Raw genomic sequence first — 131350 nt, forward strand, 5'->3', positions numbered from 1 at the left:
TAAGAATTTAATTTAATTAAAATATATTTGAAGAGTTTACTAATCAGAAATGATAAAGCAATAGATGCAACTGAAAGTTAACATTAGAAAACAACAGATTCCATGACAGGATAGCCACTATCTTGACAGCTTGCTAAGTAGCCATTGCAAGTGAGAGTCATAAAGACAATGTTGCAACATGAAAACCACTCCTGCTGCACTATGCGAAAAAGCAGAACTAGAAATTTCATGTCCCCTTAGGACTGTTAGAACAATGCCTGGCGACCAGGAAGTACTCACTAAATGGGTGTTGTTGTTCAGTTGCTAAGTCATGTCCAACTCTTTTGCGACCCCATGGACTGTAGCCTGTCAGGCGTCTCTCTGTCCATGGAATCCTCCAGGCAAGGATACTGGAATGGGTTACCATTTCCTCCTCCAGGAGATATTTCCCGAACCGGGGATCAAACCTGAGTCTCCTGCATTGGCAGGTGGATTCTTTACCACTGAGCCACCTGGGAAACCTCCACGAAATGGTAGATACTATTAATTAGTTGTAACAGTGTCAAAGCATGTATGCTCCTGGAAGAGACCGTGAAAGGAACACACAACGTATAACTGATTTTTGTGCTGAAGAATGTGATTTTTTTCACTCTACAAATGACATTCCCAAATAAAAATTTGACAATACAAAGCCAACAACGCAATTTAAAATGGAATTGAAAAATTAAAAAAAAAAAAGAATAGAGAAATGGACAGAGGATATGGACAGATGGTTCTCATAGTGAAAAAACAAATGATTCAAACAAATGAAAAAATGCTCAGTCTGCCTAGAATAAGAGAAACATACATGATAATCAGCCTGACATACCCTTTTGAATTTATCAGATCGGCACCATCCAAAGAATTTGAAAACACTGTGTCGCAAGAGTAGAGGGAAACAGGTGCTCTGGTACCTTGTTTATGAGATTGTAAGATGACACAGTTTAGGCTAGCAATTTGGCTATATTTAGTAAAATTCTAAGAGGATGCACCCTTGAGCCACTACTGCTTCCAGGAATTTATCCTATGATCTATGCACACTTTTGCCAAATAACATGAAAAAGTCTATATATTGCAGCATCTATCTAATATCAACTGATTAGAACCAGTCTAAATGTCCACTAATGGAGGATTTGTTTAAATAGTCCGTACAAAGGAGCACTCTATAGCCTTTAAAAGGCAGGGGTGTGGTTGGGCAGCAGCTAAGGGCATTCAGATGAACAGGGTTAGAGCTTCCCTGGTGGCTCAGATGGTGAAATGAACAGGGTTCAGTGTGAGTTATGAAGTGATGGGAACGAGGTGTAGAATGGTGTGTTCAGTGTGTTCCCTTTGTGTGAATAAGAAAAGCATGTTAATCACACACAGACTGGCTCCATAAAGATGCCCAGAAGTCTCTGCAATGGTACCTGCACTGGGGTGGGACAGAGTCCCTTAGAACGGGACTGACACTTTGCAGCATATACTTTTTTGGTAACTTTTTAAATTTTGTAGCTTTTGTACATATAACCAATCCAAAAACTAAAGTAACACCATATTAATTTTTAAATGTTGTCAGTATTCTTTTAAAAAAAAAAAATCATGATCCACTAAAAGTTTCCTTAATCCAGGCTTGCAGAGATCACCTGGTTTGGTGGAGTAGAAATGAGGGGGTTTTGAGCTCCCTTTTCTGGTTCAGCCTCTGGCTCGGTGGGTCTGGGTGAACAGTTTCATTCTGACTCTTCCTTTCTCATCAGCACAGCAGGGGAATCGGCTTCGGTAATCAATCCATTCCCTTTCACTCTATGAGTACCTTTGAAAATATCTTACTGTTTACAAATAAGAAAATATCATTCACAATCATTTGTGAAAGCAAATTCTATTATTTTTTTTTTTTTTTTTTTTTTTTTTAAAATTTTTTTGATATAATTATCTATTCACAATATCATTGTGAAAGCAAACATTCTATTAAAGTAAAATTTACAGGAAAGTACACAAATAGTAAGTGTCCAGCTAGGTGAATAGAGCAAACAGGTAATCATGGTGTTGGAGAAGACTCTTGAGAGTCCCTTGGAAAGCAAGGAGATCAAACCAGCCAATCCTAAAGGAGATCAACCCTGAATACTCATTGGAAGGACTGATGCAGAAGCCAAATCTCCAATACTTTCGCCACCTGATGCGAAGAGCCAACTCATTGGAAAAGACCCCAACGCTGGGAAGGATTGAGGGCCGGAGGAGAAGGGAGTGACAGAGGATGCGATGGTTGGATGGCATCAGCAACTCAATGGACATGAGTTTGGGTAAACTCCGGGAGTTGGTGATGGACAGGGGAGCCTGGCGTGCTGCAGTCCATGGGGTCACTGTCAGACACGACTGAGCAACTGAACAATAACAACAACCCAGGTAACAACCTACTTCTGTATGGACCACAGAGTATCACTGACACCCCCAGAAACCCTGCCCAGTCATCACCAGTGCCAGGGCTACCGTCCTCCCCACCCCATAGATTCATTTTGCCAGGTACAATTAAAAGCAAATCACCCCACCAGCCCAAACAACTGTTTCCATGTTTGTACTTTTCCTTTCAGTCTTTTCAAGACCTAAACAAGCGGGCAGATTGCCAGAAGGTCCTGTTAACCCATGTGTGTTTCCACCGCCTGCCAGTTTATGTTGTGTGGAGTCCAATGGCAAATAATGGTTAACACTCTTCTCCTCTCCGCGGCCTATCACAACGTTCAAGGGAAAATGCCATTACAGACATTTCTAGACAAACCACACAGGAGCAAAGTAAACACGTGGATGAACGGTCTGGAATGCACTCTCATCAGATAATGGAAAAATCCAGGCTGTCTTCTGGTGCCCTGCACTAACATCGCCCCGGGGCTTGTGTCCGAGTCCCCTGGGTGGTGGTCTCCCTGCCTCTGGCCGGTGGCCTCGGTGGAGAGCATATGTTTGGGGCGCGTTTGTGGAATCCGCAGGATTAGCTGACTTCCTGCGCGCCCAGGGTTCGCCCGCCAGGACGCAGGCAAGATGCGCAGGGTGTCCGGCTGGAAGACGCGTGTAGCCTCCCCGGACGTCCACTCTGCTTCCCCGTGTGCAGCGTCTGCGGTGTCGGAAGACCTCAGTGGATTCAAGGAAAGTTTGCCCAGCAAGCCTACAAAGCGCCGCCCTGGGCTTGAATGGAATGGCTTGGGGGAGGGGGTAAGGGGGAGTGTTTCTGAGCCTCTGCCTGCGCCACATCCCCACCCCCACCCCTGGCAGCCGCCCTGCGGATCGCACTGGCTGGCTTGTGCCATCAGTGATTTATGGGCCTCGGGGCCCAGCTGTTGGCCGTGCACGCGGCAGCTGCTCAAGGTTAAGGGGGCCTTACTGAGGGACTCGCGTCACAGGATGGCCTCAGTGCAGTTGTTCCCTCCCGGGGTCAAGGTGGTGATCATGTTGCGGGTCTGGGAGCCAACACCAGAGGAGAGGCGACAGTCCCCCTACCCTGCAGGCAGGCACACATCCACCCCTCACCCAGCTCCAGCTAAGGCCCAGCCTCTACCCTTGGTCTCAATCTTCTCCGTGGCCCACTGATGCCAGGCTAGCAGAGCTGAGTGGTTGTCTAGGAGGAGGGAGTCCACTCCTTCAGGAACATCGTTAGTGGGAGTTGCTCCCGGTTGACCCTGACTGTCACCCAGCCTGGGCCTGCCTCAGGGCAGGCGCTGAGAGCAGAAGGGAACAACCAGCTCTTCGTGAAGCCCGTACCGTGCCCGGGCCCCTTGCCAAATGCTTTCCTTGCATTTTCTCATCTATCTCCTGCAACAAGCCAGTGAGGTGGTTTTGACTCAGATGTCCCTGAACCTCCTGAAAACTGAGGTTCAGAGAAGTGAGGGAAATGGGCCAAGATCACACAGCTAGCTGCCTGTCTCTGGAGCCAGAGCTTTTAACAACTAAGTGCTATGTGTCAGGCGGTCTGCAGAGGGTACAGTATTTCATCTCCTCATCAACCCTAAAAGGCCAGCAGTACTAGCCCCATAAAATTAAAAGACGCCTGCTCCTTGGAAGGAAAGCTATGACAAACCTAGACAGCGTATTAAAAGGCAGTTTGACAACACATGTCCGTCTAGTCTAAGCTCTGGTTTTTCCAGGAGTCGTGTACAGTGGTGAGAGTTGGTCCGTAAAGAAGGCTGAGCACCGAAGAATTGATGCTTTCGAACTATGGTGCTGGAGAAGGCTCTTGAGAGTCCCTTAGACAGCAAAGAGATCAAACCAGTCAATCCTAAAGGAAATCAACTTTGAATATACATTGGAAGGACTGATGCTGAAGCTGAAGCTCCAATACTTTGGCCACTTGATGCGAAGAGCCGACTCACTGGAAAAGATGCTGGGAAAGATTGAGGGGAGAAGAGGGAGACTGAGGATGAGATGGTTAGATAGTATCACTGACTCAATGCACATGAATTTGAGCAAACTCCAGGAGATAGTGGAGGACAGAGTTGCCTGGAGTGCTACAGTCCATGGGGTCACAAAGAGTTGAACGTGATTTAGCAACTGAACAACAAGAACTAGCCCCATCTGGGAGCTGAGGAAGCAGGTCTGCTGTCTTTCTAAGGTCACGTAGGCAGTGAGCAGCCAGGCTGAAACTGCCCTAGTGCCCTTTTTCCTACCCCTTCACCTAACTCCGTCCTCTGCTGCTTCAGGGGGGTTTCAGCGGGGCCCACCATGGACTTTTTGCCAAAGAGGGTAGACAGTCTGGGGTTAGCCCTACATCCCGCTTGCACTTTCCTGCCCACTCGGCTGCCTGGGACACACTTGGCCCTTGCCCCCTCACAAAACACTCCTCTCCCTTGGCCCCCATCACAAGGGTATCTCCCACCCCATTGTCTGCTCCTATTTGGCCTTTTTTCCTGAACACCCCTCCTCTCCTCTTTTCCAGCGAGGAAAGTTCCCAGGACTTGATCCCAAATCTTCTTACCCACCTACTCATCTCTCCAGTCAGATCTCTCCCGTCCCCATCTGTGGCCCAGTAACTTTCAATTTATTTCTCCTGCTCCAGCCTCTCCACTCAGGAGTCATGCCTGATTGCTTCCTTGCATTTTTTGAACTGTATTGAGATATAATTCACACACCATACCATTCGTTCACTTAGAGTGTACAATTCTATGAATTTCAGTATATCCATGGAATCATGCAACCATCACCATATGGTCAATTTTAGAATATTTTTATCACCCCCTAAAGAAACCGCATACCTATTAACAGTCGCTCCCCACTTCCCCTCAACTTCAACAGGCCCTAGAAACTAATCTTATTTCTGTCTCTATGAATTTGCTTATTTCTGCACATTTCATAAAATGGGATCATTCATACAGGGAATTCCTTGGATGTCCAGTGTCTAGAATGCCACGCTTTCATTGCCAGGGATTGGGTTCAATCCCTGGTTGGGGAACTAAAATCCTACAAGCCAGTGGGGCAGCCAAAAAAAAAAAAAATAGGGATCATGCAATATGGGACCTTCTGGGACTATAATGGTGATGTTTTATGCTTCCAAGTTTTATCCATGTTGTAGTATGCATCAGTACCTCCTTTTTAATAGCCAAGTAATATCTCACTGTGCGGGTATATTGTATTTTCTCTGTCCGTTCATCCAGTGATGGGCATTCATGTTGTTTCCACTATGTTTAACTTTTTGAGGAACCGCTTAACTGTTTGCCACAGAACCGCATTATTTTGCATTTCTACCAGCAGTGTATGAGGATTCCAAGCCCTCCACATCCTCACCAACACATGTCATTGTCTATCTTTGACTATGGCCAACCTAGCGGAAGGACTATTCATTGGACTGACTGATGTATCCCTGTGAAGGACAGGGAACCCAGGTGTGCTGCAGTTCATGGCATCACGAAGAGTGGGACACGACTTAGTGACTGAACAACAGCAAGCCTAGTGGATGGGAAGTAGTATCTTGCTATGGTTTTGATTCGCATTTCCCTGATGGCTGCTGCCGCTGCTGCTAAGTCGCTTCAGTCGTGTCCGACTCTGTGCGACCCCATAGATGGCAGCCCACCAGGCTCCCCCGTCCCTGGGACTCTCCAGGCAAGAACACTGGAGTGGGTTGCCATTTCCTTCTCCAATGCATGAAAGTGAAAAGTGAAAGTGAAGGTGCTCAGTCGTGTCCGACTCTGTGCAACCCCTTAGACAGGCCCACCAGGCTCCCCCGTCCTTGGGACTCTCTAGGCAAGAATACTGGAGTGGGTTGCCATTTTGATATCGAAAATGTTCTCATGTATTTATTGTTATTTATCCATCTTCTTTAAAGAAATATATTTTCAAACACTTTGCTCACTTTTAAACTTATTTGTCCTTTTATTATTGAATTGTAAATGCTCCTTACATATTCTGGATGAGAGTATCTTTTCACTTTCTTGATAGCTTTCCATAATGGCTGCACCAATTTATATCCCCACTAATGATGTAGGGGGCTTCCCTTTTCTCCACACCCTCTCCAGCTTATATGTAGATTTTTTAAAATAATGACCATTCAGACCAATCTCACTCCGGCACCTTACTGTAGTTTTGATTTGCATTTCTCTAATAATTAAAAATATGTGGAAAAAAAAAATATGTGGGCTTCCCTGATGGCTCAGTGGTAAACAATCCACCTACCAATGCCGAAGACACGAGTGCCATCCCTGATCCAGGGAGCTCCCACATGTTCGGAGCTACTAAGCCCGTGGGCCACAAGTATTGAACCTGTGCTCTAGAGTCTAGGAGCTGAAACTACTGAGCCCTCTAGCTGCAGATACTGAAGCCTGAGTGTCCTAGAGACCGTGGTTCACAGCTAGAGGATCCACCGCATTGAGAAGCCCTCACACTGCGACTGGAGAGCGGTACTTGCTCCCCGCAACTAGAGAAAAGCCCGAGCAGCAACAGAGACCCAGAACAGCCAAAGACAAATCCATAAATAATTTGGAATGCTTCACGAACGTGTGTGTCATCCTTGCACTGAGGCCGTGCAAATGTTCTCTGTATCATTCCAATTTTAGTATATGTGTCGCTAAAGTGGGCACCTGGATGAACTTTTTTCCTTGCCTGATTACCCTGTCTAGAACCTCCAAAACAGTGTTAAATAGAAGTGATGACAGTGGACATTCTTGTCTTGTTCTTGATCTTAGGGGTATATCATGCAGTTCAGTTCAGTCGTGACCCCATGGACTGCAGCACACCAGGCCTCCCTGTCCATCACCAACTCCCGGAGCTTGCTCAAACTCATGTCCATCAAGTCGGTGATGCCATCCAACCATCTCATCCTCTGTCGTCCCCTTCTCCCACCTTCAATCTTTCCCAGCATCAGGGTCTTTTCCAATGAGTTGGCTCTTTGCATCAGGTGGCCAAAGGATTGGAGCTTCAGCTTCAGCATCAGTCCTTCCAATGAACATTCAGGACTGATCTCCTTTAGGATGGACTGGTTTGATCTCCTGGCAGTCCAAGGGACTCTCAAGAGTATTCTCCAACACCAGTTCAAAATCATCAATTCTTTGGTGCTCAGCTTTCTTTATGGTCCAACGCTCACATCCATACTGGAAAAACCATAGCTTTGACTAGACAGACCTTTGTCAGCAAAGTAATGTCTCTGCTTTTGAATACGCTATCTAGGTTGATCATAGCTTTTCTTCCAAGGAAAGAAAAGCTTTTTTCCCCTCTTTTAATTTCATGGCTGTAGTCACCATCTGCAGTGATCGAACAGTATATCATTCAGTCTTTCACAATTAAGTTTGTTGTTAATTATGATGGGATTTTCATAGATTATCTTTGTTAGGTTGTGAGAGTTACCGTCCATTCTTAGTTTGTTGAGTATTTTTATTATTAAACTATTTTGTCAGATGCTTTTAGATGATCATATGGTTTTTGTCGTTTATTTTATCCATGTGCCATATTACATTAATTAATTTTCAAATCCCCAAGACCATCTTCAAGGTCCAGATTCACAAAGAAGACTCACAGGATTCAGTATGTAGTCATACGCACAGCTAAGTTTTATTATAGTGGAAGGATACAGCACAAAATCAGCAAAGAGAAACAGCACATGGGGCAAAGTCCAGAGGAAACCAACACAAGCTTTCAGAGTGCTCTTCAACTGGAAACATACCTAACACCTCCAACAAGTCGTGACAATGCGTGAGATGTTGTTTACCACAGAAACTCATTTGAAATTCAGTGTCCATGGTTTTTAATAAAGACCAGTCATTTAGGCATCCTTTGCCTAGCATGGACCAAAATTCCAGACTCTTAGAAGGAAAGGAGGTATTTAGTTAGCATAAACCACATTATTTGTATACATAGTATAGGCACAATGAACTGCACTTACCAGTCCTGAAATTCCCGTTTCCAGATGCCAGCCAAGGGCCCACCTTGCAAACCAGCATTTCTAAGGATAGCAGTCTTAAATTCCATGTGTTTACTCCTTTCTGCACAAGGTATTAAACCAACCTTGTACTCCTGGAATAAATCCCACTTGATCATGGTGTATAATCCTTGTTAAATAATATTTTTATTTGTATTTACTTATTTATTGAAATATAGTTGATTTATAATATTATGCTAATTTCTGCTGTACAGAAAGTGATTCAGTTATACACATATATTCATTCCTTCCTTTTTATATACTTTTGGGTTCATTTTGCTAGTATTTTGTTCAGGATTTTTGTGTCTAGATTTATGAGGGTTTTTGATCTGTAGGCTTCTTTTCTTGTGATGTCTTTGTCTAGTGTTGATATCAGAGTAACACTGGCCTCATGAAATGATGGGGAAGTTTTCTCTCCTGTTTTTGGAAGAGTTGGCCCTTCTAATCTTTGGAAGATTGATGTATTCATTTCCTTTTGCTGCTGTAACATGTTATGACAAACTTAGTGGCTTAAATTGACAATGTATTCTTCTACAATTCTGGAGATCGAACATCCAAAAATCAAAAAGTGAGGGACTTCCTTGGCAGTCCAATGGTTAAGACTTCCTACCTCCAATGTCATGGGTTTGATCCCTGGTCATGGAACTAAGATCCCACATGCTGCAAGGCACAGCCAAAAAATAATAAAATTTTTTTAAAAGGTCCAAAAATTGAGGTGTAATGGGACTGCTTCCTTCTGGAGGCTCCAGGAAAGAATCTTTTTTTGTTGTTGTTTTGCACAAATGTTCACACATTACTTTCCTTTTATTTTGTTTATTTATTTTTGGCTTTGCTGAGGCTTTGTTGCTGCGTTGGAGCTTTCTTTAGCTGTAGCAAGTGGGGGCTCTCTTCGCTGAGGTGCACGGGCTTCTCACTGCAGCGGCTTCTCTTGTTGCAGATCATGGGCTCTACATGCCCGGGTTTCAGGAGCTGCAGCACGTGGGCTCAGTAGTTGTGGTACATGGGCTTAGTTCCTCTGCAGCACGTGGGATCTTCCCGGATTAGGGATCAAACCCGTGTCCCCTGCATTGGCAGGTGAATTCTTATCCACTGCACCACCAGGGAAGCCCTCCAGGAGAGAATCTTTCTGCTTCTTGCCTTTTCCAGCTTCCAGAAGCTGCTCATGGCTCTTTTCTCCATCATCACAGCCAGTTGAGTAGTAGCTTCTTTTCCAAACTCTTCTTCCCTCTGCTTCCTTCTTGACGTGACATCCTAACCCTGACTCTTCTATCATCCCTCTTATAAGGACCTTTCTAATTACATTGGGCCTACTCAGAAAATCCAGGATCATCTCCGTATCTCCAGATTCTTGGCTGAATCACATCTGTAAAATTCCTTTTGTCATATAAATTAACATTCACAGGTTCTTTGAATTGCGACGGACAAGGGAATCTTTGGGGAGCCTTTATTCCACCTGCCATCAGTTCAGTTCAGTTCAGTCGCTCAGTCGTGTCCAACTCTTTATGACCCCATGAATCGCAGCACACCAGGCCTCCCTGTCCATCACCAACTCAGACTCACGTCCATCGAGTCAGTGATGCCATCCAGCCATCTCATCCTCTGTCGTCCCTTTTTCCTCCTGCCCCCAATCCCTCCCAGCATCAGAGGTCAACTCTTTGCATGAGGTGGCCAAAGTACTACCATAGTGAAAGTGAAGTGAAGTCGCTCAGTCGTGTCTGCCTCTTTGCGACCCCATGGACTGTAGCCTACTAGGCTCCTCCATCCATGGGATTTTCCAGGCAAGAGTACTGGAGTGGGTTGCAATTTTCTTCTCCAGGAGATTTTCCCAAACCAGGGATCGAACCCAGGTCTCCCGCATTGCAGGCAGACGCTTTACCATCTGAGCCACCAGGGAAGAGTAGTAATTCTTCTTTGAATGTTTAGTCAAATTTGCCAGTGAAGCTATCTGAGACTGAACTTTTCTTTGTGGGACATTTAAAATTATTAATTGGATGTCTTTATTTACAATAGGCCTATTCACATTTTCAGCTTCTTCTCCTTTTTTTTTAAGTCATGTCCGACTCTTTGTGACCCCATGGACTGTACAGTCCATGGAATTCTCCAGGCCAGAATACTGGAATGGGTAGCCTTTCACTTCTCCAGGGCATCTTCCCAACCCAGGGATTGAACCCAGGTTTCCTGCATTTCAGGAGGATTCTTTACCAACTGAGCCACAAAGGAAGCCCAGGTTCTTCTTTTTTTAAATTTTTTAAATTTTTTAAATTTTTTAATTTTATTTTTTTACTTTACAATACTGTATTGGTTTTGTCATACATTGACATGAATCCACCACAGGTGTACATGAGTTCCCAACCCTGAACCCTCCTCCCACCACCCCCCCCATATCATCTCTCTCAGTCATCCCAGTGCACCAGCCCCAAGCATCCTGTATCCTGTATCAAACCTAGACTAGCGATTCGTTCCTTACATGATAGTATACATGTTTCAATGCCATTCTCCCAAATCATCCCTACATCTGTATCTCTTTTGCTGTCTCGCATACAGAGTTATCATTACCATTTTTCTAAATTCCACATATATGACAGCCTTTGGAATGGGAGAAAATAATAGCAAATGAAGCAACTGACAAACAACTAATCTCAAAAATATACAAGCAACTTATGCTTGTTTCAGCATCAGTTCAGAAAAATAAATGACCCAATCAAAAAATGGGCCAAAGAACTAAATAGACATTTCTCCAAAGAAGACATACGGATGGCTAACAAACACATGAAAAGATGCACAGCCTCTTTAATTAATCACCCATCTAAAGGTTTAAAACATTTAATCAATATCAAAACTATTTCATCTCTGAAGGAAGCATATCATTTTTTTTTTCATGTCATTTTTAGAAAGCAGTTTTTATACTAAAACCATAGAATAATTTGTATTAGAGTTGTAAGGCATCCTTTGTACTGTGATACAAGAGCCCCAGGCCCTATTTTGGGAATTAGAAAAATTGAAAGTTAGCAAGTCCCAGAAAATTTAGTTAGTTAAGTCGCTCAGTCGTGTCTGACTCTTAGCGACCCCATGGGCTGTAGCCCACCAGGCTCCTCCATCCATGGGATTCTACAGGCAAGAATACTGGAGTGGGTTGCCATTTCCTTCTCCAGGTTCTTCTTTTTCGAAATAACTTTATTTATTTTCGGTTGGCTGTGCTGGGCTTTGTTGCGTCACAGGCTTTCTCTTGTTGTGACGGGCAGGGGCTGCTCTTTGTTCCCGCGCATGAGCTTCTTACCGTGGTGGCCTCTCCTGTTGCAGAGCACAAGCTCTAGGGCGCAGACTCCATGGTTGTGGCACATGGGTTTAATTGCCCCGAGGCACGTGGGATCCTCCCGGATGAGGGATCAAACTCTTGTCTTCTGCACTGGCAGGCAGATTCTTTACCACTGAGCCGCTAGGGAAGTCCTTAGCTTCTTCTTCAGGGAGTTTCAATGTGGTGCTTTTCTAGAATTTGCCCATTTGATCTAAATTATCTAATTTGTTGCAATGCAGTTGCTCATAGTATTCTCCAGCTTTATGGATGTATAATTTACAAATGAAATTGTATACATTAAAGGCGTACAACACAATGATTTAACCTATGTGTACTTTGTGAAATGACTACCACAGTCAAGTTAATTAACACATCCATTATCTCAGATAGTTACTTTTTTTGCATGTGTGTGGTGAGGATGAAAAAAAAAATTAAAAGTTTTAGTCACTCAGTCATGTATGCCTCTTTGCAACCTCATGGACTTAGCCCACCAGCTCCTCTGCCCCTGGAATTCTCCAGGCAGGAATACTGGAATGAGCAGCCATTCCCTTCTCCAGGAGACCTTCCGGACCCAGGGGTCGAATCCGGGTCTCCTGAATTACAGGCAGATTCTTTACCATCTGAGCCATGAGGGAAGTCCAAAGTCTATTCTCTTAGCAAATTTCAAGTACACAGCATAATATTGGGCAGTTTCATTCTGTGCATTAGATCCCCAGGACTTATTCATCTTATAACTGCAGATTAGTACTCTTTGAGCAGCATCTTCCCATATGGTATCCTCTTATAATCTTTCCTATTTCTGTAAGTTTAGTATTAATGTCTCTTCTTTTAGTTGTGATTTTAGAAATTTTAATTTTCTTTTTCTCTGATCAGTCTAGCTAAAAGTATATCACTTTTGTTGATCTTTTCAAAAAACTTTGGGTTTAATTGATGTTCACTATTATTTTTCTGCTCTTTAGTTCATTTGTTTTCTGCTCTAGTCTTTATTACTGCCTTCCTTCTCCTTTTTTCGGGGGTTTTATTTGCTCTTTTTTTTTTTTCTAGTTCCTTAAGGCGGAAGTTTAAGTACTTGATTTAAGATCTTTCTTTGTATTAAAACTAGGCATTTACAGTTATAAACTGTGCCCTGAGCCCTGCTTCAGCTACACCTTGTGTAGGGGTTAAGGTCATAAGATCAGGACCCACTCCCTAGGTTGAAATTCAGCTCTGCAACTTATTAACCGCTTGGCCTTAGGCAATAGCCTCATCTGTAAAATGATGTAATAGGATAGCAACTGCCTCATAGCATTGTTGTAAGGATTCTATATATATTAATATACTTAAAGGACATAAAACAATGCCCAGAAAATAGAAAGCACTTAATAAGTATAGTTAATGTTATTTATTTAACAAATATGCATTGAATCACCACCATGTAGCAGGTTTGGTTATCATGAGAATGATAAACAAGACTAAGGTAGCACTCTCCTGACACTTATGTTCCAGTTGGGAGAGACAGACAGTAAAGGAATTAACTAGTTAATAATAATTTTTAGTAAATTAATTAATTAATGTGCTAGAGATAAGCTGAGGAACTCTTTTAGATTGGGAAAAGTGGGTTAGGGAAAGCTTTATCCAGATGAAATTTGTCAGGGACAGAATATGCCAAGCTGAGGAAAGGGCTCATGTAGAAGTCCCACAACAGGAACAAGAGCGGAATGTTTGAGACCAGCTCAGGAAGGCTGGAGGCAGATAGAGGAAGAGTGGTTTCAGAAGAGGTCAATCTGGGACTTTAATTGACTTCGTGGGATTCCAGAGTCTGGCTGTTCCGTAGTACGTTTGACTTTTTGGTTGAAGTTATAGTTGGTTTATAATGTCCGGCTTAATTTCTGCTGTACAGTAAAATGGTTCAGTTATATACGTATACATTTTCATATTCATTTGCGTTACAGTTTGTCACAAGATATTGAATATAGGTCCCTATATCTAGGACCTTGTTTATCCATCCTATATATAACAGTTTGCATCTGCTAATCCCACACTTCCAGTCCTTCCCTCCCCTCACCCCCTTGGCAGCCACAAGCCTGTTCTCTGTATCTGTAAGTCTGCTTCTGTGTCATAGATATGCTCCTTTGCGTTGTATTTTAGATTCCACATAGAAGTGATATCATATGGCATTTGTCTTTCCCTTCCTGACTTTTAAAATGTTCTCATCCCAATAGTTGTTTCCCAGTTTTTTACTCTTAAAACAATGGCAGCACACAAGTCCATCTCTGTGCGTTCAGCAAGTTTCTAAGATAGATTCCAAAGGTAAAATGATGGGGTTGTATTACTTTTTAATCGGAAACAATGTTATTTTAAAAAATGAATAAATGAGGGACCATACAATGGGGAGTGGGACCCTCTAGGGGCACCACAGCACATTCTGGAAGATTCTCATGTGCTGAGAAGTTAAGCCTTCAGGTAGCAAAGAGCTACTGAATAATAAATTGTTGTTGATCACTTATTAAGTTTATTATGCACCTGGCACTCTGCTTCCTTACATGCAAATTCATATTTCATCCTTGTAAAAATACTCTGCTATAATACTATTGGTATCCATCATTTTACAGCCAAGGAAACTGAGACTAGGTTAAAAAAACTTGCCAGAAAAAGTGGTGCAGCTCATAGGTAGGGTAGTCTGGATTTGAATCTAGGAATCTTGATTCCACTTCTAAGGTTAAGCACTGGGTCTGATGGTTGAAGGGTTGGGAAAGGGTCAAAGGCAGACCAAAGTGAAGGTGTCTTCTAGCTATGTGAGAATAGCTCTGAGAGTTTTGAAAGAAATCAATGGTTAAAAAAAAAAAAGAAATACTTGCTTACCACTCATGACTGAAGCGACTTAGCAGGAGCAGCAGCAGCAGCAGCAGCAGCAGCAGCAGCAGCAGCAGCATGATGCCTTGAGTCTACACATGAATCCTATTAGTTGCCTTATAATGAACGTGTTCTCTCCTTTTTTCCCCACTGTAGTATCACTAAAAGGGCACACAGTCACCAGCATGAAAATATCTCTCAGGACTTCCCTGGTAGTACAGCGCATGGCAATCTACCTGCCCATGCAGGGAACACCAGTTAAATCCCTGGTCCAGGAAGACCCCACATGCTGTAGGGCAACTGAGCTCGTGCACCACAACTACTGAGCCCACGCTCTAGAGCCTGTGAGCTGCAACCACTGAAGTCCGCATGCCTAGAACCTAGAACTCTGCCAACAGGGAAGCCACCGCAATGAGAAGCTCATACCCCGCAGCAGAGAGTCGTCTGCACTTGCCGCAACTGGAGAAAGCCCGAAAGCAACAATGAAGATCCGGTGCAACCAAAAATAAAAAATAAGTACATAAAATTACAAAAAATAAATAACCTCTCTCACCCTCCATGTATCTAAACTCTTGCTGGTAAGCTACAAGTAGAACTGTTATATGGCAGCTTCTAAGAAAATAAAACACTACTGGGGCTCCCTTTGCCTGCTCCTCCATCTTTCCACAAACTTCTGCCTTGTCTGAAGATACTGAATTGGCGCTGAGGTAGGAGACAGCAGGCCTCTGGACCTGACACCTGGTGTTTGTCAAGTAGAGTAAAACTGAGCCTTTGGTCTCACCCAGACATTCCAAGGACAAAGCTACGGCAAAAGCTGAGCTCTGCTAAAGAGATAGGGTGCCCACTCCTGAGGTCAAGGAAGACTTCCCTGTCTGCACATGCACAGGAAGGCTTCTTGAGGGTCAAAAAGGGAGGGGGCCCCACCCCATAATAAATGTGGACATGTACCCACAGGCCTCTGCAGTGGGACCCATCTTACAAAAAGTTGTGCATGCATCTAGGTGTGAAGAAAGAAACAAGATAACTCGCCAAAGCTATAAACAAAGACCCGGAAGGACTGTCGTATGTGAATGATTTCCGTCGCCTCTTCACTGCACTCCTCCTCACCCGGGGTGTCTGCACTTCTGTCCGGCTGCGCATTTCTGCCTGGTTTCTGACTTGCTGTGCTCCTCCTCACTCAGGACGCCCCCAGCTCCACTCTGGGTGCGTGTCTCTGCCTGCTGCACAGCGAGTCTCTGACCTACTGCACTCTCCCTCATTAGAAAGGATGTCTATACACTTTCTTTCTGAGTGTGTATCTCTGCTGTGCTTCTGAGTTGGATCCACAAACTGTTTTCCAGTGTGCTTTCCCATACATTGTGCTGTGTCTCTAATAAACTTTGTACCTGTTTTTACAGTTTTTGTCTCCTTGAAACAATCTTGCTTTCAAACCGGGGAAAGAGCCAGGGCCATTTTGCTTCTGGGCTCTAGCCCCTGGTGGTCTAATGGCTAGAATTCCTGGTTTTCATCCATGCTACCCAGGTTCAAATTGCCATCTGCTGGATCATAGAAAAAGCAAAGAAATTCCAGAAAAACATCTACCTCTGCTTCATTGACTACGTGAAAGTCTTTGACTATGTGGATCACAATAAATTGTGGAAAACTCTTAAAGAAATGGGAATACCAGACCACCTTACCTGCCTCCTGAGAAACCTATGTGCAGGTCAAGAAGCAACAGTTAGAACTGGACATGGAACAGTGGACTGGTTGAAAATTGGAAAAGGTGTACATCAAGGCTGTATATTATCACCCTGATTATTTAACTTATATGCAGAGTACATCATGCAAAATGCTGGGCTGAAATCAAGATTGCCTGGAAAAATAACAACCTGAGATATATAGATGATACACTCTAAAGGCAGAAAGTGAAGAGGAACTAAAGAGCCTCTTGATGAAAGTGAAAGAGGAGAGTGAAAACCTGGCTTAAAACTCAACATTCAAAAAACTGAGATCATGGCATTGGGTCCTATCACTTCAAGGCAAATAGATGCTGGAAAAGTGAAAACAGTGACATTTTATTTTCTTGGGTTCCAAAATCACTGAAGACACAAAATTAAAAGACCCTTGCTCCTTGAAAGAAAAGCTATGACAAACCTAGACAGCTTATTTAAAAGCAGGAACATCACTTTGCCAACAAAGGTCTATATAGTCAAAGCTATGGTTTTTCCAGTAGTCATGTATGGATGTGAGAGTTGGACCATAAAGAAGGCTAAGTGTTGAAGAATTGGTGCTTTCAAATTGTGATGCTGGAGAAGACTCTTGAGAGTCCCTTGGACTGCCAGATCAAACCAGTCAATCTTAAAGGAAATCAGTCCTGAATATTCATTGGAAGGACTGATGGTGAAGCTGAAGCTCCAATAGTTTGGCCACCTTATGTGAAGAACTGACATTGGAACGCTGGAAAAGACCCTGATACTAAGAAAGATTGAGGGCAGGAGGAGAAGGGGGTGATAGAAGATGAGAAGATGGGATGGCATCACCAACTCAATGGGCATGAGTTTGAGCAAACTCCGGGAGCTGGAGTTTCCTGTCCGTAAAGGACAGGAAATCCTGGGGTGGATTCATGGGGTCACAAAGAGTTGGACATGACTTAGTGACGGAGCAACAACAGCCCAGGTTCAATTCCTGGGCAGGGAACCAAGATCTCCTTGAAGACCGCTCACTGCTCTCCCTCTGAGATCAGTGCCGGAGTCTGAAAGCCACCAGTTAGCCATGGAGGGTGAGCCAAGGAGCTGGACGTGGCTGAGCAGGGAACTTTGTGGAGTGAAGCTTCTATTCCTGCCCTGAGCTGCAAGCATCTGATATTTTCTATTCTATTCTAACTCATTAAAAAAAAAAAAAGTTGGCTGTGGCCCACTTGACATCACAACACACTAATGGATCACAAGTGCTGGCCGTCCTTGAAATACAAGTTCCAAACAGGGCAGGAATACTGGAGAACTGGTAGCGAAAGTTCAGTCTTTGGGTGTGTTGGGTGCTGTTTGCTTTCAAGAGTTCTCAGAGAGCAGGACACAGACAGAAGTGCTCCAGTCTTCAGCAGAGGTACAAAAGAATGTACTCTGCTGGCAGCCCCCAATCCAAATTGTCCAAGAGTTCCATAACACAGAGACATTCGGGGCTGAAAGAAGCCATCTGCTTTGGTATTTCAAACCTAAGCAATTACGAGGAGTGGCTTAAAGCAGTGAGAGATAAGGCTAACTTTCCCCCAGAGGCCAGGAGCCTGAAGGCAAAAATGGGATTAAGGAATGTGCCTCCCCATCCTGTTTTAGAGGCTTTGAAAGTGGCGGCCATCAGGCTCAGCCCTGGGATTCACTTGTAGACCAAAATGCGTGCTTAGTTCCTCTATCGTGTCCAACTCTGCAACCCCATTAACTGTAGCCCCCAGCTCCTCTGTCCATGGGATTCTCCAGGCAAGAATACTGGAGTGGGTTGCTATTTTCTACTCCAGGGGATCTTCCCAAGCCAGGGATCAAACCCACGTCTCCTGCAATGGCAGGCAGATTCTTTACCACTGAGCCACCAGGGAAGCCCATAGACCAAAGTATCCTGAAAGTTATATGTAGTGAGCTGTTTGGCTGCGGTCACTTCCTTGCACACAAGCAAATAATCTGGAAGGCTGCTCAGAGAAAGAATTAAACAGTAGTTCCCACTTACCCTCAGGGGACACGTTTCAAGACCAGCAGCGGGTGCCTAAAACCACGGATAGTACAGAACCCCATACATACTGTTACTTCACTACTCTTGTTCTTTGGGGTCATTATGATGTGAAATCAGTAATCTGAACACAAGCACTGGGACTTTGAAACAGTCGATCTGATCACCAAGAAGGGTGCTAAATGTCTTCTCCATGGGAAATGTGTGCAGTGTGGATACACCGGACAAACGGATGATTCATGTCCCAGCAGGACAGAGCTAGACGGGGCAAGATTTCATCACACTTCTCGGAACACTGTGCAATTTAAAACTTATGAATAGTTTGTTCTGGAGTTATCCAATTAATATTTTCTGATGGCGTTTGACCTTGGCTAACTGAAATGGGGCAAAGTGTAAGTGAAACTGAAACCGGGGATAAGAGGGGACTACTGTATTAGCGAACTTGAGAACATCTGTGACTACTCAACCCTAAAGGAAACCCACATCAGCAGGAGGCAAACACTGAAACTATGTGGCCCCAGTAAACCACCTCCCCAGTGCCCACCTTCCTTGCACCCTTGGAGAATAATGGACATTTTCAGAACAGTCATTTTTATTGTGATTATCTTGTTCTCACTCCACTTACGTGCGTCTGTGCTCAGTTGTATCCAACTCTTTGCCACCCCATGGACTGCAACCCGCCAGGCTCCTCTGCCTCAAAAGATCTATTTCCAAATTCCCTCCAATGAGGCTCTGCACAGGACAGCCTTGCAACATGGCAGCTGGATTTTCCCAGAGTGAACCATCCAAGGGAAAGGGAAAGTTAACCTCACAAGACAGAACCACCATCTTTTCATGAGCTAATCTTGAAAGTAACATTCTGCCACTTCTGTATTATCTCCTCTGTGCGCACGCGCTCAGTTGCTCAGTCAGGCCCAGCTCTTTTGTGACCCCATCGGCTGCAGCCAGCCAAACTCCTCTGTCCATGGGATTTCCCAGGCAAGAATACTGGAGTGGCTTGCCGTTTCCTTCTCCGGGGATCTTCCTGATCCAGGGATTGAACCCACGTCTCCTGCATTGGCAGGCAGATACTTTACCACTGAACTACCTGGGAAGCCCCTCTTACTTCACTAGTACATATTTAAAGGTAGTTTGTCTTTTAGTTTTTAGGTTGTACCTTTATCTGACCCAGGACTTCCCTGGTGGCTCAGACGGTAAAGCATCTGCCCGCATTGTGGGAGACCTGGGTTTGATCCCTGGATCGGGAAGATCCTCTGGAGAAGGAAATGGCAACCCACTCTAGTACTCTTGCCTGGAAAATCCCATGGACAGAGGAGCCTGGTAGGCTACAGTCCATGGGGTCGCAGAGTCGGACACGACTGAGCGACTAAACTTTAAAAACTTATCTGAACCTGATGGGCAGTTACAGACTTAGGTTATAGAGTTTGAGCTGGATACAGTGAGGTTTGGGAGTTTCTCTATTGGGGAGCAGGTAAGTATGTTTTTTAAGTGGAGAGAAGAATATATAGGGTGATGATTTAATTTACCATCCAAACTAGGATAATTTTTAAAAACTGTTTTGTTTTTTTTTTGAGGGGGGATGCAGGCTGAGCTGTGCAGAATCTTAGTTCCCCAATCAGAGATTGAACTTGTGCCCCTGCCATGGGAGCACAGACTCTTAATCATCCGAGTGCCAGCAAAGTCCCTCTCCAAAAAGCCATTTATTTTAATATTATTTATTTAGATGTTAATGTAATTGTGTGTGCATGTTTATTTTAATAGCACACATAAAAACTGTACACATTTAAAGTGTATGAATTTAAAAAATTTTGACATATACATATATATGTATATATACCTGTATATACCCATGAAACCATCACCACAATCAGGATAATGAACTTAGCCATCACCTCTTCCAAAGCTTCCTAGTGTTCCTTGGTGATCCTTCCCGCTTAACTTTCTTGTTCAGTCACTCTCAGTCGTGTCTGACTCTTTGCAACCCCATGGACTGCAGCACTCCAGGCTTCTCGGTCCTTCCCCATCTCCTAGAGCTTGCTCAAACTCATGTCCATTGAGTTGCTGATGCCATCCAACCATCCCATCCTCTGTCATCCCTTCTCCTGCCTTCAATCCTTCCCAGTATCAGGGTCTTTCCCAATGAGTCGGCTCTTCACATCAGGTGGCCAAAGTGTTGGACCCTTATCTCTCTAGGTCACCACTGTATACTCCCACTATACAGTAAAGTACATTTTCTAGAATGTATCTAACTGCTATATAAACGTATATATGAATGTGGAGTGTACTACTTTTATAATTTATTTTATTGTTTTATTTTTGTCTGCGCTGGGTCTTTGTTGCTTTGGGCGGGCTTTCTTTAGCTTTGGCAAACAGGGGCTGCTCTTGTTCGCAATGCACAGGCTTCTCAGTGGGACAGCGTCTCTTGCTGCGGATCCCAGCCTCTAGAGCTGGCGTGCTTCAGTAGTCTTGGCTCCCTGGCTTGGTTGCTCTAAGGCACATGGAATCCTCCCAGATCAAGGATAGCACCCATGACCCCTGCACCAGCAGGCAGATTCTTACTGCTGTGCCCCCAGCATGTGCTAATTTACTGGCTTCTTTCACCCATATAATCATTTTGAGATTCATCTATCTTATTGTAGGTATCATCAACATATTCCTTTTTATTACCAAATACTATTCCATTGTATGGGTATACCAGGGTTTGTTTATCCATTAACCTCTTAATGTATGTTGGAGTTGTTTCCATTTGGGGGCTATTGCAAATAAAGCTGCTCCGAACTGTCATTATTTATAATGGATATATATGCTTTCTTTTCTCGTAGGTAGATACCTTAAGCTTTTTTTTTCACTTTTTAAAAACCATGGCAATATACACATAAGATGCATCATTTAAACAGTTTTTAAGTGTTCCGTGGCATTAATACATTCGCAGTATTGTGTTACCATCACTCTATACATTTCTAGAAACTCTTCATCATCCCAATAGAAACTCCTGTACCTATGAAACAATAACTCTTATTTCTCCCATCCCTCAGCCCTGGTAACCACTTTCTCTCTTTATGAATTTGCCTATTCGGTGTAACTCATATAAATGGAGTAATACACGATCTGTCCTTTTGTGTCTGGTTTCTTTCACTTAACATAATGTTTTCAAGGTTCCTCCATGTTGTAGCGTGTCTCCATATTTCATTCCTTTTAATGGCTGAATAGAATTCCTTTGTAGGTATATTTCACGTTTTGTTAATTCTTCACTCTGTTGATGGACACTTGGTTGTTTCCACCTTTTGGCTATTATGGATAATGCTCCTATGACTATATATAGGTATCTGGTATACAGGTATCTGTTTGAATCCCTACTTTCAGTTATTATTTTTTTAGTTTATTTTTAATTAAAGGATAATTGCTTTACAATGTTGTGTTGGTTTCTGCTGTATAAGAATGTGACTCAGTCTTAAGTATATGTATATTCCCTTTCTCTTGGGCCTCTCTCCCACCTCCACCAACCCAGCCCTCTAGGACATCCCAGAGCAGCAGGCTGAGTTCTCTGCGTCACGCAGCAGCTTCCCACTGGCTATCTGTTTTCACAAGGGAGTGTAGTCCATCTTCTATGTCTGTGCCTCTGTTCCTGCCCTACAAATAGGTTCATCAGTACCTTTTTCCTAGATTCTATATATATATGCATTAACATACAGTATTTGTTTTTCTCTTTCTAACTTACTTCATTCTGTATGACAGTCTCTAGGTTCATCCACTTCATTTCAATGGACTCAAAGTCATTCCTTTTTATGTCTGAGTAATATTCCATTGTATATATGTACCACAACTTCTTTATACAGTCATCTGTCGACGGACATCCAGGTTGCTTCCTTGTCCTAGCTATTGTAAATAGTGCTGCAATGAACATTGGGTTACACGTGTCTTTTTGAATTATGGTTTTCTCAGGGTGTATGCGCAATAGTGGGATTGCACGGTCATATGGTCATTATTCTTAGTTTTTTAAGGAATCTCCATACTGTTCTCCATAGTGGTTGTATCATTTGCATTCCCACCAACAGTACAAGACGGTTCCCTTTTCTCCACATCCTCTCCATTTATTGTTTGTAGATTTTTTGATGAGGGCCAGATCGGTGTGAGGTATTACCTCATTGTAGTTCTGATTTGCATTTCTCTAATAATGAGCAATGTTGAGCATCTTTTCATGCGTTTGTTGGCCACCTGTATGACTTCTTGGGAGAAGTGTCTGTTTAGCTCTTCTGCCCATTTTTTGATTGAGTTGTTTTTCTTTTTAATTCTTTGGGGAATTAGAATTGCTGGATCATATCATTGGAACTACTGATGCTGAAGCTGAAGTTCCCATACTTTGGCCACCTAATGTTAGAAGCCAACTCATTGGAAAAGACCCTGATGCTGGGAAAGATTGAGGGTAGGAGGAGAAGGGCGTGACATAGGGTGACATAGTTGGATGGCATCACCATCTACTCAATGGATATGAGTTTCAGCAAACTCCAAGAGATAGCGAAGGACAGGGAAGACGGGTGTGCTGCAGTTCATGAGGTTGCAAAGAGTTGGACATGACTTAGTGAATGAACCACAATGGCAATTTTATTTTTAACTTTTTGAGGAACCACCAGATTTTTTTCCTTTTCTGCCCTTTTGAGTAAAAAGGAATTCTATTAATACACAGATAATCATGAAAGCTGTGGCAATCCCACACAAATTGGGATGTATGTTTGTCTTTTGTGTATATAGACATATGGGAGGAATGTGGCAGAGAAAATTGTTTCCCTGTATATGTTCTCTGCTTGGCCTATAAAATTTAGGTGTGCGTGTGGCTACGCAGAATGAAATCCATATTTCCAAGGCTGCCTTGTGACAAGGCATAACTGTGAAACTAAGTTCTGGCCAGTGGGATATGTAACAGCCGCTACAGTTTCCAGGGAGGGTCCTTACAGGGATCGCTTTCTCCTGACTGGGATGGAAATATCCTGGCTGCTAGATCTCAGAACAGAGATGATTTAGGAAAGGAAGATGCACAAGGCAGTGAGATGGGGTTGAAGGAGGCTGGGTCTCTCATACCCGCTGGAACTCCTAATGCCAGCTGTGGACCATCTACCTCTGGACTTTTACCAGGGGCAAAATTAAATTTTTGTTTGGTTTGAGGTTTTCTAATTCTAATTCTTCCAGGTATTCTCAGTAGCTAGTCACTGATTGTTTTAGTGCTTGAAATGTGATAGTTATGATCTTGGGGTTAAGTTGGTGGAAACCCAACCTTAAGTCTGGCTTTCTTTGATTTGTTCAGCGCTAGACAGTTTCAAGCTCCCTCACCCATTACACCTCCTCCTGCCTTTCCTTCTCAGCCCTGTGCTCCCCCTTCTGTGGCAAACAAAGCCCCTCAGCCTGGACCCTCACTTCCAGCAGCTTGCTCTCACTGGCAACCGGAGAAGCTGGCTGTGTCCCAACAGCTCCGGGAAAGAGGCTCCTCCGGGCCCCCTCACCTTCTACGCCCGGAGCTCTAACTCTGCAGTCTCCTCCTGCCAGCTCTTCGCTGTTTGTCTCTTCATGCCACCTCCCATCACTGTTTACTCATCGAAAACTCGGCACTGGGGCCCCAGGCAGGGGCAGGCGGTGGAAAGCAAAGGGGCCAGGAGCTGGGCTCACAGTTGACCTCGGGGTCTGAACTGCTGTCATGAGGAGCTTGGCATGAGACTTCTGGGGGAATCTTAGTCCCTAGCATCCCCTCCAGCTGTCCCATACACCCGCTTCCCCTGCCTTTCTGAAGCATTCAGCCTCCCCATTTCTCCTCACCCTGAATTTCTTTCTCTTGGCCTCACCGTAAGCAGACTGTTTTTCCTACAGTGCTAGGGCCCCCAGTCACTGTCTTGAACAATTTATTGTCTCTCCAGCCTCACCAGCATTTCTGACTCCTTCTGTGCTCCTAATCCTCACCCCTGCCTCCTCAAAGGCAGGAGTCAGCAGACTTTCTGTAAAGGGCAAGACTGCAAATATCTTAGGCTTTGCTGTCCTTTCTTCCCTTGTAGCAAGAAAGCAACCATGGACAATAGGTAAATGAATGGGTGGGGCTGTGTTCCAATTAAATTTTATTTACAAAAACTGGCAGCTGGAAAAAAAAAAAACAACCAAAAAAAACCGGCAGCTATTCTTCGCCAGCCCCTTCTCTAGGGCATTGTTCTGCCAGGAATCCCTGATTCTCTTCTGGATTTTTAATTTCTTTCCCTGTGTCAATTTCTTCTCCATATTCTATGAAGATGTTCAAGTATCTGCCTCTCAATGGGAAAATAGCTGAAAGGGGAGAGAGGATGAGTCAAGGGTGAGGGAACACAGAACAGTCTGGGGCTGAATTTGCAGGAGAGAGCAACAGATTGAAAGTGATTTCAATGAATATACATCAGGAGCAGGTCTTTGTAATGATTATACCTAAAGCATTAGAATAATAAGAAACCAGCCTTTTAACTAGCTGAAGTAGTTTCCAGGGCCACACCGAAGAGAACCTAGATCATTGAGGATTAGCTTTGACTGGCAGAAATTGGAAAATCCAAAAAAATGATGACTTAAACAAGATAAGAGTTACTCTTTCCCTAAATAAAAACTGAGAGACAGACAGCCCATGGAGGGAACGGTTCCTCCACAATGACAGGGATCTGGCTCCTTTGGTCCTTTTACTGTGCCATTTACATCTTCCACTTCCAAGATCACCTCATAATACAAGGTGGCTGCTTGAGTTCCAGCAGTCATCTCTGTCTTCTAGGCAACAGGCAGAAGGAAAGTTAGAGAATCACTGAGCACACCTTCCCCCCACACTCCATGGTGTGTGTGTACGTGTGCTAAGTCACTTCAGTTGTATCCGACTCTTTGCGACCCTATGGACTGTAGCCCACCAGGATCCTCTGTCCATGGGATTCTCCAGGCAAGAACACTGGAGTGGGTTGCCATGCCCTACTCCAGGGATCCTCCCCACCCAGGGATCGAACCCGCGTCTCTTATATCTCCTACGCTGGAAGGCAGTTCTCTACCACTAGCGCCCCTGGGAAGCCCCACTCCAGGATGAGCAGCTTCTCTAATGACTCCCAGGTATCCCTGCCTCCCAGTATTCACATCTTTGTATACCCCCTTCTCCTGAGAATGGCCTGGACTTATTTATTCACTTCTGGGAAAGACATAGGAGACATGGGTTCAATCCCTGGGTCAGGAAGATCAGTTGGAGGAGGAAATGGCAACCCACTCCAGTATTCTTGCCTGGGAAATCTCACGGACAGAGGAGCCTGGTGGGCTACAGTTCATGGCGTTGCCAAAGAGCTGGACATGACTGAGTGTCTGAGCACAGAGAAGATAATACAGGAGATGTGGTAAAATGTTACTTTCAAGATTAGTCCATGAAAAGATGGTGGTTCTGTGTCATGTGCTAGCTTTCTCTTTCCCTTGGATGGCTCACTCTGGGAAAATCCAGCTGCCATGTTGCAAGGCTGTCCTGTGCAGAGCCTCACTGGAGGGAATTTGGAAATGCATCTTTCAAGGACTGCCGATAGCCACAGGAGTGAGCTCAAATGCAAATCCCCCACCACACACACCCTCAGCAGAGTCTTGAGGTGATTGTCGCCCCAGCTGATACCTTGATCAAATGAGAAAGAACCACCCAGCTAAGTTGCTTCTGGATTCCTAACCTGCAGAAACTTCAAGAAACAAATGTTTCTTGTTTCCAGGTTCATAGCTTTGGGATAATTTTTAATGCAGCAATAGATAAAACATTCCCCTTTGAGAATACTTCCCAGAAGTGCCTTCACCAAGCATGTCTATAGCTGATTGCTCAAAACTTGCTCCATGACCACATCCAGTTGCAAGCGGTGCTGGAAACATAGTCTTTACGCAGAGAATGGCAAATGTCCAGCTAAAAATTGAGAATTCTAAGCGAGGGAGGGATATTGAGAACTACTGCCCATCCCTAGAACAATGACAGTGACCAGAGATATGGCTTGAGGTGATTACCTTCAGTGAAAGCTGTGGAACGGATCACTGGAGAGAGTAATGAGTTGGCCATATTGGCCCAAACGAAACAATCTGGGAATGGGGTCAGATTCCCAAGGTTCTCAGGGGCTGAGGGGTGAGGGGGCAAACACCTGAACAAAACCGAGGCTCTAGTAGGAAGAAGGAAGCGTGTGTGAATGCTGGGAAGTCGACCAACAGTGTTCTTACAGACTGAATACTATATAAGAGGGTGAAGATTGGTTTACTTCCTTCTCACTTCCCATAGTCTCCTGTGGAGACACAGACAAAAGACTCTGCTACATATTTCGTCCAGCAATTCCAGGACCACTCTGTCCAGCCCAGCCCACACAACCCCATGAGGCTGAGACGCACACATCCAACTGTCCACTGCCAGCGGGGCACGGTCCATCCTCAGGCCCCTCTGTTGCAAGGACGTCACCATCGGTGTTAACTCACTAGGGCTGCCGTGACGACACAGCACAGGGTGGGGAGCTTAAACAACAGAAATGTGTTTGGGGAGGACTTCCCTGGCAGTCTAATGCTTGAGACTCCTCCACGCTTCCACTGCAGGGGGTGCAGGTTCAATCCCAGGCCGGGGAACTAAGATCCAGCCTGAAAGTAGGAAAGAAAAAACAAAATGTATTTTCTCACTTCTGGAGTCTAGAAGTCCAAGATCAAGGTGTCAGCAGGTTTGGTTTCTGCTGAGACCGCTCTCCTTGACTGGCAGATGGCTACTCTGAACTCTTTTTACAACACCACGTGACCACACGCATGGTTCTCCTTCCGTGTGCGCAGTCACCCAGTCACGTCTGACTCCTTGAGACCCCATGGACTTTAGCTCACCAGGCTCCCCTGTCCATAGGATTTTCCAGGCAAGAATACTGGAGTGGGGTGCCATTTCCTTCTTTTCCCACACCAACAACCAATTCTCCAGCTCTTGAGATACCAGCTGGGTGCCCAACAATTCAATCGATTTTGACACAAACTGCCCAGAGTAGGCACCAGACCATACAGGTTAGGGCTCAGTCTCACAGGACTGTCCCCTATTTCAGATGCCAATCACCATTCTCAGACTTCTCATATGTATATGTATATGTATATATATATATATATATATTTTTTTTTTTTTTTTCCCCTTAATCTTTTGACCACACCACACAGCATGTGGAATCTTAGTTCCCTGACCAGGGATCGAACCTGCATTGACAGTGCTGAGTCGCAACACTGGCCGGCCAGGGAAGTCCCAGGCTTCCCATACTTCTGACAGAGGCTCTAAATTAGGGGTTTCCATGACCCCTCTTCCAATTCAACTGTTTCTTAAGATGGCTCACTCAGGAAGGCAGTTTCCTTTCTATTCTCCATTATAAAGGACACAACTCAGGAACAGGGGATGGAAGAGACACAGGGCAGGCAGGATATGGGGGAGGGGGTTAAACCTCCCAGCACGTTGACGTGTTCCCCAACCTGGAAGCTCCATAAACACCCCCATTATGTAGGGTTTATGAAGATTCCATCATGGGGGAATGATCGATCCAATCAGGCCCCTTCCTTCTTCCCAGAAGTGGGTGGGTAAAGATGGAGTTGAAAGCTCCAGCTCTCTAACCCCAAGGCTTCCTCCTTTGGTAAGGAGCCTCCATCTTGAAGCTATCCAGGGGGCCCACCAAGAGTCACCTCATTAGCATAAACTCCAGTATGATTGAAAGGGGCTTATTATGAATAACAAGAGACTCCTCCCCCCGCCATCACTCAGAAAATCACTAGGATTTTAGGAAGTCTTTGCCATGAAGTCGGGCATCCGTGCTAAGTCACTTCAGTCATGTCCCAGTCTTTCTGACCCCATGGACTGTAGCCCTCCAGGATTCTCCAGGCAAGAATACTAGAGTGGGTTGCTGTTTCCTCTTCCCGGGGATCTTCCCAACCCAGGGGTCGAACACACATCTCCTATGTCTCCTGCACTGGCAGGCGGGTACATTACCAGTAATGCCACATAGGAAGCCCATAAAATGGGGATGAAAGACCAAGTGTACATTTCTTCCATCATTACATCACAAACACCTTCTCCCTGTGTGCTCACACGGTCTGTTCTCTGTGTGGTCCAATCACTGCTGTCTCTTCCTCTTCTTATTAAACACCAGTCTTGCCTGGAAAATTCCATGGAACAAGGATCATGGTGGGCTACACAGTCCATGGGGTCGTAAAGAGTCAGATACGACTGAGCTCACTTTCATTCCCATACACATAGGGGATTAAGGGCCTCATTTTAGCTTAAATACCTCTTTAAACATCTTATCTTTAAATAAGTTACATTCTGAGATACTGGGCATTGGAACTTTATGAATTTGTGGGCGGGACATGACTGACTTTTAACATCATCTTGCTCCAGAAATCTTCCCTTTCATTCATGCACGATTCATTCAACAAACTTATACTGGACATATATAGAGATGGCACTAAAAGCCTGCCCAGGCGTGGAGAATGGTATCAGAGGGCCAAGAACTAAGCCTTGGGGAGCGCAGCATTTTTTTTTTTTTTGGCTGTACCACGTAGCTTGCAAGATCTTAGTTCCCCGACTAGGGATCGAACCTACGACCCTGGCAGTGAAAGAGCAGAGTCCTAACCACTGAACCACCAGGGAATTCCACTCAGCATTTTAAAGACAGAGGAGGGCCCAGGAAAGGAAACTAAGGAGGAGTGAAGGCTGCCCTTTCTGGCGTTCTCTCCTCTGGCTCTTTGGCCCTTCCTCACTTTGAGCCCCGCTCCTGCCTCTTGAGGGGCTTCCCAAGTGGTGCTAATGGTAAAGAAACCGCCTATTAATGAAGGAGACATAAAGAGACGCAGGTTGGATTCCTGGATCAGGAAGATCCCCTGGAGAAGGGCATGACAACGCACTCCAATATTCTTGCCTGGAGAATTCCATGGACAGAATCTGGTGGGCTGCAGTCCATGGGGTCACAAAGAGTCAGACACCACTGAATGCACATGCACCTCTTCCCCTTGGGACTCCCCATCCCTCCTGGCATGAAGGAAGCCCTTCTGGTGTCATATTTCAGTTGGATGTCAGTGCAGCCCTCTTGCGCTTGGGTGTCTATCACTTTCCAAGAGGATGATGCCCGGATGGGGGTAGAAATGGGGGTTGCCCTGTACTCTCAACAGGGATATAACATCTTAGGTGTCCAGTTTAAACTCTGCATCAGCAGAAGCTGTAGCTGTTTTGCCCCTCAGTTCCCAAAAGGCAAACTGACCTTCCCACCACAGAATTCATTTCTTCTAACTCCACACTGTCCAGTCCAATGAAAAACACAATTTCCGGGACTTCCCTGGTGGTCCAGTGGCTAAGACTTTGAGCTCTCAATGTAGGGGGCTCAGGTTTGAACCCTGATCAGGGAACTAGATCCCATGTGCCACAACTAAAGATTCCTGCATGCCACAACTAAGACCCAGAGCAGCCAAATACATAAATAAGTATTTTAAAGAAACACACACACACAATTTCTTCTGATTGATAAGATTTTGTTCTGTTTCCTAAGAAATGATAAAAATTCCTTGGACTTTTTGTCCCCCAAATGCATTTGCTTTCCTCCTGGGGATTTTTTCCATAAAAATGTTATATGGTAATGCCTCCACCTGAGGTACCAGGGAAGGATAGCACTTTCTGGCGTAAGTCTTCTCTGATTCCCAAATTCCTCCTCTAATCTAGGAAAGGTTTGGTTCCTTCTGCCACACTATTGAAACCAGAGAAAGAGTAGTTGTGTTCTGATGCTTTTTCTCTGCCCTGCAATGTACGACGCAAGGCCATTTACGGAGAGTGAAAGAGGAAGGCAAAGAAGTACATAGTTCAGCGGAAAAAGAAAAAAAAAAAGATTAGCAAGAGTCTTGTGAAGACCAGGAGAGAGAGCTGACCAGAGATGCTGGGTTATGTTCTCAGCAATGTTAGAAGGCCCAGGGAGATGGGTGACCCTGAATTTTAAGCCAGACCAGCCTGCCCATACCGCGTACAGCTGCCTGGGTACCTCGCTGCCTCCTCTCCCCATCTCCTCTTCCTGGTTAATAATGCTACTGTCCCCTATCTGGAAACCTCAGCCCCACAAGGAGCCAGCCACTCAGCCACCAACCTTATAGATTCAATTGCTTACATATTCCTCACACCCATCCCCTCTGCAATGTTCTTTCATGTGTAAAACAAATTCTTCATTGGACTCCTACTTCTCTCCTTTCCATTACTCCAGCCAGCTATTACAGTAACTTTTCAGACGCCTTCCAAATTCTCAGAAATTTGGTGATGTCATTCTTTTATTTAAAGCCCACCATGGGTTCCCTGTCAGAACCCTATCAACCGTGGGCTTCCTTCTCAGAGCAGTGCAAACCACCGGAGGGCTTTGAGCGAGACGGGATTCAGTTCACATGTTGGAAACGTCACTCTGGCTTTGTGTGGAGATTGGCTTTGACGGGGGCGGGGGGTGGGGGGTGGGGGATGGGGGGGGAGGAAGAGCAGCTGCAGGAAAGACCAGTGAGGACATCTTCTGATGCAGGTGAAGTGCTGGCTGAGACCACATTGCTGGTGGTGGGGATAGAGATACAGGGAGAGATTTCAGATTTATTTTTACAATAGAATTGTTCGGGGAATTCCCTGGTGGTCCAGTGGTTAGGACTCCACACTTTCACTGCCATGGGCCTGGGTTCAGTCCCTGGTTGGGGAATTAGGATCCAGCAAGCTTCACAGTGCCACCAAAAAATAAAGAATAAAATAAAGTATACAATAAACATGGTGGCCCAGTGGTAAAGAATCTGCCTGCCAATGCAGGAGACTCCGGTTTGATCCCTGGGTCAGAAAGATCCCCTAGAGAAGGAAATGACAACCCACTTCGGTATTCTTGACTGGAGAATTCCATGGATAGTGGAGCTGGTGGGCTACGGCCCACGGGGTCCCAGAGAGTCAGACATGACTGAGCGACTAAGCACACAATTTGGTCTAAGCATGCCAATAGATGGGGTTCAGATTCTATGGGAGAGGGGGCTGTTAAGAAAAACCCTTTACTTTTGGAGATTCCCCAAGTCCTTATCTGGAGAAGGAAATGGCACCCCACTCCAGTACTCTTGCCTGGCAAATCCCATGGACGGAGGAGCCTGGTGGGCTGCAGTCCATGGGGTCGCTAAGAGTCGGACACGACTGAGTGACTTCACTTTCACTTTTCACTTTCATGCATTAGAGAAGGAAATGGCAACCCATTCCAGTGTTCTCACCTGGAGAATCCCAGGGACGGGGGAGCCTGCACACGACTGAAGCGACTTAGCAGCAGCAGCAGCAAGTTCTCATCTTCTGCAATACTTCACTCTTCCCCCAAGAGGTGACTCTCAGTCTTGCTGTTGCTCCACAGTCACTGCCAGCTTCTTAAAGGATGTGATTCTTTAAGGCCCATGACCCTCTTCCACTCCAGTTTTATTAGCTCTCTCTGGGAAATCTCAGTTACCCCTTAGCTTCAACTGTTAACTATACGCTGACATTTTCCAAGTCTGCCTCTCCGCTCTTGTTTATCGTGTTGTGTCTTTCTGTCCGAGATAGGTGCCTCATTGAACATGCGCAAAACAGAACCTATTCTTTGACCCTCAATCATGCCCCATTTTCTGTACTCTTGATCTCAATGCTTTCACCATCTCTCCAAATATTCCTCACTATCTACTAGAACATCATCATCGTCTTTCTCTCCTTAATCCATATATGCTGTGAGCCAACAAATTCCGTGTTCCTTAAATACATTTCTCATTCAGTGTTTCTAGCCATTTCCAAAGTCACAGGTTTTTTTTTTTCCATTCCGCATTATCTGTTGCTTGAACTATCTTACCTCCATGAACCTCTTTCTCTAGCTTTTCCCTCTGGGTTTCTGTTGCTTAGAATTAACATTTCCCTGAGATTGCTCCTCCTGTGGCTTGGCCAAAGTTCAGGTGACGTCATCAGGAACCAGTCTCATATCTCCTCCATGTTCTGCTTCCTCCATGATGACTCTCCCTAGGTTCCATGCTCCCTGTGCTGCAGATACTCTGGTCTTTCTCATTCAAGTCAGGAAGCAAGACCTAAAATTGAGCCTCACTGGCTCTGATTGGCCGGATTTGCATCATGAACCCAGTCTTGAACCAACGATTGTGTTCAAGACTATAGAATGTTTTTATTGGCTTAAGACTAGCTCGCATGCTTCATCCTTGGTAAGGGGCTGGAAGAAGCTTCATCCAGAGCGTCATGGTTGAAAGTAGAGGAAGAATGGTTCCCTTAAAGCAAAACCAGGGCACCATCATCTCAAGAAGGCAGACTGGTTGCAGATCATCATCTTCTGCGAGTTTCCTCTTCCTGTATCCCTTGTCTTATTGAGCAGTACCATCTTTAACTTAACCATCTGAGGGAATCCTTGGCCTGTCTCCCACATCCAGTCAAATCCCACCAAATGCCAAGATTCTAATCAACTTTTCCTTTCTTTCCTCAATGACAGGTTGCAATAAACTGTCTTATACGTTCACAGTCATTCATTCCCTCCAACCCATAACATAGAGCTTCCCAGGTGGCTCAGACGGTAAAGAACCTGCCTGCAATGCAGGAGACCCACGTTCGATCCCTAGGTCTGGAAAGATCCCCTGGAGAAGGGAATGACTACCCACACTAGCATTCCTGCCTGGAGAATTCCATGGACAAAGGAACCCAGTGGGCTACAGTCCATGGGGTCTCAAAGAGTTGGACGCAGCTGAGAGACTAATATTTTTTTTTCCCCCCACCCTTCACATATCTCCCTGGCCTACTGCTTTGGATCTTGCCACTTGATCTGCTTTGGCCACTGGGATGTGAGTGTAGGCAACCTTTATCACAACTGAGCAGAGCTTTAAACCCAATCGTGTGGCTTGTCTAGGGGGCCTTTGCGCCAACACTCCACTATGAGAACATGTCTCAGAAGGTGGCTGTTCTTTCATCCTGGATTCCAGGAAGAAAAGATTTGTGCAGCTGCATTGAGAAGAAGGGGCTTCCTAGGTGGCGCTAGTGGTAAAGAACTAGCCTGCCAATGCAGGAGGCATAAGAGACGTGGGTTCAATCCCTGGGTCAGGAAGATCCCCTGGAGGAGACAATGGCAGCCCACTCCAATATTCTTGCCTGGAGAATCCCACGGACAGAGGAACCTGGCAGGCTGCAGCCCATAGGGTTGCAAAGAGTCGGATAAGACTGAAGCCACTTAGTATGCACACATCTAGAGGAAAGATAGCTAAACTACAACCTTCATGTTCCATGAGCAAAAAATTAAGTATATGTGGCCACATGCCATGAGATTTCAAAGTATTTGTTATGCAGTGTAACTTAGAGAAAGCTGAGTATTACATACACCTGATTTTGAGTCCTTATCATTTCTACCTGGATCACTGCCAGCATTCCCCACTCCCACTGCAGCATCCTCCCCACCGTCCTCCTTGCTGGTCATCTGGGCTCCTCCTGCCCATTCTCCACATTGCAGACACAGAGATCTTTCTAAAGGGCATATCTGATCACACTACCTCTCTGCTTACCTCCAAAGCCTCATTTTTCAGATAAAATTCAATCTCCTGGGAATTCCTTGGCGGTCCAGTGGTAAGGACTCCAAGATTCCACTGCCTGGGGCACAGATTCGATCCCTGGTCAGGGAACTAAAATCCCACAGGCTGACCAGCGCGGCAAAAAATTTTAATTTAAAAATTCAATCTCCTTTAAGCACACCCCAGTTTTTCAGGAGCTTATCCAGATCTTCAAGCTTACTCCTTCCCCATACAGGCAGCCATTCCCCCAGTCTCACTGAATCCCAATGAATTTACTGAATGCAGCATTTTAAGTTAGCAGTACCTTCACCCACCCTGGGCTTCCCTGGTGGCTCAGAGGTTAAAGCATCTGCCTGCAATGTGGGAGACCTGGGTTCGATCCCTGGGTCAGGAAGATCCACTGAAGAAGGAAATGGCAATCCACTCCAGTATTCTTGCCTGGAGAATCCCATGGACGGAGGAGCCCGGTGGGCTACAGTCCACGGGGTCGCCAAGAGTTGGACACGACTGAGCGACTTCACTTTCACTTTCACCCACCCTGCTGGCTCTGTCTACAGTGTTCTGCTCCTCACTCACCTAGGTGTTGCTTAGTTGCTCATCAAGGCCTACCTCTACCCATATCTTCTTTGCCTTTTTTGGGGGGGGCCATGACTCATGGCTTGCGGGATCTCAGTTCCCCTATCAGGGATTAAACCCGGGCCATGGTAGTGAAAGCACCAAAGCCTGACCGCCAGACCACCAGGAAAGCCCCAGCCATACTTTCTATTAAGGAAGCCCCAGCCCGCAGTGGACTTGGGTCTCTTCTACATCCTCTATGCTCCCATAGCACAGTGTAGCCCACCTACTCCTCTTGTAGCACAAGGTTCCCTAATCTCACTCTTTCCTGGCCCCAGAGTCCCACAAGGTCAAGGACAGCGTCTGGTTTATCTCTGTGGTCCCTGGGCTTGGTGATCCCTGGAGCAAAGTGTGTGGTGATACTTGGAAGATGACTCAATAGAAACACATGAATACACGTGTCGGATTTTCTACGACCTATTTCTCCCAATCAGTCAATCTTCTACATTGCTGCCAGAGTTGTCTTCCAATAAACAAGATTTGTTCATGTGACTTCCTTGCTAAAAAAACTACCTGGGCTTGTCTTTGCCCTTACTTACTTGTCTCAGTCTAATTTCATCCACTGTTTTGACCTCAGGCTGTATCCTGATGATGCCCAAATTTCCAGCCCAGAACTTTCTCCAGTTATATATATAAAACTGCCTATTGTACTTAACCTACTCAGGTAGGGTCTCACAGGCACCTCAAATTGGAAGAATCAGATGAATACTTTCTTTCTTGGAACTTCCTCTCTTGTGTTTTCTCTCAATAAATAGCATCATCGACCACTGAATTGCCCAAACCTGACATCTGGGAGTCGCCCTGAAGAAATGGGTTAAGAGCATGAACTCGGCAGCCAGATAAATGACTTCAGATGCTAGTGCTGCTGCTTAGTACCTAGGTGGCTTCAAGCAAGTTCCTTAACCTTCTTTAAATCTGTACATTCTCATCGTGGCAGACATACCTTCCCGATCACTGAGACCACTGAACGTCAGAGTCATGCTGGGCAGGTAATACCACGTGGAAAGTCCTCACCAAACAGTAGCTTTTATTATTATACTGATCTTCTCTCTCCTTCTCCCTGCCATCCAAGCACTAAGTCTGGTGATTCTATTTTCTCAGTCTCTGGAATGCGCCCCATCCTCACTGGCCCCACTGCCACCCTCTCAGTCCAACCACCTGTCTTCTGTCATCCGATGATGCCAGAAGCTTCCTAACCAGTCTTCTGGACACCACTTTTGTCCCCTTCCAATCCTTTCCTCACACTTCTACTGTGGCTTTTTCTGAAAACCAACTCAGTTCATGTCAATTTCCGGCTGGGCCAAACTTCTTTCAGTTCCTCAAATGGCCAGAGATCTCTGTTCTCCCTCCACAAATGCTGTTTCCTCTTCCGGGCCTGTGGTCTCCAGCTCCACAGGCTGGCTCCCTTGTCCTTCTGCTCCTCATGTAAACATCAGGCTGCCCACCTACAAGGCTCTCTTAGATGACCCTACTCTTTGTCAGTTTCCTCCAAAGTGCCTCAGTGTCCTATATTATAGCACTCATCACGTCACCATAATGAAGGCTTTAGTGACTGCCACCCCTCACTAGACCAGGAACTCCAAAAGGTAAAGTCTCTGTTTTATTCACCACAGTATCTCTAGGATTTAGCACAGGCCTGGCCCATAATTGGATCTCAGTACATTTTAAAATTATTTGGACTTTCCTAGTGGTACAGCGGATAATAATTTGCCTGCCAATACACAGGCAGGAGTCTGATCTCTGGACTGGGAGGATTCCACATGCCACGAAAGAACTACAAATCCCATGGGCCACAGCTACTGAGCCTGCGCTCTAGGGCCCATGAGCTGCAACTACTGAGTCCACGTGTTGAAACTACTGAAGTCCGTGTGCCCAGAACCTGTGCTCTGCCAAGAGAGGCCACTGAAATAAGAAGCCCAGGCACCGCAACTAGAGAGTAGCCCTGCTTGCCACAACTAGAGAAAGCCCATGCACGGCAACAAAGACCCAGCACAGCCAAGAAATAATAAATAAAATAAAGTAAAACTATTTAACTTACATTTAATAGGTGAAATGCACACCTGGTAGAAAACCCAAAAGGTGCAAAGGGACGTACGGTAAAAAATAAATCTCTTTTCACCCTGATTATCCAATCATCACTGTATCTATTTTCTTAAGGGTCCTTCCAAGATATTCTGTGCAAATCCAAGCATATATGTACATATACTGCAGGTGGGGTAGCATATTATATACAGTATTCTACACCTGGCTATTTTCCTTTCTTTCTTTTCTTTCGGCTACACTGTGTAGCTTTCAAGATCTTAGTTCCCAGACCAGGCCACAGCAGTAAAAGCACTAGGTCCTAACCACTGGACCACCAGGGAATTCCCTGTATTTTTTTCTTAACAATGTATCTTAAAAGAGATTCATTTTCAGCCTGTATAACTTTAAAAAATAATCTGCATGTTCCTTTGTAAAGATGTATCTTAAATTATTGAAGCGGTCCCCAGCCGCTAGGTATTTGTTTTCCATCTGTTGCTATTATAAACAAAGTTACCCTGAAGATCTTTGAACATGTCACTCCACAGATAACTGAATCCATACCTTTCTCGACCTTAAAATGTGGTGATGTCCCTAGAAACCCAGCATAAGTTGAAAATATTGTAAGTCAAAAGTGCCTTCACGGCTTCCCTGGTGGCTCAGTGGTAAAGAAGCTGCCTGCCAACGCAGGAGACATGGGTTTGATCCCTGATCCTGGAAGACCCCAGATGCGGAGAAGCAACTAAGCCCATGGGCCACAACTGCTGAACCCGCGTGCAGCGACTATGGAAGCCTGTGTGCTTACAGCCCCTGCTCTGCAGCGAGAGAAGCCACTGCAACGAGAAGCCTGCACACTGCAACCACAGCGTGACCCCCCACTTGCTGCAACTGCAGAAGGCCAAATGCAGCAACAAAGACCCAGCACAGCCATAAATAAGATAAATGAAATAAATACATCTTTACAAAAAATGCATTTAATACTCCTTACCTAAAGCACATCAAGCTTAGCCAAGCCAACCTTAAACATGCTCAGAACACTTACATTAGCCTTCAGCTGGGCAAAACTATCCAACACAAAGCCTATTTAATAACAGAGTGTTGACTATCTCATGTCATTTTTTGAATACTGTACTGAAAGTGAAAAAGAGAATGACTGGGTTCAGAATGGTTGTAGGCATATCGGTTGTTTACCCTGGTGATCACGTGGCTGGCTGGGAGCTGTGGCTGCAGCCCTGACCAGTATCCTGAGAGAATTTTCTCCCAAATACCGCTAGCCTGGGAAAAGATCCAAATTCAAAGTTTGAAGCATGCTTTCTACTGAATGAATGTTGCTTTCACACCATCCTAAGGTTGAACCATCAGAAGTTGGGGACTGTCTGTATGTCATAGGATAAATTCCTAGAAAGGAAATGGCTGGAGTCAAACCACACCTGCATTCCACAGTGTGCCAGATGTGCCAAACTAGTCTAGAAGTTCTCTAGTTTACACGCCCGTGTGCAATGTACTGCTATATATATCCTTCACATGCTTGTCAGCACAATATTACCAGACTCCTTGATCTCTGGCTAATCTGGTAATAGCAAAAAGAATGCCGTCATAGTTTTGTCATCTCTTTTTATAACCGAGGGTGAGCATCCCATTTGCAAAGTTAAAAGACAAATGACAACGTGGGAGATTACAAATCATCAGTCAGATAAAGACAAACAAACTGACAGGAAATTGAACGAAAACTTGAACTGGGGACTTCCCTGATGCTCTAGTGGTTAGGATTCCCACGCTTCCACTGTAGGGCATGGGTTCGTTCCCTGGTGGGGGAAATAGATCCCATATGCTGTGCAGAACAGCAAAAAAAAAAAAAAAAAAGTGTAAAAAATAAGTAAAACTTGAACTGGCACTTCATAAAAGAAGATATACAAATGGGCATTAAGGGAAATATGAATTAAAATCACACCAAGACTGCACTGTATACTCACCTAAGTAGCTCAAATTAAGAAGTCTGACAATACCAAATGTCCCCGATGATGTGGAGAATAGGAACTCTCATAGACTTCTGGCAGGGGTGCAAATTGATAAACTGCTCAGAAAAACTGAAGATATGAACACTTTATATCCCAGAAATTCTACTCTTGGCATCTACAGTCCTTGAGAAAGTCTTGCCCATGTGTACCAGCTAAGTTATATAAAGGAATTTCAGGGCAAAACTGTTTCTACTAGAAAAAAAAATGTAAAACCTTAACCATCCATTCTAGTAAAGTGGAAAATAAGTTGTTTACTCATTTTTATAATTTTTATAAAAATATTTCAATGTTTAATAATTAAAAATAAAACATATAATATTTTAGAAAAAATAAACCTCCACAACAATGGAAAACCATACAGTAACAGAATGAAGAAATCACAGCTTCATGCATCCACATAGCTGGGTTGCATAAAAATGCAAGCTAAATAAGTCACAAAAGAAGAACATGACTCACCTTATATAAAGGTCAAAAGCAGGTGGAGCTAAACTTCTGTACAGTGTCTGAGGATGCAAACACAGGAGGAAAAGCTACACTGAAAAGATAAAGAAGGGCTTCCACGGTTGCTCGGTAGTAAAGAGTCCACCTGCCAATACAGGAGACATGGGTTGCATCCCTGATCTGGGAAGATCCCACATGCCGCAAAGCAACGAAGCCTGTGCGCCACAACTACTGAGCCTGTGCTCCAGAGACCAAGTGCCACAGCTACTGAGTCCTCAGGCTCTAGAGACCATGCTTTGCAGTAAGAGACACCACTGCAACGAGAAGCCCAAGCACCATGACTAGAGCGTAGCCCCCACTCACCGCAAACAGAGAAAAGCCCTGCTAAGATGCTGGCTTTATTTTATTTCACTGTGTGGATGATGGCTCCGCAAGTGCTGGCTATGTCTTTAAAATGTATGTGTATGTTCCATATACTCCTCTGTTGGTATGATTTAAAAAAAAAAAAAAGTTCAGAATGACATGTGTATAATACCACTTAATTAAAAAGAAAAAAGTTTTAAAAATATACAGAAATAGACATTTATTTCCTCATCTATGCACTGATCAGCTCTGGGAGCTTATGGAAGAAACTGGTAACAAAGATCATCACTGGAATGAGGCAATGGGTCACTGAAGGGCAAGAGCAGAAAGAAAAAGACACTTTGGGGGACTTCCCTGGTGGTCCAGTGGCTAAGACCCCATGGTCCCAATGCAGGGGGCCCAGGTTTGATCCCTGATCAGGGAACTAGAACCTACATGCTTGAACTAAGACCCAGTACAGTCAAATAAATAAATATTTTTTTAAAAAAGAAGAAGAAAAAGATACCTTTCACAGTGTTAAACCATGTTAATATACTACTCACTTAAAAATACATTTGCATCAAAGAAAACAAGTTCTGTTGATATTTTCTTTCTTGATCTATTGCTACATAACAAGTAGCAAATTTAGTGGCTTTATTATCTCACAGTTTAGGTGGGTCCATCCTAAAGGAGATCAATCCTGAGTGTTCATTGGAAGGACTGATGTTGAAGCTGAAACTCCAATACTTTGGCCACCTGATGCAAAGAGCTGACTCATTTGAAAAGACCCTGATGCTGGGAAAGATTGAAGACAGGAGGAGAAGGGGACGACAGAGGATGAGATGGTTGGATGGCATCACTGACTCAGTAGACATGAGTTTGAGTAAACTCTGGGAGCTGGTGATGGACAGGGAGGCCTGGCGTGCTGCAGTCTGTGGGGTCGCAGAGTCGGACGTGACTGAGCAACTGAACTGAACTGAACTTAGGTGGGTCAGGAGTGCAGGCATAGCTTAGCTGAGTCCTTGACTCAGGGTCTCCCAGGGCTGCATAAGGACTGGGCAGTATTTTCATTGGGAGGCTCACATGGGGAAGAATCTATTTCCAAGCTCATTCAGATGGTTGGCAGAATTCATTTCTTAGTAGCTGTATGACTGAGGGCCCCAGGTTTTTGTCCCAATTCCTTGAGACCACTTTGCCAGGTGGGCTTCCCAGCGGAGCTGCTCTAAATGCAGTCATAGGTAACACAGCATGTTTTGGGAGTGTCCTCCCATTATCTTTGCTGTATTCTACTGGTTACAAGTGAGTCACGCATTCTGCCCACACTTAAGGGGAGGGAGTTACACCGAGGCATGGACACCAACCAGGAGGTGGGAATTATTGGGAGTCACCTTAGCGATTGTCAGCCACAGCTGTTTATTGTTTGGGAAGACTTTTTTCCCCAATATTTTTCTATTTTATTTCTTTCCTTTATCTATTTGCAAGAGACCTGTGGATAAGTTAACCCTTTGTTTGCCGCATGAAGTGCCAATTCAAATCATTTCTGATAAATTAATAAATGACTTCATGAATCTTCTATTTAGCTGGTAAAGAATATGCCTGCAACATGGGAGACCTGGATTCGACTCCTGGGTTGGGACGATCCCCTGGAAAAGGGAAAGGCTACCCACTCCAGTATTCTGGCCTGGAGAATTCCATGGGGTCCCAAAGAAACGGAGAGGACTGAGCAACTGTCATTTTCACACACTTTTAGCTACAGCAACAGTGACTTCACTGGGCCTTTGTAGAGTCTGTTTCCCTTACCTGGAAAGCGGAACTGGGTCAAAGCACAGAATTTAATTAAAATTCAAGGACAGGTGAGAAGATTGATTTGGACCTGACTTAAAGTTTCTCTGACTTTGGTTTATGCGGAGATGAACCAAAGAAATAGTGCCAAGAGGAACTTCCCTGGTGGTCCAGTGGCTAAGACCCTGTGCTCCAAAAGCAGGGGGCCTTGGTTCAATCCCTGGTCAGGGAACAAGATCCCCCACGCTGCAGCTAAAGATCCCTTATGCCACAACTAAGACCCAGCACAGCCATAAATAAATACATTTTAAAAAAGAGAGGAGGTAAGGAGATACCCCTCGTCCAAAGTAAGGAGCAGTGGCTGTGCTTTGCTGGAGCAGCCGTGAAGAGATACTCCACGCCCAAGGTAAGAGAAAGCCAAGTAAGATGGTAGGTGTTGCAAGAGGGCATCAGAGGGCAGACACACTGAAACCATACTCACAGAAAACTAGCCAATCTATATCACACTAGGACCACAGCCTTGTCTAACTCAATGAAACCAAGCCATGCCTGCGCGGCAACCCAAGATGGGCGGGTCATGGTGGAGAGGTCTGACAGAGCGTGGTCCACTGGAGAAGGGAATGGCAAGCCACTTCAGTATTCTTGGCCTGAGAACCCCATAAACAGTATGAAAAGGCAAAATGATAGGATACCAAAAGAGGAACTCCCCAGGTCATTAGGTGCCCAATATGCTACTGGAGATCAGTGGAGAAATAACTCCAGAAAGAATGAAGGGATGGAGCCAAAGCAGTTGTGGATGTGACTGGTGACAGAAGCAAGATCTGATGCTGTAAAGAGCAATATTGCATAGGAACCTGGAATGTCAGGTCCATGAATCAAGGCAAATTGGAAGTGGTCAAACAAGAGACAGCAAGGGTGAACGTCGACATTCTAGGAATCAGCGAACTAAAATGGACTGGAATGGGTGAATTTAACTCAGATGACCATTATATCTACTACTGCGGGCAGGAATCCCTCAGAAGAAATGGAGTAGCCATCATGGTCAACAAAAGAGTCCGAAATGCAGTACTTGGATGCAGTCTCAAAAACGACAGAATGATCTCTGTTTGTCTCCAAGGCAAACCATTCACTATCACAGTTATCCAAGTCTATGCCCCAACCAGTAATGCTGAAGAAGCTGAAGTTGAATGGTTTTATGAAGACCTACAAGACCTTTAAGAACTAACACTCAAAAAAGATATACTTTTCATTATAGAGGACTGGAATGCAAAAGTAGGAAGTCAAGAAACACCTGGAGTAACAGGCAAATTTGGCCTTGGAATACGGAATGAAGCAGGGCAAAGACTAATAGAGTTTTGCCAAGAAAATGCACTGGTCATAGCAAACACCCTCTTCCAACAACACAAGAGAAGACTCTACATATGGACATCACCAGATAGTCAACACCGAAATCAGACTGATTATATTCTATGCAGCCAAAGATGGAGAAGTTCTATACAGTCAACAAAAACGAGACCAGGAGCTGACTGTGGCTCAGATCATGAACTCCTTATTGCCAAATTCAGACTCAAATTGAAGAAAGTAGGGAAAATCGCTAGACCATTCAGGTATGACCTAAATCAAATCCCTTATGATTATACAGTGGAAGTGAGAAATAGATTTAAGGGCTTAGATCTGATAGATAGAGTGCCTAATGAACTATAGAATGAGGTTCGTGACATTGTACAGGAGACAGGGATCAAGACCATCCCCAAGGAAAAGAAATACAAAAAAGCAAAATGGCTGTCTGGGGAGGCCTTACAAATAGCTGTGAAAAGAAGAGAAACGAAAAGCCAAGGAGAAAAGGAAAGATATAAGCATCTGAATGCAGAGTTCCAAAGAATAGCAAGAAGAGATAAGAAAGCCTTCTTCAGCAATCAATGCAAAGAAATAGAGGAAAACAACAGAATGGGAAAGACTAGAGATCTCTTCAAGAAAATTAGAGATACCAAGGGAACATTTCATGCAAGGATGGGCTCGATAAAGGACAGAAATGGTATGGACCTAACAGAAGCAGAAGATATTAAGAAGAGGTGGCAAGAATACACAGAAGAACTGTACAAAAAAGATCTTCACGACCCAGATAATCATGATGATGTGATCGCTCATCTAGAGCCAGACATCTTGGAAAGTGAAGTCAAGTCGGCCTTAGAAAGCATCACTATGAACAAAGCTAGTGGAGGTGATGGAATTCCAGGTGAGCTGTTTCAAATCCTGAAAGATGATGCTGTGAAAGTGCTGCACTCAATATGCCAGCAAATTTGGAAAACTCAGCAGTGGCCACAGGACTGGAAAAGGTCAGTTTTCATTCCAATCCCAAAGAAAGGCAATGCCAAAGAATGCTCAAACTACCGCACAATTGCACTCATCTCACATGCTGGTAACGTAATGCTCAAAATTCTCCAAGCCAGGCTTCAGCAATACATGAACCGTGAACTCCCTGATGTCAAGCTGGTTTTAGAAAAGGCAGAGGAACCAGAGATCAAATTGCCAACATTCGCTGGATCATGGAAAAAGCAAGAGAGTTCCATAAAAACATCTATTTCTGCTTTATTGACTATGCCAAAGCCTTTGACTGTGTGGATCACAATAAACTGTGGAAAATTCTGAAAGAGATGGGCATACCAGACCACCTAACCTGCCTCTTGAGAAATCTGTATGCAGGTCAGGAAGCAACAGTCAGAACTGGACATGGAACAACAGACTGGTTCCAAATAGGAAAAGGAGTATGTCAAGGCTATATATTGTCACCCTACTTATTTAATTTATATGCAGAGTACATCATGAGAAACGCTGGGCTGGAAGAAACACAAGCTGGAATCAAGATTGCCGGGAAAAATATCAATAACCTCAGATATGCAGATAACACCATCCTTATGGCAGAAAGTGAAGAGGAACTAAAAAGCCTCTTGATGAAAGTGAAAGAGGAGAGTGAAAAAGTTGCCTTAAAGCTCAACATTCAGTAAATGAAGATCATGGCATCCAGTCCTATCACTTCATGGGAAATAGATGGGGAAACAGTGGAAACGGCGTCAGACTTTATTTTTGGGGGCTCCAAAATCACTGCAGATGGTGACTGCAGCCATGAAATTAAAAGACGCTTACTCCTTGGAAGAAAAGTTATGACTAACCCAGATAGTATATTCAAAAGCAGAGACATTACTTTGCCGACCAAGGTCCCGTCTAGTCAAGGCTATGGTTTTTCCAGTGGTCATGTATGGATGTGAGAGTTGGACTGTGAAGAAGGCTGAGCGCCGAAGAATTGATGCATTTGAACTGTGGTGTTGGAGAAGACTCTTGAGAGGCCCTTGGACTGCAGGGAGATCCAACCAGTCCATTCTGAAGGAGATCAGCCCTGGGATTTCTTTGGAAGGAAAGATGCTGGGGCTGAAACTCCAGCACTTTGGCCACCTGATGAGAAGAGTTGACTCATTGGAAAAGACTCTGATGCTGGGAGGGATTGGGGGCAGGAGGAGAAGGGGACGACCGAGGATGAGATGGCTGGATGGCATCAAGGAGTTGATGGACATGAGTCTGAGTGAACTCCGGGAGATGGTGATGAACAGGAAGGCCTGGCGTGCTGCGATTCATGGAGTAGCAAAGAGTCGGACACGACTGAGCGACTGAACTGAACTGAACTGAACTGAAAAAAGAAAAAGAAATAGAATAAGAATAAAAGAATAAGAATAAAAGAAATAGAATAAGAATAAAAGAAATAGAAAAAGAATAAACCTGCCGTGAGGCTGCAGGTAGGAAGACAAGGAGGGTATTCCGCCTGAGTCTTGTGGAATGAGATTGTCTGTAGGTTGGCAGAGTGAGGGAAACAACAGGATTGAGATCTTATCCGTTTCTAATGTCCTCAGCACCTCAAAACACTTTGTGTCACCAGGTGGTACATTCAGCTCCCCTGGAAGCCACTTTACCAGGGGGCCACTGTCCCGGCTTGAGCTTTATAATGTGTGCCGTGCCAGTTCTGGGCACTCCTCCCTTACCTGTGCCGGGACTACAGAGCCAAACAGGAGTTGGTCAACTCTTTCGCAAAGGCCTCTTCCTTTTTAAAAAACGAAAACAAGGATAACCACTCCGCATCATTCCAGATTCAGCTCCTAGGCTGTCTCCTAGACGGACATCACAACTTCCAGGCCAGGTGGTCATACCATCAACTTTGTGAACCTCTGTGTTAGCCTTCACTGCAGAGACTTGTAATCAGTCTATTATTAATATATTCACATTTCTGTTTCTTTCACTCCGTAGCAAGACCCTCCAAGGCAAGGATGGAATTTGATTTTCCTCCAGCCCTGTATGTCCAGCTGGCCACTGGAGATCTCCATACAGGTGTCCCACAAGCAGATCACCCTGTCCAAAGCTGAACTCACTTGATGCACCCTACCCCCCAAGTGTCCAGATAGCACCCAAGCCTCTTTCATTGCATCTTTTTTCAAATTTTTTATGTATTTATTTTTGAATGCGCTGGGTCTTCGTTGCTGCTCGAGGGCTTTCTCTAGTTGCAGCGAGTGGAGGCTACTCTTCATGGTGGTGCCCAGGTTGCTCATGTGGTGATGTCTCTTGCTGCATAGTATAGGCTCTAGGTGCTCGGGATTCAGTAGTTGCAACACAAAGGCTCAGTAGTTGCAACTTGGTGGCTCTAGGTGCTCGGGGTTCAGTAGTTGCAGCACAAACGCTCAGTAGTTGCAACTTGGTGGCTCTAGGTGCTCGGGGTTCAGTAGTTGCAGCACAAAGGCTCAGTAGTTGCAACTTGGTGGCTCTATGGTGCTCGGCCTTCGGTAGTTGTGGCTCCCTGGCTCTAGAGCTCAGGCTCAGTAGTTGTGGTGCATGGGCTTAGTTCTTCCATGGCACATGGAATCTTCTCAGACCAAGGATCGAACCCGTGTCCCCTGCCTTGGTGGACAGATTCTTATCCACTGTACCACCAGGGAAGCCCTCTCATTGCATTCTGCATGTAGGTTGTAGTTTTCTGTTTACAAAATTATCTCTCCCATTAGATAGTGAGAAACTGGGGGCAGGAACCATATGAATTTTATTTATCTTTGTATCCCTGGAGCCCAGCCCAGCCCTCCAATGTAGGAGCTATTGAATAAATGGCCACTGAACTGAACTGGGTGTCTGTATCTTCAGGCCCAGGTACCATACGGGTACCTGGGAAATGCTCAGGACACGTCTGTTCCATTAGATTCGAGGAAAGATGCTTCTTCCAGAGTCTTCTGCCCGCCCTCCTTCTCTAGCAGGCTTGGATTAACACTGAGAGCCAATAGTTTGTCACATAGCAACAATAGTAAAGAATGAGCTACTGCCGCAGAGAGCAGAAGCTTGCCTGCCGCAGAGAGCAGAGCTATTTTGAGATCCTTTAGGTAAAGTCACAGTCTGATAGGCCCACGCGTTGTGGCAAGTTACCCTCAGCTTAGAGGTACAAGGCACTGAAAACATCTTATTTGCATATCTGTCTCTTTTGCCATCCTCTGGAGCACCCTTTTAGAATATGAAGTACCACATTTTAGGTCATGGTTTTTCTTATTGTGCAGTCAATGAACTTTTCATCTGCAATACTACTAACATATTTTAAAATTCCACTGAATTACTATACAGATGTGCTAATTTAGAGATCAAATGGCCACAAAACCCAAACAAAAAAGCAGGACCTAGGTCTCAGCCCAAACTTCCTGGCATGACACATGGGCCCTTTGTGGCCTGGCCAGGCCCACTTTTTCGGGATCTTCTCCTCCCTGACTGTTCTCATTAGCATACGTTCCAGCCTTGGTGAGCAGCATCGAGGCATCAATGTGACAAACGCTTTTGCTCATGAATTATCCATCTTTGTTTGCCTTGAGAGAGCCTCTATCGCTCTGTCCAGGAACTATTTACCTCCATGAGTTTCTTTCCAAATAGTGTGCCCAGAGGACAGGAAGAGTGGTTTTTGCCTTGTTGAAATCTCCAGTATCCAGCAAAGCGCTGGGCACAGAGAAGATGCTCAGGAAAGGTTAATTCAGGTATAAAGAATGCAAGTTCCTCAGGGACCTTTCAGGCTCTGCTAGTCCACTTCAGTCCTGGTGATGGGGCACCATGCCTAATGATATGGACAATCATTACACAATCTATGTTGTTTTCGTGGCCTTGGCAGTCTGTGTTCTTATTTTATAGAAAAGACGTTGTGACTGTGTGTTTATGTATACAACTGTCTTCTTCCTTTATTTATTCGTTCATTCAACAAACACGCATTGGCACTGAATTCTGTGGCAGTTCCTAGAAGTGGTGCTTCCCGCCCCAAAGGTTCAGTGGTGGGAAGCCTGTATGTGGGGTTGGAAGACCTACAGTCAAGAAAGCCTTGCCTTTGCCTCAGTTTGGGGGCCTGTACAGGACATTTCACTTGCCTCAGAGTCCTAGATCATCAATGAATACAAACACTTATTCTTCTTCTGTTGTAATTGTAAATAATTTGGGTCAAGATATTCAAGATGCCAGGAGAGAGGAAAGTAGACTGGCATCTTGATGGACAGGAAAAAAGAAAGGAAAAAAGACCAAGTCCTTTTCAGCACCAGAAAGTCCTCCTTGCTGCATTAGAACAGATGAGGGTGGGAAGGGAGACCCGCCCACCCAGACCAGATTCACAAGCCAGTGATATCCGTTCATTTGTTCAAGAAAATTCGAGTTGAGTTCTTGCTTTCCCTTGTAGCTCAGTTGGTAAAAAAATCTGCCTGCAACGAAGGAGACCCAGGTTCGATTTCTGGATCAGGAAGATCCCCTGGAGAAGGAAATGGCAACTCACTCCAGTATTCTGGCCTGGAGAATCCCATGGACAGAGGAGACTGGCAGGCTACAATCCCTGGGGCCGCAAAAGTCGGACACGACTTAGCAACTAAACCATCACTTGAGTTAGGAGCTGGGGAGAGAGAAATGGACCATATGGTCACCCTTCTCACTATCACAGAGAAACACCAACAAGGACTGTAAGAGCGTGTAACGTGGGGCAATTCAGAAGTAAAGGATGCTGGCCGTGGAGGCCCTGGGAGGAATCACTAACCTGGACTCAGGGACTGGGGAGGACTATAGTGGAAACGGGCATGTAAGCTGAGATCTGAAGGGTGAATTGGCAATTAGGTGGGGAAAAGGGCTGAGGGTGGTGAGCGTTTCAGACAGAAAGAATATTTGTATGACTGTCCCAGGCACAGAGAAACCACGGCACGAACAGAACAGAAATAATTCCATTTGGCTGCAAGGAGGGAAGTTGAAAGGAATAAGACAGGTGGGCAAGAGCCATTTCTTGAACATGAAACTTTGCCCTCATGATAAAGAGGAACTATTGAAGGGTTTTGAAAAAACACTTTGGGGCTCTGATGTCACACACCACAGAAATTCATATTGCAGAATGAAAGCTCTCCCTCCAACACTGGTAACAGTTGGGTGCATATTCACTCCCATTATTATCATTAATAACATTTGTAAACATAGAGCCATTCTTTACCAGCTGTCTTATCATTTTCTCCCTGTCCTTAGTAATACGGATATCTTTCTATGGTAGTACATATCTACCTACTAGTTTTTAAATGACCACATAATATCCCATCATTGTAAGGCTGTTTGATTGCTTTGTATTGTGGTAAAAAAAAAAAAAATATTCCCTGGTAGCTCAGTTGGTAAAGAATCTGCCTGCAATGCAGGAGACCCAGTTTGATTCCTGGGTCGGAAAAATCCGCTGGAGAAAGGATAGGCTACCCACTGCAGTATTCTTGGGCTTCACTTGTGGCTCAGCTGGTAAAGAATCCACCTGCAATGCAGGAGACCTGGGTTCAATCCCTGGGTTGGGAAGATCCCCTGGAGAAGGGAAGGGCTACCCACTCCAGTATTCTGGCCTGGAGAATTCCATGGACTGTATAGACCATGGGGTCGCATAGAGCCGGACATGACTGAGTGATTTTCTCTTTTACTTTCCCCATCCCTCCTCCCCCCAGCCCCTGGCAATCTCCATTCTGCTTTCTGTCTTTATGCATTTGACTGCTCCAGGTATTTTATATAAGTGGAAACATATCCATAGCATTTTGTTTTGCTTTTTAAAACATTCACATAGAGATAGGCAATTGGTTTGTTTCCCCTTTTGGGTGAGGGACATTCTCATCTCTGTGTACTTGTGTGATACATCCTAGAGATACAGGAATTTTCAAAGTCTGTAAACATTTGGTATGAATCTAAACGTTTGTATCATGCTCTATCCCCACTAACGGTGTAAGAAAGCCTCAATTCTCCATATCCTTGCCAATTGTTGTTGTTATTTAGTTGGTAACTTGTTTCCGACTCTGTGACCCCCGTCGACTGTAGCCCACCAGGCTCCTCTGAAATTTCCCAGACAAGAATATAGAGTGGGTTGCCAGTTCCTCCTCCAGAGGAGCCTCCTGACCTAGGGATCAAACCCGTGTGTTCTGCATCTCTTGCATTGCAGGCAGATTCTTTACCTCTGAGACAGGGAAGCCCATCCTTGCCAAAATCGGCTATCACAAAATTTAAGAACAGATCTTATTAAATGAGTGATATAAAAAATATGTTCTTGCAAATGTGGACAACATTTTAGATATAGCATATCAATCAATAATTCCTTGTAATGCGTGTACAGTCACTTTCACCTCCCCGTGCATGTTCACATTTTCAGGAGCAACACAAGTTTGTGAACTGTTTTTCCCTTGATGACAAGTGCTTTGGAAAAAACTCTGTTGAGGCCACACCTGTAAGAGTTCACTTTAATTTTTGTGAATAGGTGATACTTGCACGTGGCTCAACATCCTCAATTTGGAAGATAATTCAGGAAGTAGTATTCATAGGGCGTGATGACTTGGTGTGAGGAAGAAGGAACAGGGAAGAAGACTACGTGGATACATGGATGGTGCCCAGATATCCATCCACAAATAGAGGGATAGTGGGGTTATTCGTAGGAATAAGAAACACAAAACAAAAGGTATAGATCCTGGGGGAAGGGGGCAGGGGTGAACTAAGCTCAGAGCCAGTGGGTCATAGGGGTAGCATCTCGACCAGATGCAACTGATGGATACACCCTGTGGTAATACCTATCTCCTCCTATTCTTGTGCCCGTTATCTAGTTTGTGCTCAGTCATGTCCAACTCTTTGCAACCCCACGGACCGTAGCCCACCAGGCTCCTCTGTCCATGGAATTCTCCAGGCAAGGATACTGGAGTGGGCTGCCATTTCCTCGTCAAGATCTTCCCAACCCAAGGATTGAACCCTTGTCTCCTGAATCTCCTGCATTGGCAGGAGGATTCTTTGCCACTGAGCCACCTGGGAATCCCCAATATCTAGATGTCTCTTTTTGGCAATCAGGGCATCTGGAAAGCTGAATTAGTGATCAGAGGGTTTCAAGGTGAACCGAGAGTGTTTTAAAAGAAGTTGGATGACCCTGTGAGACATTTCCTTCTGACTATGGAGAAGTGAGGGTGGCAGCTCAGGAGCAACAGCCAGGCCTGACATGCAGGCCTCATCACCTCACATGCAGTGATCTCATTTGCATTCTCCCAGCAACTCTCTGAATTAGGTAAGACCTCTTTCCTTTCAGAAGGAATGACCAGAAACAACTAAGGTGTACTGAGTACTTGCTGTATGCCAGGCACTGTGATAAACATTATTCATAAGTTATCATGTTTCGTCTGCGAAACAGTAAAGTAAGTCTAATCAAGAAGTCCACTTTACCAACGAGGAACCAAGTCACACACCTGCCAAGTGACAGAGTCAGGATTTAAAGCCCGTCCTGACTGACATCTTACCTGCCCGTCTCTACTGTCTAGCGTGTGTCCCCCACTTTCCCACCACCCAGCTATCAGCAGGCAATTTCTTCTTTATGAATGTACTTCTCATTTACACGTGGCACTCCACATTTGGTTAAATTTTCATTTGATTAGGCTACATATAATCCAAGCTGAAGATTCAATTCCGTGTTTTTGAAACCATGTGAAGTTTTCACCCTGATCACCTTTTGTGTGATAACATTTCTTCAGTCACTCGCAACATGGCTGACTTCAGTGTCAGATTCAGGGTGAAGACCCAGAGGAGTCAATTGCCTGGAGAGAAGGGCGTCGAATCAGAATTCCTGGTTTACAGCAGAGCCTTCCCTTTGCCAGGTCCATGGCCCCTGACTACTCTCTGCAGAATTTTCCCCTGAGATGTTTCACAAGATCTTCTCCATTAGGTGTTCCATACCTAGTCCCATGGTATTTGGGCTAGGTGGGCCAGGGATGTTTGAATGCTGTTTAGCCTCAAGCTGCACCGTCTGCAAACAAGGCAAATCTTTCCCCAAAAGTCATGAACTCTTCAAAAAAAAAAAAAAAACAAACAAAATCAGATGAGAAACCTCTCAGGAGGAAATGATGGGCAAAATTTTCAGGTGTTGTGCATATTTTTTCCCTCCGTCCTCTTTACCATGAACGCGGATATAAATCACTAAAGAGAACTGAATTATTCCTGAAGGCCAGTTCTGACTTTAGTCCAACAAGGTGAATCCATCCTATAACAACTTTAAGGTAAGTCGGTACTGCCCTTTTCAATTTGCCTACCTTTCTACTGCAGTTTGGGGTAAATTAGGCCTGAAGTCACAGGACAGAATTCATCCCTGTTGGCAACCTGAGTTGCTTAAGATTTTCACTTCTAGGTTCTTATTTATTCTCCTAGTCATTCATTTAAAAGGCAATAGACAACATCTACAAAAATCAAAGTAAACTTGACAGTAAGGAAACATCAACTAAGATGCATGAGATCTGAAATGTGTGTAAAAGTTTTAAACTATCTCCATAGAAACTGGTTTAGGGGTTTCTTTGGGGAGACCTTGCCATCAATTTACCCAAGGCCAAACACAGAGAAATCCTGTAACATGTAGGTACCTGAAAGAATGCTGGTGAGGCCTTCCTCTGCAAAATTGATGTCATAAACACATTTTACTTATATTCAAGCATTTTCCTCCATCATTTTCCCCATAACTACATTATCTTTAAAGCACTGCCTAAACATGGCCTTTTCTTTTTTTTAAGCTGTTTTATCGAGAGCGGATTAAAAGAAACACCCTAAAATGTCATCAGGTTGAAAAATAATTCAATGCTCCTTTGGTGAGAGTGCCGCCTGGTAGGGGCATGTGCACACGTGGTGGGCAAGAAACGAGTTTAGTAGATCTGGTCTTAAAACATCTTCCCACTGCTGTGATTTTTGTTTCCTGATTATCAAAATAAAATATGTTCACTGTCAAAAAAAAAAAACATAACATTAAAAGAAAAAGGAAACAACCCGTAGTTGGTGTGATTTTTGGATGGGAGCCCTGGGAAGGCGACGGAGAGGAACGCACGATCTGTGGCCTGGAATACTGGGCGGCGGGGTACCCCTTCCTAATAAACTAACAGTGCCATCCCCAGGGCGCTCCTCTTCGGCCACCTGTGTGGCGACTTGTCGCCTTCCCTGAGTAGCTGCGGGGCCCCGTCACCCCGCCACCCAGTTCCCACCGATCTCCTACGCAAAGACCCAACCCAGGCACCTTCCCCCGTAAATGTCCACCGACTGAAAATAGATCCCAAGCCCGCCCCTGACCCCCCCAAATCCTCCCCTTTAAAGGGAGCCACCGGGTGACGCCGGGGGAGTTTGCGGAAGCGCCAACCGCGTTGGGGCCTTGGGCGGATCCCGTGATTGACCCGGCCCCGCCCCCCGGCTCCTCTTCCCCCATTGTGTGAGCGGCTTGGGCCCAGGCCCCGCCCCCTGCCACCTCCCTCCGGAGGCCCAACCCCTCCCCTTTTTTTCACCCCCCCCTTGGCTCATTTCCGGCCGCCGCTGCTACCGCTAGCCCGTAAGGAGGATTCGGCAGAGGGAAGAAACAACAGCCGCCATCTTGTTTGTGTGCTAGGCTGGGGGGGAGAGAGGGCGAGAGGGAGCGGGCGAGAGTGGGCAAGCGGGACGCCGGGCTGAGTGCGAACTGCGGGAGTGAGAGTGCGGAGGGGAGCTGGGCCGGAGAGAGGCGGCAGGGGGCTGAGACAGTGGCAGGGGGCCCGGGGCGCACGGGCTGAGGCGACCCCCAGCCCCCTCCCGCCCGCACACACCCCCACCGCGGCCCCGGAGCCGGGCCGGCGTCGACGCCTAAGGGGGGACCATTACATAACCCCGCGCCCCGCGGCGCCTTCGCCCGCCGTCGAGGGCGGCCCCGAGCGGAGCCCCGGGGGGCGGGCGCTCTAGGCACCTGGCCGCCGAGGGTGGGGGCCGTAGCGGCGGCCGTATTTATTTATTTTCGCGGGAGGGGAGGGAGAAGGAGGAGAGAGCGCGGCGCGAGAGGAAGCCGCCTGCGCCGCTCGCCAGAAGCGGGGCCTCCTCGGTGGGCTCGGCGTCGGCGCGGGCAGGCGGCGCTGCTCAGCCCGGCCCCCCTCGGCCCTCTGGGCCGGCGAGCTCCGCGCCCGGCGTCCTCGCCGCGCCTCCGCCGCGCGATGTGAAGCGGCGGCGCCAGCCTGGCTCTCAGCTCGGTAGAGCTCTCTGCGGCCATTAGGGGCCGGTGCGGCGGCGGCGGCGCGGAGCGCGGCGGCAGGAGGAGGAGGAGGGTTCGGAGGGTGGGGGCTCAGGTCCGGGAGGGGGCACCGGGAGGAGGTGAGTGTCTCTTGTCGCCTCCTCCTCTCCCCGCTTTTCGCCCCCGCCTCCTTGTGGCGATGAGAAGGAGGAGGACAGCGCCGAGGAGGAAGAAGCTGATGGCGGCGGCGGAGCTCCGAGAGACCTCGGCTGGGCAGGGGCCGGCCGTGGCGGGCCGGGGACTGCGCCTCTAGAGTCGCGAGTTCTCGGGGATTCGCCGCAGCGGACGCGCTCGGCGCATTTGTGTGCCTGTGCCCTCCTCCGGGCTTGGGCCCAGGCCCGGCCCCTCGCACTTGCCCCTACCTTTTCTATCGAGTCCACATCCCTCTTCAGCCACCGCGATCCGGCGGAGAGAAAAAGGAACTTCCCCCCACCCCCTTCGGGGGCCGGCGGAGCCCCCTAAGCCCACCCCCGGGATCCGGGCGGGGACCCTGGGCTGAAGAAGAGATTTCCCGAGGATTCTCCTTTTCCTCGCCCGTATCTCCGAAAGAATTAAAAATGGCCGAGAATGTCGTGGAACCGGGGCCGCCTTCAGCCAAGCGGCCTAAACTCTCATCTCCGGCCCTCTCGGCGTCCGCCAGCGATGGCACAGGTTAGTCTCGGGAGCCCTGGCCTTCCACCTCCTTCTCAATCTTTTCTGCTCGCAGCACCTTTATTCGTCCATATTTTCTTTTCTCTTCCTAGTTCTCTGCCTCTTGATTGATTTTAAAGGTGTTTGAATGAGCTGATCGAAGGCGTCCAGTAGTCGAACCATTTTCTTTGCTTCCTAAACATTCGTTGCCACACTATGTCATATCGATGTGTGTTCTGGAATTAGGGCTCTTGAGTGGTGCTGTAAAAATGGCCTTTATTGTCGTTATCATGCAGTTTAATTTTGGAAATGCTTTTGAGTGTAAGGGCTTTTTTTTTTTTTTTTTTTGCACTTTTAGTTGTAATTTGTGGTTAAGTGAGGAATTGTGAATTTTTCTTCCTGATCGTTACTTGTTCTGTTTTCTCTACTTTCTACTACTCTTCAAGAATTCCTTTTTGCCTAAGATTTTCTGTTCAGGATGAAGGTGTAAAAATTCTTGGTTTTACTTGTTTGTGTGTGTGAGATCCAGGATTTCAGGCTTGATGTGAAGTTAAACGTCAAACCTGAAATTTGGTATGAATTATTTTACTAACCATTCCTAGCTCCCTCCGCCCCCTTATTTGCTTTTAAAATCAATATGGAGCGCAGTTCATTTTATCTCTCTCATTTCTTTGGTGCCAGACCAAAATGTCTGAATTTCTGGGGTTTTAGGTTGGGAGAGAGCAGAGGCATTTTCTTTGCAATTTGTAGTTACTTTCTCTTTGGGAAGAGTTGGGGGGTTAACTGATTCTGTGGAGTTATGTACTTGGAAATCAAGACTAGAAATTGAGAGAGTCCCAATCAAGAACTGCCCACATAAACTGATCATACAAGAATTTAAAATGTGTGTTAAGTTTTGCATTTGTAGGTTTTGTCTTTTTAAACTTTAAACAATGTATGGGGATCCAGATTGCAGTTTAAAAAAACTTAAAATTTTTTACTTCACTCAGTTGTGGACCAGCCTTTTGTCAAGAGAAATGAGACTTGTATCATTCCCTTGTCACAGTGAGTTTGGTGCTGTCCTGATGGGCACCGACCTTCTCTTTGGCTGTCATAGTTGTTTGAGGTGCCAGGATAATGAAGACGAAGAATGGCTGGCCATCTGACAGTCTACAAGATGTTCCCCTTTACTACGGAGCATCTCTTTAACACCCTGAGAAAACAAGCTCAACGTCATCCCTCCATCTGCCAGTGATAGTGCATAATGGAGTTAAATGTACTCTTTGAGTTTGTAGAGAACTTCTAAAGCATGGTTCTAAGTAGGTTTCCTTTCAGTGGGTGAAAATGTAAGGATATGGCAAAATGCTTTGGATTTTTTGCTTTTAAAAGATGTATCCTGAGTTTAAGATAACCTGCAAAGATTGAGGATTTTTGTAGAGTTCCTCTGCTTCAGGCTTGTAACGTTGACAGCACATGAACTTTGATCTGTCCTCATTACTTGAAGTTTCTGTAGTCTTCAGGGATATTTTTTTTAACCTGTTTTTTCCCTCAGAATTCATACACATATTGAGTGTGGTATTCCTTTGCGCTTATTAAAATATCGCTCGGGAGGACTTTCAGATTACCTTTAGACTCCTTTTCCACCTGTGGATTTTTGTGTTGTGTCTTTAGTTTTTGTGTACTGTGGTAGTTTTTGCTGTTTAGTTTTTGTGTAATATGGTAATAGATTTGAGTTAGCCAGTGACTTGGGGATATTGTAAAGAAAACTTTTTACCTGTACTATTTGGCCAATTCCTCATTTAAGCAGTTTAGTCTTGGGAGTACTGCAAGGCCTGAAAAGGAGACTGTGCTCTGTTCAGATAGTTCTGTTCAGATAGATCTGTGTACTTGGTAACTTTAACTTATTTTGGTAGTGTTTCCCCTGACTTATACACAGAAACTGTTTTGCTACTTGAAATACCTGTGAATAATTGTAAGAGTACTAAATGTATCAAGTAGGTTTTTATATTTAAAAAATTCCTCAACATTGAGATTTAACTCAGTCTTAGTGTTAGAGTTTATGTTAGTTACTTTTCTCCAAATTTTGTAGTGAAGATTGTTTTTTGTACCCCCGCCCCGCCCCACATAAGATTCTAATCCAGGAATTGGTTGGTGTCTAATTTTTAATCCTCACCAGTCTGGATTTTTTGATTGGGGCTGGAGGAAGGAGAATGAGCATTAAGAATATACTGTCCCCCTGTGAACTTCACATTGGGCATCATTGTATTTTGATCGATTGACTGTTTTTACATCCAGCACGATGTAGTTTTAAGTTTGCAGGTAACTTTAATAGAAACACTTCATTCTTTAAAACTTCACATTTTAAACTTGTAACTTGTGCATTTTTTAGAGTTGCCACCCTAGGTAGTTTATAAATGTGAATGTAAATTATGCCTCAGTACTTACTGATTGATTTTATCTAGAAGTGTTCAAAATGATCCCCAAATTCTAGACTCCAGAAACTTTTTTTGAATGATTGAGGCTTGCAGTTTTAATAGTGTACGTGTACCTGCCAAGAGTGTTTGCGTGTGCCAGTTTTATAGGGAAGAAAGTTGGAACCCAATTGGGTTGACATGCTAAAACATTACAAAACAAAATTAGTGCTTGAATCTCCAAATTTGAACTTCTAAGGTTATCCACTGATGCAGAATGAAAATGACTTATTTAATTCTCAGAGATTCTTCTAAAAAATTTTCCAGGTTGATTATAGTAGCTTGAATTAAGTTCAAGTTTTACATGTCAAAATGAGGAGAAAGAGAATTACAGCTTTTGCATCTTTATGTTCTTGTCTCAATATTCGCACATGATCCGTTGAAATTTTTATGTAACTTGGTATGGTTAGAGCAGAATTATTTGAGAAATCGAATGACTTTCTGTCCTACCACGTCTGTTACCGCCCTGCATCATAAAAGCATTTATTAAAAAAAAATTGTTTTGGTAAAGTTATTGACCAGAATAGTTACTATTTAAGTCCTGCAAATATTTCTTGAACCTGTTTGTGGTGATGCCTTGAGTGACGGGAAAGATGGGGATGATACGTTGCCTTCATTGCTCACTGGACATGTTCTAGCACTGCTTTGTATACACTTGATGCTGTATGGACAGTCTGGAAAGAGGCATGACAGCATGATCTGGTATATTTAGTAGGCTCTTTCTGGTCTTGATACAGTTTTGTGGCTCTGCAGTGTCCTCTGTGTCAGAATTAGCTTGGATTTTATGCCTGTTTTCATTTTGAAGGCAAAGGACAGCTATAGCTGCATTTGAACACTAGATTATGGTATGCAATGGATTTTTTGTGTGTATGGCAAGGATTTTTTAAATGTCTGTTTCTTTCTCAGGACACTATTGTGTCTCAGTGGTTTATCATCAAAGGAAATATTTTTGATTGGAGACTATTTCCTTACCTCTTAGACCGGTGATACTATGTTTTAATTTTATTTTGGGGGCATGAAGGTTTGCTTGAGAGTTCTGGTTCTGAAGTTTTTGAGTTATGGCTGTTCAGTCCAGCAAAGTATTGCTGACCTTGTGTTAAGTTAAATTACAAAACTTTTTAAGTGCCTTAAACTCTGGCAATTGCTTATTCTTAAGACTTTGTAAGTTCACTTATAGCACTCCCAGAAAGCTGTCTGTGGTTGATAGTAAGATAAGATGACGTTTGTTAAGTTGTAAATCTTGTGTGTGTCACAGTAGGGTTCCCTTTTCCAGCTAGAGTTCATATTATTTTGCAGAGGTAAGAAATGCATTGCCATGTCCAGCGATTGGATGAAGGGGAGGGAGGAAAGGGTTTCTGCCCTGATTGCCTTTTGTCATTGTTTTCTGTTTTACTTTGCTTTTGAACCTTCTCCTTAGTCTGTTCTATAAAACGGAGGGGAATTAAAAGAAAAAGTTGAGTATTAGTGCATAGTGGGTTTGTAAGAACAGTAAGCGGTAAATAGGAAAGAAAAAAAGAGTAGGAAGAATGTTGCAGATGCAAGTGGGAGTGTAAAAAGCTTCTTCCTGGTATATTTACAAAAACAATTCAAGAGTTATTCTGCCAGTTCTTACACCCAACAATTAATGGAAAAATAAGACATCTTGTTTGGTGTGATTTAAATTTTAAGGTTTCCTCCTTTCAGAATTTCTGAAGTTGATCCCCCCCCCCCCAACTATGGCAGGCATTAAGAGAAATTAATGGGCAAGCTGAAATTTAAATTATGCCATGTGTAAAATATTTAAAACATTGGCTATTGCAGATGATTTTTTTAAATTAGGTGGATAGTAGTTTTCTTCTAAAATTTTAATGGGAAAATTTTTTATTACTGCCTCAGTTCTTGAAAAAGATTTAAGAGAATAAATATTGAGGTTTTAAGGCCTATTCTGAACAATTTGGATATCATTTGTTTTTGAATGTACATCTTTTAAAATAAATGCCCCCCAAGTCAATTAGGAGTAATTTAGTTGAGAGTGTAAAATTTAAAGTACTGGAAAAAAAGTAAAATGTACACTACTGGGAAAGTGAGTGGCTGAGAGAATGGGTTTTAGAGTCCAACTAGCAGAGTTCAAATCCCAGGCCTGCCTTTGTTAACTGTGAGCCTTAGGCTAGTTACTTAATCTTTCTGTCTCAGCTTCCTCGCCTGTAGTGCCCAAAGTGTAGGATTGTGGTGAGGAATAAATCAGAGCTCTCTTTATTAAATGCTTAGAATAGAGACTTCCCTGGTGGGCCACTGGCTAAGACTGTGGTCCCAATGCAGGCAGCCTGGGTTCGATCCCTGGTTGGGGAACTAGATCCTACATGCTGCAGCTGAGACCAGGCACAGCCAAATAACTAAATGAAATAAGTAAATATTAAAAACGCTTAGGATGGTGCTTGCTGTAACATAGTATGCGCTTTTTAAGTGTTGCGTGTTTTTAACCTTACTGCTAAATATAGCGCACAAAGCAGTGCTAGGTATATTTTTTAATGGATATACAGATAGGTTGGCTAAAGATAATGAGAGAGTAGTCTTAAAAGTAAGGCTTATGGTGCAGAGTTAGCCTATACATCATCAACTCAAATGTGAAGTTTTTTGAGAATATAAGAATATGGCAGCAGAGATCAAGACTGTGTGTGTGTGTATATGTGTATATATATACTGTCACATATTGAAGGCAGTTAAGAAAGATTGTTCTTACTGGAGATGCTCAAGGTAAGAATGTCTTTTTTTCTAAAGAGTCGTGTGGTTGAGCATTATTTTTTATTTATCTGGATCTTAAAACTTTCTTAAAGGAGGAGGAAGAAAAGTAGGAGGAGTAGGGTACAGCTTTTCAGTATTTTTGGCCACACCCAATAAGAACTACATTTTACATGGAGAACCAGAGACCCTGTCTCAGCAAGTGAACAAGCAGTACTTATCCTGTTTACCCTTACTTCTTGTGATCTACTCTGATATTTTCTGTTGCATTTTATTTTTTTAAAAAGTGGTGGTTGTGGTCCACTACATTGATTTCATGAGCCACTATGGCTTGTGGCTCATGACTAGTATTTGAAAAATACTAGTTTAAAAGAGTTGACAGGCTGCCAGTTAGTTTTCCTGTGTTGGACCAACATTTTCTGTGTGCTAGGCATTTATGCTCAGAATGATGAATATTGTGGTAATCCAGAAAGTCATGGACCCTTCCTTCCTGGGGTTTGCAGATAAGGAGAGGAGAACAACATTCAAGTCTGATGGGGCCAGTATTATATTTGGGAAGTACAGTGTACAGTGGGAGAAATGGGGATACCTAACCTGTAGCTGCTGTTGCTCTAGTGGCTGTCTTTGAAGAAACTGGAATCTGATCTTGGGATTTGAAGGATAGACAGGGTTGCTAAGAGTGAGCCCGGGTTAAGGAGAAGAGTCTGGTCTGTCAGGGAATCTTTACATTTCATCTAGTTGGGGGACAGCAAGAAATATAACTGCATAGGTTAGTAAGGGGCCAGTCATACAGGACTTACTGGCGTTACTGCTTACTAGAGTTTAGACTTTCCATTTTAGCTTTTTTAAATATATAGACAGAATTGTACCTTAGAGTCTAAGGCTTAGATGATCGACAAATGAGGAATGGTTTGGAAAGGAAAAGGAGAAAATAGGGAGACCAATGAGATAACTGTTTCAGAATTTCAGCTGTGATGAGAGAGGCCTGGATTAGTAGATGAAGTGAGGTTTGAGGGGGCATGGGTGGTCAGCCGAGCTTGGTGATTAATTAGATGTCAGGATATTGCCAGAGAGGGAAATTCCCAGATTTCAAGATTGGGCAGCAGGATTGATGAGGATGTCATTTACTGAGCCAGCAAGCATAGGAAGAGATGTGTGTGGGTATGGATGGGGGAGGGGTTTTGATGAGTTAAGTTTTGCACATTTTGAAGTTGTGCAATTCTCCTGAATTGAGTAGTCACTGTTTTCATTTGGAAAACTTTTCATTTCAGCTAACAAACATTGACTACCTACCAAGTATAAGTGTTCACACATAAAGATGAAGCAAGGTGCAGTCTCTGGTCTCAAAGCCTTTAGAATCTGCTGGAATTGGTATACATATCTACACAGTTTTTCCATAAGTTATACTCCGATACAAGTTGTTAAAATGGGTTAGATGAAGGCAGAGGATAGGGATTCTTTCTTTCTTGACATGTACAGCTGCTATATTTATTTATTTGTTTTTGGCCACACTGGGTCTCTGTTGCTGCAGGCAGGCTTTCTCTCGTTGCAGGGAGCGGGGGCTTCTCTGTCGGTGCACAGGCCTCTCTTGTTGGGAAACACAGGCTCTAGGTGCACGGGCTCAGTAGTCGGCTACTTGCTGGCTCTAGGTTGAGTGGGCTTCAGTAGTTGTGGCTCACAGGCTCAGTAATTGTAGCACGTGGGCTTAGCTGCTCCAAGGCATGTGGAATGTTCCTGGACCGGGGATCGAACTTGTGTCCCCTGCATTGGCAGGTGGATTCTTATCCACTGTGCCACCAGGTAAGTCCAGGGATTATTTTTGACAGAATGGGTTTGAAGTATTAGGGAAAAACTTCATAGAGGAAATGTATATTTGAATAAGGGTAGGAGAGCATGACCTGCCTTTTCTTAGAAGTAGGGAAAGTTGGGAATTTCCTGGCAGTCCAGTGGTCAGGACTCCCGCACTTTCACTGCCAAGGGCCTGGGTTCAGTCTTTCAGCAGGGAACTAAGATCCTGTAAACCGCGTGGGGCAGTTAAAAAAAAAAAAAAAACAAGAAGTAGGGAAAGTTGGCATGGTATTTCAGGTGGAACAAACGTAAGTGGTTTATATGTGACTGGAACACATATGACTATATGGTGGAATGTTTTCGTAGGAGACAGATGGAAAAGGATATTAGGGTCCTATTTTGAAAAAGACAGAAATATGCTAAGGAATTTGACATTTATCTCACCATCAGAATAAACATTTTATGAGAATAGTGGCATGGTCAGGGGAAGAGTAGTTCCAGAAGCCTTGCACGGAATCGGTAACAGCAACGGAACCTAATGGCTGGAAGACTTAGGGTTTGTCGTTTATCTCTTGGACATGCACATATCTTTTGTCTTTGAGGGTTTTGGTAAGTTGTCATTTTCAAAGTGAATTGTTTATTTTCTTAAGATCCAAGTTGTGTTACTAGCTGTTTGTCATACATGTAGAAAATAAGCCTATTAAAAAAACAGTCATGCTCCTCTTTTTCTTTACAGATGTAGTTTCTAGGAGGCTTTTTTTTTTTTTTTTTTTTTAAAGAAAAGGGTATGATAGCTTCCTTAGGAGCCCCCTAGGCATTCCCTTGGAACAAACTCCAATTAGGCAAACAAATCCAGCCCTCAGAGCAAAGCTTCTCACAAGATGTTACTGTAGTCAAAATCAAGAAATGATCAGTGGTAGTTAAGTTAGCATGCCGTTTAGGCTTAATATAAACATGTAATTGAGTTGATTGGTTAAGTGGGTATTTATTGAAATGAAAATAATAGTGTCCTCATCCTTTTAATTTCACACCAAGAAATATCATAAATGTGTTAGGGTAAAGAATAAAACTTCCAGTCAGTCGCTTCCCCAAGTATAGGTACACCTTTTGCTGTCATGGTTGCAAGACTGTTAAGAATGCATATTTTGAAAATTAATACGTGCTTTTGCCTGTTGGCTTTTGAAATTCAGCACCAGCCAACATGCATAGCTGTGTGATCCTATAAAACTTAATATTGATTATAAAACTTATATTGATTATTGTCTTTGATCAAACTTGTATAACTTAGAGATGTTTCATAAATTATTAGAAGTCTTACCTGTCTCTCCAGCGTGGATTTTTTAAAAAATATTTTTAATAATTTTTTTTAAAATTTTTAAATTTTTACTTTTTGGCTGTGCTGGGTCTTTGTTGCTGCAGAGGCTTTTCTCCAGTTTCAGTGTGCGGGCTTCTCATTGCAGCGCCTTTTCTTCCTGCAGCGTGCAGGCTCAGGGGCGCGCACGCTGGGCTTCCGTAGTGGTGGCTCTTGGGCCCTTAGGGCACAGGCTCAGTAGTTGCAGTGCCCGGGCTTAGTTCCCAGATCAGGGATTGAACCCCTGTCTCCTGTGTTGGCAGGCAGGCTTTTTACCACTGAGCCCCTAGGAGCCCCCACTGTGGATATTTCATTACATTTTTTAGTGTTCCTTTAAGCTCAGTATTGTAGTTTTGAATGTCTGTGATCTTTTCCTTGACAGGTGGGTTTTTATGGTTAGATTAATTCTGCTTCCTCTATAGAGTATTAAAATACTTCTGAATTACAGTACTGAGTAGAAGTTATTTATCATGAAGTTTACAAAATTGCCTTGATTTTAAAGGCCAACATTGTGCTTTTTTAAGCACCCAAAACAGCTGAGTTAATTTAAGAATAGAAGTGCCCCAAACCATTAAGGAGAGATCTGTGTGAGATTGATAGTTTCATATCTAGCCAAACCGTTTTCAGAATTATTAAAGTTCTGTAGATTTGACTTTTATCTCCAATCCTTATTTTTTTAAAACCTCAGATCTCTGCCCACCTCGTCACTCACCTGGCTCCCCTTCAGTTTGCTTGACTCAGTTCCTCTCCACTCTTGTCCCATTCCTACTCGTCCTCTGGCCCCACCACAGGGATTAAAGAAAGGTTTTGAGATCTGGATTGTACATTCATTTAAAGGCACTTTTAATATCCCAGGGAAGCCCTTTAATATCACAGAGAAAGCTAGCTTAAAGGAGTGGATGGATAGATTCTGTCTTTTAAGCAGATACTTGCAAATTGACTAGTTTTAGAATAATTTGTACAGGTATTTTGCTTAATGTACACAGTTACATTAAGAGAACTGAGTTTTTATTTGAATTCAGCTTACCTGAAGTACAAAAAGTAAGCCTGTTTATTCAGAAAATAAAGTTTGAACTTTATAAATGGGGAAAAAGTTAGTGCAAGAGATTCTCTTATGCAGTAGAATTAGATTTTGAGCCAAAATTATTTCAGTTTTGCATCCTAGTTTGTAGCTTTAAACTTTCTTTATACTCAGACAATCCACTGTTTGGGGTTATATTGTTAGTAATTCTAATTTTGAAAGTTATACTTCAGTTATATATTTCACAGTAGTGAACGTTTGCCCAGTTTCTCAGCTAAGTATTTCTTGTACAAGAGATGATACAGCTAAATCTGCTGTGAGGACCACAGAAATATAGAAGACACCAAGGGTAATCTACAGAATCAGAATGTAAGAATGAAAGGGTGTTTTGACTCAACACTAGTTTCCTACATGTTCAGTCCAAGTTCATTTTTGTTTAAATAGTCACATTTCTTATCCACAGTCCATGGATAAACCTAATGTATTATGCTGAACTTCTCAAACCAGATTAAAATCTGTCCTGGTAGCCTCATTTTGTGCCACCTTGTTTGGACTGAATGTATACTCAGGTGAAGGAACATCATTTTTGACCACATCGCCTGGCATTTGGGATCTTACTTCCCCAACCCAGGGTTGAAACGAGCCCACTGCAATGGAAGTGTGGGGTCTGAACCATGGACCTCCAGGGAAGTCCTGAAGAAGCATTTTAGTCAGTCCTTTTGTATTTGAGCATCTGAGAACTGTATATGGAAACCTGTCAATAAACTATTTGATAGAAGTAGCCTGCTGTTGATGTTGATCGGTTGATACTTTGGAAAGTAAGCAGGAAAGGTCTTACTGGATAGTGTGAGTTCATTCATTCCAGGTTGTTCGTGATACCGTTCTACGGTGTTTGTCATGGGATACTTTAAAGGTAATGGGATAAATTTCAGATTTGTACATTTCTAATCAAAGAGAAAGGGGAGTCAGCAAATGAAACATGTTAGAAGCTCACCTTAGTATCCAGAAAAAGTTCTCTCTGTCATTTACTATCTTAACCTCCTATTTCTCAGTCCACTGCAGTCTGGCTTATGTGCTTCACTGCTCTTAGACCGCCGACTATCTCCTGTTACCTGTATTCAGTGAATTCTCTCTCAAGCATGGAACACCACGAGCATTGCCTTCTTGGAACCTGGTTTCCAGGACAGTATTCCTGGTAGATGGGCTGGAGGAGGGTGTTGAATTTTAGCATTCTTTGCTGGTAAGATCATTGTCCCTTAAATATGGGCATGTCCAGGTTATCCAAGCCAGTAACTTCAGAGTCATCCCTCTTTTTCTCTCCATAACCCCCAACCGTAGTTAGAGAGTTCTTCTGATAGGCCTCTTTGATGCCCCTTTAGCAGCAGCCTCCTCACCAGTCTGCCTTACTCTAGACTTGTCTGTCGATTTATTCTTCATCTTCTTTGTCTGAGTGGGCTAGAGCATGCAGATTCATTCATATCCTGAAAAGTGAAAGTCGCTCAGTCTTCTCTGACTCTTTGCGACCCCATGGACTATACTAAGTCCATGAAATTCTTCAGGCCAGAAGATTGGAGTGGGTAGCCGTTCCCTTCTCCAGGGATCTTCCGCACTTAGGGATCGAACCAAGGTCTCCCACATTGCAGGCAGATTCTTTAACAGCCGACCCATCAGGAAAGCCCAAGAATACTGGAGTCAGTAGCCTATCCCTTCTCCAGTGGATCTTCCCAACCCAGAAATTGAACCAGGGTCTCCTGCATTGCAGGTGGATTCTTTACCAGCTGAGCTACCAGGGAAGCCCTTTGTTCGTGTCATATTTTGCTTAAAACTCTTCAGTTGGGAAATTTTTCTCTTTGTAGTAAAAATCGCAAGGTATTAACGTTAAGGGTCCTCTAGATTGCTGCTGTTATTTGCTGAACACGTAAATTTTATTCAGCTGATCTGAACTAATCCCTGTGACGGGCAAGTTGAAATGGGGGCCTGGGAAGGTGATTTATTTAAACCTTTATATTTTTCCTTTCCTTGAAGGAAAAGGAAGAAGCTGAGGAGCTTAGTAAGAGTCATGGATTGAGGCTGGTCAGTATTGAAACACACTGTTCAGTGTTTGTTTAAATCCTGGCATTTAAATTTTTAATTATTTTTCCCTTGCATCTTCATACATACTACTTTTTGTTTGGGATTTGCTTTTCTACTAGTTTTAGACCATTGGGTTTTATCTCTGTTTATGACAAACTGGTTAAAGACATAATCTCTCACTTTTAGTAATCTTTTTCCCATATGCTGCTCATGAACTCACAACCAGGTTTTTTTCTTGGAAGCCCCTTGCAGAAGAACCTAATCGGGAAAGATTGGAAGTTTGATTGTTAAAATAAAACCCTCGTGTTACATTTATTGAGCTTTAGTACTCTTAACCCTTTGGGGTTTTCCTGTTGGCTCAGTGGGTAAAGAGTCTGCCTGCAATGTAGGAGAGACAGGTTTGATCCTGGGTTGGGAGGATCCCTTGGAGAAGGAAATGGCAACCCACTCCAGTATTCTTACCTGAAAAATCCCATGGACAGAGGAGCAGGTGGGCTGTAGTACAGGGGTCTCGAAGAGACTGATGCGACTGAGCACACCTCTTAACTCTACCAACATAGAACTGATACAGTTTGGGTAATGTTTCTTAGTCTGTAAGTATTTAAGTTTTGTTTAAAAATGTTTTCGCAGTTTAAAAATGTTCAGAAAAGTTATGCTTCTCATAAGATTCCCTACTACTATAAAACAACTGCTAAAAATGAAGTCTATTTGCTTACTTACATAGAACATTCAGCTGGGATCCAGGGACTTTAACAGAGTCCCTATTCAGTAACAAAATAGTACAATCTCAGGGAAGCCAGTGATGGGTCACCAACTGCACCTGTAAAATGAGAGAATCAGTCATTTCTAATCTTGGGCTCTCCCTGGGAGGGGCAGTGTTCTCTCAGAGGTCTGAGGAAAATGCATCTTCGCTCTCCCGATTCCTCCCCACCCGGTGTGTGTTGGGCGCTCAGGCTCTTCAGTTGTGTCTGACTCTGTGACCCCGTGGACTGTAGCTCACCAGGCTCCTCTGTCCATGGGCTTCTTGCAAGAACACTGGAGTGGGTTGCCATGCCCTCCTCCAGGGGATCTTCCCCACCCAGGGATTGAACCCGTGTCTCTTGAGTCTCCTGCATTGGCAGGTGGGTTCTTCACCACTGGTGCCACCTGGGAAGCTCAATATGATTCTGCTTTTATATTTTGTCTGGTTGCAAGTAAACACTACTAGGTGATCCTGAGGATCCTTTGCTCAGTCCTGCCTGGTATATAACTTTAAAAAGAGGATTAATGAATTTACACGTTTTTTAATAGACACATACATTTATATACTTTGGAATTTGGAATTTTTCTCTTTTTAATATGTAAGAACCATCTTGTTCGTTCTTTAAAAAAAAACTCCATTCATTCATGGGGGTAGAATAAGTAGCCTTTTGATAGAAGAGGTAACATGAGCTCAGTTGGAAAGTAATTGGTAAATTAAGTCAGCTTAAGAATTAGCTTTTAAACTCCAGATATTTGGACCCCTTGAACTGTGCTAAGTTAGGTACCAGTGATGGCTGATGGCATTGGGGAATCCTAAATGTGCAGAACTCTGAGGCACAATCAGACTAGCTCAGAACAGTCAGTGGTAATCAAATGAAGTAGTAAGATCTGTTTAGTCATGGGTCACAGTAGATGCGACTCTTGAGTCTTCTTTGCTCTGCAGGCTTTTCTCTGGCTGCGGTGAGCGGGGCTGTTCTCGAAGTGCCCAGGCTTCTCACTGCGATGGCTGCTCTTGTTGGGGAGCACGGGCTGTAGGGTGCGTGGGCTTCCTTAGTTGTGGCCTAGGGGCTTAGTTACCCTGTAGCATGTGGGATCTTCCGGATTCAGGGATCAAACCTGTGTCTCCTGGATTGGCAGGCGGATTCTTTACCGCTGAGCCACCAGGGAAGCCCGTGACACTCTGGCATAGTCTTCCAAATTTAATTAATTTAATCATTGAAAATAACAAGTTTTAAGGAAGGGTTAAGAGAACTTTTATAAATTTGTAAATTACCCAATCAGATATATAGTGTGCAATTGCAGAATTGCTGGAACTGTTTATTATCATGTTCATTTATTGAGTATATGTGAGGTACTATGGGAAATGTAAATGTTAAATGAGACCCTTACCTTTCAATACTTAAAATTTGGTAAAGAAGATGCACTCAAATATTTAGCTATAACAACAAGTAGAATAGGGAGTACACAGTTGAGGTTGTAACAGTGAACCATCTTAGAAAATAGGAGTACTTGAATCAGACTTTGAGTTGAAACCTGAGTGGATCTTTTGTAGTGATCACTAAATTAGGTCTGTTGAAAATACAGGATTGCCATTAAAAGAACAACCCTATAACCATTGTCAAGGTCTACCAGTGTTAGCTTTCCTATCTGTTTCACAGTGGAGCCTAACTTTGTAATGAGATGTTGAATATTTTGAAACAGTAACCGAGTGCAGCAGATTTCACTGTAGTACAGGTTAAGTTAAATCCTCAAGATGAGGGCCTAGAGTAAGGCTTCTGCATTACTGAAGTTGATTTCTCCTCAATGAACTCTCTATATGTGGCTTTTAACTACTTCTGAGATTCTTGGAGGATTAATGAGAATACTGTGTTCATTGAGGAAACACAATATGACACATTGGAAGTGCCTTATAAAAATTTGTTTTCGTTATTATAAGCTAGTCTTACCTCCTAACAGAGTGAGGATTCTATTGAATAATAATAGGTAACATTTTCATAGTTCTTAATATGTGCCAAGCACTGCTCTAAATAACTTGTCGAATTCTCACAAATAACCCATGAAGTGAGTGCTTCTCCTGTTGTGGAAACTAGGTTCTTCTGTGTATACTTTAAAATAGTCTTGTCTGGTGGTTTGAAAAACTGTTAGGTTTTTTTTTGTGGGGGGTGGTATTGCTTGGCATTTGGGATCTTAGTTCCCCAATCAGGGGTGGAACCAGTGCCCCCCTGCAGTGGAAGCATAGTCTTAACCACTGGACTGCCAGGGAAGTCCCCTGTTAGGATTTTGATTGGGATTGCATTGAATCTATAGGTCTATATTGGGGAAGAATTGATGTCTTTATGTAATATTGAGGATTTCTACCCATGTGTTTTGTGATGTTACTCTGTTTGTTTAGATGGTCTTTAGTTTCATTGTTCATGTATATCTTCTAATACTAGAAGATTCCCCCCCATTTCTTAAAATTATGTCTTTATGTAATATTGAGGATTTGTACCGATATGTTTTGTGATGTTAGTCTGTTTATTTAGATGGTCTTTAGTTTCATAGTTCATGTATATTTTCTAATACTAGAAGACTCCCCCCCATTTCTTAAAATTATTTCTAATCATTTTTTTGCTGATACGCAGAAATGCAATTTAATTTGCTAACCTCTTACTATTTCCACTTCTTGGCTTTGGAATTTCACTGTTGACAGGTGTATTGTTTGCATACAGTAAGTTATGTTTCTTCTTTTTCAGTCTTGACTCATGAATATTTCTTGTATTATTGCTTTGACTAGAGACTCCAGTTCAGCACTGAATAGAAATGGTTGTTTTGGATATCCTTGTCTTGTTCTGATGCTGAAGAGGCTATTTTTAATGTTGGTGCATTATCCATAATTGCTGTCAGTTTTTAGGTTTTGGAAGAGCCCTTTTTATCAATTTAAGGAAGTTCTTAGCAGTTGTGTGTGTGTGTGTGTGTGTGTGTGTGTTTTATTGGAGTGTTACTGATTTACACAGGCTTCCCTGGTGACTAAAGAGTCACCTGCCAGCACATGAGATGTGGGTTCAATACTTGGATGGGGAAGATACACTGGAGAAGGAAATGGCAACCCACTCCAGTATTCTTGCCTGGAAAATCCCACAGAGGATCCTGGCAGGCTACAGCTGATGGGGTCACAAAAAGTCAGACGTGGCTGCAGATGAGCACATAGTTGATCTACACTTGTGTTAGTTTCAAGTCTACAACAAAGTGATTCAGTTATAAGCATATCTGTTCTGTTTCCCATCAGGTTTTGATTGCTGTAGTTTTGTTTTTAAAGTCGTGATTGGGTATTGACTTTTATCCAGTGCCTTTATTCCAGTCATTGAACCTAATGTTTTCTTTCTTCTCTGTTACTGTGGTGAATATGCAAACCTCTCTTTCTTGGATTCCTGAGATGATCCCAACTTGGTCATGATATTACACCTTTAAGACACTGATAAATTTGGTTTGCTCTTTTTTAAGGATTCTTGCTTCTGTGTTAATGATTCTCTTTTCTTGTACTGGCCATGTGTGGTTTTTAGAGTATTTCTGTTTTTGAGAAGTATTTGTGTGAGGTTGAATTGTCTTTTCCTTGAAAGTTCAGTAGGACATGCCTGCAAAAATACTTATATTTGGTCTTTATGGGAAAATTAAGCAATTGTTCTTTGATAGTAATAGGAATATTCAGGCTTTCTCTGTTTCCTTTTAAACTTTTTAAATGGAAGAATTCAATTTAATAGAAAAAAAGAATTCCCATGTGCCTGTTACTTCAGGTTACTAATAAGTTTGTCCCCTCCTCCCCTCTTTTTCCTGCTGGAGTTTTTAAAAGTAAATCCCAGGCTTGTTGTTTCACTAGGAATGCTTAAATATGTATCTCTTAGGCTTTATTTTAATAACTATTCTGTTGTCGTACCCAACAAAATTAATGATTTTCTTAATATTATCCGTTAATCAGTATTTGTGTAAATAGATTCTCTTCTTAAAATGTATTTCCACAGTTGGGTTTGAATCAGGTATTCAAACGAGGTATTGTTGAATCTCCTGAGAACGTCTATCATTGACTTGTTGGAGATGCAGGGATACGTATAATTGCCTTTTGATTGAGGTTTATTGAGTGCTTAACAGGAATTTATTAATTTTGTCTCTTCTGTTTGTGTTTTTTTTTTTTTTTTGGTATAAAATTGATTAGTAATGCCACTTTCTCTTTTTATTGTCTTTTCTCCTTAAGTTTCTCAGGAGTTTATCTTTTATTACTCTCTTCGAAGAACCAACTTACGGTTTTGTTAGTAACCTCTCCATTTTTCTTTTTTGTTGCATTGCTTTTGTATTTGATCATCTTTTTCTTACTTTTTTTTTCAAATATCTTAGATATTTGTTGATTTCTAGCTTTATTTCCTTTAAGTTTTGAAACGTATTCTTAATCGTTACTCAACCAGGGATTGAACCCAAGCAGTGAAAACCTGGAGTCCTAACCACTGGACTGCCAGGGAATTCCCCATGTGTATATTTTAAATTTCTAAATAGGTAGAGATTATTTTTTCTTAAACACTAAAAATATGCTGATGTGGAATGTTTCCTTGTATACTCCAGGGGGACAATAGAATGGAAACTGCTTAAAAGTTTGTATGATTCCAGTGTTGTGAATTATGTAAATAGAAGGAAATGAAGGAAATATGTAATTATATTAAGCAGTTGTCTTGAGTAGTGATGTCAGGTAAATTTTATTTGAAACCTTATTTATATTCCAAAACTAATCGTGAGATACTTTATTTTTATGATGGAGGGGCACATGATTTTTCAGAAGGAAAGAGAAGAATACTGTACTCTAAATCACGTTCTGAGATCCTGAGGTACAGTTCAGTTCAACTAAAATATCACCCTTTGAGGAGTTGGTATGTAAATAAGTAACTCATGTCATTCCCAGAGCTACAGTCTGGGTGCATAGGTGGGGTGAGGGGTGGTGGTGGGGAAAAGATGGCAGGAGAGGAGGAAGAGAGACACATACGTAGTTTCAGTGCCATGACAGAATGCAGAAGAACAGGAAGTTCACATAAAAGAAGAATTGTACTTACAAACTGAGGGTAACTAGACCAAGAAGATAATTATTAAAGTGGTATCTTGTCTTTGGATGAATTATCTTTAATAGGATTATCAGTTGTAGATTCAACTATATTTACTTTTTAAATACCCAGTAGGGCCTTTTTTGTTTAAAATTAACTATTTTTGGCTGCACTGGTGTTTCTTTGCTGCGTGCAGTCTTTCTCTGGCTGTGGTGCTGGAGCTTCTCAGTGCAGCGGCCTCTCGCTGCCGAGCACAGGCTCTGGGACACGTGGGGTCACTGGCTGTGGCACTAGGGCTCGGAGTCGCAGCTCACAGGTTTACATGCCCCCGTGCCCAGTCAGGGGTGGAACTGCCCTGCACTGACAGGCAGATTCTTAACCGCTGGACCACCAAGGAAGTTCAGCAGTGCCCTTTTAATGTTAAAACTACTTGGAGAATTAAAACTCGGAACACCTCAGTCCTTCTATTTACATAACACTGGACGGAGGAGCCTGGTGGGCTGCAGTCCATGGGGTTGCAAGGGTTGGACACGACTGAGCGCCTTCACTTTCACTTTTCACTTTCATCCATTGGAGAAGGAAATGGCATCCCACTCCAGTGTTCTTGCCTGGAGAATCCCAGGGACGGGGGAGCCTGGTGGGCTGCCGTCTGTGGGGTCGCACAGAGTCGGACACGACTGAAGCGACTTAACAGCAGCAGCAATCATGTATACTTTTAAGCAGCTTTCATTCTACTGTCCCCCTGGAGTACACAAGGGAACATTCCACCATCAGCATATAATGAATTAATACTGTCAACAACCAGGGACAGTTTTGCACTTCCAAGGCACATTTGGTGATATCTGGAGACATTTTTGATTGTCACAAATTGGTAGAGGTGCTACTAGCATTAACAAGAGAGACCAGGGATTTGCTGAGCATAGTGCATGGGACAATTTTTCCTTCCTCCCAAGCCGAATTATCTAGCCTAGAATGTTCAGTAGTGCCAAGGACAAAGAAACCTAGGTTAATCTATAATTTTCACATCTTCTTTTTGGCACAGGGGTAGGGCAGAGATGGAGTGGTAATGGTTTGTAGGTTGGTGAAGAAACTAGACGCATGGTTTCGTATCTTAGTCAGCTAGATTTTGGTTAAGGAAAACTAATCTGTGGTTTGAAGTCAGGTGAACACAACTTCATTCAGTTTTGTGGCACGTGCTGTGTGATAGCAGTTAAGAGGTAAGCAGCCCCCGTCTTCCCGGAGCTTACCCTGAGTGGTCTACAAAGAACAGATCTTTTCCTTTTTATCAGTTGTCTTTTTTATAATTATATTTTTAATCTTTTGTTTCATTCTGAATTAAGTCTGTGTATAGATTCTGGATTTAGTCTGTGTACGGATTAGTTATTTTAACCTCTTGTAAGAAATTCTGGGTATCACACTAATATGTATTCTTCTTTGGTTTTATTTTAGGTACAGTTTATAAATGTTTAAACTTGTTGGCATGATAGTACTCTTTTATGTATATTTTATTTGCACACACACACAAACATGTAAAATAAAACTTTAGTGTAACATGAAAAACTAATACAAGCAGATAGTATTCCATGGGGTGAGGGTCAGAAATGGCATTTAATGCTTATCAAGAGCAAGTGTAGAGAAATTTGTAATTTTGACTGTCATATTTTAACCTTTATCTTCCCTCTTTGTTTTTAGATTTTGGCTCTCTGTTTGACTTGGAGCACGACTTACCAGATGAATTAATCAACTCTACAGAATTGGGACTAACCAATGGTGGTGATATTAGTCAGCTTCAGACAAGTCTTGGCATAGTACAAGATGCAGCCTCTAAACATAAACAACTGTCAGAATTGCTACGGTCTGGTAGTTCCCCTAACCTCAATATGGGGGTTGGTGGCCCAGGCCAAGGCATGGCCAGCCAAGCCCAACAGAACAGTCCTGGATTAGGTTTGATAAATAGCATGGTCAAAAGCCCAATGGCCCAGGCAGGCTTGACTTCTCCCAACATGGGGATGGGCACTAGTGGACCAAATCAGGGTCCCACGCCGTCTGCAACAGGTATGATGAGCAGTCCAGTCAATCAGCCTGCCATGGGAATGAACACGGGGATGAATGCTGGCATGAATCCTGGAATGTTGACTGCCGGCAGTGGCCAAGGGATGATGCCTAATCAAGTCATGAACGGTTCAATTGGAGCAGGCCGGGGGCGACCTAATATGCAGTACCCAAACCCGGGCATGGGAAATGCTGGCAACTTAATGACTGAGCCGCTGCAGCAAGGCTCTCCCCAGATGGGAGGACAGACGGGACTGAGAGGCCCCCAGCCTCTTAAGGTGAGTGCGGTTTCTGTTTGTGTGCCCTGTCTGTGTATTTCTGAGTGTTCAGGGGTGGAGGAGGAGGGCCTGAGGTCAGTTACTCAGGTATTCTTTACTGTTTATGTTTAATCTTCTTGTATTATGTAGCATTTCCCACATATTCTATGCCAGGGATCTATTGTCACAAATTTTATAATGCTCTTACATAAAATGTTAAGTGATACATTTATTTTAACAGCTGTGAAGGTACCTTCACAGTTTGTTTCAAATTGATTGCCAGCTAATTCCTGTTCTCTGTGACACAAATATTAGAATATTTTCATCTCATTTTAGCCTTCATAGCCTCCCTTAAAACACAGTTTTGAGAGAGCTGGCATACTATCTTCAGATAGACTTCATTTGTTCCCATTGCTTGGAATGTCCCTGGTTTTTAACAGATGTGTTATTTTTTTTCCTTATTGGTTGATGGATATTAAGATGCGTTTTTGTTTAGTCACTTAAGTTGTGTCCAACTCTTGCGACCCATGGACTCCAACCTGCCAGGCTCCTCTGTGGATGGGATTTTCTAGGCAAGAATATGGGAGTGGGTTGCCATTTCCTTCTCCAGGGGATCTTTGCAACCCAGGGATCTAACCCACGTCTCTTGCGTTGGCAGGCAGGTTCTTTACCGCTGAGCCACCTGGGAAACCCTAAGATGCGTTAGTTTGCCATTAGGCCCCAACCAACATTCCAGGTGTTCTAATTAACCTGATCTTGGCTGTTATTTGAAAGACTTTTCTTTTTTAAAAAGCCTACTTTCTTAGCCTTATCAAGTAGAGAATGTTAAATACATTTTAAAATACATTTAAATATGTTCTCTGTATAATTAAAATTTTATCAGTGTACATTTGATGTTTATTCCTCCATATTCTTCCTACACATTTTATTTCTTTTTCTTGAAATGACATCACACTATAGTTGCCAGTCTCTGACATGTAATTATTCCTAAGTTCTTGTTGAATGAAAGAGATGGCTTCACTTGTAAGGTGATATTAGAGGTGGGAGAGATTTTTCACTTGGGGTTAGGAGCAAGCGTGCTCTGTAAGAATAATGTGAGCAACATTAGGACTTGTGTATTCCTGAGAATCATGATGGTGAGAGTTCTAGAATGAAAGTAAAGCGTGGATGAATTGGGAGTGGGAACCCTGAGGTCACGTAGATAAATGAAAGCCCTTAAATATGTGTGGGGTGTGTGTGTATATATATATTTTATAGCTACAGGGTGAAAAATGTAGACAACTTAGGAAAAGATTCTGTTTGGTGTCAACTACCTACTCTGTAGGTTCTCCCTTTCTGGCACTTTCATGTTGCTGTGTTGATGTTTACTTAAAATATTTGGACTGAGAAACAAGAAGGTAGGGTATTTATTAAGTATCTCTTCTAGATTCTAGGGATATGCCTATTAAGAGTCCTTGCCCTCCTGATGTTTATATGGGGGCAGGGATGACAAACATTACACCTTCACTGATTGAGCAAATATTTACTGAGTCGTAGCTTTGATGCTGAAGCTAGAGCAGTGAATAAGCTCACTTCATGGAACTTACTTTCTAGGGTACACGTAAGATGTAAATTAATAGTATTCCAGGTAGTGCTGTGAAGAAAAATAAGAAAAGGCTCATTAGGAGAATGCCTAGGTTGAGAGTGGGTCACTGTTCTATTTATAATCTGAATCACCCATTTCTACATCAGCATTGTTTCAGGTTGGATATATAGCAGTAAATTAATCAGACAAAAAAATCCTTGGCTCTGTGGAGCCTGTATTTTCATGGGGAGGCGTAATTCAAATATAAAGACTTTATTACCTGTATGAGTACTGAACCCATAAAGTTTAAAAGTAAGAGTATTAAGTATAAGGCAGAGAGGAAGAATACATCCTGAGAGAGAAAAAGACAAGTCATTATGCCAAATCCTGATGGATTTTAAAGGAGACTCTTACTGCCAAATTTGCAGTCTTGATGGGTGTGGTTTTAGATGTGCTGTATCAGTTTGAATTAAGTCAGTAGTGTAAGAGTCAGGAATGAGTATGGAAAATGTTTAGGATTAGATGTCTTCACTTCTGAAAGGTGCCTCGTCGTCTTTGCTTATCGTTGTACATATCCCCCTGCCGCCTCCTCTCCCACCCGCCACCAGTTGACACAGTGCCTGGGGAATGACTGGATATAGATGTATTTATCAAATCCATTAGGTAGACCAGGTCAGGATGTAGTTTAATTTTGTTTTTATTATTTGGGGATTCATGGAGTCACATTTCCACGTTTCACGTTTACTGCTGGTGTGCATTACTGTTGATACATGCAAGTCTTACTAAGGGGATTCTGTCTCTTAGATATTCCTGGACTGTTCACACTGTTGTGTTTTGGGCACTGGTTTTTGTTTGTCAGTGTTTGTTACCATCGTGTGTCTTATGTGTTCCTGTGTTCCCTAAGTTTCTGTTTTTAATGCATCGGACGGTAAGAAACCTGTAGAGTCAGGCTTATTTTTAAAGAAAGATAAAATACTCCCCTGCAGCTCCTCTGGTTTTACTTGCCTAGAACTAACTGTGGCTTCCTGGTCCTCTGCCTTTCCAGTTGAGGTGGAGATGTGTATCGCTCTGGTCCAGGTAGGTGGCAGGTAGCTGGACACCTGGATCACATTAGCTGTAGAGAAGGGAACAAGATGGGATCACTAACTATAGTGTAGCAGAAGTTAAGTACAGTATATTCCCTTCCTATTATACTTAGTGAAAGAGTAGAGGGGGTTGAGTAGGTAGAAACGGTAGGGCTGAGGGGTTGGTTGTGTTTATTTTCTAACACAGGCAGCAAAACTCTGAGGGAGACGGCACACAGAAAGCCTGAGGGTCTTTGTTGGTCACAGTGACCAGAAGTGTTAGGAATGAATTACTGCCGTCTGATCAGCAGTTAGTGCAGTCTGTATATTGGAGACCAGGGTCTGCTAGAGGGAACTTGGAGTTTCCAGGCTATGCATTGTGATTGAGGGAAGAAGCAGTGTCAGGAATTGTTGAAACTTGTTGTGGGCAGTCAAGGTGATGTCTATGTGAACAAATGTGTGAAGGACCAAACTCTACTAGGATGTACTTGATAAAGACATTATGCGTCTTAACAAGAGACATGAAGGCATCTTACTAATTCCAGTGTTTTATTTATATAAATTGTGGACTCTTAAATGGCTTTCGTTTTACATCTACCGTGAATTTCCATGCTAATAAGAAACACAAGTGAAATCCAACTCCCCCAAGTGTAGGCGATCACACTGTTGCAACTGTGTTAGTGTAAATATCAGCACTTTAAAAGCAGTATGGAGCAGCAGTGCTCCCAGCCCCATTTGGAACTACCAGAAGAAACTGGAACTTCACATAAGCCTGTTTGTGTATTTGATTATCCCTACATTTTCACTGGTCAGATTCACATAGGACGTTCCAGTTATCGGAGACCAGATAAGTTTTTACTCTGGCTGCGTCCCACTGAGGCTGCCTTTTTTTTTTTTTTTTTTTTTTTTTATGCTTTCACCGGAACGATGCCACTTCCCTTGGTCTCATTCCCTATCATCATCCCTGCCTCTTTGTGAATTTAGTGTTTCATTTCCTTTACAGGTTAGCATTCAGGAGCCAAAAAATAGGGAAGGAAGGTGTGCCACTCACTGCCTAGTTCTAGGGAAAGGGAAAAGCTGAAGCAAATGTTGGAGATTCAAGAAACATGATGCTCAGGTTTGCAAGTAAATGAGTAAGGGAGATAAGTAGTACTTCTGCCATGGAGAAGTAGTCAAGTTCTCATGAAGATAATGAAAGGTCTGGTATACCATCGTTTTTTCCTCCTTATGAGTAGAAAAAAGTGAGGACAGATGGCAAGAAAACCTGTTAGATGCAGTCTACAAAAGCTGTGATCAGGGACTTGAATTAAGACAGTGATAGTGGGCACGGATACATGGGACTCGGTGGCTAAAGATAGAATTTGAAGGACCCTTTGATAGGATTGGATCTGTCTGAGAAAGGTGAGAAATCTGGCGTGACTCCTTTAGCATCCTTAGTTTCTATCCTGAGTGCTTGCAAGTAGGCAGTGATTGACTTACACAGGGCTCTTAACGTGGAAGAATAGAGTTGTGAGTTGCATCATTGTTATCATTAAAACATTTGGCTTTTGAATAATTGATGCTGTGTTCTTTAAGCTACAGTATGATGGTTCCACATGGACTTAAATAAAGACAGGGAAATACTTTTTTTAAGCCATGCTCTGCGGCATATGGGATCTCTTAGTTCTCCGACCAGGGATCCAACCTATGTCCCCTGACCTGGAGGTGCAGATTCCTAACCACTGGACTGCCAGGGAAGTCCCCAAACTTCCTTTTTAAAGTACATAGGGATTGCAAATACACTCAGATTACTTTACGAGCCTACGAGGCAATTTAATAAAGCAGCTAGGTGTAAGATACCAAGAAATGCAGGCTTTAAAGTTTACGCGCTATATCTAGATAATTCAGATTCAAAAAAATTTTAAATCATTGTTGTACTGTGTCCCTAAATATAAAAAAAGACATATCCCCCAAACTACCAGTTTTCTACCTTGTTTTGGGTATTTGTTTGTTTTTTTAACCCAGCTGCTCCACACAGCATTTGGGATCGTAGTTCCCTGACTTCAAACCCAGGCCCCCTACACTGGAAGCAGAGTCTTAACCACTGGACAATAAGGGAAGTCCCCTCCCTTTTTTTTTTTAATGCTGGAATAAGCATTCAAATGCTTTGATATATCAAGTTCTCTAATATATTTAAGGCTTAGATAGTTTATTGAGTTGAATTGAATTTAAATGAAAAGGACTTAGTACATTGAAAGTGGAGATGAATGGCAGAACCTGCTTAGTAGGTGTAGCTAAGTGAAGACAAATTTTTAGTGACATCTCATATTTACAGGAAATACCTCGAAATTTACTGTACCTCAGGCCCCTAGTCTTTTTATATATGGAGAATTTCTTTTTAAATTGTCTTTGTAAATTAGGAAGCGGAAAAGGAAAGGAAATAGTATGTCCTGTTAGTGTGGGGAATAAGATGTGATTTCTTTTCTGTTTCTTGTTCTCAGATGGGAATGATGAACAACCCTAATCCTTACGGTTCACCATACACTCAGAATTCTGGACAGCAGATGGGAGCCAGTGGCCTTGGTCTCCAGATTCCGACAAAGTCTGTACTACCAAATAGCTTATCTCCATTTGCAATGGACAAAAAGGCAGTTCCTGGTGGAGGAATGCCCAATATGGTGGGTAGTAATCTATCTGCAGATTTGTTTTCCATCTGACACTTGAGCAAAAGAAATGTGTTTGGGACTTCCCTGATGGTCCCGTGGTTAAGACTCTGTGCCTCCAATGCAGGGGGCGTGGGTTCCATCCCTGACTGGGGAACTAAGATTCCACATGCCATGCATGCTTGGTGCAGCCAAAAGTTTTTTGTTTTTTTTTTTTTTTTAAGAATTCTGTTCAACTTTTATGTTTTCTATTCTGCTGTAAAGCAGAACAGGGTGTAATGGGATGGTCCCTGTGATCAAGGAAGCTTATGCCTGCCTTCCATTTCACATGGTGTTTTTTCACTTGGGTAAAAAAACTAACACCAGTAAGGGTGTTAGTCCCAACAGAAGTAAATGGGGCTGCCACAATGAAAGTTTTGGGGTCCTGCCATATTCAACTCCTTGTATACGCAATTCTTTCTATAGGATAAGAAAGTGGAACCATTTTCCTCTTTGGTCAGTCATCTGGATATCTATTGATTTATATCTGATACTGTTAGAAGTAACTTCCCTCCCTCTCAAAGTTACACATTATTTTTAACAGTGACTGTTGTTACGGAAAAATCTCCAACTCTTCTAACAGTGCTGTTTTTCTAAAGTAAAACTATCTCTAGTTGTAAATGTGTCAAATAGTCCATGTTCATCTTCAAAAATTGTACTGTAGGAATTTTATTTCCTTTTCAGATATTTTAGGTTTTTTGCTTTATGTCCCATAGTCACTGAATGCCTGTATTTCAGATGCTCTGCTAAGTACTGAAGACAAAAGATTAACACGTTTCTTAGTCTCCAAAAATGTTTACTTTTCTATAGGAAAAAACGAATTTTGTCCAGAGTTTACAAAAACTAGTTTTTCACCCACCTGAAAGGTCCCTGCCAGGTCTCCCGAGAAGCTCTTCACTATTTCAAGACCTAACTTGAACATGCCCTTCACAACAGATTCCTTTATTTACCCCCTTGCATTGGACTTTACCATGTCCTTCTCTTTCTTTTACTCTCTGTATGTCACACATCCTTTGATTATATTACTTGTTAATATGGTAATAGTAATTTATTTTCTTGTTAAATTAAGCTTCTTGATGGCAAAAGCCATCGTTTATTTATCTTAGAATCCCCTGTGTTAAAAAATTGGGTCTGGCACCAGTAGATGACATGTCGTTAAAGGTTTTCATTGAAAATCTCCAGGTCCGTTTTTATTCAGGAGGTAACACCCAGTGACACCTAACATTGAATATGTCTTTACTGTTGTATCCCTTAGGGCCAGCAGCAGGCCCCACAGGTCCAGCAGCCAGGCCTGGTGGCTCCGGTGGCCCAGGGGATGGGTTCTGGGGCACATACGGCTGATCCGGAGAAGCGCAAGCTCATCCAGCAGCAGCTTGTCCTCCTCCTGCACGCTCACAAGTGCCAGCGCCGGGAGCAGGCCAACGGGGAGGTGAGGCAGTGCAACCTTCCCCACTGTCGAACCATGAAGAACGTCCTTAACCACATGACACACTGCCAGTCGGGCAAGTCCTGCCAAGGTGAGTGGGCTCAGAGGTTTTTATGCTTCGCAGTCAATATTTATTTATAGTTAGAGCTGATCACATTTTCTCTCTCCTGAGATTCCTTACTGATAATACCTTACTCTATGTTATGATAAAATTCAGTATCATTTGGTGAGTGAGTATCTAGAGATGTGGTAGTAGAGGAAGTTTTAGAGACTTCTCTTTTGCAAGGAACTTTTATTTGCCCCAGCATAGCTTTAAATATTGAGAGTTCGCTGTCATGAAGGCAAACACTAAAAAGAATATTACCCATCTTAATATAATTATAGAGCCATTAGAAATCTGTATTTTTTGTTGGAGCGTAGTTGCTTTATGATGTTATGTCTGTTTCTGCCGTACAGCAAAGTGAATGTTATACATATTCATATATCCACTCTCTATTCTTTTCGCATGTAAGTCAAGTATTGAGTAAAGTTTCCTGTGCTAGATAGTAGATTCTTACTAGTTACCTGTTTTATAGAGTATAGTATATATATGTCCTTCCCAATCTCCCAATTTTTCCACCTCCCCTGCCCAGTAACTAGAAGTTTTTTTCACACCTCTGATTCTATTTATGTTTTGTAAATAAGTTCGTTTGTACCTTTTTTGGGGGGAAGGCTGCCCTGGCTCTTCATTGCTGCATGCAGGCCGCGGGGGCTCCTCCTGGTGGCAGCTTCTCTTGTTGCAGAGCACAGGCTCTAGGAGCTCAGGCTTCACCAGTTGCAGCTCTCGGGGCCTCGAGCTCGAGGGCTCAGAAGTTGGGGCCCACAGGCTTAGTTGCTCTGTGGCATGTGGAGTCTTCCTGGACCGGGGTACCCTTGCATTGGCAGGCAGATTCCTATCCATGAGCCGCCAGGGAAGCCCTGTACTCTTTTTTTTTTTTTTTTTAAAGAGAAATCTATTTTTTAAATCTTTCTTTCTCACACAGTGTTGTGGTCAAAAATAGAGGCTCTGGAAATCAGACTGCTTGAGTTTGAATCCCACTTTGGGTGCTGTGTGACTTTGTTCAAATTACTTAACCAATTTTTGCCTATTTTCTCAACTGTAAAATACAAGGATTAATAACTACCCTTTAGGGGGTGTTAGGAAGATGCATTAATAGCATTTGTAGCACTCATTATATGGTTGATAAGTTAGCTAATAATAATTTAAAAAATCATTTTTCTTATTAGTGGCACACTGTGCATCTTCTCGACAAATCATTTCACACTGGAAGAATTGTACAAGGCATGATTGTCCTGTGTGTCTACCCCTTAAAAATGCTGGAGATAAGAGAAATCAACAGTGTAAGTGATGAAATCTTTGGAAACTTTTATATCAAAGTATTCTTAGACTCTTCACCAGTGCAGTTAGGTGAGATTTAATGTGCTTCTTGATTGTATGAAGTTCCTGTGACTGCCAGTGCTGTCATCCTAGATTATTTCCACTTATCACAGACTTCATGATGATAAGGTTAGAACTGAAGTATTTATTACTTAAAATAAGATCCAGAAAGATCATTGCTTTGACATTGGGCAGATTATTCTTCTTCTCTACCTGTGATCCTAATATTTAGATAATTTGAAATTAATATTAAAGAAAAGTTTGAGGTTATTTTTAGAAGCCTGGGAGTGATGAGCTTTTCTTAGCGAAAAAAAGTATTAAAAGTAGAAAGTGCAGCCACCACATCTCATTTAGGATTTAAAAATTTAATTTAAATTTAGGATTTAGGATTGAAAGATAAATTTGGAACTGCATATAGCATATTTTTAAAAGGAATGAAATTCCATAAATTAGTAAATAAATCATAAATATCCTAGTAGAGAATTAGGACTAGGAAATAGTTCACTAGAAGGAGGAAATACCCAAAAGTTCCCTATTAAATTAAGTAATAAAATACCATTTCTTTCCTGTCAGGCTGTCATGTATTCTTGGTGGGAACATTGATACAGCTTGTGGGGAGGCTTTTGGGTATTTTGGGTCAAAAGTTTTTCATGCCAGTGATGCCCTTTGACCAATCAGTTCTATGCTTAGAAATTTAAGGAAATAATGGGAAACAAGGTGCATGTATTTGATAATCACACAACAGTATTTTTGTGTTTAAAACTCAGACATGATAGTATTTCCTGTCTCAGCATCTTTAATGTTGTAATACTCTCTCTCCTGTTTTCCCTAGCAATTCTGACTGGAGCACCAGTTGGACTTGGCAATACTAGCTCTCTAGGGGTGGGTCAGCAGTCCACTCCCAGCCTAAGCACTGTCAGTCAGATTGATCCCAGCTCTATAGAAAGAGCCTATGCAGCCCTTGGACTGCCCTATCAAGTAAATCAGATGCCGACCCAGCCCCAGGTGCAAGCGAAGAATCCGCAGAACCAGCAGTCTGGGCAGTCTCCCCAAGGGATGCGGCCTATGAGCAACATGAGTAAGTCTGTGTCCTCCTCGTCATGACAGAGGTGACACCAGCTGTGTGTGTGATTGCCGTGTAACATGCAAGGGTAGCTCCTTGGTTAATTTTAGTCTATGTGTATGTGTATGTCTCTTTTACTCCGTCTCTGTTTGCTTCCCCATCTCCCCATCTTTTTTGTTGTTATGTGAATAAGTTTTTGAAATAACTTTTCAAAGATTATAGTGTAAAAATCACCTTGTAATCTGTATACCAGAGGCAACAGCTATTGATGTATATCCTTCTTAATCTTGTTGTGCATATATTAGTTTCTGTTTCTAGGAATGGGATCCCATGAGTTTTAACAGACTGTTTCTTAATACAGTGTGAACATCTTTCTGTTTCTGTACCTAATGTATCCTTTTTGATGCTTCTGTAGTATTTTGTTGTATAGAACAGTCTTGTTACAGGTGGACATTTAAGTTTCCAAGTTTTTTGATATTTTAAAGTATAAAAAGAAATGGTTGTGTTTGGGCTGGAAGTTTTCTTTTGGTTTGAGGTGTTTGATTATATAGAGTTCAGTGTATCTGGTAGCTGGAGTGATTTGCCTTTGAATAGTTTATCAGATACACTTGTTTGCCTAACCTCTCTCTATTATAGAACAGAGGGAAGGGAAGAGTGAGCTGTGTTCTTATACCCTAATTTGAGGGTGGTTTTTATTCTATAATTATATGGGGAAAGAGATTGGCCCTAAGACTATCTCTTTACTGTCAAGCAGTTAAACATCTATAAAGCAGTTTTGGTAAGCCCATGACTTAATACTTTGCTTCTTACTCTAAAATAGTTCTTGGTGATGAAGTTCTTTGTAACTAGACAGCAGTCTGATTTGAAGTAATCTACCATGCTTTTTTCTGTGAAACTCATTTTTGCTGTTCTATTGATAGGTGCAATAGGCTTTAGTTTTTGCACATTACTGTTTGATTCTAAATGAGAAAGCAGAGTTGGGCACACTACTCATGAAAATATAAATCTTGTTGATTTTTATTATTTTTAACTTAGGAAAGTATACACTCTCTTATAGCAAGGAATGCTAACCTGTTAAAGAGTTATTGAGAGAGGAGTTTAATTTATTTTCAAGTTAGCTTCTTGGATTTCTTTTACCTTTCTGAGTCTTTTTTAAAATTTTGATCTCTTCTACTGTTTTGGGGGGGCGGTGTTGCACTCGGTCTTCATTGCTGTTATGTAGATTTCCTTTAGTTGCAGCAAATAAGGGCTACTCTTTGTTGTGGTGGGCAGGCTTCTTGCAGTGACTTCTCTTTGTCACAAAGCACAGGCTTGCAAGCTCAGTAGTTGTGGCGCAGGGGCTCAGTAATTGGTTGTCCTTACTTCTGAGACATCTCTAGTGTGGATGAGCAGGTAAGTGAACAAATAGACAAAACAGCAGGATTTCTACTGCATATTTCAGGTAATACAAATTCTGTAGCAGAGAGGGCCAGGAGGGAGCCACTCCCGGAACTCTGCATCAGAACTTTTTACTGTAAGGCCCCCATGACCCTGTTTAACCACATTCTTAATCTTCTGATTACTGTTGGATTCACTTAACGTATAAAGATTTTGTCGGGGCTTAGAAAAAAATGTAGGTTCTCCTAAGGCTTAAGATTCTCCCTAAGGCTTAAAATATTACGTGTTTTCTTCTTGATTATTAGGTGCTTTGAATTTTTCTTTTGTTCATTTTTTTTCTTTCTGACTTACTCTGTCAGTGCCAGTCGTGTTTTTATTCCTACATTTTTGTATCTCAAGTGAATGCTCACTCTTAGGGTCTTAAATACAAATCTGTGTAAAGGTGTCTTTCTCAAGTTAAATTGAGCCATTACTTGCAATCAATGCCAAAGATTAAATGAACCTGGATACTTTGGAGGGAATGTCGATATCTTTTTTCGTATGCCATCAGAAGGCAGTAAAATAAGCAAATCGGTAATAGTATAATCACTTTTTTTCTTTACCTTCATTACTGTTGCCACCAGTGAAACAAATCTGTGTTAAGGATGTGTAATTCTCTTAAAAGTGAATGTTTCATAGTGACAGATAAGCCACTACCAGCAACTGTATTTCAGAGCCTGCCTTGATGCTGTTAGGAGAGTTCTGCCTAACCATTTAGGAAGTGTGATGAAAGAAGGCAGTAGGATTTTTATTAGACACTGTTAAGAAATCCAGTCAATTATTTGCATTTTAGGGAGGAGTTTTGTTTTCTTATTTTTAACTAAATATCTTGAAGGATATATTAATAAAATGGTTAATCAAAAAATTTTAACCACGTGAAAATCTGGTTTAGTATAAATACTGCCTTAGTATAAATACTGCCATTGATGGTTTTCTTTAAGAAGTAATATTCATTAAATCTTAATTAAACAAGTAATAGGAATACATAGAGCTATCCAAGCCAGTTTGAAGGAGTAGTCAATTTAAAATGTGTAATGCAAATGCTGTCTTTCATTCCCCTCCCTGGGATCATCATCCTTAGGTTGCCTATGTTCTTATATAGATGGTGCTTATGAAAACATGTGCATGTTTTAAGTTCGGTTCCCTAAACAATTGAAGTTCTAGTTTTTTGCTCCTTTGGACACCATCACTCTTATTTTCATCCATACGTATGTGAGTATAACTGTAAGATGGAATGGCAAGTGGAAATCTAAGTTGGTGAAAATGTGTGTACATTCTTTTTTCATTTGTTGACCAGTTACCAGATAGCTTTCCCAAGAGTGGATCAGTTTACACACCTATGAAGTTTCATAGAAAATGCTTCTTTTCCCAAACCTTTCTCAATATTTTATATTGTCAAACTTTAAGGGAATTCATAGGAATTCCCTGATGGTCTAGTGATTAGGACTCCATGCTTCAACTGCAGGAGGCACAGGTTCAACCCCTGGTTCAGGGAACTAAGGTCCCCAACAAGCCACTAAAATTCCACAAGCCCAGTGGCCCCCCAAAAAAAAAGTTTTTGGAACTTCATACATGAAAAAAAAATTATATGTTTTTCATGTATGTTTTTTAAGCTGTTGTATTTCTTTTTTAATGTAAATTCTTTTCCTCTTGTTCATGTTTTTCTTATTATGCTATAAAGGTACTTTGTGTAGTAGCCTTTATATATGTGTTGCTGATTATATTGCAAGTAATTATCATATATTATCATTTTCCCCCCCAGATTTGTCATCTGTCTCTTGACTTGGTTTATGGTGATTATTTTACTTATTACTAATTACTTCTACATTTCTAAATATCCTTAAAACTTCTGTTTTGGGTCTTTTGAAAGGACAAAAAATTCTTGTAATGTTTTATTCTAGTACTTTCATAGTTTTCCCTCTTCCTTTCTTTTTATCCTTAATTTTTGTTTTTGTTATCATTTTTTGGTATTTAAAATACCGTCTCTTGCTTTTTGTTTTGACGTAGGTGCTAGTCCTATGGGAGTAAATGGAGGTGTAGGGGTTCAACCGTCGAATCTTCTTTCTGACTCGATGTTGCATTCAGCCATAAATTCTCAAAAGTAAGTTTTAATCTTGGCTTGTGCCCTTTGTCAGATTTCAGACACTTGTTAGAGCTCCGTATTTGAGCTTTTTAAGTTTACTTAATTTGATAATATCCTTGATGAATGATAACAAATGTTGTGTTTTCTTTAGGCTCTGTATAACCTCTTTAGAAATTATATCAATTATTTGGAGTAACTGACACCTTTACAAATACAGTAGGAAGTTAACAAATGCAGCTGTTTAAAAAGCAGGTTTGCTTTATCCCAATGCTAGCAATTAGTCCATTGCCCAGTGGATTCCTGGGTAAGCTGTGTCAAAATGATGGCTTAATCTTCTAACACAAGATATCTTGTGTCTTTTAAACATAAGATATCAGCCACCCCTCCACACAGTAAAATGTTACGTGTTTTGTTTCCCCTCACAAATACAAATACATACATACCATTTCCCCCAGATTTATGTGTAAATAGACCTGTCATAGTGTGTTGGCCCTATTGCAGTCATCACTGTTAGCTCTACTTAAATGAGTGCCTCTTTCTCCTACCCTTCTTTGCTAAAACTGTTTCACTCCTCTTTAAAGCCCAATGATGAGTGACAATGGCAGTGTGGCCTCTCTGGGTCCTATGCCAACAGCAGCTCAACCATCCAGTACTGGAATTCGGAAGCAATGGCATGAAGATATTACTCAGGATCTTCGAAATCATCTTGTCCACAAACTGTAAGCTTGTTGGCATGTCTTATTCATAAGGAGTTACAAGGTCAATCTGCCAGGCACTTAAACACGAGAAATGACTGATTTTTCTATAGCCTGGTTGCTGCTGCTACTTCTCCTGTGGCTTTCCTGCTTCCTATTCTCTGCTTCTCAACTTTTTCTCCATCATTTCTTAGGTGTCTTTTAGCTTTTAACCATGTATGAGGATTCTGTCTAGTGACAGTAATCAATATATATTAAAGATTATTCATTTTAATAATCATTTCCTTTATAAAGCTCATATTTTAAAAGAAAAACTAGGTTTTAACTTAGATCATTAGAATAGTAGTGGCAACACAGCCTTCTGTGATCCTTGGTAAAATTTTTATTATCTTGACAAATTGAATCTGTTTGGGTGGCCTCTGTGGTCTTCTGGTCTTCTAATGTGTTCATAGCAATTACTTGTGAAATACTTGTGCACTGTTTTTTGCGAAGTTAATGTATGCCAGGCACACTGCCTCACAAACACTGTCTTGTTGGTTGAAAGAGGCGTAAGGCATGTAGAATGGTAAAATGTAATATACCCTAACCCTAAAAATAGAGCAGAGGGATCTCCACTTCATCCAGTTTTTTTATTGCCTTGAAACCAGGTAGTCTGTCTTGTCTTCTTAGTTTATTTTTATGTTACATTAGCTTGTCAGTTATACTTGAGCTTCATTTAGGAATTCTCAAATGACAGCACCAGAAATGGAATTTGACACAAAGAGAAAACTGAGATTATTTTTAATACAATGAATTAATAAGGAATAACGAAAACAAACTTACCTTGTGATCAAATTGTTTAGAAACTTAATAGAAACAATAGGGTATTTGGGATTGATCATCTGACTTGAGGTTAATAATATATGCTTGAGAACTTTTTACTAACTCGGATTTCCATTTATTTCTTCTCCACCTGGTTCCTTCAGGTGTAACACACAGCTGACCATGAGCTGTCCAGATGATAAAATTCGTAGCTGAAATCACATTTGTCAGCCTTCAGGAAAGTTAGTGCCAAGCATTTTGGGAAATTGCTAGAGAGTAAAAGACATTGAATTTAGCAGAATTTTCTTTGCATTTTTGCTCCCTTCACTTCAAGTTTTTGATCTTTTAAGATTTTGTAGAGATTATTAGGTTTTATTTTACTAAGCTGAGTGTGAGAGTAGAAGAATCTTAAGGCTTTTGCTACATGATGCTATAGTAGAGGTCAGGTTTTCTCACTTCCCTTTATGCAGATAGCACAGGTGTGTTTTTTTTCCCTACGTTAGGGTAATAGGGACCAGAGTATTTCTATGGAGTTAGTTCTTATATTCTGATCAGGAAAACCCTTTGATTTGATTAATACAGACAGACACTTCTTTGGGTCGGTAACTTATGTTTGAACACATCTCAAGCCTTATTTTAAAATTTTACCCAAAGTATTCATTGTATAAAAATGAGAAAATACTAACCAGGAAAATATTTAAAATACTGTGTGTTTCTATGATGAGAACAAAAAAGCTGACGTGATACAATAGTGGTAGGATTTTATATTCCTAGTGTTCAAGCCATATTTCCCACTCCGGATCCTGCTGCTTTAAAAGACAGACGGATGGAAAACCTAGTTGCATATGCCCGGAAAGTGGAAGGGGACATGTATGAATCGGCAAACAATCGAGTGAGCATCTGTTTTTTCTATTTAAAGCAAAAGTGGACCTCTTCTGGTTGTTTATTTTTGTTCCTCTTTGTTGCACGTACACAGAACACTATACCTCAGAAGACACCCTTTAGCCTTTCTGTCCTGTAATGCACTGTGGAGTTGCGATAACAAAACACTTTTCTTAAAGTGTATGTCAAGAATCTTACATTTTCCCTCTTAATACAGCGCACTCATGTGGCACTTTATCTGGGTTGTCCTTCTGGCAGCTAAAAAGTGGTTGAGCTGTTACCATGCTCTGTGCTATTTTCACTGGAATATGGTGGTGAATCAGCTGCTTAGTATCTTCATCTCAAGTAGTATTTTTGTATCAGTTGAACTTTCTTTAAATTCGCACTTCTGTAAGAAGTAGCATATTCTTTGCACATGTTGGGAATTGTACTTTGAGAAGTCATGCCTTACTATGTAGATCATTATATAGCAATTTTTTACTGATCATTTTAAATGTGAGCTCATATTTGGAATGATCTAAGAAAGTAGATTAGAATGCTTCTTTTCCCTTTTCATTTCTGCCTTTTTTAAATGAAGCAAATGTTTGCTCTTAGTTCATTTTTTCTGTTACCTGATGGTAGTTCATCTTTTTTCCTCATCTCTACTTAACAAAATTCAAAAAGGCGGAATACTACCACCTGCTAGCTGAGAAGATCTATAAGATTCAGAAGGAACTAGAAGAAAAGCGAAGGACTAGACTACAGAAACAGAACATGCTACCAAGTGCTGCAAGCATGGTGCCAGTTATGAACACAGGGCCTAACATGGGGCAGCCGCAACCAGGAATGACTTCTAGTAAGTGCTTTTTATGTATTTTTAGGAGAAGCTGAAATAAAATGGTTTCTAACCAAATTCACTAATTTGCATTAGCTTATGTTACTATTCTAGAGCTTTCAAATGACTATTGCCTTTTCAAAGAACTTGGTTCGTTCTCTAGTAAAAACAGTAAACAGTTTATTGAAGATTCCTAGACTTGCTACTTGTCTTAACAATATGGCTTCATTTTTAGTGCCACATAGTGACACCTAGGAACTGATAGCCCATGGGTTTTTACTGACTTGCCTGTGGTAGGCAGCCAATTGATGTAGACTCCGCAGGCAAGCACCTCACTGGCTTCGATACATCCTAAACAGTATCGGATTACTTACCTTGTCACACTTTCTTCTTGACCCAGTATGTTCATAGGCTAAGAACTGTTTAAATGATGTGTGAATGGCTATGATGGGGAAAACCAGTGTTTTTTGAGTCAGGAAAAGCTGGCTACCTATAAGTAGTGCCAACTGAGCCAACAGGTATCAACTCTTAGGCCATTGGTGGATGGTGAATGGGTGGAGAAATTCACACCCCACAGGTCTTGAAGGAGTCAGGTGGAGAGCTTTCAGCAGCCTCTTGTGTTAACTGTGGTGTGCTGGATACATTTTCTCATTGGACCGTGATGGTGAAAAGAATTGAGAACAGCATTTCTGGCAGAGAGAGCAACATGCACTGAGGCCCCACTAGCAAGGGAAAATTGCAGGTGTGTGGGTTTGGGTGGTTTTTTTTTTTTTTTTTCCTGAGTAGATAGGTAAAACGATTGTTCAGAAACAAAGTCAAGACTAGAGTTGAGGACGCTGCTTCAGTGCTGATAGTTTGAATTAGTGCAGTAACTACGACATAGAGACAAGTGGCTAAGTTTGAGATACTTGAATGTGGTACAATTTACTTGACTTCTTTAGAAATTTGAGCCAAGTTTAAAGTTTGTCAGGTGTTAAATTGTAGTCTTTATTTTAAAATACAAACAATGGTTCTAGTGTGCTGCTGCTAAGTCGTTTCAGTTGTGTCCAACTCTGTGCGACCCCATAGACGGCAGCCCACCAGGCTCCCCTGTCCCTAGGATTCTCCAGGCAAGAATACTGGAGTGGGTTGCCATTTCCTTCTCCAATGCATGAAAGTGAAAAGTGAAAGTGAAGTCGCTCAGTCGTGTGCGACTCTTAGCGACCTCATGGACTGCAGCCTACCAGGCTCCTGGGATTTTCCAGGCAGGAGTACTGGAGTGGGGTGCCATTGCCTTCTCCAGGTTCTAGTGTAGGCAGGAACAAATATTAGTGGGACTGAGTAGCCCTAAGTGCGTGTTTATAGAATGAAATCCCTCTCTTATCCCATACACAGAAATCAATTGTAGAAGAATCCAAAATTCTTTTTTAACCATAAACATAACTAATGAGCAAACTAGGGAAACGAAGCAAACCACCTTTCATAAAAAGTGATTTTAGACTATATAGATTTAAATCATTAGTAATTATTTCTATTTTTGTATCTAAGAGGTACATGATATATAGTGCAATATAATATGTATATTATTTAAAGTCAGTGTTCACAGTGGACATGTATACATCAAAACACATTATTGGGGGGTACACAATCAAAATTGGTCACTGGACAAAATCCGTGGCTCTTGTCTATAGAGATATTCTTTTTACCAGTGAAATAATCAGGCTTAATCAAATGACAGCATATTAATACTGCTGCTGCTAAGTCGCTTCAGTCGTATCCGACTCTGTGCGACCCCATAGACAGCAGCCCACCAGGCTCCTCCGTCCCTGGGATTCTCCAGGCAAGAACAGTGGAGTGGGTTGCCATTTCCCTCTCCAGTGCATGGAAGTGAAAAGTGAAAGTGAAGTCGCTCAGTCGTTTCCAACTCTTGGCGACCCCATGGACTGCAGCCTACCAGGCCCTCCGTCCATGGGATTCTTCCAGGCAAGAGTACTGGAGTGGGGTGCCATTGCCTTCTCCGATGTTAGTCTTTTTAAATATAAGATCTTACATTATTTCCTGTCAACACCAAAAGCACCCTGATTCATAAAGAAATGGACTAAAACCATTTCGAGATATTTTCTTGTATTGCAGAAAAGCATTTTCTTCAGATTCCTCTCTAGTTCAAACCTTTATTCTTTTGATAGTCAGACTGAATTCTGTAAGTTACTACTCTTATTTAAACGGGAACAGCTGGCTGAAAGGTGCGTTTCTAACCATTTCTCTGTTCTGCTCTAGATGGCCCCCTCCCTGATCCATCTATGATCCGTGGCAATGTGCCAAACCAGATGATGCCTCGGGTAACTCCACAGCCTGGTAAGGTTTTTGTTTTTTAGCAGAATTCCTAGTGTATTACAAGCTTAAAATTGTCACCTTGATTCTTGCTGCCACTCAGCAGCAGGTATTACAATTGTCTAGTTGAGAAATCAGAAAGCCTTTGAGACTAGGAGCCCAGGGAGGGAGGAAAGGTGAAGAGCAGGTTGGCTGGCAGGTCTAGGAGCAAAAGATACAAACGATCAAGCATTCATTTAAAAACAACTAGCCAAAATGAGATTTATTCCATCCAAATTTGGTTGAGACCATACATTAATTAACAATGCCTTTCTGTAACTGTTGGGAATGAAACAGAGATTCTTTCACAGTTGGAAGCAGGTTCCTTTAGTTGTCCTGATAAAATGACATAGAATTGTAAAGAGCTCTCTTATTCTCCAGTCACATGGTGTTCAGATTTCGTATTTTGTACTGATTACAGGTTTGAATCAATTTGGCCAGATGAATATGCCTCAGCCGCCTATCGGACCCCGGCAAACCTCTCCTCTTCAGCACCATGTACAGTTAGCTCAAACTGGAACACTTAACCCGGTAAGTCTGACTTCTGGGTCATCTTTTTGGCCTTTACTTGACCTTTTTAAAGTTCCTTTTCTCTGAGACAACAAATTCTAACACTTGCTTAAACAGCTGACTATATTCAATTAGTCCTTAATGCTTTTGTTTTTGGGTTTTTTTGTTTTGCGTAGAATTTTGTTGTATTTAGCCCTTAACACAGACCTGATTAAATGATTAAAACTAAACCATATACCACAATTAGGCAGTGAATACTAAAGTCCTTAATTTTCACTTATCTCTTTTTACCTATATTTGTTGTTTTTAGAAATTTATCCTATAGAAATAATTCCTGAGATGCTGAAAGGATATAATTTGAAGAAAATTCATATTAAGGGTGGTATATTATATAATGTGTTTTAGAAAATGGCCATAGCCTGAATGTACATTAAGGGATTCATTATGGTTAAATTATGGTACATCTGTAAATTGGAATGCTTCATAAGTGGTAATTTCAGAACTTATATGATAGCATGAAAGCTGTTTACAGCTTTAATTGGGAAAAGCATGTGTCTAAAGTATATAGGATCCTGTACAGTTAAGAACTCTCTGGATTATAATTTATATAAAATAAACACTAAAAGAAAGATTTGCTTCCAAATACTGTTCATATCTAGTCACAGTACTAGAAAGCTTGGAACAGCACCCAGCCAGCACTGCCTAGAGTCTCACTCAGTGTTGAGTAGTCTGCACACTTTGGCAGAGTCCTCTCTCTTCCGTAATGCCTATCTTCCCCAAACACAGAGCCTGCCCAGGGAGGAAGCTGTCAAGGGTGGTGGAGAGGCAGTTGTCTGGTTCTCAAGTGGAGAAGAGGGACTCTGAGCATCTCATTGTTCCTTACGCAAATTCTAAACCTGTCATCCACCTTTCCATGTTGGCCCCCAGCCCTTACCCTACCTCCCAGAGTTAGTACTGTCAGTCATTGGGCCTTTTTGGAGTTGTCTCGCCTCTGAGCTGCTGTGTTTAATGAGGGGTTTTATTTTTCATTTTAATCTATGAGACAAATGCCTTTCTTAGATTATGAAGTTTTGGGCCTTTGGTATCCATAATTACTCACTATGGAGTCTTACAGCTTGTGCTTTAATAATACCTACATAAGCAAAAACCTCATGAAACTGATTTGCTCTTCTCACTTATAAAACAGGCGGTGTATAAAGACAGTTACCTCTGTACCCTGGTCTAGATGCGTGTGTGTAACTTCCTTAGAGCGGGCTTTAGGTTAAGTAGTGAGGCTGTTCTCTGTTACCTTGGCATGAGTGTCTGCTGACCTCATGCCACTTTCTTCTTTTTCTTCTCCACCCTCCCATAGCAGGGCCCGGGCAATTAATTGGTGGTTCCAGCCTTAGCAGAATAACTAAAATGAAGCAACTTGGTGCTCTGTGTTTTGTTTTGTTTTGTGTGTGTGTGTACAGCCTATGGGCTACGGGCCTCGCATGCAGCAGCCTTCCAGCCAGAGCCAGTTTCTTCCTCAGACTCAATTCTCAACACAGGGAATGAATGTAACAAATATGCCTTTGGCTCCGTCTGGCGGTCAAGCACCAGTGTCTCAAGTATGTCTCACAGATGGTTGTTCTAAATTTGTGCAATTCTTAAAGCTTCTCTTGATGTAGGTTTTTACAGAGAAGGGCAGCAAAATTAAGCTTTTAATTAAAATAGTTATAGACATAGTATTCTGAACATGAAGTGATGACTGTGTGATGCAGCAGTGGTATTCCTTGTTAATAAGTAAGAAAAAAGTGATTGTGGTTTATTTGCTCAGTTGTGTCCAATTCTTTGTGACCCCATGGACTATATCCCACCAGGTTTCTCTGTCTGGGATTTTCCAGGCAAGAATACTGGAGTGGGTTGCCATCACCTTATCCAGGGGATCTTTCCCACCCAGGGACTGAACCTGGGTCTCCTGGATTGCAGGTGGATTCTTGACCAACTGAGCCACCAGGGAAGCCCAAGTAAAAAAGAGATTAGATTTTAAAGAAAACCATTTTAGCCAGTTTTTAAAACAGTGAAATCTTTAAAAATGATATCTTACTGAGCGCTATGAAGCAGAAGAGGGAACTTTGGCTGAAGAGAGCATTGGACGGCTAGAAAACAAACAGGTTCACCTGTCCCGTGCCCCCACAGCCCCTGAGAGATCCACTTAACTGAGTACTGTACTGGTTGGATTTCCCAAAGACAGGCCCTCAGTAATAGGGTTTTTGACACATTTTGAAATGGAAGCATTCATTGTTGATTTCTGTTAAATGTATATAGCCTGCCTATGTAAATACTTTGATTCTGTTCTGAATTGCATCTTGTTATGTTTTTCCTTTTAACAGGCACAGATGTCCAGTTCTTCCTGTCCTGTGAACTCTCCTATAATGCCTCCCGGGTCTCAAGGGAGCCACATTCACTGTCCCCCTCTCCCTCAACCAGCTCTGCATCAGAACTCACCCTCCCCCGTACCTAGTCGCACCCCCACCCCTCACCACACTCCCCCTAGCATAGGGGCTCAGCAGCCACCAGCAACAGCAATCCCAGCCCCTGTTCCTACGCCTCCAGCCATGCCACCTGGCCCACAGTCCCAGGTTCTCCATCCGCCTCCAAGACAGACGCCTACGCCGCCACCAACGCAGCTTCCTCCCCAAGTGCAGCCTTCGCTTCCTGCTGCTCCCTCAGTCGACCAGGCGCAGCAGCAGCCTCTGTCCCAGCAAAGCACAGCAGCCTCTGTGCCCACCCCGACCGCACCCCTGCTGCCTCCGCAGCCGGCAACTCCAGTAAGCAGAGTCTGGGCTTTCGGCAGAACCATGTCAGTCGTACTGTAGTTTTATACTACTTCAGTGCGGTTTCTTTTTTCTTTTCGTGGGAGGTGGGTGGGGGTGGTGAGCTTGCAGGACCTTAGTACCCTGAGCAGGCGTCCACCCTGGCCCCATGGCAGTGAGAGCGCTGAGTCCTATCACTGACCTCGGGGGAACGTCCCTGTGCCATGCCTGTTCTCTGCCATTCTTCTCTCACTGTCACCTCCTCAGGCTGGAACCTCTTATGTTTACGGACTTTTGCTGTCACACCTCGCGTAGAAGGACCTCAAAGATTTTCTTTAGATCTTACGTTGACTGCGGTCACGTTGTATTCAGAGGCTTAAAAGCATGTAAAGGGAGAAGAGCGACCAGACGTTTAATACTACATGTGAATTTTACAGATACTTAAAGAATCTTTTCAAACAGCCTGAACTGCTGTTCTCGAGCAAATGAACAAAATCATTGATTTATGAATGTCTATGGTCCTAGCCAAAGTTAGAAAACTCATGAGAAGGTGTTTCATAAGGGCCTGAAACCCTCCTTGCGAAAGATTTGTTACCTGTGTAGCAGAGATCCAGATGTCCACCAGTTACATCCTTATTAGCAGAACTCTGCGTGCCACTGTTGAAACTTCCTACATGATCACTGATAGTTCTCTGTCCTGTTGGCAAACTGAGAAGTGCTGGGAGTCATTGCTCCTTCTTAATACATTGTTCATGTGTGACTGGTTCATCTTAGCCTCTGATACGTAAGAAAAGGTAGGATGCAAAAAGGCATCTGTATCCTACATAGGATAGATTCTGAAAATACTGACTTCCCATTAAGAAGTATGTTATTGGAAGACTTAGGAAGAATGGAGGTTGTTAGTTATCCATTAGAATGTGATGACTCAAAACAGCTGCTCATTGTGGGAATTTATTATAGTCTCCCAACTTGTATATATGAAACTTTTCCTAAGGAGAAGTTAAAACTAAAAGATTGCCCATCAGTCCTTCTTATTTTCTTTCCATTTTTCTGTAAACATGAGCTCCTCTGAGGCAGCCCTTTCTGAAGCCTCCCTCCCAGGTGCTGTCCCAGAATGTTACTGGAGAAACAGTTGCTGACTCTTGTGTCTACAACAAGCCGGCCGATATTTGTTAGTCCTCAGTCTCCTTTTCTTAAGCAAAATTTACTTTGGGGGGCCAACTAGGCAGAGTAAGTGAAAGCACCATGCGTGCACATGCGTGCTAGATCACTGCAGCCGTGTCTGACTCTTCTGCGACCCTATGGACAGTAGCCCACCAGGCTCCCCTGTCCACAGGGATTCTCCAGGCGAGAATACTGGAGTGGGTTGCTCTGCGCTCCTCCTCTAGGGTATCTTCCCGACCCAGGGATCGAATATGTTTCCTGCATCTCCTGCATTGCAGGCGAGTGTTTTACTAGCCCCAAAACACCATAAATGGGTGTAATGACACTAGCTTAGAAATAGGTGGTTATTCTGCCATCTTGTCATATAGCCTAAATTCTGGTTTTGTAATAGACGGACTTTTTTTTTTTCTCTGTCCCGCCCTTTTCTACCCAGCTTTCCCAGCCAGCTGTCAGCATCGAAGGGCAGGTATCAAACCCTCCATCTACTAGTAGCACGGAAGTGAATTCTCAGACCATTCCTGAGAAGCAGCCTTCACAGGAAGTAAAAATGGAGCCTAAAATGGAAGTGGAGGCACCAGAACCAGCAGATACTCAGCCGGAGGATATTCCAGAGGTGAGAGGAGGGCAGTTACTGCCTTTTGGGGTTAGGAACATGTTATAGGAAAGGACTCTGATAATTAGGTCTCATTTTTCTGATTTCCATATGAGAAAGGGTCTAGCGCTTCATCCACAGGGGAGAGTAAATAAGATAATGATGGTACTGCTGCTCAGTTACATGTCTTTGGAATACCAAAAATTCCCACCATGCCTTCTAGCCTAAAGCAGAAGACTGTAAAGTAGAACCTACAGAAAGCGAAGAGCGAGGCACTGAATTAAAAACTGAGACGAAAGAGGAAGAAGACCAGCCAAGTACTTCAGCGACCCAGTCATCTCCAGCCCCGGGACAGTCGAAGAAGAAGAGTAAGTTTCTTAGGCTCTGGGTTCATGGAGGCAGAGGGAAAACTAAAGACTTGAGTAGAGTGAGATTGGGCTTCTTGGGCCTTGGAATTGAACTTTCATGTGATTTCATTAAGCCTGGTGCCCTGGGCCTGGTCTTCATTATTACTAATGTTGGAGAAGGAGTTTTCTTTCCTTTAAGTGTATTTGTTTCCAGCAGTCACTGGGTGGGAAACAACTTCTCAGAATTCTTTCAGAGGACAAAAATTATTAAATAATACTCTGGATCAAAATGCAGGAAATAACAGCAGTAATAATATTCTTTGTTTTCTTTGTTAACTGCTGTGCACCGGGCACTGTACCACAAGCTGCCTTGTCTCATCTGAGAACCTCACAGCCCCTCTGTGAGGTCCCTGAGCCCTGTTTCACAGGCAGGAAAACTGAGGCTCAGCAAGGTCCAGTAACTTAACCCAGCTCACTTAGTCCAGGCAGGCTGAACCATGCTACTGAATGGTTATGAGGCAAGCAAGCAAGCATGCTTAAGCAGAGAGTGTTTAACAGGTCCCACGGAAGTTAATTTACTAGCTAGTTTAGGACTAGAACTTCTTATGGCTCTAGTGACCCCTTCAGTGTCACAGGTAGTAGGACCTACCTTAGAGGGGATCTGCTAGCTCCTGAGATGATATCTATGAAAGTGTTCCATGAATACAATGTACCTTAAAATGATGGGGCTAAAAAGTTACTTGAAAATAAGCTTGTTGGGACTTCTTGGTGGTCTACTGTCAGGACCCCATGCTTCTACTGCAGGAGAGGTGGGGTTCGATCCCTTGTGGGGAACTAAGATCCTGCTAAAAAATAAATAAAAACAAACTTTTATATATGGATATGTGATTTTGATGTAGGCTGCAACACACCCAGTCTTACTATTAGGAATTTATATTTAAAACAGCTAATCTCACAAATTTGCTCAAATTCTGTTTATTTTGAACACAGCAAAATATTAATATGAGACAGGCTTCTCCCATCTATTTGTTTGAATTTTTCATGGCAGCACCCACCATGTGGTGAAAAAAATACTCAAGGTACTGACAGATATACCATCTTGAAGATGAAATTAATTTGTAAATAGAAGAAATAAGCCTCTGCTCAGAGTGATGGACCCTGAATGGCCAGCTTCTTAAACGGAGCGTAATTCCATTTGGCACACACCAGGAAATCTTCCTGACTTTTGGGAAACATACTGAGAACACATTTGAGCATAATTTGATAACTGAGTACATCGTTCTGGTGATAACAATTTAGTTTTTTTTTTTTTAGAATTAAAACTAACATTTGCCATTGAAACAGTAAATATGTCTACTGCTAAAGCTCTAAAACATCAAACGTTTAAACGAAGGACTCTTGGCCTTCAGTGGTTCTGATTCCTTTGGTGATAAGACAATACCAGGTCTAATTTCTGACTTGTTATACGCTGATATTGTGAAGAGGGGGCTGACTTGTTATACGCTGATATTGTGAAGAGGGGGCTGCTTTCTCTTCTTGCTTGACAGCATCCCCTGCCCATCGTATCGTTTGGAACATGCTGACAAAAGTCTTTTCATAAATTTTTGGAGCACTTAGGATTCTCTTGCTGCTTGGTCAAGGCTAAGTGGGTTTCTGACTAAGAAATTTAACTAAATCATGAAGGGTATTTAAAGATGCCTAGACAGGTTGTTTTAAAGGATCTGTCTGAACCAGAAAATAGAAACACCCGTAGTGATCTTTCATGGGGACCACGTAAGGAATTTAGTGTTTTCTGATATAGTTTCAACTTTTTCCCCTCTTTCTCTTAATTGGTAACTAATTTCTAATATACTCTTCTTCAGTTTTCAAACCTGAAGAGTTACGGCAGGCACTAATGCCAACATTGGAGGCACTTTACCGACAGGATCCGGAATCCCTTCCCTTTCGTCAGCCTGTGGACCCTCAGCTTCTAGGAATCCCTGTAAGTATGTGGGTGGTACTTCTTATTTCTCTTACAATTTGTTAACAGCTTTTTAAAGATAGAATTCACATATTATACAAACCACCCATTTAAGTGTACAATTTAATGGGTTTTTGTATTAACAGAATTGTGCAACTATCACCACAGTCAGTTTTGGATCATTTTTCATCATCCCAAAAAAGAAACTGTGTCCATAAGCAGTCACTTCCATTTCTGCCCACAGGCCCCCTACTCCCAACCAGCTGTTGGTCTGCCTTCAGTCTGTTCTGGACGTTTCATCAAATGGAGACTTGTAGTATGTGGTTCTTTGTGACAGGGTTCTTTTCATTTAACGTAATGTTTTCAGAATTTGTCCATATTGTGGCACCAATCAGTACTTCATTCTTTCTTATGACCCACCGTTATTTGTATGGATATACATACATTCTCTTTACCCACTCATTAGTCAGTAGTTATTTGGGTTTTTTATACTTTTTGGCTGTTGAAGATAGCATGCCTATAAATGTTTATGTACAAATTTGTGTGTGTGTCTTTTTATTTCTCTTGGGTATATATCTAAAAATGGGTTTGCTGGCTCATATGCTTTATTTTTATCAGTTGAGCAGCAGTAGTTTCATGATAGAAAAGATAGACCCAAATTAGCTTCATCTGCTTTTAAAGTTGCCTTTATACACCAAACTACTGGCAAGTTTCATTTGAGGATTTTAAGTGGTGTTGGATAAGGCATCGGAGTGCTTCGAGGGGTAAAGATCTGTTGGAGTCTTGTTGGTTTTTTCCCCTCTGTTTTTATAGATGGTCTTCATTTCATCTGTAGGCCCCATCTAGTACTAAAATGCTAAGGGTCTTTGACTTCTTGGTCTTTAAGTTGATCACACACATACTATAATAAAGTGTCTGAAATCGCTCCTATAGACCATTAGCTTGCTACTAGAAAGTCTGGGATTGAAGGCAAAAGGAGAACAGGGTGACTGAAGATGGGATGGTTAGATAGCATCACTGACTCAATGGATATGAGTTTGAGCAAAACTCCAGGAGATAGTGAAGGACAGAAGAGCCTGGCGTGCTGCAATCCATGGGGTCGCAAAGAGTCAGATACAACCGAGCAGCTGAACAATAACCAGAAAGTCGAGAATAGTTGTTGTTCTCTCTGCCCCTGTGTGCTTAATATGTCTATAGACTGATGATTTAAGGAAGTGTTGGGGGACTTCCCTGGTGGTCCAGTGACTTAAGAATCAACCTTGAGTGCAGGGGATTTGGGTTCAGTCCCTGGCTGGGGAACTAAAATCCCACATGCTGTGGCGCAACCAGGCCTGAGTGCTCCAGAGCCCACACGATACAACTCGGGAGCCTGTGTGCCGCGAGGAGAGCTCCCGCATGCCACAGCTAAGACCCGATGCAGCCAAATAGACAAACATATACTTTAAATAATAAAGATGTGATGGGCATCAGTCATTTATTTGGACATTCAGACACGTCAAAGATTCAGTGTTACCTAGAAAATTTTAAATGGTTATGCTGTGGACCTTGAATATACTGAGATTTTCGGTAATGTTGTTTGGTGTCACTTGTCCTTCTAGGATTACTTTGATATTGTGAAGAGCCCTATGGATCTTTCTACCATCAAGAGGAAGTTAGACACTGGACAGTATCAGGAGCCCTGGCAGTATGTGGATGACATTTGGCTCATGTTCAACAATGCTTGGTTATATAATCGGAAAACATCACGGGTGTACAAATACTGCTCCAAGCTGTCTGAGGTCTTTGAACAAGAAATTGACCCTGTCATGCAAAGCCTTGGATACTGTTGTGGCAGAAAGGTAGGAAATTTTTGCACAGATAAGAATTACAGTGAAAACTTGACCAGTTTGAATCCTTGGATCATCAGGTTTTTAAGTTCATCTTGAATTAGGAACTTGGTCGTGTTTGCCTGTGGGGCACTGTGGCTGGCATGTGCTAGTTTCCCTGTGCGTGCCAATTCACACTGGGCTGCTCCTGCCCTCTTCAGTTCTTTGGCAACTGGTGGAGAAATAACATCTATTAAGCTTACCTCAGAGTGGTGGAATAATACAGCAGTAAACTAGAGTAGTTTTAGTTTGGTGAACTGTCTTGGAAACTGAAATTGCCCATCGTGAGAGACATAATGAGGACTAAGGCTTAAGTTCTCTTTCTGATTTGCCAGTGTAAATATTTTAGCTTGCCCTTCAAACCATATTCATTGAATGGTTTCTCTTGCAGTTGGAGTTCTCTCCACAGACACTCTGTTGCTATGGCAAACAGTTATGCACAATCCCTCGTGATGCCACTTACTACAGTTATCAGAACAGGTAAGCTCGACCTGTGTGGACCAAGGTCACAGTGTCCGCGTGTCCAGGGAGTGCATGCGGATGGACCAGCACACATACAGTCATGGTTCGTGTGTGGCTTGCTTGAAAACAGCTGTATAGCACAAGTCCTGGTCTTAGCATTCTGCCTTTGCGAAATTGCATGATTTTCTAGTAGAAAGGAGCCTTAGGTCAATTGTCTGTGCCTGTATTTTTATAAGGCAGGAACCCAAGGCATGAAGAAGTCAAGCAGCTTTATGAGTTGGTAGCATACATGGGATTATGTCCCAGGCCCCACATTCTTTTCCCACTGTATTTTTATAGCTTACCACAGCCTCTGGCTAAACAGAAAATTGTCAAACTAATTGGTCTATCTTTCCATGAAATTCCCAAAACTACCCAGAAAACTTTTAACCATAAATTTGTTAGCCAGCTGTATCTTTTAAGAAATAATTCCCTTTTTGTGTGCAATGGATTCCTCAGTTTTTCTTGGAGCATATAAAGTCAGCAGATCCCAGGGTACTTGTTTTTTTCTCTGTTAAGTACATCAAAAGGAACACCTCCAAAAACAGCTCAGTACTGGACTGTTCCTTACAGGATGCACATGACAGTGGATGGTTATGTTTTTAGTAGGTTAGATACTTCTGCCTTCTTTTCTCCTGCTAAAGGACGGACCGTGATCATACAGAATGCATTCATTAATCATGATTTGTCTCTTATTTTGTGAAATCAGTCAGCAGTATGCCTGGCATAGGGTGCTGAGTTGGGGCTCTAAGACAGTGTAAGAGCATGGCTGGACAGTCAGTACTTTGATAAAGCAGCCCCATGGTGGTGGCTTTTTGCTGAACTTGTGCACTACAGCTGTATTTCTGGCTTTGAAAAAGTCACTTAAACTTTTTGTTTTATTTACAAAAAGTTAGGTGCATTCTCCTAATGCTTTGTAGTTGTAAGAATCCACAGTTTTTTACTCATGAAAACCTAGGGAAAAATGGGTCTCAAGTTATTAGCACCTTGTGTTCAAAAAAAGCAAGTGACAGCTGGCATGCTATAGTCTCATGCTATAATCTTGGCATTTATGTACCGTTTTTGGATTTTAAACACCAGTGTACAGCGCTTGCAGTCTTTGTACCAAGGAGTATGTAATCGCGTGTCTGCACATACCACTGCCTTTCATTTATCTCTCAAACTAGGTGGCTACAATCAGTATTTAACTGCTTGTGCAGACTTTTTATTGTACATTGTGGTTTCCTTGGGATCAAAGAGAAATTGGTGTTTTTTGTTTTTTTCAGACCAAAATTGTTTCTAGATGATTATTTCCTAGTACTATGTTCGTTGTGGATTTTTGACTATCCTATCTTTGATTATTTGCATCAAGTAGCATTAACTACTCAAATGAAAGGGTATAGGTCTGTGTGAGACTTATTTGCTGTAATCATTTGCTACTTGTGATCCCATTGAGAGATTTAATGCTAATCTGTGCTTTGCCTTGGCTTTCTGCTTTGTGTTGTCTTGTCTTGCTTTTACGTTTTTTGTTGCCCTGCAATCCCTCATTTCTTCGTTTGTTTTGTGTTTTTTTTTTTCTCCCTCATGCTTGTCGTTGTCTGCACTTGGCTTTGATTGCAAAAACCAAAACCCAAACTGTGGTGCCCATAAATCTGCATCATTGAATGTCCTTGTCGCCGTTGATGACCTGCTCTCTGCTCCCGTCCCCCTCCTTGGCCTGCTGTGATTGGTGGCTTCGTTGCTTGGCTTGGGCTGTGTTGTGTGAACGGAACAGTTCACCCCAGTATGGCCTTCTTGCCGACAGGTATCATTTCTGTGAGAAGTGTTTCAATGAAATCCAAGGGGAGAGCGTTTCTTTGGGGGATGACCCTTCCCAACCTCAAACGTAAGTAACTATTATTTTAGAAAGTACTCTCTTTTCAGTTTGTTGTCAGGATCGTGCTCTAAGTGGTCTTAGATTTTGTTGTCCAGGATGGTATAGCCACAGGTAGCTATTTAAATACAAATTAAAATAAATAAGATTTAAAATTTCTAATTTCAGTTGCTCAGTAGACATTTATGGCTCGTGACTGCCATTTTGGTCAGCATAGATGGAGAACATTTTGATCATAGCAGAAGTTCTCTCGGTACTGATTTAGGGGGGTACAACAGTACTGGATGGTCATAGATTCCTTCTATAAGGAAATAGCTTCTCCCAAAAAGTGAAAGTGTGGAGTGCAAGGTAACTTCATCATTAATTGTTTTGAGTTTGAGGAGAATTGAACAAATAACCACCATACAGCCTTCTCATAGAAGTTAACAATACCAAAATCCTTAGACTCATGTGTATCATAATATCATTAGGGATTTAGGAGGTTGTGAGAATGAATTATTATAAAGAGACTTGGTTGGACTTCTGCAATCCACAAGCTCTTGTGGTTCGGTAAATGCCAAGAAAATTTTTTAAACATTGCCTAAACTGCCTCTAATCTCTATAAGATTCAAGCTGTCAAATTTTAATTCTTTTAGGAAGAAAGAACTATTTGGTATCCTTTAAATATTCTTCGGCTTCTCTTCCGATTTAACCTACAATAAACAAACAGTTCAGAACATTTCCCATAGCAATTCAGAATTGTTATGTTACTAGTAAAAACAGGGCTTCTGAGAAAAACTTGGTGTCTTCAAATTGGATTCTGAAGTTGTCCTTTTCCTTCAGTCACCACTGACATATAAAATGGTGGGCTCTGGTACTGGTTCGGGTCCCCTTGAGCCTTGAGATTTTCTAACCCTTGGCTAACCAGGGAAGTCAGGTCTAGGTCGGTTACCCTGATGCAAAAAAGGGAGGCACCCTTACCACAAGTTCTGTGCCTTAGGACAGCAGGTCTCTGACTTTGAAGTGTGTAGGAACCCCTCTTGCAGTTCTGCAGTTGGCAGTGAGCCTGAGAGTGTGCGTTACTGACAAGTTCCCAGGTCCATCCAGGCTGATAGTCTTCCAAACACACTTCGGATAGCAATACCTTAGGGCACGTAGCAATGAATCTGGAGCCTGTAACTAGGAGAAAACAGTTTCAATGGGGAAATCGCTTCATTTTTATGAGGAAGAATCACAGTAGTCAAAAGTTTGTTGTAGGTGGCCTCCTGTGTTTGTGAGACTATGAACAGAGTAGGAGGCTAAATTTCAGGATAGGAGGCCATGTGAAAATTTTTTAATGAACCCCCCCCTTTTTTTTTTTTTTTACTAATCCTGTCTGTAACCTGAACTATGTATTCTTAATGCTAAAATTTTTTATTAATATAAAAAGTTGCTTGACTGGACTGTCCTAAAAAATGCCTTTTTTTTTTTAATAGTGGTTTAGCTCCCTCTGTACACACTGTCTTTCATACTGCTAGACTGAGCTGTCTAGAAACAGTAAACTAGTCAAAGGCATAAATATCTAACACTAAGAGTAGTAGGCAAGATTTTAAAAGGAAAAGAAAAAAGTACAAATTCATGCTTTTAGATCTTACTGGGTTCTCCTGTCAGTGGGAACAGAGGTACTATAAAGTCATTTCCCAAAACATAGGCATGTAAACGTGCGTTTTGCGGGAGCTAAGAATGTACCAGCTGTATCCTTGATAGAGTCTTAGATTTAAATAATCTTACAGGGTGGGGGTTTTTATCATTTGGTTATTAGAACAATAGTCAACTTGTTATTCTTCCTGTGTTGCTTTTTCTTATTGTATCCTCTTCTTTCCTTAGTACAATAAATAAAGAACAATTTTCAAAGAGAAAAAATGATACTCTGGATCCTGAACTGTAAGTAGTTCCCCTTGAGTAGTACACTTTCATTTTCCGTCTTGCTTTCATTCTTTTGGTTTGTGCAGCCAGTGTGGTGATGCTATTATTCTTGGGCTAAGTCTGTAGCCTACATCTAGGAGACAAGGTAGAAATGTTAAAAATCGAGGCTATGGTTTACATTTGCATTTTACTAACCCTCCCTAGTGTTTTGGTGCTCTTGTGAGGCACCAGGCTGCTTCTGCTCAGTGCCATTATTCCAGCCTTGTCCTGTGTGTTTTCCAACCGTTTCATAATCGCCTCCTTTATTGTGACACCTTTCAGAGGTACAGAAGTGTACTGGTACTAGACATTCCTGGAATGGACAGGATGGTGTCAGACTCGGAGGTTTAAACAGCAGTCGTCTTTTCTATCACTTTTTACTCCATAAAATGACTGAATTTAACTGCGTTTGAGATTCACTCTACCTGTTACACTAAAGAGCTTTTAAACACTGTTACTTCAGTTCTTTGGACATGATCTTGGCCATCTTTTGAATTGTCAGAAAACGAGAAATACCGGCACTTTTGATTTGGTTCAAGTTTTGGATTTAACTCGACGTTTTGCCTTTGCAGGTTTGTTGAGTGTACAGAGTGTGGGAGAAAGATGCATCAGATCTGTGTCCTTCATCATGAGATCATCTGGCCATCGGGGTGAGGCATCAGTATTTTCCCCAGACTTTAGCAAGTTTTTGTCATCTTTGCAATGATTGTATTTTATTGTCAAAATTACTGCCTCTTAGAATTATTCTCTGGATTGGGAAAAGGTCATTAAAATTCAGTTTTGGAACAGTAATCAACCTGGAATCCAGAACAGGCCTTCTCTTACTATAGTGTGTTAGTCCATGTAGAGACACTTCTCTCTGCTGGTTCACTGTTTCTAAATTCTTTGGTGGTTATTGTGCATCAAAAGTAAATATAGAGGATTTATCAATAGAGGTAACACGAAATCTGTAGCACCTAGAAACTAGAAAGGAAATGTTAGACACAACTAAGTGTTAATCACTCGGTCATGTCCAACTCTCTGTGACCCCATGGACTGTAGCCCACTAGGCTCCCGTGTCCATGGGATTTTCCAGGCAAGGATACTGGAGTGGGTTGCCATTTCCTTCTCCAGAATATCTTCCCAACCCAGGGATAGCACACGGCTCTCCCACATTGCAGGCAGGCTCTTTACTGACTGAGCCACAGGAAAGCCCTGAAAGTGTTGTGTCAACTAAACTTGACAGATGTTGAGTGTTGCTAATATCGCAGAGGACGGACTAGATGATACCAGTAATGGAGAGCACCAAAACGACAACTTTGTTTCTGCCTCTGAGAGAACATTACAGTGAGATTGTATACTGAATGGTGGCCCTGGTTAGACTTGAATTATTTAAAGTCTTTTGGGCAATTGGATAACAGGTAACATGGGTGTTCCCCACTGAAAGGCAGAGATACGTGAAAATGATGAGATACAGACTTCAGTGAACTAGATACGCTTGGGCCTCATGTTTTGTTTCTTGAGTATTCTCCACATATCTACCCAGGCTGCATATCATCAGTGCCTTTCACGGAAATAAGTGGATTTTTGTCCATTGTGACACTGCCAAGTGTTTACTGCCACGGCTACCTCTCTCTCTCCAGGAATGAGGCTGCTCCCAGCTCTGTTCAAGGGAAAGGTTGGGGAGGGGATGTCTGTGCATTAAGTGACTCTCATCAAGATGGGAGCTCTACTCTCTCCTCTGCTTTTTTCCTGGACTAACTTGATGCTAGTTTAGAGTTCGTGGGGGAAAAGGAGGCTAAATAACAAATTTCCAGGAAAAAAAACACTAAGGAAAATTGTAGTAGGTAAGCTTGTCTTTTGATAGGTTTCTCTCTCTTTTTTTTTTTTTTTGCTTTTTTATTTTTTTAATTTTCAAATCTTTAATTCTTACATGTGTTCCCAAACATGAACCCCCCCTCCCACCTCACTCCCCATAACATCTCTGTGGGTCATCCCCATGCACCAGCCCCAAGCATAGGTTTCTCTTCTTAATTATAGAGTAGGCAAGGATCATGAGACTTGCAGTGATCCTTGCAACTGAAGGTCAGCCAGCTGGTTGATGAGTACTTATGTGTTGTCCAGTTTTTCTCAAAATTCTACTTATGCACACATCCTTATGTAATTTCAGGAACAAAGAGAATGTACATATAAAATCTATTCATGCTGCTTTCAAAATGTCCCTTTTTATATTCCCACTGGTAACATATACACTTCTGCTAATGTGATTGACTAAAAAATAAAATTTCTGCTTTAATCTGTGATTCTTCACCATCTTTGCACATGTAAACTAGTTTATATTCTCTTTGTATCTTTTACCTATTTATCTTTTTTCTCTTAATGTTTTCTGAAAGCTCTTTGTATATTGGTTGTATTTCTCCCAGGTTGTTTTTTTGTTTATTTTCAACCTTACGCATACATAAGATAGATTCTGTAGAGTGCGTTATTTGAAATGCTCCTCTAAGTTGTTAAACAAAGTCTTGGTTTACATTTTAGATTTGTCTGTGATGGTTGTTTAAAGAAGACTGCACGAACTAGAAAAGAAAATAAATTTTCTGCTAAAAGTAAGTTCCTTTCTTAGAGGTAAATTATGGGAAAACTTTGCTTGAAACATCATTAAAAATTAACATCCAGAATGAATTATTTTGTTTCAACATTATTTAAAATATTTAACCAAACTAAACAACAAATAATTTTTCCATGATGTACTTGAAGTTGAACTGTAGTATCCTTTTTGGTGTGAAGTTACTTATACCTAATAATGTGTAAAAAAGCGCAGATGTATTTTTCTTGTTCCAACACATTTCCTGACAGAGGCCAGCATTGCCATCCCGTGAGTGATTCCCTCAGTTTTGTGGAGGGGCTGCATTTAGCCCTATGTGATCTTTCCACTTGGTGGGTGGCAATAGTTTTAGTTCTGGAGATAGATGCCTGTGCAGTTTTTTGCTGTTCTGTGTTGTTGTTTAGTCGCTAAGTTGAGTCCATCTCTTTGCGACCCCTCGGGCTGCAGCATGCCAGGCTCCCCTGTACTCCACTATCTCCAGAGTCTGCTCACATTGATGGCCATTGAGTCAGTGATAATCTTGCTAGCGTTGAAAAAGCAGAAGTGAGATACGGTATTGAAATTTGACTGGTAGTAATAAATGTGCACCTTGGCTACTCCTGAACTTGTCACTTGTAAATCCTAGGACTGCCATCTACCAGGCTTGGGACATTTCTGGAGAATCGTGTGAATGAGTTTCTGAGGCGACAAAATCACCCTGAGTCAGGAGAGGTCACTGTTCGAGTAGTTCATGCTTCTGACAAAACTGTGGAAGTCAAACCAGGCATGAAAGCAAGGTATGTAGTAATTTCCCCCTTTCTTATCTGTGGATCCACAGTTGCTCACACATAGTTACTGTTGATGATTCTAATCTGAATGAAATGTTGTACTTCTTCCCTCCACTATGAATTGTATAGATTTGTAGATAGTGGAGAGATGGCAGAATCCTTTCCATATCGAACCAAAGCCCTCTTTGCCTTCGAAGAAATCGATGGTGTTGACTTGTGCTTCTTTGGTATGCATGTTCAGGAGTATGGCTCTGACTGCCCTCCGCCCAACCAGAGGTAGGACTTTACTGTGGCTACTTTCTAATTTGTGTGGAAGTTTGAAATTACAGTCAGGTGAACAAGCATAGTGGATAAGAAAATGTTTGATGTGCTTTTTTTGGAAATGTAAGTTCTCAAGTGTGTAGTGTAGAAGTGAAACAAAGAAAAATAGAAAATACTGCTCTTTCATGTTCATAATAACAGGGAAAGGGATATGAATGGCAGCCTAAAATATGACTTTTCAGAAAATGTACTTAAATCTAGGCTGAGTACCTTCTTGAGATATAAAAGAATGTCACACAAATGAAGTAGAGTATGGTGTAGAATTTTCCACGTAGTATAAAGGCCAGAATAAGAGTCTGTCAGAATGTATTTGGATCGCTCAGTAGTGACTAATTATGCTGTGTCTCAGGCCCTGCTAGGTGCTGAGATAGTAATAGAGCCACAGACCCACAAAACTCCCCTGATAAGCTCATGATCTAGTCATTTACCTAAATAAATGTAATACTGTGTGATAAGCATTAAAAATGACAAGGTGAGCAAAGGGCACAGAGAAGAGAGATGTCTTTAGCCACATCATTAGAAACTTATTATGCAACTTGACCTGGCTTCTTTCTCCTCGTTTGATACAGGAGAGTATACATATCATACCTCGATAGTGTTCACTTCTTCCGTCCTAAATGCTTGAGGACTGCAGTCTATCATGAAATCCTAATTGGATATTTGGAATATGTCAAGAAATTAGGGTAAGCATAAAAACAAATGCTAGTTTTAAAAACAACTTGTTTAAGCTGATTAGTTTTAAACTGATCACCACTGTGGTATTTTGGTGAGATACAGTACGTGCAAATATGTAACTTTTTGGTTTTTTCTCTTCCACTTTGGTTTTCATCTGGCAGAACTATAATTTAGAGACCCTTTGAAATTGTTGGCTTTGCCATGGGAAAGAAATGGATATTGTGATGCTAGTTGCACCCATCCCGAATTACTTTATTTTGTTCAATTAAGCTGTTTGATACAGTTGGATTTGAAGAGCCAGAACTTTATAAACTGCACTTGGTCCTTTCACACCTCTGAGTATCAAAACCTTCGTACGGGTTCCTTACCTTCAAGGTATATATGTGCTTGAGAATGTTTAGCACCTCACCTTGCAGGTTATTCCTCCTGATATTTTGCATTTCATTAAACTCTCTTGTTGACATGGATTGACTTTTCCTTTGCATTGTAGCTTTTGTTTGGTCTTTAAATACAAATTGAGGATTTTTTTGATCCAGGGTTATGCCTAGTTCTGGCATAGATCACACACTTCATGTTATCTTGGGGAATTGTCAGTTTCTGTACTGATTGCTCTTTGTGGTTTAAAGTGGAGCATTCTTTCTAGAATGGATGATCTTTCTCTTCAGTGTTCCTTTTGTCTGTGTTGTTAGATACACAACAGGGCATATTTGGGCGTGTCCGCCAAGTGAAGGAGATGACTACATCTTCCATTGCCACCCCCCTGACCAGAAGATACCCAAGCCCAAGCGACTGCAGGAGTGGTACAAAAAGATGCTCGACAAAGCTGTGTCCGAGCGAATCGTCCATGATTATAAGGTCAGGACGGGGGATGACAGCACCGTGGCTTAACTAGTCCTACTGCTCTGTATTCGGCTTGTTTTACTACCTTAAGAAAAATCTTGTGTTTCTTCTCACTCTTCCATGTAATTTAAGATGAAGTCGACTTGGCAAAACATTTGACAACCGTTTGTGACTGTAGGGTGTCTCATAATAAGAAACTTGAACTATTAAATGTCTCACCTGTTTTTACTCATAGGGAGGAAAACATGAACTGGTATTGTCCTAATAAACAGCCCGGAAAATTGTTCTTAGCTGTATGGTTTCCAGTATCTGTAACTGGGATTTTTCTGAACATATTTCTCAGTAGAAACTGCCAGTATTTCTAGGATTTTTGCAAGGCCAGCGTGCCTCCCATCACACTGCATTCTGTCTCAGAATCGTTGGAGGGATGGGTGTGAATGCTGCTGCCTCTGCCTTTGTTCCTGACAGAGGCATTTGTCACTTGGTTACATAAAGGCAGATAATCTCCCCATCCTCACGGGAAGAGGAAACAGGAAGCCAGAAATACTGACTGCAGACCAGACCTTTCCCTGTTGGTGACGCTGTCTCCCCAGGCACCAGGCTTGGGCACAAAATCCCTGCTGTCTTCCAGAAGATACATCTGGTTCTTTGCGCTTCTTGTGTCCGTTAGCTGTGACTCTGCTGCTATATAATAAATGCCTTTCCCCCCCCCCCCCCCCAAAAAATAGACGTTGCTATTTGTTCTTGGATATTTTCACAGGATATTTTAAAACAAGCTACTGAAGATCGATTGACAAGCGCGAAGGAATTGCCTTACTTTGAGGGAGATTTCTGGCCCAATGTCCTGGAAGAGAGCATTAAGGAACTGGAGCAGGAGGAGGAGGAGCGGAAGCGGGAGGAGAACACCAGCAATGAGAGCACAGATGTGAGCGCTCTGCGTTTCCCTTTTCCACCTCTGCCTCCGCTCATATGACCCGGACGTGAGCTGAGGCTTCCAACGGGCCCTGAAGCTCTAGCTCTCTAAATTGGGCAGGCACGGAATATTGGTGTAGATAAGTTAGTATGGTTCTAGTTTAGAGATTTTAAGCCCTTTTTGCACCAGACCTCATTTTTAAATGGAATCCTGGATTTCTAGTAATGGAAACCCTGGAGAACAGAACATTACCTGTCTAGAACATGACATTGATAAACTGTTTCTGCAAAAGTCTGAATTATGAATGTTTCAGGCCTTGCAGGCCATATATTGTCTCCAGCACGTTCTTTTTTTCTTCTTTAAACAACTGTTTAAGTGTAAAAACCATCATTCTTAGCCGTAGAAAAAACAAATCTGGGCCAGAGTTTACCAGTCCCCCCTACAGAAGCTGCCTTATAGCAGGTCATCTGACAAGGTCAAATGACAAGGTTTCCTTGCCATTTATTTCCCTGCAGTGTGTCGGTTGCCCTTGCTGAGTCTGAACTACTGAAATCACCCTTAGTCTAAGAATTCTTTATAGCCTGCAGTTTAGACTCCTTGATTGAATGTTTTTCAAGGTTTTTTTTTGTTTTTTTTTTTAATAGTCCCTGAAATTTTAGAAAGTGAGTCGAAGGAAATAGAACCAGGGCCTTTGGCTCCCTACGCCCATGCACACTTCACTACCTGCTGCTCACTCCTCTCCATCTTCAGATTTGGTTTGGGCTGGCTCCACCTGAGGTGTCTCCTGGTCCGCAGCTTCCGCTGGCCAAAGAGCTAAGGCTGCTGTTGTCTAATGAAGAGAGATCAGCAGAGAGATTTTTCAGTGGGAGAAAATTAATGCAAAAACATTAGTAAACCTTAGTTTACAGCTTTAAAAAGAAAGAGGAGCAATGAAGAGAGAGCAGCTGTTAGAAGGTTATGATCTATTGCTCCATCAGAAACTTGTTCTTAACAGTTATTAACAAATAACTGTTCTAAATTTGTAAACAGTCTCTTAGCAAAGAGTTACTAACATCTCTTGTTCTCTCCCGCTAACCTGCAGGTGACAAAGGGAGACAGCAAAAACGCTAAAAAGAAAAACAACAAGAAAACTAGCAAAAACAAGAGCAGCCTGAGTCGGGGCAATAAGAAGAAGCCAGGCATGCCCAACGTATCCAACGACCTCTCACAGAAGTTGTATGCCACCATGGAGAAGCACAAAGAGGTAAGAGAACAGCCCCCAGAGTAGGAAAACCAAGGCCAGGGTCCTCCAGAACTGCCCACCATAGTTGGTATTTATGATGTGAGCACCAGATCATTTGAAACTCAGAAGGAAGAAAATCATACTGGAGAAGGAAATGGCAACCCCCTCCAGTACCTTTGCCCGGAAAATCCCATGGACGGAGGAGCCTGGTAGGCTACAGTCCATGGGGTCGCAAAGAGTTGGACACAACTGAGCGACTTCACTTTCCCTTAGGAAAAAAAAAAAGAAAATCATTTGAGGGAGAAGAAAGCAAAAAGAGGGTAGTGAGAACATGAAATGGTAAGGTGTCTTACTTAGATCTGTAGCTGTTACAAAGCTATATGGTGTTGGGAGAAGTGTAAGCAATTTGTCTGACCCTATTGTTTGTAACCGTTTTATGTTTGTGTTTCTGTCCATTGTTCAGAAGATGGGCTTGTTGGATATCTTTTGGGTATCTTTGTGCTTTTGCTTTATACCAAAGCCCCTTAGAACTCTATTTGGCCATTCAAGTTTCTAATGGAACTTTGGCGAAACTAATGAATGTTTTGCCGTACTGAAAGGGAATTGGCAAATGGAGAGGATTGAAGAAAAGTTCAACTTTGATATATGCATTCATGAATGCCTTCACAGCAAAGTTAAAACTTGGAATTATTTCATTATTGGTTATTTGTTGTTTGGGAATAGAACTGAGTATGTTGGGGTTTTTTCCCCTTCAACATTATTGTTGGTAAGATGAGGCATTTTGAAGGGTCATGTTGGTTTGTTTTAACATCTGTTTATCTCCATGTTCAGACATCAGGTTCTTACAGGAAGAGGCTATTAATGTGGAGAGGGAACTGATGGTTTGATTTTAGGTGTGGAATTCTGACATAACAGCGATTAGGAAAGGCCCTTAGAGTATGTTGTAATAGGTATGACTTCAGTTGTAGATACATCATCTGAAGAATATGTGGGTAGTAGTCTCCTGTTAGGAGTTAGAATCTAATGTAATCATTTTATTAAATTTAGGTATTGTTTTAGCTCTAGGGTGACATTCAGCAGTCAGTCACGATGGCTGTTATTAGAGGTTGGCCATAGGGAGTCACCAGGTGGTTTGATCTGCCCCCACTTGTTAGATACAGTACTTCCCTGTGTGTGATCACATTTTCAGGACACTCCTCCTCACTCTGTGAGTGCTTGCTTTGAGCCACAGTAGCAAACCCAGTATCACAGTCCCCCCTTGAGCTTTTAACTCTGGCTTTGAACGTCTTTACTCAGTGTGGATGCTCTTGTCCTGTGTTGTTCGTGGCGTGTGCAATCTTAGTCCCATGTCCCGTCTCCCACCCCCACCCGGGGCCGAACCCATGCCCTTGCAGTGGCAGGGCAGTGTTAACCACTGGACCACCAAGAAAGTCACTGTGTTCTTTTTCTAGACTCTTGTTCTATGCCAACATTGCTGCCCAGATATATAACAAATATTATTGCCAGTTTGCATAGATTTTCAGCCTCAAAAAAATGGACAGGTTATAGTGGGCAATACAGCAGTTACAAGTTCTTGATCTCTTGAAGGTTCCCTTTTACATTTTATTATTACAGAAATAGCAGCTTCCTCTTGTAGCCTTTAAACCAGTGGTTATGGGAATCAGTGGTTGTGTTGTGTTTTTAAACAAAAATTTTTTGTTTCTGTAGCAAGGAAAAAGATTTTGCTTTTTTATTCTTCCCACCCCTACCAATTTTTTTTCCTTCCAAACTTACAGGAAAGTTCTACAGAAGATGCCCTCCTGTTGCTTTCAGCTAGGTTCATCAGTTAACGTTCTACTGCATTTTATTTCAGTAAGCTCCTTCTAAGACAGGACACGCTCTGCATAAGCGTGCTGTGACTTCACACTCAGGAAACCTCTCCCCTGCCACCACCTCCCATCTGCTCCTCTGCTGCATGTTGAGTTGTCTCAGTTCCTGGCTTTATTTTCTTTAATGACATAGGCATTTTGTGAAGACTCCAGGCCAATTGCTTTGTAGAATATCTATCCGTTTGGGTTTTTCTGATTTATTTCCTTATAATTAGAGTCAGGTTAAACCATGGATTGCATCTTAATAGTTGACCTCTTTGAAGTAGAATGTGCCCTGTATGGCCCTGTGTTTGACCATTCTTCTTTTGAAGAATTACTGAATGAGGTAGAAGACATAAGATGCAGGTGTTTTAGGCCCACTGTAGTCAGTTTCAGAAAAGAGAACAAATGCGTGAAGCAGGAGAGCGCGGGCTGCGCCGTGTAGCCTTGCGGGGTGGCCACAGAAGGAAGCCAGGCCTGCCGGCCCCCGGGTGCAGAGCCTGGCCAGCTGCCTGCAGTGCTCAGTTCCAGAGTCCAGAGGCGACTGTCTGTGTTGCAGGTCTTCTTTGTGATCCGTCTCATCGCTGGCCCTGCCGCCAACTCCCTGCCTCCCATTGTTGACCCCGACCCCCTCATCCCCTGTGACCTGATGGATGGGCGGGATGCCTTTCTCACCCTCGCAAGGGACAAGCACCTGGAGTTCTCGTCACTGCGAAGAGCCCAGTGGTCCACCATGTGCATGCTGGTTGAGCTGCACACCCAGAGCCAGGACCGCTTTGTCTACACCTGCAACGAGTGCAAGCACCACGTGGAGACTCGCTGGCATTGCACCGTGTGTGAGGTGGGTCCCTTGGCGGGGAGGGCTGGGGGATTCCAGGTACCTGAGAGGCGGTTCAGAGGTGGTGCTGGCCTGAGGGCAGACTCCGGGGCCAGTGTGAGGACCAGAACAGGCCAGGTGGGGCCTGGTGTCAGATTTGAATGGTTGGGCTAAAGAAGCTTTCTCTAAAATGGGGCTTTTCAGCCCAAGCAGGATATGTAAATGCTTTTGAATGGCTTGAATCTTGGAGTGTTGACCTGCGCCTGTTTTCCCCAGGATTATGACTTGTGTATCACCTGCTACAACACTAAAAACCACGACCACAAGATGGAGAAGCTCGGGCTGGGGCTTGATGACGAGAGCAACAACCAGCAGGCCGCCGCCACGCAGAGCCCCGGAGACTCCCGCCGCCTGAGCATCCAGCGCTGCATCCAGTCGCTGGTGCACGCCTGCCAGTGCCGCAACGCCAACTGCTCGCTGCCGTCCTGCCAGAAGATGAAGCGGGTGGTGCAGCACACCAAGGGCTGCAAGCGCAAGACCAACGGCGGCTGCCCCATCTGCAAACAGCTCATCGCCCTGTGCTGCTACCACGCCAAGCACTGCCAGGAGAACAAGTGCCCCGTGCCCTTCTGCCTCAACATCAAGCAGAAGCTCCGGCAGCAGCAGCTGCAGCACCGGCTCCAGCAGGCCCAGATGCTGCGCCGGCGGATGGCCAGCATGCAGCGGACTGGCGTGGTGGGGCAGCAGCAGGGCCTGCCCTCCCCGACCCCTGCCACCCCAACCACGCCGACAGGCCAGCAGCCCACCACGCCGCAGACACCCCAGCCCCCGCCCCCCTCTCAGCCCCAGCCCACACCTCCCAACAACATGCCGCCCTACTTGCCTAGGACTCAAGCTGCTGGCCCGGTGTCCCAGGGCAAGGCAGCAGGCCAAGTGACCCCCCCGACCCCGCCTCAGACTGCTCAGCCCCCACTTCCGGGACCTCCACCTGCAGCAGTGGAAATGGCCATGCAGATTCAGAGGGCAGCCGAGACGCAACGCCAGATGGCCCACGTGCAAATCTTTCAGCGGCCAATCCAGCACCAGATGCCGCAGATGACTCCCATGGCCCCCATGGGTATGAACCCGCCCCCCATGGCCAGAGGGCCTGGTGGGCATTTGGAGCCAGGGATGGGGCCCACCGGCATGCAGCAGCAACCCCCGTGGGCCCAGGGAGGACTGCCCCCGCCCCAGCAGCTGCAGTCCGGGATGCCCCGGCCAGCCATGATGTCGGTGTCACAGCATGGGCAGCCCCTGAACATGCCTCCCCAGACGGGCCTGGGCCAGGTAGGTGTGAGCCCTCTCAAGCCAGGCACTGTGTCTCAACAAGCCTTACAGAACCTCCTGCGGACTCTCAGGTCTCCCAGCTCCCCCATGCAGCAGCAACAGGTGCTCAGTATCCTTCATGCCAACCCCCAGCTATTGGCTGCGTTCATCAAACAGCGGGCTGCCAAGTACGCCAACTCCAACCCGCAGCCGCTCCCCGGGCAGCCAGGCCTGCAGCCTCCCGCCATGCCAGGTCAGCAGGGGGTCCACCCCAGCCCCGCCATGCAGAACTTGAACCCCATGCAGGCAGGTGTCCCGAGGGCTGGCTTGCCCCAGCAGCCCACACAGCAGCAACAGCTCCCACCACCCATGGGTGGGATGAGCCCGCAGGCTCAGCAGATGAACATGAATCACAGCACCATGCCCTCGCAATTCCGAGACATCTTGAGGCGACAGCAGATGTTGCAGCAGCAGCAGCAGGGAGCGGGGCCAGGGATGGGCCCGGGGCTGGCCAACCACAACCAGTTCCAGCCCCCGCAGGGCGTGGGCTACCCTGCCCCACAGCAGCAGCCACCGCCACGAATGCAGCACCACATGCAGCAGATGCCGCAAGGGAACATGGGACAGATGGGCCAGCTCCCGCAGGCCCTGGGAGCAGAGGCGGGAGCCAGTCTACAGGCCTACCAGCAGCGGCTCCTTCAGCAACAGATGGGCTCGCCGGCCCAGCCCAACCCCATGAGCCCCCAGCAGCACATGCTCCCGAGTCAGGCTCAGTCCCCACACCTCCAAGGCCAGCAGATCCCGTCTCTCTCCAATCAAGTGCGATCTCCCCAGCCTGTCCCTTCTCCGCGGCCGCAGTCCCAGCCCCCCCACTCCAGCCCTTCCCCACGGATGCAGCCTCAGCCTTCTCCACACCACGTCTCCCCACAGACCAGTTCTCCACATCCTGGACTGGTCGCTGCCCAGGGCAACCCCATGGAACAAGGGCATTTTGCCAGCCCGGACCAGAATTCGATGCTCTCTCAGCTCGCTAGCAATCCAGGCATGGCAAACCTCCATGGTGCGAGCGCCACGGACCTGGGACTCGGCACCGACAACTCAGACTTGAATTCAAACCTCTCACAGAGTACACTAGACATACACTAGAGACACCTTGTAGTATTTTGGGAGCAAAAAAAAAAATTATTTTCTCTTAAGACTTTTTGTACTGCAAACAATTTTTTTGAATCTTTCTTAGCCTAAGAGACAATTTTCCTTGGAACACATAAGAACTGTGCAGTAGCTGTTTGTGGTTTCGAGCAAACATGCGAGATGAACCTGAGGGGTGATAGCAAACAAAGAATATATTTTTGTTATGGCTGGTTACCACCAGCCTGTTTTTTTCCCTTGTGTGTTTGGTTCAAGTGTGCACTGGGAGGAGGCTGAGGTCTGTGAAGCCAACCACACGCTCCTGCCTTGCACCTCCAATAGGTTTTATTATTTTTTTTAAATTAATGAAAATATGTAATATTAATAGTTATTATTTACTGGTGCAGATGGTTGACATTTTTCCCTATTTTCCTCACTTTATGAAAGAGTTAAAAAAGAACATTTCTAAAACCAGAGGACAAAAGGGGTTAATGTTACTTTAAAATTACATTCTATATATATATAAATATATATAAATATATATTAAAATACCAATTTTTTTTCTCTGGGTGCAAAGACGTTCATTCTTTTAAAAATGTTTAAAAAAAGAAAAAAGAAAAAAAAAACAACCCCTTTGCTCCCCTCAAGTCAACTTTTGTGCTCCAGAAAATTTTCTATTCCGTAAGTCTGATCGTAAAAACTTCAAGTATTAAAGTAATTTGTACATGTAGAGAGAAAAATGACTTTTTCAAAATATACAGGGGCAGCTGCCAAATTGATGTATTATATATATTGTGGTTCTGTTTCTTGAAAGAATTTTTTTCGTTATTTTTACATCTAACAAAGGAAAAAATTAAAAAGAGGGTAAGAAACGATTCCAGTGGGATGATTTTAACACGCAGAATGTCCCTGGGGTTTCTTCTGTGCTTGCTTTCTTCCTCCTCACCCTGCCCCCAACCCCCACACACACACACACTTTCTGTAAAACTTGAAAATAGAAAGCAAAAACCCTCAACTTGTAAATCATGCGATTAAAATTGATTACTTATAAATATGAACTTTGGATCACTGTATAGACTGTTAAATTTGATTTCTTATTACCTATTGTTAAATAAACCGTGTGAGACAGACACCTGATTTTGTTTCACTTCTTGCGGTTGCATCTTTGTGTTGGAATGCATCGGTTTAAATGCCTGACACCTAGGATTTCGGGCGGAAGGTGGAAGCACTAGCTTAACAGCCCTCCCTAACTATTACATGAAGTGATTTTGTGATAAGATAGATTTTTATAAATTCATCCAAAATTCTGGAAAAAGACTTGTCAGGGAAAAAGACAAGTACCTGCTAAACGTTAATTTTATCCATTTGAACTGATACGAGCCTTCATCAGCCTGATAACAGCTCCTTCTCTGTGGTCCCCTATGTATGACTGTATGGTCTTCATTCAGTCACCCTCATCTTCCAGGAGTAAGAAGGACCACCTAAGAGGAGTCACACCTGCTGAAGTCACAGCTTCCACTGGAAGCTGAGGCAACAATACAGCCCTGTTCTCTTGTGATACTTTATTTTGCTGACTGCCAGCCAGGAAGTCCTAGGGGTACGAGGCTGTAGGAAAAGACACTCTGGAAATAAAACCCACAATGGGAAGGCTGAGAGAGGCTAGTCTGATACTGAGACGGTGTTGAAGAACAGAAAGGGAACCGGCCCTTCCTCCACAGAATATTACATCCGCTGCGGACAAGTCTGAAAAGTCAGAAGGACCCTGGAGTGAGCTGCTCTGGCAGCATTTGGCAGGTCTTCCTTGTTACTCTAATGGAGCTTTAATTTACACTGACTCGATCATCTGCTAAAGGCTAAGGAAAGAAGACCCTCTTCAAGTACCTTAATTCAAACTCCTGTTTGGCCTTTGCACTAGTTTACTTGGTCTCAGCAAAAATAACCAGTCTGTCCATGTGAGGTGGACCAGCATACTCAGTGCCCACTCCAGAAAATGTTACCCAGCGTTCACCTGCCTCAGGTCAGTGGTCCAGCAGACATACACGCAGCGCCTACGTTCTGTGCCAGGCTGGACAACACGTGGATGGGGTGCAGCCTTGCCCTCAGGCTGGCCAGCTAGTGATCTAGAAGAAAAGACAATGATGCTTAAATAAGATAAAGTGGAAAGTCTTAAGCGGTACAAGCAGGGAACAGAGGAAGTAGGGGTAAAAGCTGGCTATTGGGAAGTTTCTGGGGAGGACAGCACTTAACTTTCCTCTGTGGGGACTATCCACAGCTTTGTGGGGGAGATGGATGGGATCCAGAGGAGAAGGTCAGGAGGGTCTCCGCCCCTGAAGAGAAGTCAGTTCCTACTGGGAAAAAAACAGCTTCAGCTCCACATGACAGACCAGAGAGTAGACGTGAGTGCCTGTTAGAGAAAGGTCCCCAGTGTGGTCCCCACAGCCAGAGACCCAGGGTAGAGCTGAGCGCCCAGCAGGGAAGACACTTAGAATTCCATCTATCTCCAAGCAGTCCATTCCCAGGGTAGGTAACCCTAGCCTCTCTGGCCAAATACAGCTGGATTGAAGTGTTAACATTCGCAATTTTGCAAGGAGGAAGTAGGGACAGAAATAATTAAATGGGGAGGAGGACACAAGCTGTCCTTACCCAGGCCAGAGGCAGTGCTAGGGAGGGGAAATATGTGATACCAGAAAGCGATTCCAGTGTTCCTGTGTATTTGAAAATTATCACAATGAAAAGGTCTACACAGAAGAACTGTACAAAAAGAATCTTCACGACCAGGATAATCATGATGGTGCGATCACTCATCTAGAGCCAGACATCTTGGAATGTGAAGTCAAATGGGCCTTAGAAAGCATCTCTACAAACAAAGCTAGTGGAGGTGATGGACTTCCAGTAGAGCTATTTCAAACCTGAAAGATGATGCTGTGAAAGTGCTGCACTCAATATGCCAGCAAATTTGGAAAACTCAGCAGTGGCCACAGGACTGGAAAAGGTCAGTGTTCATTCCAGTCCCAAAGAAAGGCAATGCCAAAGAATGCTCAAACTACCGCACAATTGCACTCATCTTACACGCTAGTAAAGTAATGCTCAAAATTCTCCAAGCCAGGCTTCAGCAATACATGAACCGTGAACTCCCTGATGTTCAAGCTGGTTTTAGAAAAGGCAGAGGAACCAGAGATCAAATTGCCAACATCCGCTGGATCATGGAAAAAGCAGGAGAGTTCCATAAAAACATCTATTTCTGCTTTATTGACTATGCCAAAGCCTTTGTGTGGATCACAATAAGCTGTGGAAAATTCTGAAAGAGATGGGAATACCAGACCATCTGACCTGTCTCTTGAGAAACCTGTATGCAGGCCAGGAAGCAACAGTTAGAACTGGACATGGAACAACAGACTGGTTCCAAATAGGAAAAGGAGTACGTCAAGGCTGTATATTGTCACCCTGCTTATTTAACTTATATGCGGAGTACATTATGAGAAACGCTGGACTGGAAGAAACACAAGCTGGAATCAAGATTGCCGGGAAAAATATCAATGACCTCAGATATGCAGATGACACCACCCTTATGGCAGAAAGTGAAGAAGAACTAAAGAGGCTCTTGATGAAAGTGAAAGAGGAGAGTGAAAAAGTTGGCTTAAAGCTCAACATTCAGAAAACTAAGATCATGGCATCCAGTCCCATCACTCCATGAGAAATAGATGGAGAAACAGTGGAAACAGTGTCAAACTTTATTTTTTTGGGCTCCAAAATCACTGCAGATGGTGACTGTAGCCATGAAATTAAAAGACGCTTACTCCTTGGAAAAAAAGTTATGAGCAACCTAGATAGTATATTCAAAAGCAGAGACATTACTTTGCCGACTAAGGTCCATCTAGTCAAGGCTATGGTTTTTCCAGTGGTCATGTATGGATGTGTGAGTTGGACTGTGAAGAAGGCTGAGCGCCAAAGAATTGATGCTTTTGAACTGTGGTGGTGGAGAAGACTCTTGAGAGTCCCTTGGACTGCAAGGAGATCCAACCAGTGCATTCTGAAGGAGATCAGCCCTGGGATTTCTTTGGAGGGAATGATGCTGAAGCTGAAACTCCAGTACTTTGGCCACCTTATGCGAAGAGTTGACTCGTTGGAAAAGACTCTGATGCCGGGAGGGATTGGGGGCAGGAGGAGAAGGGGACGACCGAGGATGAGATGGCTGGATGGCATCACTGACTCGACGGACGCAACTCTGAGTGAACTCCGGGAGTTGGTGATGGACAGGGAGGCCTGGCGTGCTGCAATTCATGGGGTCGCAAAGAGTCGGACACAACTGAGCGACTGAACTGAACTGAACTGAACTGAACTGAAAAGGTCTAAAAGGAACCCCAAGTTTCCAATTGGGCTGTTTCTCAGACATCAGTCTAGGAAATGAGCCCAATGGGTGCAGCAGTGTCCAGGTGCTTTTTCATTTACTAGCTCACTGAATCCTCAAAACCAGCTCCAAAAGCTGACAAATGAGAAGAATGCATCTTGGGTGTGTACGTAAGGTCATACAGCCAGAGCGAGCCAAAGGCTGCTGGATTCCAGCCCTGCCTTCCCCTGGCATCCTTTTTCTCCCTGCAGAGAAGCCCCTGTGATGGCTGCACAGTAACTGACGACACAGGGCTGTATCCCAAACAAATCCAAAGCACAGACTAAAAGCAATAATAAAGGTAAGTTCCAGGCTTCCCCAGCCAGGGAACCTGATCTCTAGACAGTTTCCTGAAGTGTTGAGTTTCATGACGTAGTCATGCTGTTCAAGGAGCGCACAGGCCAGCATCAAAAAGGATAAAATGTTTAAGAATAAATTTAACAAAAGACATGCACAATTGTACACTGGAAACTACAGAACATCACTGAAAGAAATTAAAGACCTAAAGAAATAAAAGGGCATCCTTGTTCACAGATCAGAAGACTGGGAAGACCAAATATTGTTAAGAAAGTACGGACACACCTTGCTTTATTGTGCTTCACTTTATTGCATTTGGCAGATACTTTTTTTTACAAGCAAGATTTGTGTAATCCCTACATCAAGCAACTCTACCAACGCCATTTTTCCAATGACATTTGCTCACTTCATTTCTGTGTCACATTTTGGTAATTCTCCCAATATTTCAAACTTTTTCATTATTATATTTGCTATAGCAAATAGAAGGGGGAAAAGCAGAAGCAGTAACATTTTATCTTCTTGGGTTCCAAAATCACTGCAGACGATAGACTGCAGCCATGAAATTTGAAAGATGCTTGCTCCTTGGAAGGAAAAAGCAAAGGCCTGTACAGTCAAAGCTGTGGTTCTTCCAGCAGTCATATATGGATGTGAGAGCTGGACCATAAATAAGGCTGAGCACCAAAGAATTGATGCTTTTGAATTGCGGTGCTGGAGAAGACTCTTGAGAGACCCGTGGACAGCATGGAGACCAAACAAGTCAATCCAAAAGGAAATCAACCCTGAATATCCACTGGAAGGACTGATGCTGAAGCTGAAGCTCCAAACTTTGGTGACCTGATGCAAAGAGCCAACTCACTGGAAAAGACACTGATGCTGGGAAAGACTGAAGGCGAAAGGAGAAGGGGTGGCAGAAGACGAGATGGTTAGATAGCATTGCTGCCTCGGTGGACATGAATGTGAGCAAACCCCGGGAGAGAGTGAGGGACAGAGGAGCCTGGCATGCTGTAGTCCATGGGGTAGCAAAGAGTTGGACATGACTTAGCAACTAAACAACAAAAGGGTGATCTATGATCAGGGATCTTTGATGTTACTATTAAAATTGTCTTGGGAAACTAAGAACTATGCCCATCTAAGATGGCGAACTTTATCTATAAATACGTGTGGTCTGACTGCTCCACTGACTGGCCATCCCCCATCTCTCTCCCTCTCCTCAGGCCTCCCCATTCCTTGAGACAAAACAGTACTGAAATTGGGCCAATTAATAACTCTATGATGGCCTCTAAATAAATGTTCAGGTGAAAAGAAGAGTCACACATCTCTCCCTTTAAAGCAAAAGCCAGAAATGATGAAACAGTGAGCAAGATATGTCAAAAGCTAAGATTGGGCTGAAAGCTGGCCTCTTGAACCCAACAGATTAAGTTGTGAGTACAAAGGAAAAATACTTGAGGGAATTTAACATTGCTACTCCAATGAACATATAAATGATAAGACAGCAAAACAGCCTTACTGTTGATGTGGAAAACAAAGTTTTAGTGATCTGGAAAGAAGATCAAACGAGCCCAAACAGTCCCTTAAACCAAAGCCTAATCCAGAGCAAGGCCCTAACTCTTTAATCTAGGAAGGCTGAGAGAGGTGATGAAGGTGCAGAAGAAAAATCTGAGGCCAGCAGAGACTGGTTCATGAGGTTTAATGAAAAGAAACCACCTCCGTGACACAGAAGTACAAAGTGAAATACCAAGTGCTGGTGACTGCAGCCATGAAATTAAAAGACGCTCACTCCTTGGAAGAAAAGTTATGACCAACCTAGATAGTATATTCAAAAGCAGAGACATTACTTTGCCGACTAAGGTCCATCTAGTCAAGGCTATGGTTTTTCCTGTGGTCATGTATGGATGTGAGAGTTGGACTGTGAAGAAAGCTGAGCGCTGAAGAATTGATGCTTTTGAACTGTGGTGTTGGAGAAGACTCTTGAGAGTCCCTTGGATTGCAAGGAGATCCATCTAGTCCATTCTGAAAGAGATCAGCCCTGGGATTTCTGTGGAAGGAATGATGCTAAAGCTGAAGCTCCAGTACTTTGGCCACCTCATGAGAAGAGTTGACTCATTGGAAAAGACTCTGATGCTGGGAGGGATTGGGGGCAGGAGGAGAAGGGGACGACCGAGGATGAGATGGCTGGATGGCATCACGGACTCGATGGACGTGAGTCTGAGTGAACTCCGGGAGATGGTGATGGACAGGGAGGCCTGGCGTGCTGCAATTCATGGGGTTGCAAAGAGTTGGACATGACTGAGCGACTGAACTGAGCTGAACTGATGAAGAAACTGCAGCAAGTTGTCCAGAAGTTCTAGCTAAGATAATTAACAGCAGTGGTTACACCAAACATTTTCAATGCAGATAAAACAGCAAATGAAGATGTGAAGAACTGACTCATTAGAAAAGACCCTGATGCGGGAAGAGGCTGAAGGCTGGAGAAGGGAACAACAGAGGATGAGATGGTTGGATGGCATCGCCGACTCAATGGACATGAGTTTGAGTAAACTCCAGGAGGTGGTGAAGGACAGGGAAGCCTGGCGTGCTGCAGTCCATGCGGTCGCAAACAGCTGGACACGACTGAGCGACTGAACAACAACAAATGAAGACACTATATAGGATTTTCATAACTAAAGAGAAGTCAGCGCAATGCCTGGCTTCACATCTTCAAAGGACAGGCTGACTCCCTCGTTAGGGAATAATAGAACTGATGACTTGAAGTTGAAGCCTGGGCTCGTTTGCCATTCTGAATATTCTAGGACACCTGATAATTAGGCTAAATCTACTCTGCTTGGGTTCTATAAATGGAAAAACAAAGCCTGGATGATAGTACATCTGTATAAATGTTGTTTACTGAATATTTTAAGCCCACTGTTGACATACTGCTCAGAAAAGAAGATCTCTTTCAAAATAGTGCTGCTTGTTGACAATGCACCTGGCCCCCAGAGCTCTGGCAGAGATGTAATGAGATTCCTGTTGTCCTCAATGCCTGCTGACATCCCTTCTGCAGCCCGTGGGTCAAGGAGTAACTCCTACTTTCAAGTCTTATTTTTAGGAAACACATTTCATAAGGTTATAGCTTCCACAGACAGTGATATTCCTCTGATGGATCCAGGCAAAATCAGCCGAAAGCCTTCAGGAAAGGATTCACCACTCTAGCTGCCAACAGATTCAAGGCAAGAGGTCAAAATGTCAACATTAACAGGAGTCTGGAAGATGACTCCAACCCTCGTGCATGATTCTGAGGCATTCAAGACTTCAGTGGAGGGCTTCCCTGGAGACTCAGTGGTAAAGAATTTGCCTGCCAATGCAGGGGACACCGGTGCAATCCCTGATCCAGGAAGATCCCACAAGCCATGGAGCAATTAAGCCCGTGTGATACAGCTATTAAACCTGTGCTCTAGAACCCAGGAGCCACAACTACTGAAGCCTGAGCTCCCTAGAGCCTGTGCTCCACAACAGGAGAAGCCACGGCAATGAGAAGCCCGAGCACCACACGTGCAGAGTAGCCCCTGCTCACCACAAGTAGAGAGAAGCCATGCAGCAACAAAGACCCAGCACAGCCAAAAAGAAGTAAGTTATTTTTTAATTAAAAAAAAGACTTCAGTGAGAGGAAGTAACTATAGAGGTGGTGCAAACAGCAAGAGAATGAGAAGTAGCACCTGAAGAATTGCTACCACCTCATGATAAAATTTGGATGAGGAGCTGCTTCTCATGGATAAGCAAAGAAAGTGGTTTCTACTCTTAGTGAGGATGCTGTGAAGACTGTGGGCAAAAATGGGGTAGACGATTACAGAAACCTAGGTGATAACAGTGGCAGGGCTTGAGAGGACTGACCCCAACTTTGAAGGAAATTCTACTGGGGGTAAAATGCTACCAAACAGCTGTGCATGCTACAGAGAAAGCATCTGGGAAAGGAAGAGTCACTTGATGTTTCAAGCTTCACTGTTGTCGATTTGAAGAAATAACCAGTCACCCCAACCACCCTGATCAACATTGAGGCAGGACTCTCCACCAGCAAAATGGTTACAACTCACTGAAGGCTTAGATGGTTAGCATTTTTAGCAATAGTATAATTTTATACAATAGAATAATCTAGCAATAGTATTTTTAAATTATTTATTTTCTTTTTGGCTGCACTGGGTCTTTTTCCTGCTGTGCATGGGCTTTCTCTCGTTGTGAGCGCGGGCTACTCTTCATTGCAAAGCACAGGCTGTAGGTGAGCAGGCTTGAGCAGATGCACTGCGTGGGCTTTGCGCTCCAAGGCAATGTGGGGTCTTCCCAGATCCGGGATCGAACCCGTGTCTCCTGCATAAGCAGTCAAATTCTTAACCACTGGACCATGAGGGAAGTCTCACAATTTTGAAATTAAAAGATATGTACATTGTTATTTAGCCATAATGCTATTGCACATGTAATAAACTATAGGACAGTGGAAACATAACTCTTATGTTTATGAGTTAAGCACTAGGAAATAAAAAAATTCATGTAACTCACTTTACGGCAATACTTGCTTTCTGCAATGGTCTGAAAATAAACTGTCACTATATCTGAGGTATGCCTATACTACCCTCCAACTAATCTACAGATTCAATGCAATCCCTATCAAGGATATGTACTTTTTTTTTTTTTTAGCAGAAACTGACATGCTGATCTTAAAATGCACATAGAAGTGCAAAGGAGTCAGGGACTCCCCTGTTGAGGCAGTGGCTAAGACTCTGTGCTCCCAATGCATGGGGCTGAAGTTCAACCCCTAGTCAGAGAACTAGATCCCACATGCTGCAACTAAGACCTGGGGCAGTGAAATGAAATAATGAAAGAAAAGGAGACCCACATATTCATGGACAACTGATGCACACCAAAGGTGCCAAGGTAATTTGACAGTGAAAGAATAATCTTTTAAGTAAATGATAGTGAAACAAGCAGTTATAAGCAAAACACCAAAAAAAAATTGATTTACACTTCAAACCATATACAAACTAAAGCCTATGACTGTGTGGATCACAATAAACTATGGAAAATTCTTAAAGAGATAGGAATACCAGACCACCTGACATGCCTCTTGAGAAATCTGTATGCAGGCCGGGAAGCAACAGTTAGAACTGGACATGGAACAACAGACTCGTTCCAAATAGGAAAAGGAGTATGTCAAGGCTGTATATTGTCACCCTGCTTATTTAACTTATATGCAGAGTACATCATGAGAAATGCTGGGCTGGAGGAAGCAGAAGCTGGAATCAAGATTGCTGGGAGAAATATCAATAACCTCAGATATACAGGTGACACCACCCTTATGGCAGAAAGTGAAGAACTAAAGAGGCTCTTGATAAAAGTGAAAGAGGAGAGTGAAAAAGTTGGCTTAAAGCTTAACATTCAGAAAACTAAGATCATGGTATCTGGTCCCATCTCTTCATGGCAAATAGATGGGGAATCAGTGGAAACAGTGGCTGACTTTATATTTTTGGGCTCCAAAATCACTGCAGATGGTGATTGCAGCCATGAAATTATAAGACCCTTGCTCTTTGGAAGGAAAGTTATGGCCAACCTAGACAGCGTATTAAAAAGCAGAGACATGACTTTGCCAACAAAGGTCCATCTAGTCAAGGATATGGTTTTTCCAGTGGTCATGTATGGATGTGAGAGTTGGACTATAAAGAAAGCTGAGTCCCAAAGAATTGATGCTTTTGAACTGTGATGTTGGAGAAGACTCTTGAGAGACCCTTGGACTACAAGGAGATCCAACCAGTCCATCCTAAAGGAGATGAGTCCTGAGTGTGCATTGGAAGGACTGATGTTGAAGCTAAAACTCCAGTACTTTGGCCACCTGAGGCGAAAAGCTGACTCCTTTGAAAAGACCCTGATTCTGGGAAAGATTGAAGGTGGGAGGAGAAGGGGATGACAGAGGATGAGATGGTTGGATGGCATCACAGACTCAATGGACATGAGTTTGGTAGACTCCAGGAGTTGGTGATAGACAGGGAGGCCTGGCGTGCTGTGGTTCATGGAGTTGCAAAGAGTTGGACACGACTCAGTGACTGAACTGAACTGAAAAGTTAAAGCTACAACTACTGAATTTTCTGGAAGGAAACATACAAAAAAAAAAAATCTCTGCAAATGTGGAGAGGCAAAGATTTCTTAGGATGCAAAAATCAAGACTCATAAAAAAATTTTTTTTATTAACTTGAGTAAAACACAGTTTAATACGCATAAAACACCGTTAAGAAAATGTGAACAGCCCACAACCGGGGAAAATATTCACAATACATATACTTGATATACTAAAAAAAAAGACCAGCATCTAGAATAAAGAACCCCTACAACTTAATAGTAAGAAGACAAATAACCCATTAAAAAATAGGCAAAAGATTTAAGCATACACTTCACATGATAAGATATGTGAATGACAATAAGCAAATGAAAAATGCTTAACATCATTAGTCTTCAGCTACTGCTAAGTCACTTCAGTCGTGTCCGACTCTGTGCGACCCCAGAGACAGCAGCCCACCAGGCTCTCCCGTCCCTGGGATTCTCCAGGCAAGAACACTGGAGTGGGTTGCCATTTCCTTCTCCAATGCGTGAAAGTGAAGTCGCTCAGTCGTGTCCGACTCTTGGGGACCCCATGGACTGCAGCCTACCAGTCTCCTCCGTCCATGGGATTTTCCAGGCAAGAGTACTGGAGTGGGGTGCCATTGCCTTCTCCAGATTAGTCTTCAGAGAAATGCAAATTAAAACCACAAGATACCATTATACACCCACTAAAATGGCTCAAATTGAAGAGGCTGTCAATACCAAGTGTTGGTAAGAACACTGACGACTAAAATTCTCCCAGCGTGCCATTCAGTGTGTAAAATGGCAAACTCTGGAAGACAGTTTGACAGTTTTTTATAAATTCAATCATACCAGTATTCTAAGATCCAGGAATTCTATGAAATTCCTAAGTACTTATCCCAAACATTTGTCCATGCAGAGAATGCACATGCATGTTCCCAGGAGCTTTATTCATAACAGCCCCAAACTGAAAGCAACCTAATGTCTGCAGTACCAGGTGGATGGATGCTCAGCCACCAGGACACTGCCCGGCAAAGAAGCAACCTCATTCATGCAACAACGAGGATGAGTCTCGAAAGAGCGCGATGCTGAATGAAAAAAGCCAAATTTAAAAGCATATACTGTATTACATTTATGTGAAATTCTAGAAAAGGCAAAGCTAGTCCATTAGTGGCAAAAATCAGAACAGTGGTTGCCAAGGGCCAGGACGGGGGTAGAGTATGGCCCAACTGTGAAGTAAACTCCCTGGGATGGTGGGAATGCTTGGTTTCTTGTGTGGGAGTGAGGATACTCATTGAACCGGACTCACCGCATCTCACCTCACCCCAGAGAAGACTCCCAGCCAGAGGCCGCATCTTTCCTAGCCTCCCCCACTGCCAGGCCACTGACGCCAGCAAACACCAAACTTCACACTGTGCAGCGTGCGTGACACACAGCGTTTCACTGAACTCTCAGGTAAGGATGTTCTGCGATGGTGCAGACCTTGGCCCTAACCCTAAAATATAAAGTAAGCATCTGTCCTACACTGAGCCACTAGCCACACGTGGCGACTGAGCACTGGAAAGGCAGTTCTACAACTGGGGGACTGAATTGTTCTTTAATTTTAGTGAATTGAAAGGGAAATGGCTACTGTAGACAGCACAGCTCCAGCTCTCCCAGAAGTGAGGACCATAATCCTTATTTTACAAGTGAATAAAGTGGGATTCTTGCGAGATCCCTAATGTCAGTCTATGGGGAAAATATTAAGCTTCTCCCATTCAGGTTAAAACAGGAAACGTGAAATTGATTGTCCTCTAATGGATCAGCTCAAAGATACAAAATCATCACAAAGAAACAGCACAGTTGCCACGCCTACATTGACGTCCCCAGCGTCGCTGCTACCCCATCAGAAGGGCCCATCAGCGATGGCTTTGAGAGAAGACGGGGTGTTACAGACACACGTCCCAGCCCCGGCAAAGGGTCGGCCCAGGGATATCCAGATTCTCCATGCCAATCACCTCCCAGGGTGTGGTCCCAGATGTGGGGCCACAGTCTGGGACTGCCTGTCTCCCTCCACCCCCGGCCCCTGGCCACGCGGCTGCAATAGTCCTCTACTTCTCCAGGCAAATACATTAACTAGCGTGTGTCCATCAGGCCCACACCCTTGCTGTGGCACCCGGGACGTGAGAACTGGAAGAGCTTCCTGGTGCTGAGGCAGGTTTCTGAGCCTGCAGCTGCAGATTCGCACGGACCAAGCTGGCTGGTGAAAGTGATGAGGGGCCCTCGCTGGACTCTGTCCAGGGGCAGCTGGCTTTTCCCAGGGGACTCCCCAGGTCTTCTGCAAGTCTCCCCTGTGGGGGACCACACCAGCCATGGGGCTCAGCATAGGGCCAGGGACACACTGTAAGTGCTTGATGGTGGCGCAAGGCCTCCTCCTCCAGGAAGCTGCCCTGATAACTGGCGCACAGACTCCTTCCTTCGAGGGACAGAGCACTTGCTGTCACAGCACGTTTGGGCTCTTGGCCACATGCTATCTCCACTGTGCAGCGCCACATTTCTTGCTGGCCTGCCTTCCAGCCGTGCGCACGCTGCCAGCCCTGCCTCCGGGCAGCGTGTGACGAGCACCTGCTGAGCACGCAGCTCTCGGGACGGCATCACCTCCTCAAAGAGGTCCTGTCCACCGCCCTCTGGCACACTGCCCTTTGTCGACGTGCTCCAGAGCCCTGTCTCTAACTGATACTTTTCCTGTAGATTATTTGTTTC

At 43.2% G+C, this 131350-nt stretch overlaps 1 protein-coding gene across 2 annotated transcripts; it reads left to right on the plus strand.

Annotated features, from left to right (window-relative positions):
• Positions 52882–118983, plus strand: EP300 (E1A binding protein p300). 2 transcript variants are annotated; one of them, XM_018048811.1, is made up of 31 exons: positions 52882–54191; positions 73065–73702; positions 78790–78966; positions 80246–80507; positions 81683–81796; positions 82666–82911; positions 86320–86413; positions 86977–87114; positions 88666–88783; positions 89437–89608; positions 91844–91921; positions 92358–92467; positions 93901–94038; positions 94804–95241; positions 96824–97003; positions 97206–97350; positions 99192–99310; positions 100888–101127; positions 101546–101634; positions 103439–103519; positions 105353–105409; positions 106003–106080; positions 107945–108012; positions 108637–108787; positions 108908–109054; positions 109669–109782; positions 110464–110629; positions 111375–111539; positions 112609–112770; positions 115156–115437; positions 115690–118983. In XM_018048811.1, the coding sequence occupies exons 1-31, from the start codon at positions 54098–54100 to the stop codon at positions 117862–117864; spliced, it is 7236 nt and encodes a 2411-aa protein (XP_017904300.1). In that variant the 5' UTR covers positions 52882–54097; the 3' UTR covers positions 117865–118983. The 2 variants fall into 2 exon arrangements, with proteins under 2 accessions (XP_017904300.1, XP_017904301.1); XM_018048812.1 differs by lacking the exon at positions 78790–78966 and having other exon boundaries at positions 53604–54191.

This window comes from Capra hircus, chromosome 5 (assembly GCF_001704415.2).
Source record: "Capra hircus breed San Clemente chromosome 5, ASM170441v1, whole genome shotgun sequence".
In the NCBI taxonomy this organism is placed as follows: domain Eukaryota; kingdom Metazoa; phylum Chordata; class Mammalia; order Artiodactyla; family Bovidae; genus Capra; species Capra hircus.

Bases quoted from the DNA above. Each gene is read 5' to 3' on its own strand.
- EP300 (XM_018048811.1), top strand. From the start codon at position 54,098: ATGGCCGAGAATGTCGTGGAACCGGGGCCGCCTTCAGCCAAGCGGCCT. The intron at 92,468-93,900 runs GTAAGTCTGACT...GTGTGTGTACAG, and splicing joins AAACTGGAACACTTAACCCG to CCTATGGGCTACGGGCCTCG. The intron at 105,410-106,002 runs GTAAGTAGTTCC...TTGCCTTTGCAG, and splicing joins GATACTCTGGATCCTGAACT to GTTTGTTGAGTGTACAGAGT.